The 121,896-nt window shown below is 40.5% G+C and overlaps 4 protein-coding genes across 7 annotated transcripts; 1 reads left to right on the top strand and 3 right to left on the bottom strand.

The window, feature by feature from the left end:
* Nucleotides 1-2,514: 2,514 nt before the first annotated feature.
* egr3 (early growth response 3) lies at nt 2,515-14,008 on the bottom strand. Of its 2 annotated transcripts, XM_044027020.1 has the most exons (4): nt 13,688-14,008; nt 13,143-13,234; nt 6,323-7,143; nt 2,515-3,929 (listed from the first exon to the last, which is right to left on the bottom strand). In XM_044027020.1, exons 3-4 carry the CDS (start codon nt 6,474-6,476, stop codon nt 2,851-2,853), a joined length of 1,233 nt encoding a protein of 410 aa, XP_043882955.1. In that variant the 5' UTR covers nt 6,477-7,143; nt 13,143-13,234; nt 13,688-14,008; the 3' UTR covers nt 2,515-2,850. The 2 variants fall into 2 exon arrangements, with proteins under 2 accessions (XP_043882955.1, XP_043882956.1); XM_044027021.1 differs by lacking the exons at nt 13,143-13,234; nt 13,688-14,008 and adding an exon at nt 7,899-7,956.
* Nucleotides 14,009-16,877: 2,869 nt separating this feature from the next.
* Nucleotides 16,878-91,644, bottom strand: LOC122770058 (phosphatidylethanolamine-binding protein 4). The gene is made up of 7 exons (XM_044027022.1): nt 91,526-91,644; nt 89,537-89,628; nt 88,274-88,400; nt 57,316-57,414; nt 30,030-30,075; nt 29,582-29,698; nt 16,878-17,629 (listed from the first exon to the last, which is right to left on the bottom strand). The coding sequence occupies exons 1-7, from the start codon at nt 91,526-91,528 to the stop codon at nt 17,535-17,537; spliced, it is 579 nt and encodes a 192-aa protein (XP_043882957.1). The 5' UTR covers nt 91,529-91,644; the 3' UTR covers nt 16,878-17,534.
* Nucleotides 91,645-96,545: 4,901 nt separating this feature from the next.
* Nucleotides 96,546-106,439, bottom strand: LOC122770153 (rho-related BTB domain-containing protein 2-like). The gene is made up of 10 exons (XM_044027162.1): nt 106,171-106,439; nt 103,624-103,825; nt 103,340-103,443; nt 102,439-102,624; nt 101,413-102,353; nt 100,531-100,649; nt 99,671-99,821; nt 99,470-99,558; nt 98,419-98,524; nt 96,546-98,218 (listed from the first exon to the last, which is right to left on the bottom strand). Exons 1-10 carry the CDS (start codon nt 106,233-106,235, stop codon nt 98,025-98,027), a joined length of 2,157 nt encoding a protein of 718 aa, XP_043883097.1. The 5' UTR covers nt 106,236-106,439; the 3' UTR covers nt 96,546-98,024.
* Nucleotides 106,440-109,669: 3,230 nt separating this feature from the next.
* ido1 (indoleamine 2,3-dioxygenase 1) lies at nt 109,670-118,687 on the top strand. Of its 3 annotated transcripts, none has more exons than XM_044025532.1 (10): nt 109,670-109,837; nt 110,388-110,483; nt 113,224-113,343; nt 114,625-114,743; nt 114,835-114,849; nt 114,933-115,032; nt 116,599-116,716; nt 116,798-116,849; nt 116,931-117,079; nt 118,235-118,687. In XM_044025532.1, exons 1-10 carry the CDS (start codon nt 109,742-109,744, stop codon nt 118,630-118,632), a joined length of 1,263 nt encoding a protein of 420 aa, XP_043881467.1. In that variant the 5' UTR covers nt 109,670-109,741; the 3' UTR covers nt 118,633-118,687. The 3 variants fall into 3 exon arrangements, with proteins under 3 accessions (XP_043881467.1, XP_043881468.1, XP_043881469.1); XM_044025534.1 differs by having other exon boundaries at nt 109,798-109,837; nt 110,392-110,483; XM_044025533.1 differs by lacking the exon at nt 110,388-110,483.
* The last annotated feature ends 3,209 nt before the right edge of the window (nt 118,688-121,896 follow it).

Below are 121,896 nucleotides of genomic sequence, written 5' to 3' on the forward strand. Positions count from 1 at the left end.
TCTTCAACACGGAGCAACAAAAACACTATTTTCTCTCAAAGAGAGGACGACGACGCCACAGTCTTTATGCTATAATTTAAAAAAAAAAAGTGTGTGTGTGTGTGGGGAACCCAAAACAGCTAAGCGTCAAATGTGGAGCACAAAAGAGCATCTTTTTTTTTGTCAAATTATCCAGATTATACAAAGACCTAATTGTATATCACCTCATCGAATACACATTGACTTTTCTAGATTAAATCTGGCTAACAATGCGACCAATTAAATTTGTTGGTTTAAAAAAAAAAAAAAAAAGTCACAAAACTATTGATTTGCAGTTGTTGCAGAGTGTGTGAACTTGAGGCCTCTGCGAGGTCTGTGCATTTACACCGATGGATGCAGAGGAAACAAGGAAATGAATTAATTGGAAAACTAAGTGGACACTTTGCAGGAAGCTCAGCTGAAAAGTGCTTATGACAGGAAAGGGTTAGCATGGCCTTCTTCTTCTTCTTCTTCTTCTCTGTGGCTCCGCTTCTCTCAACTGCTCCTTTGGCCTTTTGCATCCGTGGGTCGATATTCTCTGATTGCAGTGTCCACTGCATTATGATTATTATTATTATTATTGTTATTATTATTTTATTCATCAATTCTCTGCCTTCTTTTGCGTCTTTTATCTGAGCAGGAATATGACAATAACAGTAATGGAACAGAGGTGTGTTTTGCACTTGCCTCACTCACATATGTTGATATTCATAGTTATTTATTGTCCATTTTAAATTACCACACCTCTGGCACACACTAATTCCCTGCCTCTTAAATAATAAAGCCAGACATATTTTTTAAAGAATTTTTTTTTTATATATATATATATGTCAAATGCTGTAATTATAGTCCACATGAGAAAATAAGCCTCCACGAGATGAATGAATTAGAAGAGATTATTATTATGTTGTTCCCTTCTTTCTATCTGCAGTAAAAGCAGCAAGGAGCCACAAAAAAAGGAAAAGGAGAAGAAAAGAAAGAAGAATATTGGCATTGCCCTGAAGTGTATTTTGTTCGATGGGAATGTATCGTCTAAAAATATCTAATGGAGAACATTTAGCGTTCTTTTTTCCATACAAGGGAGGCGGTGGTGTTTTAATTTAAACAATGGATTGCAATCCTCATGGAGATACACAAACTGTAATTTATTCCGAGAACATATTAGTGCTTCCTTAAACCAGCGTACAGATGGTGCAAATGCTATTGTTCTGTTCTTTTTTTCTTATTTTAAATTGAGATAACACCAACCATGTTTGGCTGTTTGGAGAAAAAAAAACCAAAAACCAAAAACTCTGCTATGACACATATATAGCAAAATATCCAGTATTGTAACGACACGACAAGCATTGAGTCGATTTTAAAAACCCCTTTGTTTATGCAGACATTTATATTTACATCGTGTGCACGAGGGCATGCACGCGTATGCACAGTTTAATACTGAGTTATGGTGCATTTGACATGGTTTGGAGTACAAAAAAATAGAAAAAAAAAGGAAAGAAAAAGGTGAAACTTCCACTACAGCTATACCTGCATACATGTATTTGTTGACTGTACAAAAAACAAGTGGACAACTCAGTCTCTCTCGCTCTCATGGTAGAAAATATGTAAACACGTCGGTTGGGAAAGTTTAGAATTTGTCTTTTGGACATTTTTGCAAACCAGTGTCATTTATTTTAGTTCAGTCTGTGCTAACTGTGCTCTCAGTTCCTTTGATTTACGGGCTGCTGCTGACACGAGTCGTGAATATATCGCGTATAATTGCAGAACTTGAGGATGGAAAAAAAAATGACTGGTATGGGTGAGAGTTTTTCTTTTTTTAAGAAAACAAAACAAACACAAATTATATTCTGGTAACAGCGCGTACAAAAAAGAAAAGGCGACAAAAATTACACAGTGTCTTGTAGTGACAACAAATAAATAAGTCTTGGCGAAGGCGTCGATTTGCTGCAGGCGTTTTTGTTTTTTAGAAGAACAGGTAACAGGACGAGACGTCAGGGTTTTTTTGTTTGTCTGTTGTGGACCGAACCAAATCTGAATCTGGAGTCAACATGTGTGTGAGAGTGTGTGTCTGTGTGCTGAGCTGATATCACTTTAATGTTTGGGGGCGAACATCAGGCACAATATTAAAGAACCGAGTTGGCTGTTTCAACACAATACATTTGGCACATTCTATATTTTTTCTTCTTTTTTTTTTTTTTGGAGGAAAAACAACATTCATAAAAATAGGAAAATAAACAAAAACAAAACACAACAACAACCTCAACAGAAACATCAGAGAGACACTCAATAAAGTATCAATGACAGTACACAAATATAACCAATTGCACTTTTAAACAGCCTAATAAAATTAATGCATACCTCCCCAAACATCTCTTCTCTTAGCTGAGTCACTTTTTTTCTCTGTTTTCGACCCTTGTCGTGAATCCTGGCCTCCTTCCAATCTAGAAATTCTCAGTAAATTTTTTTTACAAAAAAAAAAAAGTGTATCTACACACACACACACACTCACACACTCACACTCGCGCTCTCTCTCTCACACACACACACACACACACAGTGGCCTGTTTGTGGGCAGAATGTGCTAAGGTGCCCGTCTTTGTGTTGTTGGCACTGCGTTACAGTAGCTGAGGCTCTGAGTTGCTTGAAAGAGAGAAGGGCGTAGCAGCCTTTCCACGCTTAATAAATCTAAAGGCTTCCATCTAAAAAACAGAAGGAATACAACTGAGAGGAGCAGGGGGTGTAAAAGAGAGGAGGAAAGTCACCTATTTATCTCATAGTGGACGTGGTCCCTTCTTCAAAAGTGTCTCTACGTGGGGCGTGGTGAGGGTCCAGTCATGATGTCCCCACGGTCGGACCCCCACAGGAGCTGGGGGGCGAGCTGTGGCTCCCCGCCGCCCCGCTGCTCTTGTCCGCTGGCTTCTTGTCCTTCTGTTTCAGGTGGACCTTTGCGTGTCTCTTCCGCTCGTCGCTGCGGGCGAACTTGCGTCCACAGAACTCGCAGGAGAAGGGCTTCTCGCCCGTGTGCGTGCGGATGTGCGTGGTCAGGTGGTCGCTCCGGCTGAAGGAGCGCATGCATATTCGGCACTGGAAGGGCTTGTGGCCCGTGTGGATGCGCAGGTGACGCGTCAACTCGTCCGACCTCGAGAAACGCCGGTCGCAGTTCTCCGCCGGACAGGCGTGCGGGCGCTCGTGGACGGGGGTTTTGCTGGGACGGTTGGGGTACTTCCGAGGCCGGATGGGTTTGAGGGTGAGAGTCTGTGGCGGCGGGTGGTGCTGTGGAGGGTGTTGCTGCCCGCCCATGAAACCTGGGTGAATCTGCTGCTTGTCCTTGAACGCTCTGATGGTCTCCAGGGGCGTGATGGGCGGAGGGTTGACTCGGATTGGGTCCATGGTCTGGAAGGGCTTGTGCTCCATGACGCCGACGTCCCCTTGATGGTGGAAAAGGTTGTAATCTGGGATCATGGAGAAAAGGCTGCCATCCATGGAGGCTTTGGACGTGGAGTGATAGTCATTGCCGGGGTAGGCGAGAGACGTGCTGGTGGCGGGACTGTGGTGGAAGGAGACCTGATCCTGGTAGAGGTCGCTGCAGGTGGAGTAGGCAGGCAGCGGCGGACCGTAGACCTGCTCCATGTCTGACGTCTGTCCGCCCATGTTCCCGGCGGAGGACGGCGTCTGCGTCGTCACCGTGCCAGGTGACGGAGAGACGCCCAGGATCCCGGCGCTGACGAGACTGATGATGTTGTTGTCAGAGCACCAGCCGGAGCCGCCGATGCCACCTGACGGAGGCGTGTCGAAGGCGAACTTCCCCAGATAGGTCACGGTCTGCCCGCTGCGGTTGGACTGGAAGCTGGATCCGTACTGGATCTCCGAGGCTGCCTTCTCACCTCCCATGCCCAGGTCCATGATGTTATCTACAGGAAGCAGAGGAGAAGAAGAAGAAGAGGAAAAAAAATGAACAAGTCATCCACGTGGTTGCTCAAAAAGGAAAAAGTGGTAAAAGTGCTCATGTGTGGGGTAAAAAAAAAAAAATCCCAGTTAAATAAACCTGCAGTGAGTTTGTTGCACATTCTTCTAAGAGTGTAAGGAAAAAAAGTCCAGGACATTAAAAAGACGCGAGCGCTGTCAGACCTGTGAGTGGAGTGAGTGACTGCTGCATCAGAGACTCTGGTGCCTCTGGTTCCCTCTCCCTCTCTCAGATCCCACAGTGCTCTCATAAATCAAGACCTAAACACCCCCTTTGATCCAGTCATTGTGTCCCTCAGGAGGACAGCCAAACTGAATGGCAAGATCTGATTTCTTTACAGCGGGGAGGATTATGAGGCAGACGCCACATCTATCACGCTCAAGCATTCAAAACACATTCGCACAGCAAGTGGGTGTGTGTGTGTGTGTGTGTGTGTGTGTGTGTGTGAATGGGGTGGGGGGTATTTAAGTGTCAATCCAATCTTTGCATTAGTTACCCTAACAAATTTCCTTGATATTTAATTTGTAAAGAATCTCTCACCCCACACACACACATACACACACGCGGGGGTATTTATAAGTGATTCCACAGACGTATTAAAAAGCGGGCAGAGACTAAAACGTGAGATATGTGAGAAGAATTCCTCCTCAGACAGGAACCTAAATCAGACGTCTCTTTCTCATTTACGCAAGGGGAAATCATACGCCGAGGTCCTCATACATCGACTCCCACTAATTACAGCCTGCTACAATTTGGCTAAAAGGCAAATTACAATGCAACAAACAAAACCAAAATTATGTGTGTTGCACAATGCGTCCGATGTTTGTCACACGGACAGTGATTCACGGTGACAACAGTCTCTGTTTACGTGTGTGTGTGTGTGTGTGTCCACACTGTAACGTTGAGTTGATATTAATTTTGTTTTCTTTTTTTAAATTTAAGTGGAGTCTTTTAGAGAGAGAGAGTGAGAGAGAGAGAGAGAGAGAGAGAGAGTGTGTGTGGGTGAAGTCATCAGTGTTTTCTTAAAGGTCACACACACACACACACACACACCTGCTGCACCTGTGAAATCACAGCATTGTCATTTTAACACTAATTTACAGGACTGACAATTCCACCCACCTACAAAAAAGGCAAAATATGATTCCTGCTATATATTATTATTATTTTTTTTTTTACTTCTTTTAATAATGTGAATTTCACCAAGTAAGTTGAGACATAATTAAAACAGCACCTGGTTTCCCCTCCATGCTTTCATTCCGTTTGTTTAAATAACTGATCTCCTCTCACAGGTCACACTCTAATAATATCCGTGTTTATGGAAATATTTAAAATGTCACACGTGTGTCAAGGCGATTATTTTTTCATTTACTATCATATATACACATTTTTTCTTTTTTTTTTAAAAAAAAGAAAGGATGCTATTTATAATATTTCCTGGCAGTGGAGCACGTTTTCATGCAAAATTAAAGAGGGGTATTAAATATCTATTTGAATGGAAATTCAAAATTAGGTGCACATTTTTTTATTTTGTGGGGATAAAATGAGACATAAAAAGAGATTTAAATGCCCTCCAGTAAATATTGAGTCAGTTGTTTTGTTTAAGCAGCACTGACCCGTCACCTCTGCAGGTGAGTGTGTGCAATTATTGATTGATTTATTGCCAAATACGTCAATAAAGCCCCGCTTTAACGTGGCCTCGGAAATGTATGTTAATCAGCAACTGAGCAACAAATCAATGAAAAAAAGAAAACCACGGCCTCGCATTTTTTTTGTTTGGTTTAAACTAAACTCACTGTTTTTTTTCTTCACATAAATATAATATAGGGGGAAAAACAGCCACACACGCTAAATACTAAAAATCAAAGGTGTGACATGTTGAGAATGACAGTTATTGTCCAAAATAGTTCGCGTGTGCGCGTGGATGGCAGATTAATAAACGAGCTTGCACGTGCCATTTAACCACATTTCGTGCACAGTTTTTTCAGTTACATCCAGATATTCCCTCTAAAATTACCCAAATATAATATCCTGGTTTGTGTTTAGATTTAAATTCAGTTCAGAAAAACAACTGACATTTCAGCAACGGAAGATGATGTAGAAGGATGTCAAATGTGTTTAAGTAAGTAAAATCCCACCGTGATTCAACTCATAGCTGATGCGAGAACACCTGAGCCCGAGAAAGTGGCAGCAGCCTCCGTGCGCAACAGCCACAGAGCGCGCAAACAGGTGCCACCGCTCCAAGACAACTGTTGCCTTTACCGCGCACGAAAACACACGCGTGAGGAAAAAAGTACATTTCAGATAATGACATGAATAGAAAAGGAGAACAAGTCTTACCTGTGTTCATCTGTGAATAGTGGTTTATAGATTCCGTACTGGTGAAAATATTCATAGACGTCGGGATGTCCTCTTCTGGGTAGAGACTGTCAGGGATCGTGTTTATTAAACTGCTCATGGTAAGAGGGAGCTTCTCCGCTAGTTTCCCTGTCATAGCACTTGTGTTCAGTCCGACATTTATGAAGGAGACAGCAGCGCGCGGCTTATCCAAGGAGCTACACGCGTACCCAAAAAAAAAAAAAAAGAAAAACAAAAAATGCCAAAAGTGGAAGAAGCACAGGTGTGGATCAGGAATCCAGGTATCCCCACGGCGCGCGAGCAGCAGCAGCGGCGGCGGCGGCGGTGTCGGTGTAGTCTCCTCCTGTGTGATCACACACACTCTCACACAGACTATTGTTGTTATTAATCTGATCACTGTGGAAGCTGATGAGCTGCTTGTGGGGGAATTTGAAGTCTGTGAATCAAATAGAAGAAGAGGAGGAGGTGGAGGAGAAGGAGGAGGAGGAGGTGGCGGTGTTGGTTGCACAAGAGCAGCTCTACTTGCTCTATTGGAGCTGGATAGGGGACTCCAGTGTGTCTGTATTAAATAGGGGGATGGAACTTTAGCGTGACGTAGATGACCATATATGGACAGGAGGAGCGCTCAGGCGTGCGTGAGTGCGTGCTGCTCCGCGGTACCGGGCGCTTTCTCTCCGCGCGTCAGTCTGTGTGGAAACTTGATGTTGAAAAGGGGAAAAGAGGCTCCGACACAGATAAGTTGACCAAAAAAAAAGAGCTCCATTCAGGTCAAATCCAGCTGCGACCCGAGTCCTCTTTTTATCCTGGAAATGAGAAGAAAACACTGAAGTCACTGTGTTAGTTTGTTTTGTGAGATTTATGTGAAATTTACATCAACCTGCAATGTTTTTACGCACGTGTCAGTGTGTTCTGGCATTAACGCTGACCAAAAATAAGGTAGAATCTCATTTCTGAGGGGCTGGTTGAGTTTAGTTATGGTTAAATTATTAATTGGTTAAGGATGATGCTTTGTTTATGGACTGTGCGGACCAGTTTGTGTGGAAATGACATGTAATGGAAAGCTTGTTGTGACTAAGTCTTTATCTCCTCACACACTTATCACATTAATGTAACACACATGAGTGACATTCTTCTTATACTTATAACTCACACGGTGTCCCTTTGTGTCCTGATGCAACACTGTTACAGTGTATTATCACAGATAATGATCATAGAATAATAAAAGTAATTGGAATTTTTTTTTACATGACTACATAAAATGATAATGCAGCCTAAATCAATTCAAATCTACTTTACTGCCCCAAAGGACAAATATACACATAGAAAACACATAGAATAAATAACCCAGATTATAAGTGAGTATATTAGTAAAATATTGCCATTGTTCGCCTGCCACAAAGACTTATAAAGGCAACTAATGTATTATAAAACTGATTTAATTCACTTTTCAACTTTAAAATGACAATATTAAGGCACACACACACACAAAGACATTAATTGAGCGACTTTAATCGCTTGTAAATATCGCGAGCTCAGCTGTGAGAATCCACAGACTCACTGTGACTTGGGAGTCCAGTTCAAGCGTGCGCTCAAAGTGGAAGCTCCATAAAAGGCAGTGTCCGGCCCCGCCCCCTCCACCTCGCCATACATGGACATGGGAGTTCCGGGTGAAGCAGTAGTAGTGGAAAAGTGATCGGAAGCCACAGAGATGACAGTGGACGCAGCGTCATGGCTCGCTTTTCACCGAGTTTGCCAACACGGTGAGAAAATAGACAACGCAGTGTGGTGGCCTGTGTCAAAAAATAACCTGCTTTCATTTGTTTTGTGTCTCACAAACAAAAGTTTCCTGCAGTTTGTTTCGACTCTTTTAAAAAACAAAACAAAACTGCTCAGTGACATAACAACCCCCCCCCTCCCCCCCAAAAAATGCATATAATTACCAGAGAACATACTGTGAGTGATGTTACACAACATTCCAACACCAGCACCTAGATGTTATGTTTATGGTATTACAAGATATATAATAGATGGAACAATTATAAATGTGCATTTTTAAGTATTATTAAATTAGGTTTGGACGTAGAGCATTATTTAAACACTGGACATAATGATGGTTCTCCAGTGGATGCCAATGTGGAAGTTAAAATATACTGAATAGCCACCGGGGGATGACACTTTAAAGTTAATGGTCTCAATCTTCTTCAATAGAAAATAATGTACATTTTGTGAGTTCTGAATCAGAAATCGTGTTTGTTACAGCTACTCCAACTAAGGATAGAAAAAAACAACAGTGATTCCAGTCTTGTGTAAAGTACCTAAGAGGGCCACTTGAGTAAAAGTATCTTACCAGAAATGACTTTGGTAGAAGTTGAACTCACTTTATGTAATATTAAGTAAAAGTCTTAAAGTATATGACATTTACTGTACTTAAGTATCAAAAGTAATTTTCTGATATAAAATGCACTTAAGTTTTAGAAGTAACAGTATTAAAGTTAAAGGCCATGGTGGCTCAGAGATAGGGCGAGTTGCCTTTCAACTGGAAGGTTGTGGATTCAATTCCTGACTCTGCTAGTCTACATGGATCCTTGAGCAAGACACTTAACCATGTTGCAGCGTGTGAATGGGTATGAAAGATGTGTGAATGGGTAAATGGCTGAAACTGTAGTGTAAAGCAGTTCATCAAGACTAGAAAAGCTCTATATAAACTAGACTTCTTCTGATTTTTTTTGGTAGTAACGAGTAACAAAGATACTGTAGTTAGAGAAAACATAGTGGAGTAAAAGTAATAGTTACTAGAAAGTATAGTATAGTAACAAGTATAGTAAGTATTTCGTTATGGCTGAAACTTTAGTAATGGTAATATCCATTCATCCATCCATCTTCTACCTCTTTATCCTAGCTGACAGAGCGAAAGGTGGGGTACACCCTGGACAGGTCAGCAGTCCATCACAGGGACACATATAGAGACAAACAACCACCCACTCTCACACCTATGGTCAATTTAGAGTGTCTAATTTGTCTAATGCCTAAATCTGCATGCTGTATGCATTTGGACAGTGGGAGGACACTGGAGAACTCGCAGAAAGCCCACGCACACACGTGGAAAACATGCAAACAGGCCCTTGTTTCTGACCGGGTCGCAAACCCAGTGCTAACCCGCTACACCAACCGTGTGGCCCTAACGTTAACATAGCGCCGGCCAAACCACGATTCAGAAAGCTTCAAAAACAGAGGATTTCAGATTCTCATGTGTGACATCACGACTGCTTGTCTCTCCTCACACACAATGATGACTAACCCTAACAGGACTCTGTGTCTCTCAGCGTCGTGGCCTTTTGATCTCCGGTGACATTACTGCCCTATGCACAGGAAGTGATGTGTTTATGTCAACAGTGCCTTACTAAAGTGAAGTGAGAGGACTGCAGATAGGTTGACGTACGACTGAAAGCACAAAGAAGTGTCCATAAAAGGTTTCAGAAGTGAATTGTACTTCTCTAAAACCCACCTGACACAGTAATGGAGGCCGAATAATAACAACAACAATCACAAAAGGTTACACAGTGAAGCTTTAAAAACTAAGTCTGTTAAAAGCTGCTCAGCCCAAATCACTGTCTATACAGCTGACAAAGGTCACACTTTGTCCAACAAAGGTCAACATAGAGAGACAAACAACCATTCAGTCTTGCATTTAAGCCTACAGTCAATTTAGAGTGTCCAATTAACCTCTGTGTGTTTGTTTAACCACAGGAGGAAACCTGAAAACCCAGAGATAAAAAAAATACTCACACAAAAATGCCCTTGGTCAAACTGGGATTCTAACCAGTGACCTTCTTTCTGTGAGGCAACGGTGTGAGCCACTACACCGATATACTCTGTGTAAATGTGTTGTTCTGACCATTTGTGTTGGCTAGTTTTGATTAAAAAAATATATAAAAACAAGCTTCTTTTTTTTTTTGCAAAATTCATCTAAAAATATTGAATGGAATTTCAGTTTCAGAGACCTGAGAAATTAATAGCACCTCAATGAATCACAAGTGTAAACACAGTGTGTGGGAGAATTAGTCTGAATCATACTCGGTGTTCAGGGGACTTACACAAACAGAGCAGCCAGTGATCCTGTGAGTGTCTCACTCCCTACCATGGACAGGCAAGTCCTCCCTGTGTTTGTCTACATGTGTGTTTTGTCACACGAGGACACAGAACCCTCTCCCGGCATCGTCCACTCAATTTTGTCTCTTGAATTGGAAAAAAAGACTCTAATGTTCCTGGATGGACTTGATTCAGAGTTCAACAACAACAACTGTGTTGGCTTTTTTTCTGTGTTGACTTCAACCTCTGCCTCATGCTGACTCACACTCTAAATTTGTTCTGTGCATCACTTTTTGCACACTAGTGCAGGTCAAAAGGCCTCTCAAGTTAAATTTGCCTTTTTGTCCTGCATTATTCACAGAGTTGAAGCGAGAAGTTGAATGTTTATTCTCACGTGTTAAACACTTAACACTAACACGGCTTTAGCTTTTGATGCAGAAACTAACAAAAATATTTGTTTCATGGGCTGGTTAGCACTTATTATTAGACTTTACCCTACCCACTACCTAGACCACATAAACCAAGACCAAGTGGCACTATATATATGTACAGAACTGTACATATATATACATTACTTCATAGTACCTCCTCAACGTGGGTGGAGCCGTCATAATATGGCTGCATGAAACTGCTGTGATGTTGTTTTATACGTAATGACTCTTCCAGTGGCGATACTAAGTGGCCGGCAGTCTGTCGACATCACATTTTAGTATCGACTCAGCTCGCTTACAACCTCACCAGAGAAGGTACCAAAAAAAGTACTAATGGAAAATCAAATAAAACAGAGTCAAATGTGTACTAATACACAGACTACACACATTCAGGTTTTCAAGCGATTTGGTCGTGACCGACACATTTCCAGCATTGGACCTGATTATGAACATTGGCAATGCTGAGCAGACGTGTAGTGTAGAGAGAACATTGACCAATAGCATAACAGAGTGCTCTGACACGGCGTAAGATACAGACATAAACATGGGGAAGAGGGATGCCACTGCTGCTGTCAGGTGGAATCGTGACAGTAATTCTGCCTTTTTGACGTCTCCTCAGGGAACGACTACAACAAACCTAAAAAACAAAAACGTTGGCGAGAAATAGTGGAGCCACTAACTTGTAACTTGCAGTATTGTGACCAATGATTGATTAATGATTTAGACCTGGTTCTGCTCAACACATTGAAAACATAGAGGACAACAGGATTTGACAAAGTAGTATATTTGTAGTTGTGTATTTGGACTTGAAATTTGCAATAATAAAGTATTAGCTTCTCTGTTAATAAAGGCAAAAGTACTTTATAAACAAAGCATAGTTGATTGACGAAACATTTTTCTAGTTGAATTGGAAGTGCTCTCCTCTCTCTCTCCTGTCACATCTCTAGTGCTCTCACAGTGCAACAGTGTGTAGTTTGCCGTGTGTTAGATGTTATTATGCAAATGACATATTTGTGGTTCTACAAAGCAAACTTTATAACAGACAATTTGACGGCATCTCTGCTCGCTGTAAATAACACACAGCTTCTCTTTTGTTTCCATGAACCTAACTTCACGTCATGTCCTTGTGTAAACAAGGACATGGAGGGTTAGCAAAACTTACAAATTACTTATTTTATTGTTTGCATTTGAAGATAGAAGAAGAATTGCTCGATCTTTACCTACAGTATATCACAACCTTGAGCATCTACTAAGACTCTTTTTGTTTTTGCATTTACCACGTAGCTATAATCAATAATTTCAAAAATATAACACTCCTACTGCATGGCAGACATTTGGAGCCTTCACTCATAACCTTGTCACGTGATAGTAGTGTTGGACACCTCTCTTTACAACGCTGCCTTTGTTTAGTGACACATTTTTGGTCATATTTATAGTTTACTGATCATATCATTGCCAGAAACAAGGGCCTTTTTGCATGTAGTTTGCATGTTCCCCCACGTGTGTGCATAGGTTTTCTCCCGGGTTCCCCGGTTTCCTCCCAAAACATGTAGATTTGGGGATTATGCAAATCAGACACTCTAAATTGACCGTAGGTGTGAGTGTGAGAGTGAATGGTTGTTTGTCTTTATGTGTCCTTGCGATGGACTGGCAACCTGTCCAGGGAGTACCCCGCCTATCGCCCTATGTCATATGGAGGATAAAACGGTACAAGATGAATGACTATCAAGTCAATTTTCCTTTTTCTGATATCTGATCCAGTCATTTTTGCTAGTATTATACTAATACAAAATACACAGTATTGTATCATATCCAAACCTCTGAATGATTTGTACAAATAAAGTAGTTGCAATAGTCCTACAACACTATTTTAAAGATACATTTGTGTAAAAATACAGCAGATATAACAGCATATATGGACTGTTTTGGACACAAATGACTATTACAACTGTACCACTGCATGAATAAGAAACAAAGAAATGATTGAGATATACTTGGTTTGGATTAAATAAGAGGAAAATCTGACTGCAAAATGTAATTTATGCATCAGTGTGTGTTTTATTGTTCCTCTTTTTTTATTTTGTTATTAATACACCCTTTTAAACTGCACCAGTTGTTCAACACATGTACAAGGCTGCGTAGTCGTGTTTATGGCTACAGACCAGTGCGAGGATCCCCTCAGGTCAGATTGAGGACTGACTGTACTATGGTGGTTCTCCTCTGGGGAAGTGTTTGTGTGGCTCTGTGGTTGGAAAGTTGGCCAAACAGTGTGGAACACCTACCTGTTATAGGCTTCTTTCCTCGACTGTTGGCCGGGTCACGTGAGGCAGGACCGCAGTGCCTTTCAATGGCTTGTAGAATTCAGGCTCTCCGACTGCAGAGTTCAGGATTTGCATATGATGATTTCAGGTTTGTTTTTAAAAGCACAGTGGAAAAATGAACACACAGTATAATCAAATGAGGTTTCTTTTCTCAAAATGTCACGGCGAAGATTAACATTTTCAGCCCATGCCGTGAGTTAAAACTGTAGTGCGTAACATTTTAAATATAAACAAATGTCTGGTATATTCAAAACACTGTCAAATGAGTTCACGTAATAGAGTTTAGATTTCAAACAGGCTGAAGTATGACTGAAAACCCACAGAAGTGCCCATGAAGTTTCATAAGTTAATACTACAGCTAAAAAAACATTAGCATTATGAGACGATAATGCTTCTCTATCTAAATTCAAACACCTTTCTCAGTTTAGAACATGTTGAATCCCTCAGACTAAAAGACAATTAAACCTTTTTTGATGTATATCTGAAAATGTAATCGCTAACATTACCTTAAAAGTCCAAGTTTCCCCTGGAGACGACTGACTGAAAGTAGAGGTGAAAGTTGTTAGTGCATATAGTCAATTCAAGCGCTAAATTAGAGTAGCTAACTTTAGCTAGCAAGTTAACCACAATAACAACAGTAGTAAAATGGTTAGCTTACCTCAAATTCGCTCCTGCTGTCCTAATTTTCTTAAAGTCACAGATGTGCCGGTGCTTCTTTCTTTCTTTCTTTCTTCAACAACAACACAGCATGATCTGCCTTGTTAGCATTGTTGCTATTTGCTAGGGGTACCAAACAGTAACCCACAGTTACCAAAACTTTGCTATTGTTTAAAATAAAGATACTTTTTATTTGTATATTTTTTTTGTGTAGATTAGTTGGAGGGACAAAAAACCTTAATGTACTGAATATATATGTTAAGTAATGACAAAAGAAGTGTGTGCATTTTCATCACTGGACTCAAACCTCTGCATTTATCTACACTAGCTTAGCCATATTAGCACTACAATACCAGTCTCTCAATGTCAAACATATATTGAATGAATAGACACGCAGCAGTGGTCAACAATGGTGAACAAACGTCACAGTCAAATCAATTTTTACTGCTTCTCAAAGAAAGTGTTGGAAATTAATCTCTTGCACTTATTCTTCGGCTGACGAGAGACTCAAGACATCATGCAGATTAGATCACTTAGTGCCGGTTAGGCAATTGAATTTATTATACAAATTCATTTTAATTAATGTAAGTTTGAATAAATTAAGTAAATATTAAATGCCTTTGCAATATCATCAAGGGATGTGAGACGTCTTTCTTTTTTCTTTTTTTTTTCACAGAGGAGACAATATAGTGTGCCGCGCTGAACTACAGCTGTCGTTTTTTCTTAATCATAATATTTCAACTCTCTTGACATTTGAAGTAAAAATAAACACATTTGAGGAAGATGAGCAGCAAAACCCAGCTGTTTTGGCAGGATATCTAAGATATTAAGGAGAGGAAAAAAATGCACAGTGTATTTGGAAGTACAAATCTTGGCTTTTAATGGTGTACTGATGGATTCAAGTAGGTGGTTTTTGGAAGAATGCTTTTCCCACTTGGCAAACTACACAATGAGTGTGGAATTATGCTCCACTCGCCAATTGTTGAACATGTGATTTCATAAGTCAAATAAGATAAGGGTAAATCAAGGTCAAGAGTGATGGATATTTTTGATCAAAAGCAACAAACTCTCAGACTGCTACTGCGTCCATACGTGCGTTCTTTGGGTTGTTTTGTTTGTGGACCCCACTGCTTTGACTGTTAAGTCAGCGAGGCAAACAAAGCAGATGCAGAACGATTTGATCGATGATCTCCCAGAGTTCACAGGGAGGGCACATAGGGGTTTACCAAGGCTGGCTTAACCACCAAAGGAACAAAAACCTCCATTACCTACTCCTGCCTGGACCACTGGTGAGACACCAAATTGGGGTCAATGAAAGCACCAACTAAAGATTGATCATCAGAACATCAAAGTCCCTCATGTAAATCCAGCCTTTTTCCAGACATCTGGGGTATTGATACAAACCCTTCCCAGAGGAGAGTTGCTGGTTAGAAACCAATACGCCTCATGGGGGGGTTCTCTGACCCACCCTGCACAAAGACGCGTGAAGTCTGAAAAGTATCTCCTTGTGAGAGAGGGTTGAAAAGTTGAAGTTTTCACACCATCCTCTACAGACCCGACCAGGTGGATCTCTTATGCAACTGTTCAAAGTTCACAATGAGTTCATTGTCCGAAAGTGACGTTCAAGGACACTTTTTGGCCATTCATGTCAAACTCAAGGCCTTACAAGCTAAAGAACTGGCTCGTTATATACATGCACCACTGATACTGCAAATCCACTGTGACTTGTGCTTGTGTGTTATCTTGTCATTTAAGACCTGCAAGTCTGCTGTTTTGAGTTCTGTGAGAAGATTTGTCAGTTTATGTATTTTCGATTCATTTAAGCTGTGAGGAAGGAGGGTCTGAAATAGCCAATAGTGTCTCTGGAAGACAGTTTACCCTCTGTTGTGGACGACTGGTCGCCACTACTGTTGCCTATACGTATGCCTTCTGTTTCTATAGAAGAGGACGATGATGATGAGGACATTTCTGAATTGAGACCATGTATGGACGATAGAGTTCCCCGTATTCCCTGTGGGAGCTTTTTTATTTTTCTTTCTCAAAAAGTTTTGCCTAAACATGGCATCGTTTCAAGAAATGTCCTTATACACATGAATCCCTCTAAAATGATGATAAACACCACAGAAATACACCAAAAATAGAGAAGATGACGTGGAACACAAGCAAAAAAAACTTAGTGGGTCTAGTGGTTAGAGAGGCGGGGCTATGACATAATTATTTGTATACATGAAATGCAAGGTTGGTGTTTTTTTTTAGATCTCCTAAAACGCTGGTTAAGTAAAAACCTATTTGCAGATTCTTCTAATCTTGTTCTCATATGTACAGGCATGGTATGTCGCAGTAGAGTGGCACAGTGCATGACTGGATGAGATTCAGTGTTCTCCCCCGAGTACAAGATGAGTCATCATCGTCATCATCATCACACATAAATATGCAGAACTGACTCGAGCTCCGACCAAGTGGCAACCGATCGTGACATCACCCACTGGAATCTGAACTCCCTTCTTTGAAGCGTCAAGATTCGCAATTTGGCACGATACGTCCTGTACTTCATCATCCATTTTCCTCTAAATAAAGTTCCTAAAATCGTCACCTGTAATATTGAAGACCTGAAACTTGTTATTGAGTCCATTTGCTCTTCAGTATAATGTTTACTGACGTTATAAATCCAGCGGGAATCGATGCAGTAGAGTCGCCCCCTTCTGGCTATTAAATATATTATTTCCTGGCTGGCTTCATGAGGAACATGGAAGTGGTGTGTGCTTAAATGTACACGTTTTCTCATGGAATCAATAGTTAAACTGTTAGTAATAGTATGTTTGGATTTCCCTGTTTAAAATGATTTTGTGAGTTGACAAAACAGCTTTCTTTGTAAACAATGCGATGCCACTGATGTGTCTTTTTACTTTATATTTCATTTTATCTATAAACATAAAGCATCTCTGTACGAGTAACTTGTCATAATACACCTGAAATATCCCGCTTAATTTAAGGCTGTTCTTGTGGCCGCCCCTCTGTAACAGAGCTTGACACTCCCGATTTAGACAGAGCAGTTTATTTCAAGTTCAGAAAAAGAATCAATGAAAGCAGCTCATTGTTTCCAATTGAGGAGAGAGTGGTCAATGGAAATATGATAAACAATTGCACAAACACCAAGTTCTCTTCACCCAATACACAAACCACAGCAGCCCTGGAGCCCCTCCCTCGCCCTGTCACTCTGCAGAGTATTTTGGTTCAAGTTCCACTGCAGCATCCGGCTGTGTTGCGGTCTCGGTTTCACCTCCCACTTCCTTTTTTTTGGCCCTGACGTGTTTCCGCCCCTGAATTAGAATCAACTCTTTCCACACTGAATTGTGATATCGGGCCATCTTCCTTCTCTTGTCGACCGTGTTCGGAAACTAATAAGAAATCCCCAGTGAGGTCAAAATCTAGCTCCCAGTCTGCCCCCCCGCCCGTAATCGCTCTTTGAGACCATGTGACAGAGATACAGCGCAACATCAAACCCCAGCAGCTGCTGCGACACAAAGAGGAAATCTCTTTCTAACTGATAAGATAAAAGCAAAGCGAGGCCCGACCTGTAGCAAGCTTTGAAGAACTGGTGCGGCCTAATTCAGGGAAAGAAGAGGGAAAATTATTTTTTTTATCATTATACTGGCAGATTGTTCCACCAGAGCTTTTAAAGTGTTTGGGCATCCTTCACTCGTCCATGTAGTTCTGGGTGAGAAACTGCAGAGCGGCCACGGGATTCCCCAGATTAAACCTTGCGGCGAAGAAATTAGGATCCCAGTTACCTGTGGGAACAACAGGACACAGATATTTATGAGTATTTATACACTGTTTCAGTTCAGTTTTACAGCTGTTGGCATAAAAAAGAGACAAAGACATAGACACAGAGTGACCGAACCTGACTCGATACAAGATACCAATAAGAAAACAACAAGAGCAGTAAAAACTATTAAAAAAAACAATACAAAAAGCTTGAAAACAGTGCAATAAAAATGGTGCTAATTAACAGCATCACCATTAATAATCAAATGTGTGTGTTTTTGTTTTGAATTTGAAGCCCCAGCCTCAGTGCAAAAGACATAGCCATATAAAGAGATTACACAAAAGGTTAAACCTGACCAAATAAAGATTTCAAGGTGCATGTACCTAAACATTTGTTGTCAGTCTGACACAAAATCCCTCTGCAGCTACTCACGTCCGAGCTAGACCTCAGCGTCTTAGCACGACATGTCCGCATACCTAACAATACCCGTGCGTAAATTTAGTGCCGTCTAAGTGTAGACTGCGGTGCAGTCGGAGGGCATTTCTCATGACCGCTCGGGCCCGTGTTGCAGGGATCTGAGGCCTAACTGAGCAGCACATGGCTCTGCGTTGTGAGTCACTGAGAACAGCACTGCTGAAAATAAAACATGTTGCTGTAATGATGGAGGTGGGAACACAAGGACGTATTGGCAAGAAGATATGATTCAATCGCCTGGACTGTTTTTTTTTTTTTCTTTCCTCCCCTTTTAAACAAACACCAGACGGCCATCCGGCTGGTATGACAATATCACTTCTTAGATTTTGACAACCAATGATTCCCTGCAGCTTCCCATCCCAAAAAAAAAAAAAAAAAGAGACAAAATTCACAATTACAATTCCAAGGCAACAATATCCTGCACGCTTTAAGCTCACAAACTTCAACAGATTAGCGGAAGAACAAATTAAATCTGTCTGCGTCCTCACATGTTTGGGGTGTACATGAGGCAATGCCTCGCACCGTAATCCAGGGAATCACTGACATTCTGGTATTTCCGTATGAGAAGTAATTGCATTAACAGCTGCTCGAGAATAGCGTAGGAAAGTCAATCTTTTGAATGGAGAGCCAACTATTGAAATGGTCCACATGTGTCGAGAGCGGTCTCACAGAGTCCGACTACGCCTGCATAGAAACACGGCTCCTCGACCTCTCGCCCGCAGCTGCTTTACAGGCCGACGCCGTCTCTGTTTTCACCATCAGGCAGCCACATTCTGCTCCCGCATGTCGGGAGGAAATCTGGGAGGAGAAATGCGAATTAGCAGGAGCACGCACATCAAGTGCACTCGCCCTACCATCAGCGGGAGGGATTACGTTTCATTTTAGACAAAATGACTCATTCAAGGCTGTGATAGTTCAGGTGTTTTTAGGGGGTTGTATTTTCCACATCTGCGCTCACTATGGTCCGAGTCGCACCATACGGTGGTGTGCTAGCATCTGTACGTGGTGACGGCGCTTTCCAGGCTAGTTCTTTGGTGGCTCAGTCGTGTTTTAGTGATAATGAAGAAGACGGTTACCATGGGAACTTGCTTGAGATTATACAAGGAGGTCCGCTGGTCCTCACGTGTATAACCCATCACTCAAGGAGTAAAAGCACAAAAAATATGGCTGATTGGTTGTTTTAATCTGAATGAAACGCAGCTCTATGCGGACACAGAACAGGAAAGTATGACGTTGGTCAAACTTTGCATTACCGGAATTTCACGGTATCGGAAAATTTCAACGGTTTCTGAAAAGAAGTTGGAGGTCAAACAAAGATAATTTCACTCCGTCTGTTGCATAGTGTAGAGAGTTCTCAAAAAATATTATTGTAAATATGTTTCATACTGTTCAGAATTCAAATTTAACATGCAAAATCTGTTGTTCCTGTGCAACTGCAGTGTTTTTCTAATTCAATATGTGGTTAGATGTTGAGGGGTTAAGGGGGATATATCAGATATATTAAGTCATAAAATGACCATCACATGTCATCAAAGACTAAGGAAATGTTGAATTTAAAGACAGAAATAAAATACATCATATTTATATTCTTAAAAAGGAATAAGATGAAGCTCAGGGCTTATTTGTGACTGAAACCAATATAAGAAAATAACAAAACAAGACAAATACTGATTACAATCCTTCATTATTTTAAGTCCACAAAGCTCCATAGTTTTACTCGGAAACTGAAATAAGTCTATATTTTGACCTAGTTCTCACTTTAACCCGCTTCATTCCTTCAGTTCCTTCCTTTAATTAAATAGGTTTAATGTTCATGAAAACAACAGAGCAGCTGCACTCAAATGTCAGAAACTATGGCAACTACATTCAACGCTAATGGTCGCTTTTTCACGTGTGTTACGTATATACACCTGTAATGTTTAAGCACAAAGCTATCCTCTGGTCTTCCTGACATGTTTAGCTTCTGAGAGTGACACCTCGGTGTGTCTGCGTTTGCCTCGAGGTCAGGTCACAGTCTGAGCTCAGCTGGAGAGGAGGATGAATAATCACCGGGCGATGAGCAGATGAGTACCTGAAACCTCACCAGGTCCTTTCTGTGAATGACGATTGCCCGTAGAAAGGGCTCTGATAATCAAGTGAGGGCAATGGAGTCAAGTGACCTGTCCGCATGAAAGGTCACGGCCCCCGTGGCCTCTCTGTCCTGAGCTTTAGACGGAGATAATGCGCCGCCTCTGCAGAGCCCAGAACAAGGTCTGGGCTCTGGTCACCCCACAAAATGCAGCATTTTTAGAGGAAACGGAGGGGTGAGGCGGTAAAGAGACAACAAGGCCTGTAGTTCACCAGGCAAGTGACATGTTTAACTCTTATGATGCAGTAAATATACAGACTATAATAGACTCTAAGTGCTTTCCCAAGGCTACGATTCAATTAATGATAGAAAAGTCGGATCCTACAGAGACTAAATTTGATTATTAATGGATTACTTATTTAATTGGCGACTAGTTCTCTGATTTTAAATATGAATATTTTCCGTTTTCTTTGCTCCATATAAGGAAGAAAGCATTAAAATGGAATAATGTCATAATAAGACATTCGAAAAACATCATTTTCAGGTTTGGGAAACACTGATCCACATTTTTCAACATTTTCTCACATTTTCTGGACCAAACAAGCACTCGATTAAACGAGAAAATAATAGACAGATTAGTTGGAGCCCTAGATCTCACATTGGAAAAGAAAAATCTAATATGTTTTACTTTTGGGTAATGTCTATCAAGCCCTATAGATTTTATTTCAAATCTGCTTAATTAGTCTTATTCTGCCCATTTACTATTATTATTATTATTATTATGAGGGTTTGTGAGTATTGTTTTATGGCCTGAGCGATGTTTCCTCCTTTTTAGTGTCTTCATCAATTGGATCAATTATAAATTGATTTTATGTGGCCCTTGTATGTGCAAATTTAACATGTTTGTTAGATGTATTGATGTGTATGAGTCTGCGGAGGTGTTTTTTTTGTATATGAAAAAGTGGTTTGTCTGATTGATTGTCTGATTGATTGATTGATTCTTCCTTGACTTTGAGGAAACACCTTAAAAGAAGGAACGTGAGGAAACGTTTCCTCCAAGGAAAAAATATCACAGCGAAGATCTTTTTTTTTTTTTGTTACTGTAAAATAAAGATCAAACGAAGAGTCAAAAGCAGGCGCCGCTTGTGAGGATTTTTACGCATCATAATCCCGTCTAAAGCCATGCAATCATTGGGCGCAGTCCAAAAACAAATGAGGCACATTCACAATATCTGCTACTACTGCACTGGCTGTTACCCGGCGAATGCCTCCACTTACAAGTGACCTTAAAATAGGAATGGTGTGTGTTTGTAGTGCAGAGACGCGTTTCCGCCTCTCCCATCTGCCTGCTCATGGAAAGGACAGATAGTGTGGGGACCTGAGGGCGATGTTAAAGTCTTCCTGCCTCCCCTTTTGTTTCCACCTTGCTTCTGTGTCTGGGTATGGCAAGAAGATCAGGACTGCTGTGAGGTGAAACACAAGTGCTACATTTAGTGGTGTGGGCGGTGTCCCTGTTAAACCTCTTAAAGAGTCTCCGAAAATGCTCAGAAACCAAGTGATCCTGTTCATCGCAGCGGAGTAACAGCGGCTCTGAAGCGGCGATGCCTTGGATTTATAGTACCGCTAATGCAATGCTAATTTCATGAGGGTGGTGGTGGTGGGGGGGGGGTGGGGCTTGTTGACGGCTGTCAGAGGTCAGAGGTCAGCCACAGGAAAAGTGGCTCAGAGATGGTTCAGCGTGGCAGATGCCTGCTGTGGAGGGACCTGAGTCGTGGAACAGTGTCATGCTGTTAGGCTGCTATTCTCAGCTTCGCAGCCTGCTGTCTATTTAGCAGCCGTCATTAGTTAACGAATGTTGTCGCTTTGAAGGAGACTCGACGTTCAAACCTAGAGGGACAAGCCAACGCAGGGAAGTGTGGCTTTGCACCCGTCCCTCCTTACTTGTAGTGGAGATTAAATGATTGTTGCTTGACTATTTGAAACCTGCATCACTGACGAGTTTAACCTAAGGCTGTTTTGTCCGATTTTCTTTTTCTCTAACAGATAATTGCAGTGTCTTCTAATGTGGATTTTGCATAATGCTGCTGCGATTTCACTTATTTTAGCGATGAATTGCACAGGCCTGGTTCCATCTCCACTTTCATGACTGATTTCACTGAAAAATTAGTCATCCATCCATCGTGAGGGTCATGGGGTTATTTGGTGTTATTTGCTGTTTTAGGGCACATTTGCACATCTGTTCTAAGTTTTCAAAACCGGTTTACTTGTTTAATTCCAGTTCAGTATCACCAATCCCAGCTGTACATAGGGGTACACACTGTACAGGTCGCCAGTCCATCACAGGGACACAGAGAGACAGAGAGACAGACAACCATCCACTCTCATACTCACACCTCCTGTTAATCTAGAGCAGGCATGTCCAAAGTCCAATCACGGCCCTCGTGCGATTTGGTACAGCCTGCAGCTTCAGTTTTATTATTTTATGTATTATTTGTGGACAGGCAGCTAAATGCACTCATTTTATATTATGTAATTTGACTCCAGATGTTTTTTTTAGTGCGTGGCTTAGATTTGGTTACATTTCCATTTAAAAATTCTAATTGTGATAATGAAAATTTAATTTTTATAAAAGAGTGCATTTAACTGTAAATGTTACTGTTTGAAAAAAATAATAATAAAAAAATCGGAAATCACATTATCAAATGTGGCCCTAATCCCCTAATCTGCATGTTTTCTTTGACTGTGGGAGGAAGCCGAAGAACCTGAAGAAAACTACCAAAACATGAGAAAGTGAAACTGAGTGAAAATACCAGAACTTCTACAGTAAACTTGACACGTGTCTTCTGAAAAAAAAAAAGAAAGCTGATGATTAAAAACAAACAGTACAAAAATTAAAGAGCGACAAAGTGTTCCTCCTTTAAGGCAGCCGACTCCTGGCTGAAGCTCAGGCCTGCTGTAGCAACCAAAAATCCTGGCTCTCCTGACTCCACACAGCTCTGATTAATGGTAGAGGCTGTGGGTGGGTGGTAGACATGGATCTGCCCATTACCACACTGCAACATTGCAAATGGCTTCAATTACTGTGGAGTGTGCTGAGCTGGCAGTGGGGGCTCCAGGAGGCAAGATGAGCAACGCGCACCAACCAGCAGAAAAAAACTCCACTGTGATCCATTCACTCACAGAGTGTGATCCTCACATACAGCACAGAACCTACTCTACCTTGTAATTCATCAGCAACAAGAAAAACCGAAGCGCAAGAATTTCTGATCAATTGTTTTTCATTTTCACTCCTCTCTCTGTAAAAGCGGGTCATCTTACGATCTAGGAGGTCAAGGTTGTTGACCCCTGACCCCCGTAGTCCACATGCCAGTGTGACCCCGAGCAAGAGGCTCGACCCAGAATTGCTGGTTCACACTAGGGTTCTCAAACTGTGGATGGGGATGTCCGATACAGTCATTTTAGACCATTTATGAACTATGAAGCGTTGTGTGCCGAGTCATTTCAAAGACATAATCCTCCAACTGTGTAACAAATGTTGTTCTCCGATCAAACATGACTCAGCTAAAATGCTTTTGCTGATTTTAATTCACATTTTTACAGTTTGTGCATCGTGAGTTTGACCAGTATAGGACCGATACCGATACTGACCGATACTGATTCCTATCCCTAGTTACAAGTAGGTAGTGAGCTCACTGTAGAAATGAAGCCCAGGAAAAAGCCCAGGAAAAGTGGGACAGAAGTAGCAGTTGCCACCAGGGGGCAAAAAGCCTAAAGTCTATGGTAAAATGAGCCTACTTTTTAACTTCCTTCATAGCATCAGAAAACATTTTCCTGAGGAATTAATGCTCTCTATCGCTTGGTATTCAAGTCTTCTTCAATAGATTTTGTAAATGATGTACCCATATAGAAGAAAATAGACAAAAATCTGTCGTGGCGTCGGTCAGATCTCAGGAATGGGAGGAAAAATGCTCCCATTTGTATCAGTCTTTGAAACACGGGAAGCTCACAGAGCAATCACCTCTGATTTGTACAGTGCTTAACAGATTTACAAAATCTCCACCCAAATCCACAGCTGCCCTACATTAACAGCATTGCTAATTATCAAGATCATTTTTCCATGTTTCTGTAATGGTTAATTTACACCAGTGTGTAATAACTCTTTAACCAATTGATATTGTTAAAGCTAAAAGATCATTATTATTATTGTTGTTGTCCATGAATTTTCTAATTTACTACAAAAACAGTCAAGCACATTATTATTTCCTGATTAAGATGTCAAACTATAGTTATTTACAGAAAAATTTGATTTAGTGGTCGAACGTTGTCAGAGAAGAAGAAGCCCAGAAGTTAAATTTGGGGTTTGTTATTTGCCAAAAAAATAGCAATAACATTTCTTAGTTTTAAACAAGTTTTTTGAAAGATTTCCATAATGACAGGTGGTCTAATAGATTTGTTAAGCACTGCACATACAGTCTATGAGTGCAACTTAGAAGAATATTAGAAATACTAGGGAATTTGAGTGGAGTAGACGTGGTTTGGTTTCCAAATCTACAACACAGGCAGGAATATCGGCGATACGGCGACCCCTGTGGGAGCCGCAGAAAAAAAAGATTCCCTTGTTTTTTGTCACACAGTTTTGTTTGTGATCAGTCTGTATCTGCTAACGTCCAAGTCCAGAGACAGAGGGCTGAATATGCAAACTGCGTACAGTATGTGCAAACTACTGTGTAGGCCGAAACAACACTCGATGGCCTCGCTCAAGGCCTCAGTGTGTCCCCGCGCGGCACTGTAACACTGTTTCCCTTGACAAACTGACTCGGCATCACTAAACAGTCGCAGGACATATTGAGGACTTGCCAAGTGGCTGACAAGAATCATGAGGGCCTGTGTGCCCATGCTTGCCCCTCACCCTGGCACAAACGCAGCCTGCATTCAGGGACACCCTTCCTGAGCCAGAGCAACGGAGATTCCCTCTGATCCCGCCCCTTGCGCCCGGTGCCAAGAACGCAGCCCCCCTGTAGTTCCTTGTGTAACAAAGCAGCTGTCTCCATCAGTTCACTGACCCATATTCATAACCTTAACACAGGAGGCACGGCAGACTCCCACGGATCCGCCGCAAAAACCGCCACCGGTCCACCTCTCATTGTTCACCCTCGTTATTACTTAAGTGACGGTCAGAGATGAAAAGAAAAAAGACGACAAATTTGCGCTAAAATTGAGTCAACGACCGCACTACTGGAAGTGGAAAACGATCATTAGGAGTCTCCCACCCACGGCCCAATGTGCTCCCTTCGCAAATCACATCAATTAATGTCATGGGCTATGAAAAATGCTCTCTGTGTCATACCACATGGAGGGAGGACAGACGCTAATAAGTGAACATACTTAACGGAGGAGGTGGGGAGGACATGGGATTCCCCCTGTTCCTCCTGCATGTGCAGGGACACTGTGCTCATGGCAAAAGTGGAGGACAACAATAACACAGCCGCAGGTACACAAATGATCAAACATTTCTTTATTCATACACTAGGATTTCTCTTATTTTAAAGATGTAGTGCGTAATTAATAAATGTAAACAAACTAGGAGTATATCAGCTCCACACAACTCTCAACCGGTTCTTAAGTGTAGCAGAGTTTCGACAACGTTTCCGTGCCGCACACAGGAAGTGACTTTGATTTTAGTAAGGTGAGACGCACGCAAACAGGTTGGAGCACGAGTGAAAAACGAGTGGAAACGGGTCGTGACATCACAGTTTCTAGTTTGAAGCCTCAAAATTCACAACTTGTTGAGGTTTCGCAAATGGAAGTTCACCAGGTTCCCATTGGACGATATCAGCTGTCAATCACTCTGGCGCCGACTCTATTTTCCCTATTTTCCCCTGAATGGGAAGATATTTCACAAAATCAACATCTTGTGCTTTTGAAGACCGGAAACCAGTGACCGAGACCATTAACTTGTCAGGAAGATGTTTACCGACGTCACAAATCAACTAAGTGAATATTTCCCCCATAGATTTCCATTCAAAAGGCTCTTTTTGCAACCAGTGGTGTTTTTTTATTCATCGTCTACCCTGAAATCTAAAATCCAGTCATTGAGTAGTTTGGTGGAATAAACACTCATTGTTCCCACTCACTGCTGCGCTGCTGCTGTACACACACAAATGCTCCATCATTCAGGTCTGATAGTTTTGCCTGTGTTCAGATAAAGAATGTAAATTAGGATTGTTTCTGTTCGAAGCAGAGCTACAATCACCAAAAGTTACACACTGCAGCTTTACAGCATACGCCACAAAACATCTACTCCTATCATCTGATTATTGAAAAACTGAATTTCTTAATTTCATTTCCCCCCCGAGATTGGAGAGAACAGTTTGCAGGAGGGAGGAAGTGCTGCTCAGTAGATTAAGGATGGGTGGATCCACACTGTTCTAACGGCTTCATAATGAGGGGGAAAAACTACTGAATGTGAGCTGGGAGCAGAAAAGTATATTCAAATATTCTAAACAGCAGGTTATTATTCATGCTATTAGTTCTTCACCTTAACCATTTCTGACACGGTGAAAACCCAAACATTGTGGTAACTTTCCCAAAACACAAGTTCGGATACGGAAAAATACTTTTGTTTTTTTTTCCTCCTCCAAACATCAAACAGACTTCAGCCTAATGTGTGTGGATTGTTTGCTGACATTGCTGTCAAGACTTCAAACGGCAGAGACTGGCAGCGCCGCACGTTCGCGGCCGCAGCGCTTGAAGTCTCACAAACGCCCCGATCTTGCCTCAAATCACCGGCTGTGGCCGCGAGTAGAGCAGACAGACAGACACGCCCCCCCCACCACCCCCCTCCCCGCCCCGCGAAGGTGCCGCACCGAACATCCGAGTGCAGGTGCGAGCAAACCTTCAGAGACCGGCATTCAGAGGGAGGAAGCGTCGGGAAGAAAAACCCGAAGCATAAACAAAACAGTAACTGCTCTCCGTAAGACAAACACAGTCGTCCTCCGGGAGACAAACTAAGAAAATGTTCAGGTGATAATAATAATAAAAAGTTTAAAAGACTAAAAACTAAAAACTGTTGGAGTTTCTGGTGTGGCAGAGATGAACGAGATGTGGTCGAGATGTGTCGTCACCCTGCGGGCGTTAAGACAGAGGACTGACTCACAAACCTCATTAACATTTCGAGAAAATGATTTTGCTGAAGCGAAATGGAAATGCTGCTAATTGTTTACATTCAAACCTCGTGGATTTAAAGATGGTCATAATCAATCAAACCACTAACAGCAGGAGCTTCAGTGGTATCAGTGATCTTCTTCTTCTTCTCCAGGCTCTCCCACTGCCTCCATCTTGTGTCATCTTCTGTTGCACCAACTGTCCTCATGTCCTCCTTCACAACATCCATGGACCTTTATTTGTGGTCTTCCTCTTCCCCTCCATCTTCAACATCCTTTGTCCAACATCAACCACTGTCCCTCCTCTGGAACGTGACCGAACCATCTCAACCTCGACTCTTCTTACTTTATCTCTATCTGCCACCTCCAGCTCCAGCGCCTCCTGTCTTTCATGCCGCGTTACCATCATGGTACGTAGCATGAACGCCAATAAATAAACATCCAGCAAATCTCTGCAGGCGTCGAAGAAACACTGGTTTGCGAAGGAGTGACATTTGTCTGTCGTACCGCACCATTTTACTTTGGTACTCTAAGGGAAGGGTACAGAAGAATGGAACGGCTGGGGCCCGGTTAGTTTGGTATACATACTGTACTGGACCAAACCGAACTGTTCCACTCTGAGGCGCATGTCAAAAATATGGCTCAGTGACGCACCAGAGCATTAGTTCCTCAAACCCTGTTAAGGATATGAAAACCCTGAAGAGCTGCGACCAAAATAGTGAAAATGTCCTTTCTCTGAATGACTGAATCTGTTTGTGGAACAGGAAGTTCCATATTCTGTATAAACATTAATAGTGAGCAGTGGTCTGGAGCTGCAACTAGCGATTATTTTCATAATTGATTAATCTGTTGATTATTTTCTCGATTAATCGTTAGAAAACCTTAAAAAAAATGGTTGATTGGTGTTCGTCAAACCTGGAAATGATGATATTGTCAAATGTCTTGTTTTGTCCACAAACCCAAACGATTAACTTTTAATGATTTCTTTGTTATCCAGAGCAAAGAATGAAGAAAACACTCACATTTAAGAAGCTTTAACAATCAGAAATGTTGTTTTAATCATGGAGAAAAGCTTCAAACTGATTAATCGATATCAAAAAGTTGTAGTTAACTTGGTAATCGATTAATCAATTAATTGTTTCAGCTCTCCTCTGGTCCCCACTAAAGCATATAAGGTTGTGTATGTGTGTCTACGCGCGTTACGGCTCCTTTAGGGGACACGTTGTAGAGCAGAGAACGTTGCCATGATTTGAAACCTGAATTTTAAACACTTAGCAACTGTCAGCAACACATTTTCCTGTGGGGGTGACAAAGACAGAGGAGATGATTCCATTCTACCAGATCTGGGATGAAACCAGGACTGAACAGATCCTGAACAGAAGGAAATGAAAGACTGTGGCACATCCTCACACTAAAATACTGTTTACTGTTAAAGAAGACTGGTCTGTTATAAAGTGTATTCATTTATTGTTGAAAATGTAAATGTTTATATTGTCAAATGTATTATTATTATTTTTTTATAAACCTGCACTTCAACCAAAGACAATCCTCAGTGGTTCTTTTCCCGTACATTTGTCATCTACTGTGTTTCATTATACGTTCATCTCCTCGTCTAAAGTCAGTCTATCGATCTATTTCTTTAATGTGTAAGTCTGCGTTGTTTCTATTGTTCTTTTACTCATTTTTATTTGTTGTTTTTGTTTGTTTGCATGTATGTAGAGCACTTCAGGCAACAGGGTTTGTTTTTCTATGTGCTGTTTATATAGACTTGACCTTGACCTTAACGTATGAGAGGGTGTGTGTGTGTGTGTGTGTGTGTGTGTGTGTGTGTGTTACAATGTATAGGAGGAACGTATCAGTCTGGATATGCAACAGTGCATCTGTATAGATGTATGTGTAGGTGTAAAATAATACAATTACACTTTTTTTTTAAAAAAGGGGAAAAACCACTACAAAAGGGCACTTAAATGATTACGCAATAAATGAATCAGTCTAATGTCGTAAAATGACGCGACTTCCTGGTGTATTATCAGGAGGTGGACCATAGTTGATTCCAAAAATAGCTGCAGTGGCTCATGAAGGTTCTTAAAATACCAAACCTAGAACATCAAACATCACAGCTCCACCATCCGCGGTTAATTTAAGAGGAAATGTTCAGGCCTTTTCACAGTTTCAGTACCTCTGTGTCGTCAACAGCACACAGTCAACTGTTATGACACAACACACTGCAGCGGCTAAAAATCAAAGTGACGGCGAGTTGAGTGATTACCGAGTGACGCCTCCTCCTCCTCGCTGAGCGACACCGTTGAATGTGGCGGCTGCTCGAACAACATGAACTGGTAGCGATGGAGGCCGGAATTTCGCGGCGGGGCCGGGGAAGAATAGTCTGCGTTAAACAAATAAAACCAGAGGAGACTGGTTCATTATCACAGCGGTGCAGTTAAAATGGCCTTCATTGAACAAGGCTTCTTAACATTGATGAGTAAAGAAATCAGTCGCTAAATCCTCAATGATCTGTGTGACATCATAAAAGTAAACAAACACATAACGGCCTCAGACGTTATATAGAGTGACTTATTCCCAGTGGTTTTCTCCGCAGATCAAAACGTCATCCAATAATCCAAATAAAACTAAATATAATCTAACACGTATTACACGTACACACATAGATGTGTATGCGTTCACATATGTATATATCATTTCCAGACCATAATTACCTGTGAGGGTGGTTCCTGCCAACCGGCCTTCCTTCAGGTTAATTCCCTGTGAATTCAGACAAAGAGTGAGTCAGGAAAAATAATTACATTCGGGAGATTTGTACGTATAGCCGAGGTCACTTCACCTTTCCGACGAAACAGATGTTTTAAAGTTACCATAAAAACCTAATATTCTCATAAAAATACAGCACAGATGGTCATTATATTGTTTCCGACAACATATCGTCACCGGAGAGAAGATGAACTTATCTGGAGCTGATTTTTTTATTTCACCACAGGAAAAGAAATCAGAACGTGGATCCATCATTATTATTATTATTATTATTATTATTATTAATAATAATAATAATAATAATAATCACCTATTAGGAGATTCTGTGTGGACATGTGTTAAATGACTGATTTACCAAATTATTTAACCATCACCTGTAAAGACACAACATGTACTTTATGTTAATGGTTTTTTTGTTGCTTATTTTAACAACAAAAGGGCCTGAAAATGATCCTGCAAGTGCTTTTGCCCATTTGTTCCAGAATAACTTTCAATATCTGGCAGTGATTTTGCCATTTATTGCGTGATAATATGGTGTATTAACAATTTCAAACTCAGTTTTATTGAGAAAAGACACTCTAGTTGTACGTGCACAACAAATTTGGCGCGCTACATTTGAAATTTGAACAGTATCAGACACATTTAAAACAACATTTCCTTCAGAGTGAAATTACCGTAATAACCACACGTTGCAATTCCCCAGCTTTCAGAAACCGTTGGAATTTCACGTCGTGCAGTTACGGTAATGCAAAGTGCGTGTTGTCTGCGATGCGCTCGATGTTAAAGGGTTAAGTATTTTTGCCCGATTTAAGTGCTTTAGTTCCAGGAAGCACACGTTTAGGGACCTCACTCTGCAAATAGTGCAAACAGAAATGTTTATTTGATAGACTGAGGTTGTTTTAATTCGAGACGGCTGCTGCATCCTTGAGTGGGAGGATAAACTAGTGTGTATCCTGTGTGTGTGTGTGTGTGTGTGTGTGTGTGAGAAAGGGACCAAAAAACCCACTTGAGGTGAGCATGGAAGTCCCCATCAACACAGGAATCAAATGTCAAATATCAGGTCTCAGCACCTTATTCTGTGCGCTTTCCTCCACACACAGGCTCCCCCCGCAGGACAACAGTGGTACTGGACAGCACAGCACAGCACACAAAGACAAAAGACAAGCAAGGGCAAGGTGTATTTTTCTCTCCTTTAATCTGTAACTCTGCATTTCACCAAGAAGATAAATATGAATAAATACAGATTTTGGTCGGATGGAAACATTCAGCTGTGTTTCCTCAGGGGGACAAAAATGAAACTGTCACACTTGTAAGATTTAACAGCTGTATTAAGTATTAATTCTGTACTATACCTTTAAAAGATTACATGATATTGTCCCTTTTCTACAGGAATAAACAAGTGTTATCATATTATTATATTATATGGAACTAACATGATATTACTGTAATAGTATATCAACAACAGGGTGGAATTCTGCCTTAGAAATACTCTAATGTCACAATAACATGACCTCCATATACGCCCTTTAATTCTACGCCACAATAACTGAGATGCATGTACACTTTAGTGGTGATCAATGTATTAATATCACTTTAATGAGTGATAAAACCTGTCAAAAAAAGAAAGATTGTGTCTAATACAGTATTTCTATAATAATAAGTGTATCTGCTTTTGTTTTTTCTTTTAAAAAAGGTCTGTGTTTACACAGACGGATACGATTCACAGAGAATTAGTTTCTACTGTATCTCTGTCCACTGATGAGTGAGAGGAGGAGAAAGAAGAGGGAAAAAACAACAACAAAACAAAACAAAAGCTTTATTTAGAAATAGCGAGAGTCCTGCAGCATGCATGCTGGATCCAAACCCCATCGCCATAGCAACAAGTAGTCAACATTTGAGCGTGCAACACTTTTTACCGCATCTTAATGCTCGGCTCTCTCGCCCCCCGTGCCCTTTTTTTTAATTTCATCATAACACACGGAGTCAAAACAATAAATGACTGCAATATGGAAATTCAGCCGGATGAACGATGAAAGACAGTGAATCATACGCAGAACACACACACACACACACACAGCAGACTCACATAAGGATCTTTATCTTGTATATACATGTCCATGTTGTATGTGTCTATATATATATATATATCTATCCATCATATATATATGTATATATAATTGTACTTTTACTACCTACTATTGAATACTTTGTCTGCTACTTATTTTTTTTTTACCATCTATTTCCCCACTGTGGGACTAAAATAAAGGAATATCTTATCTTATCTTATCTTATCCTATCATATCTTTTCCACAGCAGAGCTGGTGTCACAGTCGCTGTGGCAGGGCCAGGACACAGATTAGTGGTGAGGTCCACTGTGGAGTGGAGTGACAGAGTGACGGACTTGCTCACACTAATCTGCAGGACATTCTCACATAGTGGGCGGCGCCTCCACCTCCAGGGACCCCCTCCCCGTTGTCAGTGTGGAGGCGGGGCCGGGAGGGGAGGGGAGGGACGACGACACAGAAACATGTAAAGTTCTGACGAGTGAATGACTGACAGCTGTTAACCGCGTTTAAGGAGGAAGAAGTGTCCGTAAACACTCGTAATCGGACAGCATATATGTTGTGCATCGTCCGTTTTCTAATTTCCACTTCCTTGTCTTGTTTCCGCCACTCGCCATCCGTTGTATTTTTACACGCTGACACGGAGCCACAGATAAAAGGTTACGTTACATGACGTGCACATGTCAGGGAAAGCAGCGGTTTGGAATCCAAGTGCGGAGAAGCTAATGAAGTCAAAATCCAACTTGTGTTAAAGGCATTTTCTGCATTTTAGCACAAGAGAAAAATGTTTTTAAATCAAAATAGAAATGTATAGTGCTCATATTCAGTGTTATATACATATATATATATACATATACATATGTATATATATATATATTACGATATCTTCACATCATGGCCTCAGGAACCTTTGTAAAGCAATAATGTCTGGAATCTTTGTTGGGATTCATGAGATAATTGTGATTTAATCTGCCCTGATGTGGCCTTTAAGAACTGCTGCAATGATGAGGCACTGAAGCAATTACACTGTAAACAAAGTAATGTCCTGTGATTTACTGTGAACACACACACACACACACATACACGACATACGCCACTGATTTGAACACATCGTCGTGCAGTCCATGCTGTGATCTTCATTTTGTTTTTGAGTCAAATAATTGACTTTCAAACTATTTCATGCATAAACAACCGTCTGAAGAGTCTTTTATTGAGGGACGAGTCAAAGCGGCGCAAACAGAGCGTGAAATAAAAGAACATGAGAGTCATCAGTTCTTCAAAACAAAATGTCACTAAACTTTTTGTATTACTCATACTGGGAATACCTGCTCTCTTAGCCGTGACGGTGAATCACACGTAGAGCACAAACAGACACCATATGGACATCCGACTGTGACACAAACAGGGACAGTGATGACGTATTTAAATACAAATAAAGCACTTTAATATGGAGTTGGTTCCTCTTTTGCAGCTACAACAGCTTTCGCTCTACTCCGAAGACTTTCCTCAAGATGTGAATTTGTGTCCATTTGCGTCATTCTGTAGAGTTCTCTATGAGGTCAGACACTGTCCCACAATCTCTGTTCCTCAAGGTTCCCAAACCTTAGCTGACATCAAATTCAAGCACTTTCCAGGACCAATTCCCTCAAATTCAAAAAACAAACATTATTATATACTAAAATAGGAAGTAGAGGGCAATGAGTGGGGCTGGGAGAGAGGGCAGAAAACATGTGCTCTGGTAAATGACCTGTGGAAGAGAGAGTCCCGGTCAGAGACACTGACCCAAGGCATCGGTGAAATAAGCGGCTGCCTGGAAGTAGTATGTGGAATTTATTTATTTTTTTACATATTAAAGAAATCTAGATATCTTTAAGTATATTTAGATGTCTAAACAGTAGTGAGCTTAGGTTATTTGGTTTAATTTGCTCATTTAGTGCACATTTGCACATCTGTTTTAAAAGTGTTTTAAAAACCAAACCATTAAACCGGTTTACTGGTTTAATTCCAGTTCAGTATCACCACACTTAGTGCTTCACTAGGCGATGACAACATCCATCCATCCATCTTCTACTGCTTTCTACATGAGTGTCGTGGGGGGTCGATAGGGTGAAAGGCAGGGTCACACCCTGGACGGGTCACCAGTCTATCACAGGGCCACATAGAGACAAACAACCATCCACTCTCACACTCACACCTATGACCTCTGACCTGCCTGTGGAGGGCAGTAAAGGGACAGACGGCAAACAACAGATAGAATTTCTCACTTAATGTTAAAGAAACTTTTGCAGCTTTTTACAAAAGGATTCTCCTCCGACACCCACCTTCGCTCTACTCTCCCTACTCTGTTTGTTTTGTCTTTGTTTAACGTCATTGTGTTTGCAGTTAATACCGTTGTGTTTTCCTAACTTGACGCTGTTGTGTTTCAGTTCATTTTGTTGCGCTTTCTGCTTTTGTCGTTGTGTTTTGAGTTAATGTTTCTGAACGAAAGTTTGTTTTGCCGTATCCATAACTACCAAAAACAAACGTGGCGGGTCACAAGTTTGAGACGTCTGATTTAAAGCGTCCTATTAACAATGAGCAATGGGGATTGGGTACCTTGCACTGGGGTGGCAACCCTCCATTTACAAGCCAAGTTCCTTCTACGTTTTTGCCATTGCTTTTTTTTTTTGCGTTTTCAGAGTGAAACGTCACAGCTGACGGCGCCGACAGTTTGCCTCTGTGTTTGTCTTCATACTGAAGTCGCGTTTGATCCCAAATCCCTGAAATCACCAGTGTGAGATTACTGTGGTCCAGTGTCTTAACTGAACCATCTAGTCTGGGCTTTATTATGATTAAAAGATTAAAAATCTGTCATTGTGTGTGTGTGGTCTCCCACATTTTAAGATTGGAAAGTCCTCTTGTGAACATTCCTACCATTCCTTAATGCATTCACCTGTTTGAACACTGTATTAATTACTTATTCTGTTAAGGGTGTGTTGAAAGGCCCTTCAAAATGAAATGGATTATCATCATTATTATATTCTAATTTCTTCGGAGGAGCTGGTTTTAACACTTTAACAGCAGATCTAACTTGTCTAAGTCCAGCTGCAGTGTTACAACACTTGTTCCTGCCTCTTCCTGCTGTTCATCGTAGCCCAGCTTGCCCGTGCGTTGTTTCACTGGCTAATCTCACACTCTGACTCAGACAAAAAGGCAGAAAAGGATCCCAAACATCCTACACGTTATGAGCAATGAATAATTCTGAGAACTGGAAGGAAAAAAAAAACAAAAAACGTTCAGCAGAAGCAGCAGCAGCAGCAGCAGCAGCAGCAGCAGCAGCAGCAGCAGCAGCAGCAGAAGAGCTTTTCTCTTTCTCTGTGGGTCACGCAACAAAGCCTCGCACACTCCAAACCAGCAATAATCCACATCACTTTCTATCATCGTACACATGATGAATCAGCGTGATCTTATGATATTCCTAAAAAAATGGTAATTGACGGGACACTGACTCGTACCTGTGTTTGTATGTTTGTCAACTGTTGAGCATCATAACTCAAAACTTAAGGGAGGATTTTGTTTGTCAAGGTCTAATGAAGGAATGATTAGATCCAGATTTGGATCCAGATTCTGTGAGATAAGGTGAGGTAACTGTACCGACAATGTGAGAATCTGCATTCTCCAAGTGCTTTCTCTAGATCAGGGGTGTCAAACGTACGGCCTGCGGGCCAGAACCGGCCCACGAGAGGGTCCAATCCGGCCGGCAGCATAATTAGATAAAATAAAGCACAGATTTTGTAGGTAGGTTTTGAGGTTTTGAAAAATCACTCGATTTTGGTTTTCTAAGATTTTTAAAAAACATGTGTGACACTTTGAGTGAATTATTTACCCCGCATTTGTCTGTCTGTGAGCAGCATTACAACATTCAGGGTTTAAAAACAAACAAAAACAAAAAACAGCAACATTTGTTAACCTTGCAAGTACGGCTGGGAAATTTTGTTTGATATCAATTAAACAAAGGTTCAATATACAGTATATCGATATATTCATGCATTGTACAGACACAACGCATAAATAGGATTGAATGTTTTACCTCAGATTTAAATATCTGATATTTCGACAACATTTTTAACAGATCAGCCAGAAAAGGACTTAAGTAAAAGTATATGACATTTACTGTACTTAAGTATCAAAAGTAATTTTCTGATATAAAATGTAGTTAGGATTGAGCCATGGCGGCTCATCAACTGGAAGGTTGTGGGTTCAATTCCTGGCTCTCCTATAGTCTATATGTGTCCTTGAGCAAGACACTTAACCTCAAGTTGCAGTGTGTGAATGGGTGAAAACTATAGTGTAAAGCAGTTCATCAAGACTAGAAAAGCTCTATATAAATACAGACCATTATCAACTCTTCTTCTTCTTCTTCTTCTGATTTTATTTGGTAGTAACAAGGATAGTTAGAGGAAATGTAGTGGAGTTGAAGTAAAAGTTGCTAGAAATACAATAAGAAAGTATAGTACACAGTAACAAAGTATACATACTTTGTAACAAAGTATGTATACTTTGTTACATTGCAACACTGCTCTTTAGTTATTATGCAGTAATTGTTAACATCTCCAGGGCTCGGGGAAGAAGAAGAAGAGCTGTGTGTTAGTGTGTTAGTGTAATGCGTCGACATAACTTCCGCCCGGAATCCTCTGACAAGCGCCAGTGCAGTAGGTAGGAGTCTTTGAGGAGGAGGTGGGTGGGAGCAGGGGTGCGGTTTCACCAGGAATACCCACTTGCCCAACAACCCTTCTTCTCCTTCTGAGTGGGTGAGTGCTTCCCTTTGTCAGCAAGAGTTAGTCACGCACCTACTTGTGTATCCCCCCCCACCAGCCCTTCTCCTCCCAGTACACCCTGTAAACCCACACCTACGACGATCAGCACCCACGTCCTTCTAATGCAGTTCTGAGAGCATCATTCTCCCTTTCACTTGCAGTCAGGCTAACAGACGGGGAGAGAGAGCATGACAGATGGTGTTCACAGCTCTATTTCTGAGGCTGGACTTGTACCGCCACAGCGCCACCCCACTCGCTTCTCCCCCCACCCCCCCCCGCCTATTCCACTCAAGCCAAGTGCTTATGACTGCCTGCTCATCGCCGCCTCAGTAATCAGCCCATTCATTTGCAGGGTTATAGTGAATTAAAAGTCTGTGTCTCACAAGGAGCCTCAAGGTTTAGAGGGTTAAACACGGTTTTTCTTCTGGAGTGGAAGACGGAATCACACGACGGGCTCCAGTTAAGGGACTTTTGACAGGGATAAAAATGTTGAATATTCTTCATTACTAATCATGTTAGGAAGTGACTGATCTGCCTCTTTATAAATGGGTAATTGTAGCATAAACAGAAGGCAACAATTATCTGGGCGGCCTTCTAAAAATCCGACATGTGCATGGTTGCGCAGTTCCAGCCACCGAACCTGTGCTACCTCACATCTCTGCTGACATTCAGGAGAGCCTGGAGACAGTTTTGATCATTTCTTTGTCATATGGAGCATGAAAAACAAGTAAATATTCATATTTAAGATGCTGAAATGTCAGAAAACCTGTGTTAATTCATAAAAAACACCCAAACCAGTTAACTGATGATCCAAATAGTTGTCAGTCAATTTAGTACTTATTATTAATCTGTTAATATTCAATGAATTGTTGCAGCCCTACTCATTTTACATTTATTCAGTGATATTCAATAAAGCAACCCATTATTTAGTCTATGTTTCATGTGAAGAACTTTAAAATGACTATGTCAGTTGGTGTGATTGGCCCTGACCTGAGTCTGACAATCATTGCTGGATCTGTGCTGACCTTCAGGCGAGCCTGGAGACAGACATGATTAAGAAAGTTATAATTAAAGGAGGAATTTACCTGCATATATGCTTTATTTGACCAGCTAAAAGGCTGTTTGAGATAAAGAAAACACAACACTATAAAATATGGAAAAAACATTACAGCCATACTCCAAGACTTCCTGGGACCATTCAGCTTTTGGGTGCAGGACATGGGACACTTACATGTGATCAGTATAACTGCACTTTTTAATTACCGTAACTCCGAGACCATTTGTGATGTACAGAAAATTCAAAAACTATGGACTGGCGATCTGTCCAGGGTGTGACCCCGCCTTGTGCCCCCTATGTCAGCTGAGGTATAGAGCTTTGCGCACATATATTGTCATGACGGTAGCCGTCCAATCACAGACAAGATTCACCAGCGTGTCACACGTTTGTGACGTCAGCTTCTCAGTACCGTAATTCCGTAAAACGGTTGAATAACTGCCAGGTGTTGAAAGTGAAAGATATCTTGGAAAAAAAGGGGCAGAAGAACTCACTCTTCAGTTCTACAGCCATAAAATCGAAATAAATCCAGGTGGCCCTGAATATCACGATGGACATAAGAGGGTTAACGTGCAGCCTGGATGGGACTCCTGAAGATGTCAGTTGGGGTGACTGGCCCCAAGCTGAGTCTGTGTGGTCCTGTCGGGTCTCGACAGACTTGGGTTGGGCATCCAGAGTCTTCAGATCTGATCATGAAAACCACATTTTGGTGATGCAAGTAGTCACATTCTTTCTCTCAGCTGATCAGATCACTCAGGACGGATGTTTTAATACCAGACCTGAGTGGGGCTTTAATGGTATTTGAGCCTGTGTTGTGTAAAAAACTAATGGCTTTGAGTCTGGGGTGAACGCTTGGTAGAGAAACCTAATGGTGATCAGCTGAGCGGAGTGGATTCACTCAGCGGGACACATGTGAAAGCCAGTGGGGGGGGGAAGGGGGTCGAGTCATCCCTTATCTGCTTCACTGCATCAACAAATTAACCCACTTAACAATGGCCTGCTGGACTAATGGCTTTAGTAAAGAAACCCATTTGGCTTTGGTAATGAACTGAGATGGAAATATATAAACAGTCCAGTTATTAAGTGAAGTCCAGCCGTCACCGACTTCGCCCGACACACCGTGATGTACCAAACCTTCCCTCCCACAGTCCTGCTCATTAGCAAGAAACCAAAACCACATTACTCAAACCACTGACTTAAGAAGCTCATTATCGAAACCCGTCTATTCCGCCCTAATTTGCATACATTACAGACTCATCTGAACCAAGTGGCCGTGCCGGCGGTTTGGTCACCCCGTTCTCACCGAGCAGATTGGGCCTAACAGGGCAGCGCACGGGGCAAAGTGAGAGCGCATTAGCGCGCTAATTTCCCCTCAACCTGCCTGCTGCTGCTTCCCATACAGCCACTGTGTGCTGATGAGACTGTACTTTAGCGGAGGGAAGCCCTAGCCTGAGAGTTCCCAAGGTAACAGTCGGTTTGAGTGGGGGCTGGCTGACTCATTTGAAGGGAATCCTGGAACCTGAACAAGGCTGCTGCCCACTCGACACACCCCCAGCTTCATCAGCGCAGGCAAACGAGGCACTGACATGTCCCCATATAGGGCTTCCCACTGTCGGGGGTGGCACTGGAAAATCCCAGACTACAAGTAGCACGGGTAGACGAGGCCTCCATGGCGACAGTAAAAGGATGGGTGATAAAAGAGCAGTGTGCCTGTGCTGGTTTTGATTTTGATTAACACGTGCGTGGATGGGAGGGGGGGGATATATGTATATACGGGGGTGGGAGAGGAGAAGATTAAGCTTATTAAACAGTCAAAGGCAGAGAATTAAAATAGTTTTTTGAGGTGTGAACAGTGACACGAACTAAATGAGTACTCAGACGTTGAAGGCTGGAGCGCTGACGAGGAGGAGGAGGAGGAGAAGTGAGAGGACGAAGGAGGAGTAGGTGGACAAGAGAACGAACTCTTTACCCACGCAATTAATCTAATTATTAAATTAAGGAATTAAAAGCGATCAACAGGCGTGTAATTGACCGTCTAATTAGTCCAAGGTCAGCTGGTTCTTTTGACTTTGGGGGAAGTTAGGGTCCTGAAATCCCTGAATTTGACTATAATTAACAAATTAATGACTAGCTTCAGATCAGGCTAAAAATACAAGAGACGGTTTCATGTACAATTAACCCAACACGGTCCTATTTTTAAATATAATCCAAAAGACAAAACAGTCAATTCTGGCCACCGACCAAAACGGCGTACTGATAAAAAATCTGCCGTTAACTAAGAGAAGCCGTTTGATTTGTTTCATGTGTTGATAACGCCACGGTTCATTCAGTGTCTTTAGTCATTAACAACAGAGAGCCGGTACAAAGGGATTTAAGAGGCGGCATTACTGTTTTGAATCACCGCGTGTTTAATTCTTCTATTATAATTGAGGCAGCAGCGAGACAGAGGTTACAGTAACTGCTGGAAACCTGTCCCACTTCACAGAAAGGTTAATGAACCTTACAAGTCCTATGGGAGATGGAGTACGCTGTTAATTTGACAAACGTGGGAAATAAATGCTTTTATGCTTTTATTGACGGTGACCAATAGCGGCCTTTGCTGGAATGAAAGGTTTTAGTCTTTTGGGTGCTTTGCTACGAGGCAAAAACAATAATGTGGAATGCATTTGTTGGAAGAAACTAAGTACATAATTGTTTGAATAGCAATTTCAGGCCAAAAAGCATCTTCATTATTAATTCCTACTTTTGGGGGGGCTGGGGGCATATATACTGTGCAAAAATGTACAGTAACCTAATTCGTGTTATGAAACAGCCGGCCTCGCTGCGAATGCATTTGTGGGACTGAGGGGATTTTTTAAAAAGCCGCGTTTCAAAAAATCTACATATTTTCACATTCCATTTGGAGCAACCGTTGGTCTGGATTTCATTTTAACAGGGCACTAAGGGTTTTCACATTTTCACACACACATCCACAGCCGGAGAGTGTGCACCAGCGGTAGCCGAATATGTGGTTAGATGGAATCATTAGAAAACGTGGCTGCGATAGAGCTGATCGGGACAGAGGTTTGTATGTTGTAGTCTGATTCAAGAGATTAAATGGATAATCTGCTTCCCAGTCAAAGAAGGTGATGGAGGCAGGAATCAGAGAAAGACTTAGTTAAATCTAACCCTGCCGTCCGAGTTTAAACCACACAGTCTAAGTATTAGGCACAGATGGTTCTATTATATCATTATATAAAACATCAGTATCAGCAGTCACCTGTTTTAATGTGTTGATACTAAGCATCTATACAACAGCTTGTTAGTTCAACAGTATATGAAGTTGCTTATATCAGCAAATGCAATATTAATTTTATGTAATTTCACACTTAAAGTAAAGTCTGCTCTAACATGATGTAATTGAGTGTTTTTATTTTGTGACATTACGTACTTTTACTTTTAAATAATTAAACACACCATGACCAGTGATTAGTATAAAGTTCAGAGGTCAGACGACACGATCTTTTGGTCTGATACAATGCAAATACAAATTAGGTGGAGGAAGAGGGGCTGGAACATCAAGTGGAGCTAGAAAGAAGATGAACAACGGTGTCTGAAGTGGTGTGGATGCTCGCTGTGCTGGGTCATGAGAGGAGAACAGGTCGCGCCGTCAATTCCTGAGCAATGCTGGACTGTGGATCAGTTCAAAAGACGCAAAGATCCTGAAAACATGCGCTCATTTCCAACATTTAGCAAGGAAATCTCAATATTTAACAGAGAAGTCTGGTGTATTTAGGCACAGCACTGCTGAAAGCCGCCGATTGGAGCCAAATGACAACCCGTTCAGCCGCATGACCGCGTCAGACGGAGTCTGAGCTCCGGCCGTGCAGGAAGTACTGAACGATTCTGTGAACAAATCTTTTTTAATGAGGTTAAGTTGTTTTCATTTGGCAGAAATTGAAGATAGAATAATTTTATTTATACCAGGAGTCAGGTCAGCTCTATGGAAGTGACCATTTTTAGACCACCATGTTTTGAGTACAGTGCACTTTTTGATGCTAACTGAAGGCTACAACGGTTCAACGACACACTCGGAAAGGAAGAGTGAGGTGAGTGATCCAGCTGAGGCATGAATTTCACTCACTGTACCGTAAAAATATACATGTATTAAACTTATAAAACCTTACCTAACACAGGTTTAACATGACTTCACCCTGTAGATGCATCAAAGACTGAGGTTATAAGTACATTTTTACATTTAAATCATATATTTGAATATAGTATATATTTAAATAAAACTGGCCTCTTCCTTTTGATACCTTCTCTCCACCAAGCCAGCTCTCTCTCTCTCTCTCTCTCTCTCTCTGTCTGTCTGTGTCTCTCTATCTCCCAGTGATCCTATGGGCACTGTTTCCTGAGCTCAGTGTTCACAGTGTTTGCCAGAGGAACACAGAAGAATCCGAGCTCCACAATCCCTCTTAACCTTTGACCCCGGCTTATTGTTACCTGAGAGCAGCGCTGTGGCAAACATGCTGTACAAGTACTGCACAGCCCTGCGAGCTGTTTATGTTCTGCAAGTATGGAGGGCAGGGGAGGAGGGAAGGAAGAGAGGGAGCTATTTAATCCCCCCCAAAGGAACTCCCCTCTCAACTCGTATCGTGAACTCGCAGGCAAATCACGTTGCTGCGGGGCACACCACACACACACTGCTGTCTTTTTAATTTCATCAGCTGAAAGAAATCTATACAGTGCTTTGGAATCCGACGGAGCGGCTGAGAGGAGTGAACTATACGGGCACCCTGGAATGTAAACAGGTTTCACACCGACTGTAGCATAAAAATACCACATTGTAACAAACCTCTCGGCTATGATAATGGTCAATAGCACAGATCAGAGGTCTTAGCACATTTCACGGCTGTTGGTCCGACAGCATATCAATAAGAGCGTGTTGAACAAATCTGGACAACAGTTCACAGGGAGATTATTTAAGTGGAGCACGGCGTGGACAGAATTGGACTGAACAAACTGCACGGACAAGTGTTTTCTTTGTCATTTTGTCAAGAGCATCCTCTCCTCAGATTATTGGGGGCAGTGGTGTGCAGAGACACTTTAAGGGGCAGGGGGACCCGTGTAAAATGGGCACCCCCCCTCAAAAGTATTAACTCAATTATATATTTATTTAGTGCAATAAGCGAACACAGGGTTCCCACACTTTGGTTGACATCAAATTCAAGGAATTTTCAAGGACTTTCCAGGACCAATTCCCCGAACATTATTATTAAGTATCCTAGGTATAAACTGAAACCGTGTTTGCCACAGACCAGCCGACAATTTGTGGAGGTAACAAACCCAAAAAAAAAAACACGGTTACTCAGCAGTTTGAACACTTCTTCTTGTACCCGCCCACCCCCGCGGTGCTGCTGTATACACACACATGCTCCCTCAGCCATTAATCCCCCACCTCGTTGACATCAAATTCAAGGACTTTTCAAGGACTTTCCAGGACCAATCCTCCTTAAATGTAAGTACCGAATGTGCTGACACAGCTTAAGATGGGAGGGCAACTTGTTGGAGCTGCTTCTCCCATGGCGTCCACTTTTATTGATTTGCTTGTCCACGCTCTGCATCTGGGCAAATGATTGTCCTTGGGATCTTGGTCAAAGTCAGTCTTTTTTTTTTTTTTGGTGAGACAGAGATCTTGGAATTTATCACATTGTCATTTGGTCTCTCTTGCTTTACGTTACTCATTGTTCTGCACGGAATCTCACGTCAACGGTGGAGTATCTGTTCTGTGTAGGCCTAGTCTACGTACATCAAGCACTGCAGGACATGGATCAGAATCAAAAAATCGGGTTTTTTTGTACATTTAGACAAGGAATCTCACTTGGTGTTTTGGTGGATTTAAAAAAGAAAGAAAATAAAAACCTAAGATATAAAAAATGTATACAGTAACGCAAACACAAAACATGTAGATAACGAGCAGTAGGTTACATACACAATGCAAACTTACAGTGACAGGGACAAAGGAAAGAAAAATTAATATATAAAGTTAATAAAATGAGTAAAATTGACCCCAAAGATTACTAAAATTAGTAAAAATTTGTAGAATTAGTCAAATTGACTGACCAAATGTAGTTGTTGTACAGCTGAGGGTATGAAAGATTTGGAGTAGCTAATTACTCTATGACCCATAAATCTGCACTTCATCTGTACGACAATTTTAGTTCTAATTTATTCATATTTTTTGGTTCTATTTCTATTCGATTATGTTGTATTTCTATTCTCTGTGCGTTAACTGTTGCAACATGTAAATTTCCCAAGGGTGGGATTAATAAAATCTAATCTAATCTAATCTGTTGACAGCTGGTGTTGTAACAAGGAAGGGAGACACCTATAAATATAAACTTCACTTCTTTTCTTGCACAAAATTCAAGCACTTTCAACGACTCACATGCTTTTTTTAAGGACCTTTCACAAACTTCAAGGATATCAAGGACCTGTGGGAGCCCTGAAAAACACTTGTGCAGATATTTAGTAATGCCAACACACAAAGTTTCTACAAAATGACAATTTTTGGGGGTCATTATCAGAGTTGATGGCGTGTGCTGCTCAAAATGTAAAAGTTTTAAAAGAAATGCATAAAAATGTCTTTTAAAAACAGTGCCCTTACCTCGCCATGAGGCACAAATGCTTGAAACCGCACTCAAATGTATTCGTGAAAACAAGATTTCCATCGGTACCGACAGATATTCGTCAAAACCTCCTCCTTGATATTTGTATTTTCCTGACAGATTCCCGCTTCACTGTCGAGCGAGCACATTACTGCTGCTATTCACAATCCCAGCTGTCACGCCAGTTCGCGCTGTTTGTCCATCAAGCCCCGTATCCCGTACACTACGCGCCGTCGCCGTCTAATCTTATAGTTTAGCATAACTTTTTGGAATACAAACATTCATAATCAGTATGTGGAGTTAGACAGGCCACTATAATATCTGCCAACTTTGCATTCAGAGCTGTCACACTTAATTATCGTGCCAAAATACAGGCAAATACGTTGGCTACGGGAGGCCCTTTGTGAAGTCTTTGTTTTTGTGTACAATTAACTGGCAAGCATGCTATATACTTAAATAAGGGCTATTTTAGGTGAGCATAATTGTTAGTGAGTTGTTTTTATCAGCATGCCTCACTCCCCTTTGCCGAACCCTATCAGGAGGCTCCCCTATGAGGAAGCGTTTTCCACAGCAACCCCCCACTAACCTTGACATTTGTTCATTTACCCGCCCCCTTTTTTTTTTTTTCTCCACTCCTTCTGGTTTCCAAGTTTGACGTTTTTATTTTTTTTTGTTTTTTTTTTCCATGTCTGTCAAGGTTGACCAGGGGAACAGGTAGGCAGACTCCAACAACCCTCCACCCTCCCCTCCACCTGTACCCTGAAACACAAATTCGCACATGGGGCCGACTGCCAGAGATCCTGCTTTACTGACTGAAGTGGAGTGGCGGGGAAGGAAGGGAAGGGAAGGAGGGGGGGCATGACAAAGACGACAGCTTGTGTGGGGGAACATTGTCTGCGGCTGCGACTAGAAATCTTTTCAGGAAAAACAGGATTTTATACACAATGGTCGTGGGTGTGAAGAAAGGGGGCACATATTAAAAGAAGCGCCTTCATGTGTGCATTGCTGCTGGTTTTTTAAACTGCATTTACATGGACACGATCCAAAATGCTCCCTTTTTTTCTTCTCTCTCTCTCTCTACTAGGCTACAGTGTGACAGCCTGGATTAAAGAGGGCTTTCCAGGTTGTCCTTCTTTGCTTACAGAGTGATGGTAATTTAATCCAGGACATTTTTTTAAAAAAAGAAAGAAAAAATAGGTAGAAACGAGAGGCACAGAAACACAGAACTTTCTTAAAAAGTGAATAAAAAAATGGAGTAGATTTAAGATAAAACTGTGGCGTAGAATAAAAAAATATTCTATGGATTATTCCCTCGCTGTCCAAGCTGCGTTTACCATAACGGCTCATGTTCTTCACGCAGTGCAACCTCCTCAATCATCTCACCACGGCAACCAGAGCGGGGAGGTCAGTTGTTATAGAGATGGCAAGAGGCTTGGTAGGTTATCAGCTACAAAATAGCATGTATCAGTGTGTGTGTGTGTGTGTGTGTGTGTGTGTGTGTGTGTGTGTGTGTGTGTGTGTGTGTGTGTGTGAACGGGGGATGGAGCTGACAATTGAGCGGAGGATTCTTATGTAATTCTCCCTTTAGGTGGCAGAGAACAGTGAGAGCAGCAGCAGCCCACACTGAAGAAGAGCCAGTTTGTTAATAAGATAAGATAAGATGAGATAAAATAAGATAAGTAAACAGAGTAACCCGTGACTATATCAAACGACAGGTCGTTCCAAGCATAAAAAGCGCTTTTGTGGTTGCAGCTGATCTGTGGAGAGACGTGAGGACGATGGAGACAGTTGTCCCGCGTGTACCCATGATCCTTTGCACTCGCCGTCTCTACATATGTAGAATAGCGAAAACGGCAACGGTTTTGAATTCTTGTTGATGCTCAAGAGGCTGAGAAGAATTTCTGTTTCTCCTTGTGAGGAAATGAAACGTGAGAAAATACAACCTCAAAACACATTGACAAGACACTGCTTGTGCGTCGTGCAAAAGGGATGGGTTACATTGTTGTGTGTGCAAAAATAATATAAACTAATCCTAATTATTACCAATAATGTTACTGTTGTTATCACTAAGATGCATTTAAAAATAAGAGCGTTACAAGATCTCTCACACATGTACCCACAATAAAAAAGGGGCCACACTGACAAAGACTGTGAGGAGAGTCAGACGAGCTTCAGTGAGGGAGTGACCTCTAAAAAGCTGAACTCCATGTAGAAGCACCTCTGACATTTGTCTGGCTGTAGCTGACAGCAGGATGAGCGCCGCTCGAAAATGTTAAGCACCTCCAGCTGGGCTTCCATGTTTAGGACTATTGTTGACTCGTACCAGGGGAGGTTTTATGGTTGTAATCAAAAAAAGATGAATGACCTGCACATGCAAACGCCAGAAACACATTCAAGCTGCAAAATAGAACATTAACGGTTTGTCTTAAAAAGTGAAAACTTTTTTTTATTTATTTTATTTTTTTTATTTTTATTTTTTTTTTATTTATTTATTTTGTTATTTAGTTTTTTTGTTATTACTGTTCATAAGATCAGTGTTGTAATGTAACAAAGTACTTTGTCTAGCAACTTTCACTTTTACTCCACAAAATTCCCTTACCTATCTTTGTTACTCGTTACTACCAAATAAAATCAGAAGAAGAAGAGTTGGTAATGGCCTGTATTTATATAGAGCTTTTCTAGTCTTGATGAGCTCCTTATAGGCTAGCAGAGCCAGGAATTGAACCCGCAACCTTCCAGTTGAAAGACTGCAAGTTTGACACCCCTGATATAGGCAATGAGATAAATCCTGGTATCCGCCCTGTTGCATTTTGATTTATTTATATTAATGATTTGTCTAATTCAGTTGTATCCATTTCAAATCATGAGGAAAATAATTACTGAAAACAATCTGTTCCAATTTTTTAAAGCACTTAACACAAAGAACGTTTATGTCAGTTCACGTTTAAACAAAGGACAACAACAGGTGCACAATGTGGCTTCTTTTTTTTTTGATGCTAAAGTTTTTCACTTGTCTGTGTGTGTGTGTGTGTGTGTGTGTGCAAAAGTTTGGGAAACCATAAACAAACAAACTGTTAACCTGGGTTATGAGCATGTTTAGCAACTTAGGAGGGGAAAAGGAAAAAAAAAAAAAATCACATTAAAAAGGAAAAAATTGTTCAATTCCTTTGCGCCCACCCCCTTGTCATAAGATATGGATGTCCCGTAAGGTTATTTGTGTTTGCTGGGAAATGAAGTGCTCAACTGGATTAAAAACATACTGCATATGTTTGGAAATCTGTTTCCCTGGGCGTACGAGTGGAGTGAGCGAGCGTGAAGCAGCAGCTTGCGTCTCCTCCAAGAGAGAGAGGGCAGACACTCTCATCATTAGCTGGGCTGCAATGTGCTCCTCTACCTGCTCCAATCTGCAGAGCCAGGCTCCACTCTGACGCCAGACAGATGTTCCCAGCACGAGGTGCAAAGTAGCGAGAGGGGAAAAGAGAGTGAGCAGGAGAGAGAGAGAGAGAGAGAGGCAGAAGAATGGAAATATTCAGGAGAGTACACAATAAGAGTTTAATTATGAATAATACCAATGGCTCTTTGTTCTCGCAGAGAAGATAGCTATGGTTCATCTGGCCTTTGGGAAATTGTTTTTTTGGCTTCCATATGGGGGCAGCTGTCTGTCAAAAAAAGGAAACGCTTCAAATCACACGCCACAGAAGGGATAATTACGGGATAAAGAACAATGCAATGATGTATGTTTATTTGCAATAGTGGACCAGTATTTTTGCTAAAACAAAGTCACAGGTAAAAAAAAAAAAAGAACATTTCGGACGTTCTCACTCGTGTTAATAGATACAGTCACATTCTTAACAATAAAACTAAAGCTATTTAAAGAACCACATCACAACACTGACTTTGACCCACAGTTTAATCCAGCTAAGGCCGTAGTCAGACTAATTGGTGCTTTTCCATGATACGGTTCCAGCACGGCTCGGCTCGGCTCGACTCAGTTTGGTATCGTTTTCCATCACTATAGTACCTCCTCAGTGAGGGCGGAGGTGTCACAACACTGCTTCATGAAACCGCCGCGACGTGGTTTTATACGCGACACAGACATTCAAACTAGTGCCGAGTGACCGAGTAAAGCAGTTGTTTTCAGTGGACTGAATCATTAGAATCACAACAAGCAAGAGAAGAGAAGTTCAAACATTAAAATGTAAGTTCGGTTTATTGCCAAATGCTCAAATAAACACATATGGATACCGTTTACTGTTAGTAGGTTATTTATTTCAGGAACCTCATTGTACCTGAAATTAAAGTCTGTAACCTGGCTGTGACACAAAAATGAACGATGTTTCAGACTGGCCTCCCTCTCAATAGCTCAATGCAGGCGTTCAGGGGAACTTGTTTCCTGTTCAGGGTTAATTCAAATCCTGGTGTTAGTCTGACTAAAACCTGACCTTTATAATACATTTTTCCAAAAGCAGACCAACTAACAGACTTGGGAAAGACAGCAGGAAAAAAAACATGGCTAAATCTATACTAGTTGATTTTTGGACTGAATAGGAGACTGAATTTATGAATTCAGATTTCTAAACTGTAAAACCTGATAAATTTGTTCAACTCAAACTGTTTTAGAAAACCTTAACCATGAGAAAATTGCTGATGGGCCACACGGCAGAGTTGTGGCTGGCATTGCTGCCTCACAGCAAGAAGGTCTCTGGTTTCCTCCCACACTCTAAATTGCCTGTATGTGTGAGTGTGAGACTGAATGGTAGTTTGTCTCTATATGTACACCCTGTGACGGACTGTCAGCTGGGATTAGCTCCGGCTCACAATTCAATTTAAACGACGTATTTAAACGTACTTTTACTAAGTTAGGTTTTACAGTGTATTTTAAAGTCCATGGACGTAGCGCTCGACATCATACAGCAAGCCGCTAGCTCATCTTGTTAGGTTCTATGACATAATAGGTAAACCAGAAAAACACCTAATACAAACAAGGTAAAACGGAGCATATCGCCACCTAGTGTTCACGCTATAGCGTGACCAAACTGTGCGTGGAGAGGCACGGAGTATTTCTTTAAAGCTGTACAAATGCAAGGGGATCTGGGATTGTGACAAAAACACAAATAAATGTGATAAATGTGTTTTTTATTCTTTTGAAAGCTAAATACTGAATGAAACAATACAACGGGTTCCACGCCTAATAGATTACAGTTAAAGGACATGTTGAGGTGTGGAGCAGATGATCTCTGCAGGCCACAGAATCCACAAACACACGGCCAGCTGGTCTGATACACTCACAATACCTCACTGTTTGGTTTTTTCGCCTGACCAGCAGCAGAACACAGGCTCTGTCCTCCGTCGGGAGCTGCTACAGCCGAGCTGGATGTTAAAACATGCATAATCCCTCACGCACCATAACAATAACCACAGCATGCTGTGTACCGAGTCGTCCAAGTGGAGAGAAAGTTAACAAACACGTGATAGATTTCAGTCCACAGGCCTTATTGAAGTGAGTGTTGAAATGAAGGGAAGAAAAAAAAAAAGACCGTTGACTGAGACGCTGAGGGTGCAGCTCACTGAGGTCGATCAATATTTTTTTCCTTGTTAAAAATATAGTTAATGTAGCTTGTCTGCATGACAACTAGCATTATATACAATAATAACACATAAGAACCCTAGTTCGAGAGAAGACAAACCTCCACCGAGGCTGCTCAGTTTTCCTTAGTGTCGGTGCCAAATACTGTGTTTAAAAATGGACGCAGTCTTAAGAGTTTCAAAACAAACGAGATTCACAATTTGACAGTTTGTGTCAACCTGGAAATTCACTGATCCATGATGAGACAATGGTGTCCACTCATATAGAAGGATATTTTTACAACATTTCACATCATGTTCTGTTGAAGAAGACCTGAAACTAGGAACTGAAAACATTCAAACACTACCCAGGAAAATGTTTAGTGAATTGAAGCTCATTTTCCCATCGACTTCCATTCAAACTAAGTTATTTTCACCACCAGTAGAATCGGCCCTGGGTCACACTGCATGTCCAATGTCGCGTCAGGGTCCTGTAGTATCTGACTTCACCATCGGGTGGCGGTACAAGTATGGAAGGAGGGAATAGGACACATTCCTACCAAAGAATAGGAGAACGATGCTACAGCTCCCTCGGACACGTCTGGTTCGAGCGGTCCACCGGGTAGAAGAGTCCGGTTCGAGGGTCGCCAGGTCGAGGCTTGGATGACTATCCTTGGTGACTACTTCTTCTGTTGTCAGAATATTTATTCTGCTTGGTGAGCGGGGCTTAAGACTCAGTGGCGGAGCTAGATTTTTGGCCAGGGCTATTTCAGGGGTTTAGAGTAGGGTCATTAGGCAACCACCGTAAAACTTACTGGCGAACGAAGATTTCACTGTCCATCAACGCTGTTCAATCTTCTTCTTCTTCTGTGGCGATTCTTCTTCTTCTTCTCCCAGTAAGGTGGATTACAACTCTTTGTGGTACATAGCGTCAACTACAGTACAGGAGGATTCAAAATGCAACTGGCTCCTTTCGACGAGACGTGCAGTGCCGTGAAATGCAAATCAACTGGGGTGGCCAATTAGATTTACTGCCACCCTTGCCTCCCCTCTAGCTCCACCACTGTTAATACAGATGGGTCAGAAGTTCAGTTTGTCCATGCACTGTCCATGTGCACCTAACATGCTCTTTGAGCGTCATGAGCACTGGGCACGTTGGGAAGTATACCAGGTCTTTCATGCTACTTCCAATCTATTTCCTGGGGTTTATTTTTAAAAACAATACAGTCTATGGTCAATATCACAGAACTTGACAGACCGAATCTGTCCTATATCGTCTAATACCACTGGGTGCTTTTTCACTAGCATGGAAACAGGGAGACATTCTCCTAAATATCAACTGAACTTATTTCTTGCACAAAATCCAAGCACTTTCAATGACCCATGTCGATTTACAAAAACTTTCAAGGGCCTTGAAGTTTGTTTCAAGGACCCGTGGGCACAGAGGCAGAGTACCTATGAAAAGTTACACACTGCCGCTCTAAAGTTTCTGCACATTATTAGTGCTAGTTTTTAAGGTTGAGTCTTTAACCCGAGACAAAACCTGAGCAGAGAAACTTCAAACATTATTTAAAAAAAAAAAAAAAATCCATAAAAACCTAAGGCTGTACATCTGTGCTTAAATGGGATTTCACAGCGATAATGAATACCTCGACTTCCACTCGGAGCAGAAAAGAGCATTAACCGCAGCGCCGCTTTGCAAAACCTCAAATTGCATCATGTCGACTTTCAAACCACCAAAAACTATAATGAGAGAATAAGTATGAACAAGTGAAAGTAACACCCAGCGCTGTGTATTTGTATAAGCTGCCTCTATTCAGATACTAATGATTTGCTTGTTAGAGTAATTACCGCCGCGAGACCACAGCGGAACATCTGCATTGATTCAAACTCTGGGAGAGCACAGTGAGAGAGGGAGGGGCTCACAATCTGGATTTCGACTTCGGGAGCGAGACAACAATCTGTTGATGGTTATTTTGGTAATTGTCCATAATTGATGTAAATCAGGGAGAGTTGCAGAAGATGTTTTTTTTTAAATGACTGTTTGTGTAGCGTGAGGGGGTCAGCGAGGAGACGGGCAGGTGCGATGGAAATGCATATACGGCGTCTAATAATGTGAGTTTGAGCAGACAGTGGACAGCTGGTGGGAGACGACGACATACCCACACACTCTCTCGCTACTGCCGCATTAAATTGTTTTCCGCTTGTCAAAAGTGGTGATGTGATACAGGCAGGTAAATAAAACATGTGCGATTCAGTAAACACAAAAAAATATGACTGCGTTACACACTCGGTAAGTTGCGCTCTCCACTAAGCTCCACCCACACTGCACGGTTTGTGGCCTACAAAGCCTAAAACTCAGCAACAGGCCCAACAGCAACAACACACTATTATTTTTATGTGTAAATGTAGAACAGCTGGAAACTAAAAAGCTCTACTGTTGTGTAGGGCTGAAATATTTGTATTTAATTGAGATTTGTAACGATTAATCGTCAACTATATTAATATTCAATTTGATCAGTTTGAGGTTTTTTTTAAGAAATAAAACAAGATCTCTGATTTTTCTGCCTCTTAAATGGGATTTTTTTTTGTTCCATATACCAAAGAAAAAATCCATTTAAGCTAATTATTTCAAAGTTTGGGAAACACCTACCGACATTTTCCTGGCATTTCGACCAAACAAGTACTTTATATTATACTATATACTTATATAGCACAACAACCCCTGCTGCTCAAAAGTGTATTAAATGCTTAAATAAAGCTGCTAAAAAAAAGCTAAAGAAATAAAATAGAGAGTAGAAATGATAAAATAAGAAATGACACTATAGCTAAGCAGAGCAAGGAAACTGTATTAATTTAAACCACACATATAACAAGTTAACCTCATGGTAATAATAACAACAATAACAATCATAAGAAACATTTGCTCTGTTGAGATTGTGTTTTCCCTTCATATTTCTTGATGTTTCTGTGAAAGCAGAGTGACGTTTGTAGGTCTCTAAGTCTATAGTCTGTCAAACCTGTTCCTTGCTTGAGAAACAATCCGTCTCCATCTGTTGCTCAGTTTTGTCCAGACAGCCTGAAAACTTTGGGGGCAGATTTGTCAGACAGGACCACAACAACTTCTTCAATATGCCGTAAAACTGAAAACAAAATGTTCTGTCTTTTGTTCAAAGCTCTACACCAAAAAAGAGAAGAAAAAAAGCCACAACAGAGGTTTTTTTCTCTAAAATACAACTTTGTATGTCTGATTTCTCTCAGAGTGATCACTGCGTTATTTCATGAAAAATGCTTGATCTTACAAAGGTAAAGAAAGTGACAGAGACATTTCCTTGACAGACCCTTCTGCTCTCCAAAAATGCATTCATTTTTCTTGTTAAACATTAAGCTCTTGAAGAAACACCATGATCACCAACGTTAAAATACAGTGGCGTAAATAGGCCGAGCAAAGGCAGCTATGGACTTTTCACGGAAGGCAGATAAACTGATATAGTGAAATTAGATTAAGATGGAGCGAGCGATAAGGTGACTCTAAATATTATTATTTAATTCATGATTTTTTTTGTTATCTGTGTCATTTCTTGACGCATACATCACATACCCTGGTATACACAGTGGAACAATATTTCTGATTATCCTCCAAGTACCACCAGAGGAAGCTCGCGTACCACTAGTGGCACACGTACCACAGTTTGAGAACCATAGGCTGCCCATCCAGAAAATGTTAATAACATGCTAAAGTAGATGTTGATGAATGCTATATTTACTGAGTGTGTACAGTTTGTGGCAATAACAAACTATGAGACGCTCACAGTCCTCTCTCTGAAGTTCAAGAGGGCTTCGACATGGCTGACACGCAGTGAGGAGATGTTTTTTTTTTTTTATACACATGACGACAAACAGCTCAAAGCAAGTGAGCAGTGTGATACACGGGGAAAGTCCAGTGTGTCCTTGTTCTCTTCCTACTGCTTCCTTAATGAGACCTCAGCTGAAGCTCCAGCGCAACTCTTGAGCTTCCTCGCTGCTCTGTCCAGCATGACCTCGCTCACTCGAGGCTGAATCCACAGAATCAAGTGTGTTTATGGATAAAGGATACACACTCATTATGGAAACATCCACAAACTGGGGCAAGGACCTTGGACTAATTAATGTAGTTTACAGAAAAAGAACATGGCTGTGCTGCTTGCACCGTCTGTCAAGTGAGGATCAAAATGCAGATGTATTCGACATTATAAAAGCACCCCTGACTTAAGGATATTCATTTTCATAACAAACAAACAAACAAAAAAAGAAATCCTCAACTCAAACTACCATTTAAACAGCAGTCTCCAAACTTTAACAGTTCTGCGGTTCAGTTTAAATTCTCAAAATCTTCTCCGTGGCTCCCAGAAATCATTTGTTTTTATTCAATGGGGAAAACACTGTTTATAAAGAACAACACAATTATGTGTCATTAGTTCTTAACACCTCTTAAAATTTACTGTAAATATTTTACAACTACGTTCAACTTAAGGACTTTGAATTTTCTGTAGAGAAAAATAAAGAATGTATTAGTTTATTTTTAATGACCTCGCATGGCTGACCTGTGGCCCCTCCCAACTGACTTCATACGGCCCGCCACTCAATTTCAACTTGTAATAATATTTATAATAATATAATAATTATTTGTGTATATTTTGTATTTTTATACGTCTTTTATTTACAGATTTATTTAAAAAAAAAACAAAAAAAAAACTTTTATTTTGAAATTCTGTGAAATATTGTCACAAATATCATTAAGTTATGAACTGATATCATCCACCCTGACAGCTTTTTTCCACATGACTGGCCCCCTCCGGACCAGACCCCCAGGTCACCTGAGTTTGAGAACCGTGGCCTTAGATCAAACAAACCCATACAGAACAAATGAATAATTACAGCAAGTAAATGTGGCGGAGGGCCAATTTGTTTAGTAAGCATTTGAATATTTGGGCCAAAACATCATATCTGCATCAGTGTCATCATCTTCAAGTGCCTTAAACTAACAATAACGTGGATGTCGTCTTTAATCAGCAGCTTGTTACGAAAATCAAGCGAGACATGCACTCGTACTGTTAATATTTATTGTGCATCATTTCAATTTCAAGAATTACTGCTTCTTCTTTGAGCCTAACATATGCCAGTAGTTATTTACTCCGTGCGTACCCGAAAGGATGTAAACACTCAAAACTCTGTCCCAACCTCTCTGTCTACCGCTCCCTCTGTCCTGTCTGTTGGTGATTCTTGCTTTAAGTACATGTAAAAAGCGTATTCTAGTGATTATACACTTATCCAAACATACTTATGGGTAGTCAAATTTAATTTCCCAACAATAAACCCTCCTAAATGTCACACGGTGGACCTTTAACTGGTACACTGACCTAACACTGCACCGCACTGAATCACAAAATCAAACAGATTCACATCTACTCTTGGAAAAACTGCGGTAGTACGATGTCACCTGGCCGCGCCGGTCAATTAAACACCTCCCACTATGGGTTGGCATCACTCAAAAGGCTCATTAACCCTCCTGACCAACCACCAGTCACAATCAGAGAGCCATCACGTCACATTGGCCGGTCCCTTCATGGGCGACGCGGGTCACCACCCACACAAGTGACAGTCAATTGAATTGCTGGAGTGAATGTGGTTTGTCTGAGCACTTGAAAGACATTTGTTTATTCACAGGCGGTCACGCGGGCAGACAGACTTTGCGGGCTTAAAAATAAGAGGCAAAGGTGATGCCTAATGCAATTTTATAAGGTGGGAATTGCTTGTTTTTCTGTGAGTGACATGGAGTAAAGTATATATTAACAGATTTGTGTGGTTGGGGTATATCGTCTCTTAAGAGCTGAATCACAGAATTCTGCCTATTGTGGCGTTACTTAAATCTCCGTTTATCCCAGATACATCACACTTGGATTTAGAATGAATGTGCCAGTCACTGTGATACATCGCCGGAGCGTCTTTGTGTGCTACTACTCTTAATCTACTGGGTTGATCTCCCGGTTCCTGCGGGATTATAAAAATGTCTGCAGAACCTCCAAATATTTGAGGCAATCAACAACTCGACGCACATTTTGGCGCAAGAATGCAAGAATGTGAAAACACACAAACGAATGCATGAAAAAGGAGAGAAATATGAAGAGAAATAAGGGGATCGGAGCCGTGCCCATTTCGGGGGTGTAAAATATGGAGAAGTGTGGATCATTGGGGGAGCTGCTCTGCCTGGGGGAACAGATGAAGGGAGGACACTCTGCCAAGATCTCTCCACTGGAGGGGGAGCTGAGGGACTGGAGCTCTATGGGAGAGAGAGTGTGTGCGCCTCACATGCTGCTCTCTCCTCAATCTCAGTCTCACACGCCTGCATTGACACGTCCCAGGCTCTCTGCAGCGGAGGGAAATTGCTGCTGACAGGGCCTCGCAAACTTTCACAGCCATTTAGAAAGACTTACTCCCACACTTTTGTCACAGGCATTTATTGCACGAGATACGCGATATGAAAAAAAATTAACATTTTTTGAACTTGGCATCTTTTTTTTTTTTCTCTTCTTCACCAAGTTAGGCTTAGAAAACCATTCATAATTTTTCAGCCTCGCAATCAGAAGCCCCGGTGCAGATGTAAACACAAAGTCATGCCAAGTGAGACGGCGAGATTATGAAAATGCACAATTTCCAAGTTTGAAAAAAAAATCACTACTTCATACATTTGCACCCAATGTGTTCTTAATCCGATAAAAAAAGCCGTCCATGACACCATCACCAAAACTGTTATTCAGTGAGGTTACTACACATTTAAAAGCCCATTCCTACTGGTCAAAAAAACCTTGTTTAATCTGGTTTTACCTGGTTTTTGACCTACACTGCATGTGGGTTTTTATCCGCTTCAGTTCTGTTCGCCATCAGTGGGAACATGGCTGAAACCCGACCTGGGTGAACAGGAAAAATGTCTTCTTTATTTACTTCCTTTCTTGGCAGTGAGTCATTTCTGGAGCACCACATTCATTTTTGGGCCGTTAGCATGGCTGTTAATGAATAGCATAGCCTGTTCACCCAGGTTGGAAAGTATAGAAGAGGTTAAACTGTACCTTTATGTCCACGACCAGCCAGTGTCTCCAGCAAGCACGTGTTGGTTGACTATGTGATGGAGCATCAGGATCAAACATCATCAAAATATAGTCCTTGTCCTGCAAAAACAAACCAAAATGCATTGTCTATTAGTGTCTTTAAAGGTCCAGTGTGTAAGATTTTGGTCAGAATATAACAAAATAACACATAAAACAGAATAAGCCCTTTATATTCATATCAGTGCTGAATGTACTTCTACAGTACATGATTGGGAGAGAAGGCAGGGGTCCCACACCTTAGTTGACATCAATTTGAAACACTTGTCAAGGACTTTCCAGGACCAGATTTTCCCTCAAATTCAAGGCCCGAATGTGCTGACACAGCTCAAGATGGGAGGGCAAATTGTAAGAACCGCATCGCCCATGGCTTCGTCCACTTTTATTGATCTGCAGCAAGCTCTGCATCTGGACAAGTGATTTTCTTTGGGATCTTGGTCAAAGTCAGTCTTTGTCATTTTCTTTGATGAGAAAGAGATCTTGGAATTTTCATTTCCCAGGCATCACAAATCGCCATCATGGAGTCTCACGTCAATGGTGGAGAGAGACAGTGGACAGTGCTGTGTAGGCCTAGACTACATACGTCAAGCAATGCAAGGCATGAAACAGTAGGTGGCGTCGTAACAAACAAGATATATAATATTTACCTAAATATCAACTTCTTTTTTGCACAAAATTCAAGCACTTTCAATGACCCCATGTGTATTTAGGGTGATTTTCCAAAACATTCAAGTGCCTTGAACATTTTTTTTTTTTTAAATTCACAAACTTTCAAAAGATTTCAAGGGCCCATGGGTTTTCTTACGCTGCCATGTTGGCAGGAAAAGGTTCTGAAAAATGAACTGCCGAGAGCTTCGATGCACACTTTAAATGTACAGAGATCGAGCATTATATCACAGAACCTGACAGACTGAACATATCTGATCCTTACAATAACCCTGAGTGCTTTTTACTAGGGTGGACATTACAACATCTTCAACTTTCTGATAAAAAAATATCCCTTATTCTACTCCAAAGAATGCATACACACCAAAATAAAAGTGTAAAAACAACCCAACAATTGTGTGTTGAGTGAAATTAAACTCCATCACTCTATCTTCACTTTGAGAGTATTTAATGGCAGTGATCCACCTCTGGTAAAGTAGCCCCCTGTCATTAGTGTATTCCGTCTTTACGTTGTCTGAAAACAGCCGGTGAAGTTGCCTGGTATACATGCTGCCGGTTACATTTCAGTATTTCTGTGTTGCATGACGTGAGCTCTATAGATGTTGCTTTATCTTACACACTGGACCTTTAACACAGGGAAAGAAAAAAAATCTTTACTTCTCCACCAGAAACACTATGATTGGCCCAGAGGCAACAGCAGTACCTGATCCTTTTCTCTTTATAAATGCAGCCATGTGCTGTTTAGCCCAAGGCTCAACATCCATCTGTGGAGTTAATGCTTTAAATACTTCAAAAGAGACGCTTCTCTTTACTTTCGCTGCTTTTACTTTATCCCATAACATAGAATAACATGTGAATTTTATTCTATTCATGAAATATGCAGGGTTTTGTTTCGATGTAGTCGCTCGTGTTCACAACTCGGCTCACGCAGCCGCTCGATGGGGAGAGAAGATTTGCCTTTTATTGTCTTGACACGTGGTCATAACAGTTTTACTTAAACTGTCCAGGCTGACACGTTTCGAAAGACGCGATAAGAGATAATCCCGCTTTTGAAAAGTGACCTAAAAACGCGAAACATGCATAAGAGCACGGTCTGCAGCCGTTTGCAGGAGGAGTGCAGCTCTGTCTCGTCTCCATCATCCCTTAAACTTCACATAATTACTGTGACACTAATGAAAATGACAGCGTTTTGGATCCGATTACCGGCTCCTCTCGTTAGCATATTCACAGTAACTTTCTGCCACTTAACAAGTATCTTTATACCCCCTCAATCTGTCAATAAATAAAGTGAGAGAAAAAAAAAGCATCTTAACCAACACTTGATCGCAGTTATTCGACGTCGACTTGGCCGCTTAATTGCCGGAAAATGTTCATTCTGTCTGTCCCTAAAAGTTAGAGAATTATGAGAGCAGATTGAATTATTGCGAGAGCACATTTGTCATCCCTGGGCCAGTGCCCAAAATCTGCCAGACCATATGATGGGCTTTTTTTATTTTGTTCACTTCCTCTACAAACAGAGACATTAATCAAGGCTGTTTCCATCCGCGGCGTCCTCTTCCTGTATATACTTTCAGCTCAGGCACGGCCATAATGTTATCAGCTTTAATGTGTATGAAAACAGATGCAGCGTCTCTTCCTTTTCTTACACCGGCTGCCAAACAACGGTGTGTTTGCGTGTTTGTGAGCGAGTGAGTAGACTGAGACATTTCATAGCATCAATGTAAATAAAAACCTTACATTTGGGTTTGTTGTGGCCTATCAAGACTTCCTTAAAGGCCCTCTCTGAAAAAATTAAGCCGATGTACTTGAATGAGATAAAGTAGTCGCGTTTCTCCCGCAGATGCTCGTTTCCAGAAGGATTCTCTGCCTACCTGACAAGCAGTAATAAGCATAAACAACTAAGCCTAATAATAGGATAATACTGTAGTCTCAGTGATAGTGCCCCGCAGGTAACATCCAGACACACCAGCAACAATAGAGCCTCCTCCACAGCCTGTCAAAAGTGACTCTATATCAGTGACCCCCCCCAGGCAGCTTACCAACCATGACCTGTTGCCTTCTCAAGAGTTGTAATCCTCATTTGTACATGTTTGCTACCAGGCAAACGCACTGTGATAATGTAGTTACACTAATATTTAAGTCAGATGCAAACAGCACACACGCACACACACACACACAAAGATGCAACTGAAGCATTTAAATTCAAAAAAAATAAATAAAATAACCTCCAGTCACGATTATCACTGAATGAAATATCACATTATTGGATATTTCACGTAACTTAGCATATAAATAGACACACTGCAGGACAAGCTTTTCGGAAGCCAAATTTAGAAAAAAATTCACATTTGCTTCCGACTGTGGCAACAAAACTGTAGCCAGTGTGTGTGTGTGTGGTGGTGGGGAGTGAATTTACATTTTTTTTTTTTTTACTGCCTGAATGTCTACCTGTAAGAATCTGGCTGGTCCAGCTGGCACGGGCAGCAACGAATACTAGAATCTCCCTGCGTGCTTGCACTTCACACATTGTGGCATGTACCCTTCTCTCTTACAAGGACGTTTTTTTTTTTTCCCTCCATCTGTCAAAATCCACAGTAATTACACACAAATATGTGCGAAGGACTCCAGGGAAAAACAGATGCGTATTCTGCCATCAGTGCTCGGATAAACTAAATGTATATTAAAGCAGTGACAATTCTCATAGCTGGATACTGTAAAGCACAATTTTTTTCAGCCAATTACAGATCAACTGATATGTATTTTTTTCCTACGACGACCATCAGAAATCAGTGCGGTCATTGAGTGATGCCAATTTTTTTGGCCCATATATTTGGCTGGTTTTCATTCCCCCCTCCTCCATCTGATAAAATATAAAGTTTAATAATAACTAATGATCCACAAAATCGGCTCTGACGCTGATCTTTGGTAGGGGGTTTTGGACGAGTGGATGGGGGGTGGCACACACATACATAGCCCAGACTAGAGCCGAGTGGGGGAGAACTTAATCACTTTCTGTTCTGCAATTGACCTGAAAATTCAAGGTATTATAAACCATGTGTTGCTTGGAAAGTACATAATGACTGTTGATGTTACAGAGAACTTTAATAAAAGTTGCTCATTGTTGTACAGCTGTGTTCCTCTGCTGTGTCAATGTGATGACGCCATCAAATGACTTGCCCTCATATGGACACATGTATTGGGACGCCGGGCCACTACACCAACAGGGACTGTAATGGTGTATTCAAAGACATGACAGCTTCCACTCTTCTTTGACTGTGTCCCAGTGGAATCAATGTATTTGTGTTTGGCAGGTTTCCACTTAAGAGTTACATTTACGTCATTTTAACTCAGAACAACGAAGCAGGTCGCTGACCTCTCACCTGTAACGGCAGCGACAGGACTAAACCTAAATGCCACAGTAATGTGAGAGCAAAGAGCAGAAGTGAAGTCTGGGTAGGTGTTGGCCACAGACCACAAAGCTCCATCAGGCCGTTATACAGGATGTGAGGCTCCTAGGTGAAGGCTGGAGGCGGGGGGATATTGAGCCTGCATTCTCTTGGGATTAACCTCCCACTGCCTGCTGTGATCACAGCAAAACGGCCCACTGGGACTACACCGCAGACGCCAGGCGGCTGAAATACACCCTGCAGCTGACTGGGCGTCTCAGCTACTAGTCAGTGGCAGAGAGGAGAGGAAGAGGTGACACCTTAAGAGAATGGAGGAAAGTTTTGTTTTCTTTCCTCTTAAATACATGTTTTTAAAATTGTATTTCTAAGAGATGACATAAAACTCCCACTCCAAGGCCGTAGCACTGGACAGACAAAAGTATGTGCAAAGAAGAAGAACGGTGAAGAACAAAGGAAGAGCGTCTCTGAGGATGATAACTACTGGCTTACCTTTGAGTGAACTCTGCTGGGGCTGAGAATCAGAGAAATGTCTAATCGCTGCTCTCGTAGAGCTGCTCGGACTATCGAGCTCCGCTCCGCTAACTGATGACACCACGAAGGCCGAGAGAGTGAGTTAGCGGGAGGGAGGGAGGGAGGGAGGAGTGGCCCCTCTGTGAGTTTACAAGTTCATACTTTATCCCTGACCCAGTACCAAACAGTGTCATCCATGCAGCTGCCTATTAATACACCCGCTGCTTTATCCTCCCCCGTTCTTCATCTCCGGCAGCCTCTGCGCGCAGAACGCACAACGTTTCATTAAGTGGTCAGCTGTTCTCATCTCTTGACCTGCAGCAAAGCAAAGCATTGATCCCAAATCCCTGTTTAAGTCGCAAAAATACTTGAACGGGCTGGGTAATTAACAGGTATCTGTGTTGTAATTAAGAGACAGCGATGGCTTAACAACCATCGACTGCAGCTTAGAGCAAGGTTGAAAGATTGATCTTGGAAATACAGAAGAACGAACTGTGTGTTCACGCCGACACGGAATAATTCAACTCTTGCTTCAAACTTGCACGATGTGTTGTCACAAGTCAGCGCTGTTTCAGAATTGTGGTACAGTACGTGGTCACCCGTAGCTTCGCCACAGTTCTTTTCACACAAAGATGGAGCGAAGTCATCGGAAGAACTTCTGGAATGGCTGACGATGAAGGGAGTGACACTGTTTTCATCAAGATTGATGGCGATGAGGTAGAAGCACAACAAGCAACATGATGATGGTCACACATAGGACCATGTTCTCAGAAGTTCACGCGTCTCTCTCGTTTGACCCAGAAGACCTATTGTTTGACAAATCACAGGTCCATGATGGTATTAGACACTTTTGCTTTTGCAGTGACAAAAAAACTGACATTACCGTTACCGTGGTTACATCTCAAATGCGAAGAGATGCAAAGACGTATGAACTTTTACACCAAGGACAAAGTAATACGGTCTCATTCCGAAGAAACGATCGCAGTGAGAGGGGCAGAGGAGCGGGGAAGAAGGTTAGTATCGTCAGGGTAGATGAGGTTCACCCCTTTAGTGGGGAGGGTCAGAGGTCAGCCAGGCGGCAGTAATTGAATCCTGCCCAGAGAAGCAGATGATTCAGAGATGGAGATGGGGCAATGGCACTCACCTAGAGGTCGCCGACCATCTTTGTTGCCATTGATATCAACGCCCCCCCCACCCCGACACCACCCACATTCATTTCTTGGAGACTTATCTAACCATACAGCATGTCTTCCAGTTAAAATGTAATAATTTACATAATGGGGCCTTGTTATATGTCCCCATAAGAAAGACAAGTCCCCATAATGTGACTGTGAAAACAGATTTAGGTCCCCATAACGTGAGTAACGAACACACACACACACACACACACACACACACACACACACACACACACACACACACACACACTCTAATCTGCAGACGCTTTGAAACCCCTTTGTTTCTCACTGCACACAGCAATACAAAACCTCCTTCACAGGCAGATTAATAATCTCTTCTACAGAGAAATTTGAAGGATTCTTGTCAATATTTGTTCTCATTCACACATTAAAAAGGTATTGCTGTGACTACATACATGTGTACAAGATCAGCTCCATGTTTTTATGTTATTTTAGGTCAGTAAAGATTTTATATAGCACATTTCAACAACCACGTGTAATAGAATGCTGTGTGTGAAGAGCGTTTTAAAACATACACGGACACACATCATGTCTGCCGTTCTCATGTTAAACCGTCCTTTCTTCACGTTTAAACATTTTGAAATCAGCCTTTATCAACAATTATCACAATAAATGTGAGGAATTAAACCTTTTTTTTTTTGCGAAAGTGAAAATGGTTATTTGTTTTTTTTTCCCTTCATGGACAGAAAACAACACTTGTTAAACAGAGAAACATTTCACACATCTGAGGTGAAACATTCAAAGCAATTAGATGTGTTATGTCTCAAAACTTGTTTGCAGCATGCATAAACATGATATTGATATACAGTAGATTAAACCCTTGTTGTGGTGATTTTGGAGAAAATGATATTCCGATTTATAAATTGTTTCTGAATTGCTGCCCGTGCCTCGCGTGAAGGCAGACTCTGCTCCACCAATGCCACATGTAAAAGTCAATTTACACATTGTTGGGTCACTACCCAGCCTGCGGCAACAGTCTTAATTACCGTATATTCTATAACTTCTGAATGCTTTAAAAAGTATGCAAAAATTATTCAGAATAGGGGGTTCACGCGGTGGTATAGTGGCCTTTCTGCATCTTTCTGCACCATTTCTGAGTTTGTGTGTGTGGGTTTTCTCTGGGTTCTCCAGTTTGTCCAAACATGCAGAGGTGGTTGTCTCTATACATTGGCACTATGATGGACTGCTAATCTGGCATATTGGGCATTTTCCCGGTGGGCCGACACATATTTGTGTTCCCCCTTACTATGGCCCAAACAGCGGGCCATTGGTTAATTTACTATAAAGTATAGAGTTTCTCATAGTTTCAGAGCAGACGTAGGGATCGCTTGTAAAAAAAAGAAAAAGAAGGATAAACCGAAGCACAAGGGAGGAAAAATGTCGGCCAAAAAATGGAAGCTGTTACTGATGGATGCCCAAAATACTGCTGCTTCAGCAGAGGCTCAAGAACATGACATGGAGGAAACCATAGAAGAGGGACAGGGAGACCATGACAGGGACAAGGCGGGACAGAGTGAGATTGAGGAGAGTGGAGTTGACGACATGGTGGTATGGATAATAACCTAATCTGACACACTGGACTTTTAAAAAGAACGCCAACTAGGGGTGTCAGGCTTGAAAGACATTTCCAGAACTACACCACGCATTTAGAAAATGCTAATTTCTGCAAAGAAAGACACTTTCAGTTTTCTAGTTAAAGAAAACATTCAATCAGCCTCTGTATCCAAACAGTAGCTAGTGATGTCAATAAAGTATTCATCATACTTCATTTCCCAGAATTTCCCATCTCCTTAAAGGGACAGACTTGGGGGGTTACTCTTACACCTGAAGTTAGGTGACACTGATTCCACATGACATCTGTGATAAACTATGATAAACAGCAACTAGTTGACTACCAACTACTGCAGCCCTATAATATCAATTAAATAATCAATAAATCAGTCATCAGTGTGTGAATGAATCATAAAAATAATCTTTAGATGAATCGATTATTACAAAAAGACTGGTTCCATGCATGAGGCTCCACTGGCTCATCATACTTACTGCACAGTAGAGAAACTACACCCGCCGTCTGAGTCTCTGTGACTCTTAAGTTTAGTATTTTTTTTCCCCCGTGCTCAGTCTCTGTTGTTCCTAGAAACACCTGCCCCACCAACACGACCTGCCACACTCAACCACCTCTGTTGGATTCTTGGATTCCTGCACTCTGGATGTCTGACTGCTGCTCCTGCTGCTACGCCACCTTTTCCACTCTGTTAGAGTTTGTTTGGATTCACGGGAAAACAAAAACTCTTTATATCTGAACTCAGTCACCTGACAAACTGCTCTGCACCGTGGGAAGATTCTGCAGCTATGATTCCTGAATGTGCCGTTTGCAGTACAACTGCACGTTTCATGTTTTCATGATAAACCCTTTCCCCATCACATCTGTCAAAAACCATGAGAGTCAAATGTTTTCTCAACATTGTTTAACAACCGTAGTGAATGCAGCACATTTGCAAAGCTGATTTTAATGTTTCAATAATGTGCGTTTGTGTTGGTTAAATTCATTTTTCCTCACCTAAACTGTTATAACTATTCATCATTAACCAGGTAACAGTTAAACTTTAGTGAAGATATATTAGACAAAACAATAAGTGGACTTATGTAGACTGAATTTTTAGCTTTGTTTCAACTTTGACTTTTTACTTTGCAAGTTTCCCAACTCTACACTCATTTACAACACCAAGTCTATGGAATGCACCTTTAATATATGGGGAATTGAGTAAACATATTATAGATACACTTCTATTATTTACACACTGACACATGCACAGTGAAACTAAAGTAGCGTTTTTGGAGATGTAAGACCAATTTTTCCCATTTTTAAAAGTAATTCTTTCTTTTTTTTACTTTGATTTTTACTTAGTTATTTATGTTTACACATTTATGTGATAAAAGACTTGATGAATGAGACATTTTTCCTCCAAATAGTCTGACTACGTGTTTCATACATAGAATAATTTGTTTATATGTTTTTTTTATTCAAAATATCCGCAGTGCAGACAAAAATGCATACAGGAGAGACAAACCATGAGTATAATCATAATGACTACTCATATTATTAACTCAACTACACTCTTATTAGTTGTTGTACAACAACATCAACTAACTAACTAACTAACTAAACAACTACTTAGCTAATAGGAGCATCATTGGGTAAAATTAAACTTTTGTAATTTATATACAGTATTTATTTTTTTTTTCATTTGAACGCGATGAAATAACAAAATTAAATAAATAGGCAGCAAAATAATGAAAAAGAAATGACTGCATTTCTTTAAATAATAACTATTCAGTGTTTGAAAGGGTGAAGGACGAAGTCGAATGTCTTCATTTTTGTTTTAGCAAAAATAAACAAATTGGTATCATATATCGCACTGATTTCTAAAACTTGGCATCAGCCATAGAAAAAAACAGTATCAGTCGATCCCTGGTGTTTTTTGTAACTGAAGCTGCTTCATGTCTCAAATATTATATAATCAGATAATATTTATCATAATTAAACTATTATTCTATCATCTACTGTATCTCTACACATGAGATCATTTGGGGACATTTTACTACTGTCAGTACCAGCGACGAGGATGACAGTTAGATTCAGATAGATTATTGACACATATAATGGTATGCAGACAGAATGCCAATCCTCCTGTGTGTGTGTGTGTGTGTTCTTAAGTGCCGCACACAGTGCGGGCTGCTCACTACCTCCAAACCTGCCTATTTTTAACTCAGCCGTCCTCCCACACAGGAGTGGAGTGTGAAGTGGCTTATAAATCCACACTTCGAGGAGCCACATGGTCATACATATACACATATATATATATATATAATGTATAGATATATAAAAAAATAAAACAAGAAAACACATGTGGACACAAACAGATATTTAAAGCTTAATGACAACACAGTGAGCAGATCCCAGTGACGGCAGCCAAACAGAGGAGAGTGAGCTTCGAGGAGGCAGCAGCACAACAGTGGAGGATGAAAGTTTACATGACTACATACTGTAATACACATAGCAATATGGGCTTTAAAATGTATTGTCAGATATCGGCCAAGAAACACTTGCTGCTACCTCTCTATGCGTCAAACAACTGTTGTTTTTTAACACCACAAAGAAAAGTTATATCTACATCTGCTGTGGCATGAGAATGCAAAATATTGTAGAGGTGGGAATCACGGCACAATACGATACGCGATCAATCAATGTCTTGCAATCAATATATTGCAAGACAATCATCTAGCGATACATCTGGTTATCTGTGTAACTGAAAAAAAAAAAGGTCTGTGAAAAGTTAAAGGTTGAATATATATGTATATATATATGTATATATATATATATATATATATATATATATATATATATATATATATATATATATATATACATATATATGTATATTTTCAGTTATTGGTCCAAGCACATCCAGTTTATCAGCATATTGGATATCATAATAACTTGTTTGAGAAAAATGCTGACATTTCACATGAGTGACTTGTCCACAACATAGTCTAGCTTGCCAACATACACACCTAGTGATTTACTTCCAACTGCCACAAGAGGGAGCCTGGCCTGCATTTTGTCATAATCATATTTCAAATATTCACTCAAAAATATGATAAATAAGAGTTCAACAATTTGTCATGTTTTTTGTAGCATTATAAAATTTTTGTCCATTTAGTCTAAAATAACGTCTTATAGAATCAAAAATGTCTTTGTTTCAACATTTTGTTAATGAAAGTTTTTTTTTGTAAAATTAAGTGGTGTTTTGGTGGAAAACTAAAACTAACTAAAACTACAAACTTGTTTGGTAACATTAGTAATATTGTTTTATACAAACAGTAGCATGATTTGTAACTACAACATTTTTAGCATGTTTTTGGCAGCATCACCAATGTGATTTAAGCAAAAATACTGTATTTTTCTAAAGGCTTATGAACAAAAACCAAATATAGGTACAGCACAGACAGAGGACTCCATCAGCTTACATTTAAAAAAAAAAATATATATATATATATATTAACGACACAACAATACCCTGAATTGCAATTATTTTGGTCAGATTAAGCGTGAACGAATATTTCCATATTGTCCCGTGTGTTCCTCACTCAAAAGTAACATCTGTGTTCATGTTTTAACGCAGTCTGCCCTGAACTCTGTGTAAAGCCTTGTACTTTTGCAGTGCAGTTTGAAGCTGCAGTGAAGCCACAGCCAACATTAAGATGGTTCACAGTCTGATTGATGCTGGAGGGGGGTGAGGGAATTAGTGGCAGCCTAGGGAACCATTTCTGCATTTCTCTCCACGGCGAAGACTTCTTTCACTGCGCCGTGCTTGCGAAACACAGCCGTGCTCATGTTAAGCTTATTAGTCACCCTGGATGCGATCTTGCTAGCTGAGGCTTTCAACACTTTCTAGTGGTGGCTTTACACTCATACACCTACTCACTGCCATGAAAGCATTTCTGCAAATGCACATGCTCTAAAACAGCAACTACCCAATAACCCGCGCTAGGTCTGCAGCAGTGGTTCTCAAACTAAAGGGTGGGCCCTCCTGAGGGCATAGAGCCACGGCAGGGGGTGAGGTGTGGATGATCGGGGCAACAACACGAGTGAAAACAAGCTGAAAATACACTGTACAGCCAAAAGACACACACTTAGTGTCAATACAAGCTAATGCTATGATACTACACCTGTATTACACTGGCTCCCTGGGTATTTTAGAATAGATTTTTAAATATTTAATTTTGTTTTTTAAGTGGCTTAATTTTATGGCACCTTAACATCTAATTATACAGTTCTAGCACTCCTCGGCTCTCCTCGACTCGGTTTGGTATCAGGCACTTCATTGTCCTTTACTATAGTACCTCCTCAATGTGGGTGGGTCATCATAGTACGGCTGCACAAAGTTGTTTGCGGTGTAAGTGAATCATTAGAATCAATTCATTCAAAGATAAGTTCACAGAATTGATCAGTACTTCCTGCATGACCGGAGCACAGACACCATCTGACACAGTCTCAAAACTAAAATACAACTGAACGGGTTGTGATCTGGCTCACGATCGCCGGCTTTCAGCAGTGCTGTCGCTAAATACACTCCTCTGTTAAATATAGAGATTTTAGACATTTGCATGCACTCATGACTCTTCCAGTGACGACACTCTCTGACCAATTAGTGACCGGCAGTACGTCGACGTCACATTTTAGTGTCAACTCAGCTCGCTTGGCAGAGCAGATACTAAAAAATACCAGGTACCAGGTACTATAGGTAATGGAAAGACAAAAAAAAACTAGCTGAGTCGTGGTAGAACTGAATAATGGAAAAGACCAACTACTTTTGCACTCGCCTCGATTGCAGCTAGAAATATAAAGGAGATGGAGCTTTTTTGGTGGCAGCATCTACGCTGTGGAACAGTTCACAGCTGCTCAGAATATAGAAGAATTTAAAAAGACTCATCTCTTGTCGATACCTTGGTTTTATTGGGCATGCATAAATTATTCTCTTTATTTAATGATTTTTTTGTGTTTATCTTGGTGCTAATTTATTTCTGACTTTATTTGTTGTTTATATTTGCATTGCATTTGCATTTTTTGTACAGCACTTTGGGTCAACTGCTGTTGTTTTTGAACGTGCTGTGGAAATAAAAGTTTACTTGCATACTTAATAACTCATAATCTAATGAAGGAGCATATTCCAAGATGACAATTCCAGGATTCGTCAGGGCTCAAAATTGTGATCCGGGGAGCATGAGTCAGCGTTTTCATACATAATTGGCCACCACAGAATCCAAGATCATAGAGGAACTTTGCTGAAGAAGACTTGACACAGAAAGTACATCTCCATCATAGAAAGGCTCCGAAATGCATCACATTTGATGTGATGCAACAGTGTATGCGTATCATAATCAGAGATACATAAAATCCAACAAAAAACCGAAGTGTGTGGGTTTGTTTCCGTCAAATTTCGGGTGCTTGTGTTACGGTGCAAATCTTTCTTTTCTTTTTAATTAAGCTGTTTCACCCAGTGTTGTAGCCGAGTCTCCAGTGCTCCACTAAATACTAATAGTGATACTTTTATGTGTAACACACACAATATCTCGTGCCAAATTAAGTAAAACGGTTGAAGCCCGAGGCTCAAATTTCCGAGCCTATAAATGCAGTCAATGCTCAAGCCTAAGTCAGGTCATGAATTGTAGGAATGGGTTTGAATCTGATTATAATACTATTTAATACTATATTCGGGGGTCGCCAGAGCAGATCATCATCTGCCTCCATCTTGTCCTCATGTCCTCCTCCACAAAACCACAAACCTTCTCTGTGGTCTTCCTCTAAAGTGGCAGCAGCTGTAATCCTGTGGTGATTGGTCAGCATGTGCATTTGCAGAAGAGAATATGTTTACGAGGTTCCTTGAATGCATCTTGAAGCTAATCCTCGAAACGATGTTAATCGACTTTGACAAAAAATCCCCAGATGAGTTGTGGAAATCAGCACTTGAGTCCAAGTCCTAGACTTGGGTACGACAACACTGGTAAATTCATTTTAATTCTGGGGTTGGCATTTTATAGGGCAGGCCAGAGAAAGTTTGAAACCTGGGATACAAGCGTGGTTTCCAGCGTTGTTGCCGAATGAGTGGAGGGAAATATTTTTATCACTTAGTGTGACTGCTGAGAATACAACAGTGTCAAACAGGGTAAATTACAGCACTGGACTCATGACCATAATTAATCTGTCAAATATGACACAAACCTAGATGGTTATTTTACCACCAAGTGTTGTCTATAAATACCTAATTATTCACAGTGCACGAAATTAGCTCAGATAAGCGAATATTTGACAGATTCTATACAGTGAGGGTGTAATCTGGGTCATGACTATGAATGAGACAATGTAAAATCTTATAGCAAAACGCAAAAATACTAAGTTTATGGCAGTAAATGTCCTTTTCGACAATTATCCCAATAACATCACACATCAAAGCTATTGACAATCCCTGCCACATTTTGTTTGGCAAAATACTTCAGACCTATATTTGCATTTTATTAAAATCAAATATACCAAAAAGGCTCACAACAGTTACACTTTTATGAAAAACCATCCTGCAGCAGACAGTTATGGAGACGATGGGTTAAACGCTGCCATGAAGGGAGCTGAGTTGTAAGCACTCTGACACCCATTCCTATTTGGCCACCGGAGCTGTTAAAGGTGTCAGGGCTGTTCACAGGCACTGTGTGTTTCACCAGCCAAGATGGCTTCCACATTTTTTCTATCATGATTAATTATGGTTTCTGATGGTAGTACAGTGAGAAAGTGTAAATTATTCCCACATTTTCTTGTGCCCTCCGTTCAGTCACTGTTGTGTAGGAAGATGCTATTGACGCCATCCATGGATGGCGACCAAAAGGCATCTACATGGGGTGGCAAACTCTCGAGCCTATTAAGAGGAGGAAGTGGTGGCGGGTGGGGGCGCGCGGGGATGGGGGGGGGGACTGGTGGTGTGCTTGGCATGTGGGCTGAACCTAGTCCAGACTGCCAGTTGACAGGGCCGGATTTTCCAGTATGGAAGAGTCTTGTTTCAGTGGGCGAAGCTGGGTGTTGGGAGACTGGGAGAGAGGACTGCCCAGGGCTTGGAAGCTTGAAAGAGAATATTTCAAACAGACAAGCACCGTCTGTGTTCCAGTGTCACCAGCCCACCCGTCTGACAATCAGGGCCATGTCATCACACGGGCTCTGAGTTATTCAGGGAGCACTTTTACCACCTAAGAAGATGTGGCTATCTCATACGTCAGAGCAGCCCGAGGTCCCAGCAGCAGACAAAGCTGTAAGTTATAAAACACCATGTATGGATGAAATGTAGAAGAGTACAGTTAGAAAAAGACAGAGAGGCTGTCACTCTTTAACTCTTTAAATTCGGATGTCCGTTAAAACTTAGGGTGGATAGCTCCAATTCAAAACTTGAAAAGATTAGATTAGACTAGTTTGGACTTTATAGACCCAACAATGGGGAAATTCAAGGGTCAGACACGTGACAAGTACAAAAATAAGAATATTACTTACAAAAATAGAAATAACAATTAGGGATGAGCTGATACAATACTCACTGTCCGTATTGGTCAAAATCAGACAGACATAAATTTAAATTCATGCATGTTTCACTATGCATAGCTAAGTCATGTTGTGGGCAGTTTATTTCTTCTTCAGGTTACACAGTGGGATAAATGTGTCTTTCTTGAAATAGCTTAAAATTGCCAGTGTTGTAATGTAACAAAGTACAAATACATCTTTGCTGTACTTAAATACAACATTTACATATCTGCATCTTCACTCCAATACATTTCCTAAATAGATTGTGTACTTTAAATATTTCCCCTAACTATCTTTATTCATTACTACCAAATAAAATCAGAAGAATTATTTACTGAGCTGCCGTTGCTATTACTTTTACTCAAGTAATATTGTGACTTCTACTTCTACTATATCATTTTGTGGTACAGATACAGCACCATAGTTTAAAAAGTCTAAAATAACAGTATCAGACTGATATGGGTATCGGTAGATATCGGTATCAGTATCAGACTTAGAAAAGTGGAATCTTGCCCTTCCTTGTAGCAATTTTTTTTTTTAACTGTCTGAGGTAATTTACTGCGTGATGGGCGCTGTGATTGCAGTTTGGCCTTAGATCCACTTTGAATGCCTTCTTGGCCCATCCGTAAAAAATATGGCGCTGATGCTATGTTGCTGTTGTTGTTTTTGTTTAAAAATGGAGGACACGAGTGTAACCGTCTTCCCGTTTGGACAATCACGACACCACAAGTGCTGCGTGGAATTATTTTGAGTTCTACACTGTAGGTGGCAAAGACATGAACAAATCTGCTGACTCAGCACTGCAACCAACAGGCAGTGATTAACCCATGAGAGTAAGAATAAATAATGCTGTCACGTTTGTCTGTGTGTTTGTGTGTGTGGGTGGGTGGACAACTGAAATACCGTCAATAATGGAACATTGGAAAAAAGTGACAGACCTCCAAGTTAGTGAATCCTAATTCAGATCACATGAAGTTTAGCCCGATAATCTGCTCACAGAAGAGTTTCGCTAGTTACGGCTAATTGCCCCTAATCAACTGAAAGTGTGAAATGCTCACAGAAACAGCTTCAGAAGACAAATCTGATACCACAAAGAGGTGACAGTGCCGAAAACCCAAAATAGGAATAAAAGTAGGGCTGCAGCTAATGATTAGCTTTCTCGATTAATCAATAATTCTGATTCAATTTTAGAAAATGTCAAGAAATGTTGATCGTTGAGCGTTTCCTAAACCTCAAAATGATGATCTAGTGTGGGACAGACTAAACCGAAGAGGGACAAGATGGAGACAGATGATCCACTGACAGAAGAAGAAGAAGAATTAAGTCCTCGATACAGGACGGCTTCAAAAACACACACTCGCACTGAAAATCCTTAGCTTTGCAAGAAGTGGTTGGAATAAAGAAATTCATCTGACAGATCATTTTGTGTGTTGTTGATATATTTAGCGCTGTCAGAGAGGACATCACCGGGAACGGCACTTGTAGCACAATGGGGAAACTGTTATCAGAGGAGGTACAGGTTTATGGTTCAAGGGCTCGTCCATTCACTGAGAACAAGCTCAGCCGCTCTGTCTGACACACTGATAAAGACAGCAGGAATAAAACAGCTCTGCAGCTCCATCTTTGCCTCTCCCCAAGGGAATAATATATCACCCATCTGAATGTGGTGCATGTTGAATCATTTCCAGTGTTGATGATTCATTTGAATAAATCAGCCTTTTTTTTTTCTTCCTTTTTTTTTTTTAATTTGGCCAGCTTGAACTGATACTGAAATATAAGGGAAACTGAAGCAACATTGTTAGATTTAAGGGAGGACAGGTGGTAAGTGTTCTGCAGGACCGGTAATCCTAATCCCCCTTTCAAGCAACAATTAATGACTACGGCAATAATCTTGGCATACATGTTGCTGCAATTCATTTTTCGACTGTCAACCATAACCTGCCTAACTCTCATGTAGACATGAAATCCGGGGGGATATGTCGCTGCAGGCAGATAGGATCTTATCCTGGATTTGCATAGATAAATACACAGCAATAACTCAACAAGCAAACAGGACAGATGTAGTTTTGACCTGAGATATCTTCTCAATCTGACCGTACACTATTGGCAAGGCCTGCTCTCAGGAGCTTAATTTTCAAATAAGGTTGATCCACCGACAAATGGTCCACTTGTTATCTCCGATAAAAGATATTACATACTTAAGAGGGAAAACAACAAATAAGTAAGATTCTTTAGCAAAAACTTTCACTGTCTTACACAAAAAAAGAAAAAAAAAGATACGGATGCACAGGATCAGCCTATCGGCAAATATGAAATATCAGCAGCTTGTGCAATGAAAGGGTTATATCCGCATTCAAGCTAAGAGACATACTCTAACATACACAGACACAAATCCTGTTGAGCTGAGCGGAGCAGAGATACCCTACCAGCCCTCCAAGGCACAATTAGGATTTCACGGGGGGAAGAAATCTACATTCCTGCACACTTGAAAAAAAAAAGAAAAAAAAAGTCCTTTCTCCCTCCTCACAACAATATCAACTTTTTACTCAAGGAAAAACCTGAAGCACCACTCGATAGGATTTGGACAAAGAAATAATAAAAAACAAAGCCAGAAAAAAAAAACAAATCTAAATTTAAGCTGCAGTTGTTAAAGAAAAAATATATTATGGTTCTGGGGGAAAATCCAGTCCTAAGCCTCCCAGTTCCAATCAATTTCTCCTATTCTCTGCGATATGAAAAGAAGCAACCACTCATAGTTTGTTTGAAGTGCTCGTCTGTGTGGAGCCTCTTCAACATGTTGTACGGACAGCTTCAGTGTATGATTTTAACACCTGTCATACATCGCGTACAACAGGCCGTGTGACTTTCGGCTTCGACAAGAGAAAGAGAGGAACAATAAATCAATATTAATCATTATGCACTATGCCTTTCTTTCCATCAAGTTGTTAAATGTGTACTATCAGTTTATTATCGTGCAGCTCTGCGAGACACCAGGGATACGGTTTGGTCGACTCCACGCCACACACACAGTTTAAATCTCCGGAAGATGCCGTTAATACATTGACCAAGAAAGAGAAATATCTATATCACACTGTTTCGTTACCAGATGTTACCGTTTCCACCAGGGATTTAACTCCCTGTGGGGTTTGCACTGGGTTCTCCATCGTCTGGGGATGGGGTTGATGTCCATGTTGCCTGGGAAACCTTGTGGTGTGTGACACTTAAAAAATAAAATCAATAAATCAATAGCCCAGACAAAAAAAGGGTATATTGGCAGATAGTGAGTACACTACTCTTATCTATGTTTAAGTGTATTAGCATTTTTTGTTTTGTTTGCAGATTTCCAACTCGCCAACCCACAATATTTCTGTCGTATGTGTTTCACATTAGATCCGTCGTACACATAGTACTGTTTAATTTTTAGCTGTAGACGTGTTCCATGCACAACGTTGTTATCGACCGGTATTGCTAACTGTGGCTAACTATGGCTAGCCTGAGATACGTTAGTGTAAGCCATTTATACAGATATATGGTCGTCTTCTTCTCACAGAACCGTTGTGTCGTGATATTATTGGTATCGTGGACAATGTAACGCATATCGTATCGTGAGGTACCCTGTGATTCCCACAACATCTTTGAGAATAAAGAAAGAATGTTTATTATTATTACTAAATGAAGGCTTTTTTTTTTTTGCAAGGCCACATTCACCCCATCCAGTCTGATTTAACTTTGACAGACATCATGTTAAATACCATGAAGACAACAAGTGGACTCAGGCTTCAGCTACAATGAACGTTTTCACGTGTAAACGTACAGCTCTGCTGATGTGATCTGGCAAAAACAATGCCCTGAGGTGCCTCCATAGAGCATTATGCCAAAAAGGAACATAAGCAGTGCTTGAGTTTGACCAAGACCTTTTAGCTGCCCGGCCTGTGAAGTGGTCTTTTAAAGGAAAACAACACATTGTAACTGTCACTACCGATTCCCACATTTGTGTTGCGTCTACAGAAAAGGTTAAGCGCATAATCTAATCTGTAAATGCCCAAATCTGCAGTCAGCCACAAAGTTGGCACGCAGATAAACCGTGGCATCGCTGCGCTTCAGTTTTCTCATTATCCGTACCTCTCATGACATTCACAGAAAGAAACAAAGCATCCTGCCAACACCTACTCTGTGAGAGAGCAGCTCTTTCAGTTCAGCTCAAAAGCTGAGAGCTCCAAACCTCCACACCACAGTGTGGGCAGTGCTGGCAGAGCCGTGTGCCTAAGAACACTGACTGAGTGCAACAGTTGGACTAATAACAGAACAAATGAAAAAAATAAAAGGGAAGAGAGAGCAAGAAGGAGAAGAAGAAATGATGGGACAGCTCCACGGCTGAGGAGCAGGTTGACTTCTGCCCACCTCTCTCTTCAAGAGCAGAAGGTGTCCACAATGCCTCAAAGGTCTTAGCGCCATGAGGGGCGGTGAGCTCACAGCTTCAGCCACTTCGGGGTAAAGCAAATCACTTTAATATGTTAAGAAGATTAAGCTGGATAAGTGTCTAGATACATTTTTTGAAAAGCCACGTAAATCTCTAGTGTTTTTATTTGGGGAGGGGCGGCGCGTGAGTCAGTGGAGACGATCAACACAAACCCACCGGAATGCGACGCCATTGGCTCGGCAAAATTGGGCTTATTTGAGATTTTGCATTTATTCTTTAAGCTTCTTGAATCTAAGACCATCCCACCTCTTTCTTATTATTTTTGAACACCAACCTTTGGGACAACAAAACTATGGAAACTGGTCACAGTTTCATGTGCCACTGCTCTCTCAGCTTAGACTCAGCTGCTTTATCCTGCTTATGCTGATATTATATCCTTAATTGTGCAGGTCAATGTTTTTCCTGAGCGACTGCTAATCTGCTGGTGAAAGCAGTCAGGAAAATACAGGTAAAAGGAAGAAGAAAAGAGGTTAAGTTGAAGGTCTCTATCTGTGCTTCTTCCAGGTGAAATTATTCAAATCAAATGATTTAATTGAAGTATTTTTAAAAAAGAAAAATGTGATGGGTGTCTTCCTGTTTTTTGTAATCTTAAGAATTAGCAATCTGAGGGTGTTCGCCTGTCACCTCGCTGTGCTATAGAATTTAAGTGCAAAAATGAAAAACAGAAAAAAATGGAACAAATAACGTAAAGGGATTAACAAATCATTTGCATAATATTTCCTTTGCTTCCAAACTACAGGATCAGGGAAACGACAAGGGGAGTCAGTTTTTAATCAGCTCTTGTTCTAAGATCAATCGACACAATGACGCACCTGATCGGCATTAGTATACGATTACTTATTAAAAACAAGCATAACTGAATCTATGGTTGTATATGTTGAATAAAAAAACAGATCAAGAAGGCAACTAAGTTGAGAGAAAGGGGAATCAGGATGGAAAGAAATATGTGTATTTGCTAAATTATACCTTACCTTTCACTGAGCCAAATGTGTATTAACCTGTTTTTTCTTGAACACAAACACACACATATACACACACACACACACACACTCTCTCTCTCTCTTCACCCAGAGTTAAGACAATAAAAGCACCAGGGAGATGAAGGGGATGGCATTATGGAGAGTTAAGCATTATGAGCAGCCCTCAAGCTGTTCTTAAAAGAAGGTGAATCAGAGGATTGGGACACAACTGTAACTAAACCCCTGTGCCGGACCACAAAACGAGAGGCACAAAAAAACATCTTGGGCAACGTGCCACTAAGCCAAGAATCTGCGTCTTAAGGAAACTTCACATGATCACTTTTCACTTTGTGACTACTTAGTTTTAAAAGAAAAGGAAAAAAGAGACCATCAAAGAAGAAGAAGAAGAAGAAGAAAAAGTAGATTTACTCAAGTGTTTTAAGTGCAGGCCTCAATAAGTCTGTGAGAAAAGTTACAATGAGCGTCTATGAATCTGAGACACATTCTTTATTATCAATCCTCACAACAGGAAAGTGCTTAAAAATGGCACATTAAAGGGATATTGCCGGTATTTTGAAGTGGTCTCTTTGGACTCACCTGGGAGACGGACACCTATGGTGCTTTTCCACTACACAGTTCCGGCACGGCTCAGCACAACTCAACGTTTTATTGTGCTTTTCCATTAGTGATAGTACATGGTACTGTCAAAGTGTCAAACAGAAAACATATTCTTAAGATATTGTTGTACATTTTATTAGATGAACCTTTTGTTAATGTCCCTTGTTATCTATGGGAGTGTCTGGCTCCAAACAAAGCCAGTTTCAAAAAACTTGAACCATCCCTTTAACATCCAGAAATGGGTGGAGCTAAAACAACAGACAACATCAAAAGACAAAAGAATATCTGCAAACTGCAGCACGTTTCTTCTGGACATTAGGATGGTGACTGAGGGGAAGTGCGGGTGGCCTTTCAAGTGGAAGATCGAGGGTTTGATTGCTGGCTCCGCAAAATATCCCTGTGCAAGACGCTTAACCCCCATGTTGCTTGTGACTCTTGTGCCGGACACGTGTGAATGGGTATTAAAAACATATGTGTGTCTGAAAAAGCGCTTGCACATAGATTCTATATGTTCTTCTATATGACTGTGTAGGTGAATGGGTGTGAATGGATGAATGGCAAAAGCTGCAGTGTGGTCATCGCGACTAACAAAAAAGTGCTATATAAATACAAACCATTTACCACTGACCCTTTTGTGCGTGTAATATTTTTGTCGTCACGAGGCCGCAGACAATTCTCTGCTGGACAAATCACAGGAGGGAAATTTACTCTGGTTTAGTTTCTCACTGTGCCACAAGTGCAAGCGCCTCGTTCTCAGGGTCTGACAGCGACTCCCTGGCAAACGACTCATATAAATAGAAATTTAATCTTGTATGTTTGTCTTAGTATCTATCCACAGCAGCAGATGCACTTCCCATGCAGATTATGAATCTCTGTTTGAACAGATCTCGCCGTCAATGTATATGAAGAGACAAGATGGAATTTCTGTGTGAATACTGAATAATAATCAGGAGGCACAGGTACAGGTGGTATTTTTATTAAAGACCTGCCGCTGCCTCAAATGTTTGCTGTTGCCTCTGTGCCGGAGTTCGCAAATCTGACTCTAAATTTCTAACTTACCTTTTACAGCAAGCAATGCTTATATACTTATTACCTGCTTAATTCACCGTTTGGAATAGTGGACGGTTTAAAATAATGTCCACTCAAAAAACTGAAAGGTTCCTGTGTGTGAAACGTCGCGTGTCAAGGTCTGAATCAGTTGACATCCTTTTTTTTTTCTCTAAGCTTTTTTAAAACGGTGCACATCTTTTTCCTCCTTTACTGGAAACCTGACCAGTGTCGCGTGTAAGAGCGGCCCAGAGCTTCCTTAATCTGTCCTTATCCTCCCATTGATAATACAATACATTTTCATGGTAATTGAAATCATATTTTTTTTCTCAAAGCCAGTGCAAAAAAGTATTGCTGCCTACGCGCTGACGCTCCAAATATAAAGGTGAAGGAATGCGACGCTGTTGCAACAACAAAGTACAAAACGCTGGCGTCAAAGGAAAAAAAAACAATAAACCGTGAGTATATAAGTGATAAGTGGAGGGAAGGAAGGTCAGAATGGGCAGTTTATCGCTCCTTTTCTCTCTTTTATTTAATAAAGAAACATTTTTCTATGCATTGTTTCATTTACACAGTAACATATTATCCAGACATATGTTTTTTTTTAGTGTATGATAACTGGCATCCCAACCAACCTCAGTATGGTTTTAGACATTTAGGGATTTAGGGGTTTTTGGATTATATAGGATATTATGTTTTTTCTTTTACAGATTCCGGATACTGAATATAGTATTTCCTGAAAAATCACATTGGTTCATCCCCTATTTTGATGACTGTTATAACAAGAAATAAACTTTCTTGTTATATCTCACATGTGCAGGTATTTTGTTAGTGAACTGAACAACAAAACACTGGAATATACAGTATAAAAGGTATATCACCATTCAGCCATTCAATATACATGGATATAACCTTTGCCCAGCCTAAAAACACAGTATGCAACTCCTGCCACTAGTCCCTCATTTGAAGACATCGGAAAGCAGCGGGTGGATCATGGGAATTGTGATCTTCACCACATAGTAAGACTTAAAACTTCTGCTAAACTATAAACCAGCTCCTTAACTTCTGGTCTGTTGTCGTGAATGGGAAACTTCTTGTTGAGGTAACATTAGCGATTAAAGCTTACTGGAAATAGGTCGGGCTGGTTTACTGAAAACGAGGAAGCGTATGAAGGGTATATGGTCACATTTTAGTTTCCTACATCCTCCCCCACTCGTGCTGAATTCTACTGAATTCATGCGGCTGTACTACGTCATCCGCCAGAAATAAGGAAGAAATAAGTGCAGCGCATCCACTCCGACCTTGCACAACCGAGCAGACCCGGCAAGCAACAGATGTTCACAACACGTGACCTTTGACACACTGAGTGAATGCTTATCAGCTCCGATGCCGTATCGGAGACGCAACGCAACTGCTCCGCAAGCAGTGTATTTTGAGGGTGAGACATAATAGATGTAGTTTCATTTACACGTATCCTTTTGCCCTCAGTTGTGCCAAACCCTTGAGGTGCACGTTTGTGTCAAAAGGTCCAGATGATTCTTCTGATGCAAGATGGGAGGTTCACACTCCCCCCCTCCCCCCTTCATTCCACTGAATATGCATAATCAATGGTGCTACTAGCAGAAGGTTGTAATTCTTCCCTCTTCAGGAGCTCGCATGAATCACATATGCTGTGTCGTATTGGAGAGGGACACGGGTCAGCTTAGCACGGTGTTATAATGACAAAGGAGAAACATTAGCTAAGGAAATAAACTCCCTGAATCTCAGCCAAACACGCAGCCTTAATCCAGCAGAGCCAAAAACACCCACCTGATAAGAGTGAATATGCAATTAGATGGATATTACAGTACATGGTTCACTTGTTGACCCCAACTGTCATGTGACGGCTCAAGGAAGTGCCTCGTCTGTTTATCTCAATATAAAAGCCGCACTGAGAAGAGAGAAACTGCTGCTTACTGAAAACAAAATCCTGATCTTTGCATTTCCCACATCCCCAACATGAAGACCTATCAGGGATCCTGCATGGGTGGACATGTAGGCTTTCCTAGGAATGACAAGGTCTGTTGGAGAGGAACCCCACCCTCGCTTTCTCCGGCATGCCAACACAGAGGAGAGTGGGCAGCGGTGAGACGGCAGCCTGCCGTGGGCACTGCCAGGCTTAAAGCTGCCCTGTCGTCATCAGAGGCTCGCAGAAAAAGAACGCCGAGATTCACCCAAAAAGAGAGGAGGGGGATCGTTGCATTTAAATCCTCTCTCAACGCCCCCACATGTTTTAGCAAAGCATAAAAATCATTCACAGAGAGAGAGAGACAGAGAGAGAGGGTAAAAGAAAAAAGATAGAGGGAAATAGAGAGGAAACAGCTATTAGCAGGAGTAAGCAAGCTCAAGAGATCATAGTGAGGCAGCTCTAATCGCAGTAATGGTTTAAAACCGCATTCCATCCACCAGATATAAGAAATGTTTCCCCAAAAAAACAAGGCTTTGAAAATCCCCTCATGTCTAAAAATGTGCCCATTGGCTAATGGTCCTTACTGAGACAAAGACACAAAAAAAGAAGAAAACAAAGTATATGTGCTTTTTGAGTAACTATGAGATTGTTCTTCTAAAACCTGTTGTTTGGCACAAACAACAGGTCAAATCAAAATCATAGACTGTGTGCAAAAAAGTGGACGTGGTCTACCAGTTGCAGAATAAACGCCTGCTTTGAAACGTCAAGATTTGCTTTTTGACCTACGTCATGTCCATTATTGAAACTTGAAAGTCACAGACATCACCTGCGAGCAGGTTACTTTACCAGCGCTTTCCCACTGTCAATCACACTGGTGTCCACTCACATTGTCCTTCATCATCTATTTTCCTCTAAATGGGAACAACATTTACAACGAAGAAGACCTGAAACTTGCAAGTGAGACCATTAACTCCTCAGGAAAATGTTTAGTGATTACAAATCAAGAGTGCAGTAGAGGCTTATTTTTCCATAGACCTGCGTTCAAACTGCTCCTTCCGTCATACTTTAATTGTACTACAAGCCTCCATAACAGCACCAACGATCCCGCCACGGTCTAAACCCGACTGGAATGTTGAACAGTATTTGCGCTCTCATTCGTCATGTTTGTGTATGAGTTTTTATGGACAGGAATTTGACAACAACAAAGTTATTGGCTGAGATAAATGTGACTGCAGCCCCTTGCTGCGCCACTGAAACAGAGCAGAGGAGATGAAGACAGAATGATAGAACATGTTTGGACATCTCTGGTTGCATGTTTCGATAGTTGTGGTCGCAAACGTTTAAACTTGTAGCCTGATTCTACTTTTTTCTTCCCATGATAACAATCAACAGACAGAAGAGACATAAGACAGCAGTGACGTTAGAGATAGAGAGACAGAGAGATACATTTTTCATCCATACATCTTTTACCACTTTATCCTCCACATGACATAGGGCAATAGGCGGGATACACCCTGGGCAGATCGCCAGTCCATCACAGGGACATATAGAGACTAGAGTTGTTCCGATTCCGATACCAGTATCGGAAATGCCTCGGATACTTCCGAAAATGTGGGCATCGGTATCGGCGAGTGCTGGAGTCCATGCACCGATCCGATACCACGTCATTTATTAGAGCTCCGTTAGCTCTGACACGGTTCTTCTTCGCCGCTCTTGAAACAGTTGCGCTGCGCTCCCACTCTGTTTTAGAGGTGTGAAGAAGAACTGATCACACGACACCTGTCGACAAGGAGCTAACGTTAGCTCATCATGTCGGCGGTTTGGCAGTATTTACCAGTTAGCTCTGTTAGCGTTGTTAGCTGCACTAGCTCCGTTAGCACGCCTACAGTCACACTGGAGCGTCCAATTCACCTAATCCCCATATTGCAAGTTTTTGGACTGTGGGAGGAAACCGTGTTAGTTCTACTGAAATGGTACAAATTTCTCAAAGTCGGACTAATAATCCATATAATGCAATTGGGAGTCATATTAGTAATATATGTATGTGTGTGTTCAGGCAAAACCCGTGTTGGACTCGATTGTTGTGGAGTTCGAACGCTCCAGCTCAAAGCCAGACTCAAAAAAAGATGGTGAAATCCACTCAAATCCACACTACATAAACAGATTTTATGCTGTTAGCTTTAAAAGGTGAATATTTTTAAATGTGTGGATGGCAGGAAACGGTCCACCACATGCTAACAACTAGCCGCTAGCTAAGCTAGAAACCAATACAACCATCAATTTAACTGTGTGTGGAAATGTATTAGCTGTTCATAACCTGAAACTCAGTTGAGTGCCTTTGATACTGTTTGTCCTGCCAACAATGAACCCTCAGACCTTTTCTTCTCAGAATCAACCAAACCTGCTGAGAGTCTCCATTCACTACCTTCCACAGAGCTTATCATTTCTTCATTGTGTCACGCAGTGAAAAACGTACAGGGAATCATTAAAGAAGGAGATTTAAAATAGTAAAATTCATTCTGACGGCACACCTGGATGAGCTGACACGTAGCCAAATGTATACAGAGCTTTTTAATCCCTTTTAGCTGCGAGTTCTTCGGTTATTTTTGGGTTCTTCTTAATTTTCACTTTTCTTTTGGTTCTTGCTATAGGCAAAGATTTATTTATTTTCTTTAATGCCCAAAGACTACCTGTATGGCTCTTTCATCAGAGTGAAATTCAATTTCCTTAAAGCAATTTTGCATTTATAGCATTAATATTGCACCGATACAGTGAGGGTATAGCTGTTACACACAACAGCGCGACATTTTTAGTATGAACTGCACAATTTATCTAAATCATTAGTCACCAGTGCAATCACCCAGTAAATGAAATTAACATTATGTGTAACATATGCTGGGAACACCTTTTAATTTACCAGTGGGCAAACTTCCTGTGACAGCAGACAAATATGATTTACTGAATATTTCTACCAGTAGATGAACAATCCTGTAACTCTTATTTTAGACTTGGTGTGCAGTGTCAGTTCCAAGGGTTAAGACTTCTTTCCTAATCAATATCGCAATCACAAAACTTTATCTGACTGTGCAAATAGTGCTTCATATAGCACATATTTCAAATCTGAGAGTTGTGGTTGAATAAGATGATAATAAAAGTGTCTTATGCATGTAAATGTGATTGTTATGATGCTTTAAGTTAAGTAATTATTCTACATCACTGCAGAGAAAATGGATCAAGGGAGTTAAACTTTTGTTTCTATATTTATTTCACTGTATACACTGTAAGGTCACTTTATTTGTAATTTTGAATATTGCAAATGCAGGCAAGCTGTGGACGTAGATTAGCCAAAATGTTTCCAACATTGTTGAAATCCATAGAAATCCACAGTATTATTGAAGGAAATGGACAGTTTCATTTATCTCCTTTAATGACACCATCCACTGTATGTTTTACAAAGTTTTCCTTTCATAATTTCCATAAATAATATACTTTTAAATGGTCTAAGTCAGTGTTTCCCCAATCCTGCCCTGCATGTTTCAGATATTTCCCTGCTCCAAATATACCTGATTTAAATAGTCAGCTCGTCATCAAGCTCTGCAAAAGTCTGACAACAACCCACTCATTTGAATGAGGTGTGTCGGAGCAGGGAAACATGCTCCGACACACCTGAAACATGCAGGACAGGGGCCCCCAAGGACCAGGATTGGGTCTAAATGCTAATCTGTACTCAGTAAATGCCAGAACAAATGTTTCATAATAAAAGCCTTGAAAAAAGTGAATGAAATCGGGGAACAGGTGCACTGCAGTGCTTTTACTTTGAAACATATACAGGATGTGTTGTGTTCTTCAATGGTGAGTGGAGAACGTGTGATTGATTGTTTCATGGCTTTTGCAACTTAAAAAATGCTGAAATACAAAGCAACTTTAGGAAAAAGTCTACCCCTAGTGGCAGAAATGAGACACAAAAGTACACAATCACCTGATTAAAGGCTACGTCGTTTCGACAAACACTTGAGGGATATTTAGCTGCAACATGCAACTTTACCAGGGCCAGGCGGTTGGTTAGCAATCTTGCCTTTGCCTTGCCTTTTTGCATGGAGTTTGCATGTTCACCCCGTGTGTGCATGGGTTTTCTTTGGGGTTCTCTGGTTTCCTCCCAGTCCAAAAACATGCAGATTTGGGGATTAGGTAAATTGGACACACTGAATTGACCCTAGGTGTGAGAGTGAGTGGTTGTTTGTCTCTACTGGCGATCTGTCCAGGGTGTACTCCTCATGTGGAGGATAAGGCTTTAAATGATGGACGCATGGATAGATAATTACATGCTTAATTAGATACTTTCCCTTCAAAAACTCAAGCTTTGTCCTCATAGATTATGCAAGAGGAAGTCCATACCTTTAAAAATCTACACATGACCTCCTACAGTCTGTTCTTGCAACATATTACTTAACATGTACACAGAGAATATGGTCGGAGCTATTTACGTGCCAGTCCTTAGAACCACTTAGCACTAACTTTATTTATCAGCCCAAAATATGTTGTTAGGCATGTCAGCAGCCAAAACACATCCCACTGGTATGAAACTGCAGAAGCTTTTCGAGGCTTCTGAGCATGACTGGGACTCCTAAAAATGCCTCATGAACACACGTGCTGGGCTTTTGCAAAACAAAAAAAAGTTCAAGTGGTGAATTGTCGCTGTGGAGTTTGGACACAGAAGTCTGCAGCTCCAACCCCCCCCCTCCTTGCTTCTATGTTTGGTCATGAACACCTATTCAGGGGCGTTTTTATGGGACGACTGCCCATCGCGCTCCATTACAATTACTCAGCAGGCATGCATCCCATAGCAGTAATGAAGTGGGTGTTACAGTGGGTGGATATGAGCCTGAGCGGCCACTGTTCTGTGTTCCGGCTATCGGGTACAACAAGGGCTGAGTGGCACGGAACAGCAGCAATGCTGGCAGCGTGGAACGGTGACAGAGAACATGTCGGACCCACCGCACAACCACAAGGCAACAGCCTGAGTCTCCTGGACTGTGTGTGTGTTTGCTCAAGTGTCAGGAGAATTACATTTCAAACCCCAGTAAATAAAGTTTGTATTGATTTAATCCAACATGTAATCTGTTTTGCTGTCCAGTGCTGAATCTGGCAATAAAAGAGAATCATGTAAGACAGCATTATAGATAATACGACCATACATCAAAGGGAGTTTGAGCAAGAGAAGGGCAATAGATCATGTTCAAGCCAGGACTGCTTAGCTCTGGAATTCATAAACTGGGCTCCTAAACCGAGGTGGCTTTCAATTTAAGTTTTCAATTTACGGCCGCGAGGTTTTCGGCGCACACTCGACGTGGTTCCGTCGACGACTTGAGCGCAGTTTCCTCTCTGCGTCTGTCACTCACTCAGCGACGGCTCGACACGGAGGATGATTCACCGAGTAACAGCACACAGGTCATGTGAATGAATCGCTGTGGTGATTTTACACCCGACGTGACGAGTGTTAGAGAGGAACACACCACATGACATTCAGGTCCTACTTCAAACTTGACTGGATGCATCACTTGCTTGTTTTTTATTAAGCGCTTTCAGGGTGATTTCAGGCTGTTAATTCTCCTCTCACGAGCATCTCTGATGTTCCACTGTTACATAAGCAAACAAGTTTTATTTCATCTTCAAATGAATTAACGTTAGCCTTTTTGACCCTGCATGCAAACATTAGTTTTAATGGTATAATATATATAATTCAAACAATTATGTCATTCTGCCATTTGTTTGGTTTTCTGAGGCCAAGTTTCCCTACTTCTTAATTTGGCACCTACATTTGAACTTATTTTAACTTTAACTTAAGACTATTTTTACTTCCACTACGCCTAACACTATTTTTGAATAGGTAAATCGGCCATTTTCAAGAGATTTATGTTTGATAAATGAATCCCATCTTCATTTTATGCACGTTATTACATACATTTTAAGTAAATGGCTACTCTATAAATGGTTGTACTGGTTTTTGTCGATTTTATCATTAGTTACTGATGAAGGGATGTTAATGACAGCAGAATAAACTTCACAATTCAATTCAAATATCAACAGTATAATAAACTACAAGTGTCAATACAACATAACTGAAGCAAGTGGCTCTTGACTATGATGTACTAGCGCCCCACTGTGGTGTTTTCTGAGATTACTGCGTTGAATCAGCACTGATGACAGAAAAAGCTCAACACTGATGAGTAAACTGACATTTTAAATGTTGCTAAAAAAATGTTTTTGATGCTTCTCCTTCTTATTTGGTCAAATATTGTAAGTATTTATTTGTTGTGACAGTAAATCATGGCCTGCTCTCTTCAGGTTGTTACGCAGCTTTATGCAGTTTTTTGGTTTTTTTATCCCTTACTGCACTCTAGTGTCCAAAATAAGAAGGTGCGCATTTGACCAGCAGTGTTGATTAAATGCAGACAAACAATAAAATGTCAAGAGATTCCCCATAAAATTGTTTTTAATCACAATAAATTCCCATTAAATAGTTGATCAAATCTGTCTAATTTAATAACACACAATAGTGCAAACTCAAATGATCTTGATGCCATTGAGCATCAGGAGGGGGGGACAAAAACATACCATAACCCAATAATGATATTCATGACAGTATTTCACATAATTTCTTTCGTGTCTTTCTTTTAATGTGTAAGTATAGTTCACAATAAAAATAAAATGTATTTATAGAGAGCAACTGTCTATTATTTCTCTAGAAATAACAAAAAACAGACATAAATAACTCATTATGACTTGATTTTAAGTGGCAGGCCACATGAAATCAATCGGGGGCCCACATGTGGCCCACGGGCCATGAGTTTGAGACCTCTGCAGTAGTGGAATTATAACCAATGCCACTGCCACAGTATGGGCCCATTAGAAATATGAAAACACCCAGAGAGAGAAGAAAAAACAACTGAAACCAAACATTTCTTACCACATTCGCTCCAGAGAAGTAAATCTGCGGCACATGCCAAACTGTGCTGATTTTCTTTCGGAGATTCTCTGGGATTGTGAGGCATCTGTCAATGTCCAGCTCTGGATAGATCACCTTCAGTTCACCACTTTTTTAAAAAGACAGAGATAAAAGTGGAAAAACAGTGAATCACATTCTGCAATAAAGGCAAAGTAAACAGATTCACAGTCTAATGTGAACATTTAAGATGCTCCCAGGATTAGAGCTGGTTACTGCAAATTATTTACTGTACCAATTCAAGTCCAATTCACAGATTTATTTAAAAACATCTCACTTTTTCGTTCCAATTTTGCTCGATAATGAAAGAGATTTTCAAATTTTACAAAACTGATGCATTAAAATACTAATGTTTACTTTAAAACTGACCCCAAGAGCAAAATAGTGACATTAATGCACTTTTCCATGGAATATGAACACACAGTGACGTTCTACAGTGCAATCATTGGAGATCGTTTCAAACACAAACCTGTTTGAGCTCAAAACACACAGTGTAAATGTGAGTTGACAAGTTACAGTTACAGTGACAGTGGAGGACACAAAGCTGTCGGTCCTCTTGAACAGTCAAAGCATCTGAAAAGCTTTGTGTTGACATACTGTATTTCTGTTTCTACACTGCGGTTGGCAAAGTAACAAACACACTGGCAGACTCAGTGTTTAGCTTAGCTGTTATTTACACAGCTCACATGAACACAATAGTCATACAGGATTTGTGCAGAGGATACAGGACATGGCTTCAGCTCAAGAGTTTATGAATCTATGCCAGAATGAAGATCGATATGAAATGGAATATCTTAGATATTTTAGCCAGTATACTGAAGATTTACTGAGAACAGGAAGCTGCATTAAGTTAAGACTTAACACCATGTTCACTTTATTCACCTGTCAATGTCCAGCAAGTAAGCTTGCAAAGTTTATTTTCTATAGCACTTTTCACAGATAGAAATCATATAAATAAAATGTGCACATAAAACAAGATTATGGGAAAGCCAACTCAATAAAACTACATTTGAAAACCTGTGTAAAGAGACATGGAATACAAACACTTAGGAAGAGAGTAAGAGCCATTCAGCTCTAAAAAGGAGTTGTGTGGCCTGGAAGGAACGATCACCTTGGGTTTTGATATTGCTGCGAGGGGCTACCAAGATTCTTTGTTCTGAAGATCTTAGTGATCGTGTCAGAAGGTCAGATACGTCCTAACAATATGAAGCATTACCATTTACTTACTGACAGAAAGAAGAATCCATAGAGATCAGGGTGTCCGCATGGGAAAACCCCAGAATGCCCAGAGACAGGAGCAGAAATAAACCTGGTCCAGCCTGTGGGACACAAAGCACTTGTTTTAGAATCTGTTAAGATCAATGCTTTTATCTCCTCTCGTTTAGATTATTGCAATGCCCATTTTATGTGTTTTAATAAGTTGACAACTTGTCTTTATAGACAGGCTTTTACTTAGGGTTGATTTGAATTTGTGTGTAGTATGTGTTCTTATTTTTCCTTGCTTGTGATTGTACTAAGATATATAAATGTATATATATTTGCATATACATATATATACATATATATATATATATATACACACATACACATATACATATATATACATATACATGTAGGTAGATAGAATATGTTTTAAATGGCCAAACGTCTCTCTTTAAATGATTAATTTTCTGATTGAAAAAGATAGTAGGTGTCACAGATATGGCTGAGAGTTAGACACTCTGTTACGCACAAATTTGCTCATTTCGATTAAGTAGGCTATACTGTATATACTTCGTGACAATGTTTTGGTAGTTACTCAGAATTCCTCCAGGAGGCGACAGAGTGCATAAGTTGGCCGTTTCTCAATATCCATAATTGTGCGTACTTGTGTGTACTTGCGTACTCCCGTACTTGTGAAAACCTCATGGCCATGTATCCCAGAATACATTTCGGCAGAGCATAGCAGCAGATAATAGAAATATAAATCTGAAATAAATACTTTTCTGTGTCCCGGAACAAAGTCTTAACATCATTTGAGGCGAGAAATGAATCATTTGGAATTCAAACATGTGGTTTGAGTATGAAGATATGACGTATTTATAGTTTGGCAGCGACGTTTGTCCGAGGTGACCAGCTCACGGTGCCCGGCACAGAGCAGCGTTACCTCAGCCTGTCCTGATGAAATGACCCGCTGGCTCAGACGTCACTGTCATTAGATGCTTGGTGTGATCCATAGATTTGTTGTTGACGTGTTATTTTGTTTTTAATGGAAACATTTTGACCTGACAGTTTGAAAGTTTGTATATTATTAATGTTTTTTTTATTTTAACTTTGAATTTTAGATTTATATTAAAGTCGCACGGTCATTGTATCTGTATTTAAATATAATATGTAAATATTTGATATGTAGAGTAGTATATATTTGTACACGTCATATATATATATATATATATATATATATATATATATATATATACTACTCTACAATGCTGTAATATATCTATTTTCCACATTGTATTATTTGTATTGTATATTTTAATAGAAATAAATTAATAAATGAAGTTAAATATTTAAAATGTAAAAATAATAACAACATATATATGCATTTATTAAAACTATTTCATATGTTCATTTATTGACACCGCAGCACTTGGCGCCAGCCACCATCAAACAGCAGAACAATACATACATACATACTTGCATACTTGAGTATTGAGAAACACCCACATACTTGTGTACTCCCGTACTTGGCAAGTATATACTCCCAGTGTACTTCTCAAGTATATACTTCCCGCTTACTTAAGTATTGAGAAACAGCCACTGTGAACTCCCTTCACCTGTTGATCAGCATGAATCAACCAGAGCTTCTGTTGACACTGGTGAAACTTGAAGACTTGACACATCTTCATCATTTCACACGACACTAATTAAATGTTTACTTTAGAATAATATATTATTGGTGTTTAATTTTAAAATGCATGTCCTGATAAAAACGGGTGGATAGTCTCTACACTGTAAAACATGTATCGCATGCTGTTTATTTGTTACTAAATTTAACTCCGACCAAACACACACACACAAACGAGCCTCGCGCATCAAGTTTAGCCTTGGCTTCTGTTTAGCTTGTTTGTGTTTGAGTGAAATTACGTCGACGCGGTAAAATGACATGAAATAAAGTTAATGACGGCTGAAGCTACTTTCACCTGACAACAACAACAATTAAAAACACATTACCATCAGTGACAAGTTGAAACGTCCACTCAGTCAGCAAATGTTAACCAGTTTCTTCTTCTTCAGATTCTTCACACGCTGTCGTTGATCACGCCTTTGAGCAGTGAACATGAGCACGGGCGTAACAACGATATTTGAATGGTGGGGTGGGGGGTTATTTTGAAAAAGGGACTTTTTTTTTTTTAAACAAAATTTTAAAATCAACAAAGCTAGAATTCCAAATAAAAGTCAGAATTCCCAAAAAAAAGTCAGAATTCTGACTTTTTTACATTGGTCCTAATCCTCTTTTTTGCAATTTAAAATTGTAGGAAAATTATTTTTGATTCATGAAGATCAAGAATGTTTTTTTTTCTTCATTCAAGTAAAAAAAAAATGCTGATTGTCTAAATTCAGGTAAAAAATAATTTCATACAGGTTAATGTTGTTTGCACATTAACCTATCTGATGCACATCACTATAAGGCTGCAGACTTGGGGCCAATGAGCATCTCGCCTGGTCAAAAGGGCTTAAAAAAAATCAACTCTTCAGTAGCAAGAACTTGAAATTAAAATACATCATGACATCACAATTAAGTTCTTCATGATGATATTTTACATGTTCAAATGTTTTTATGACGCAAAATAAATTCATATATATGTCAAAAACAGATAAATACATTTTATTTATTTTTTTGTTTATTATTTTAAACACCAAACAAGCTTATTAATAAGTGATTTAATTCAGTGTTGAATGTCATACATATGATAATTATTACTGTTATCAAAACACTGCTAGCAAACATGTGTAGTTTTATATTCTGTCTATATTCTGTCACCTTGTTGGCAGCCGTGCCTCAGCTACACACATTGAGTTTTAAAAGAAGTTTAAATCTTTTTATTTTAACTTAATATTAAGTGTTGGGCCACATATAATCGATTAGGAGACTGAATGTGGACTGCGGGCCACCAGTTTGACACCTCTGCTGTAGACCAAAAAAAACAAACAAAAACAAAGCTGCACACATTGTTCCATTTTTATTTAGTAAATATTATTTACACACTTCCAAGAACACATGCTACAGAATTGTATTTACAGCTCCTAAACAATAAAAACAGCTCTTAAGAACAAAATACCAGACGACTATGGAAAAAACGTCATCTGGGCTTTGAACACTGAGAAACATTAAAGTTGTTTTTTTTTGTTTTTTTTTTATTTAAATTTCTAATCTGTTACTTTTCTTACTTGGTTTTTAAACTACTGTATATCAGAACAAGGCCTCTTAAACTATGCAGAAGTGATTGTGCAGCATATAGAATATTATTCCTGGTGCTGCTAAAGCTCCCTTTGGTTTGTGCTTTTTCTGCAGCGGTGATATTAGCACCCAAACATAATGGAAAAGAGCCCCAGGGTTATAATCTGTCTAATTTATAATCTAATCTGTGTTTTCTTTTCTTCCTTTTTAACCTGATATCATGTGCCTAAATGATGAAATTGCAAAATTGAATAGAACCTGGTGCTTCAAAGCAGTGCAAGTTGGATATTTTCAGAATGCATAGTACAAAAAACATTATATATTTAATAAACTATGCAGTAGCTCGTATCTGTTGTAAATCATCCCACCTTTCATATTTACACGTCTGAGTTTAAAATATAACGTCCAGTGACCACACTGCATCGGACTCATCAGGCTCATTAGCATAAAGCAGCTTTAAAAATGATAGAAACAAATCAAAATGCCTGCTTTCTTCTCCGTGTTTTGAAAATACGTGACTTCAGTCTGCACTTTCTCTCCAGTTGTCTGAGTGAGACAGCAGGAGAGTCATCCTGAGGATTTGGGAACATTACAGTCTAAAAGTGGCAGAATTTACAAGCTAATTTTAAATATTTTAGCCAAGCAATATTTGTTCACCACATTGGCAGAATATTTTTCTTAAAATAGGACAATTTAAACACAAGAAGCCCCAGGTTCGCGACCCGGTCAGAACAAGGGCCTTTCTGCATGTTCGCCCTGTGTGTGTGTGTGTGTGTGTGTGTGTGTGTGTGCGTGTGTGTGCGTGTGGGTTTTCTCTGGCGATTCTCCTGCTGTGTTCTCAAATGAGCTCACTTGGAATTTACCTGGAGATTAGACGACGGGAGCTGACAGGGAGAGAATCTCCAGAGAATCTCACAGGTCTGACAACGGGCTCAGTTTTTTTTTAGATCAGCCTACACGATCCGTGTGTGTTTCGTCTCTACTCTACGACTTAAGATTCTACGCAGTGTTCACACTAAAGTCTCATTTTACACACTGATCAACTGCTTTACATCCATATTATGGATAATCTACATTTACAAATACACGTATATGAGGCTATTATGTCAAAAAAAGAGAGAGAAGAAAGTATTATAGTTAAAATAAAGTGGTACAGCAGGTATATTTACATATGTGTTGCTAGCAGTTATTTAAACACAGTGAGCTGCAGCTGTAGGTCAGAAATGTTATTAAAATAAAAAAAACAAAGCCTCTAAAAAGACGTCTCAACCAGAGGAGAAGAAAAACAAGGGTCTGCAGTGGAGATGGTTTCAAATACAGATGAAGCAACTGCAGCCAAGGTTATTTAATTCATTCTCTCAAAACATTAGGAATGATTTTGTATTAATCTGTTGATTATTGTTTGGTGTATAAAATGTCAGTGATCAGTGTTTCTCAAATGTCTAATTTTGTCCACAAACATTATGATTTCTTTGCTACAGTATATGGAGCGTATACTTCAATCAATTATTTTGATGGCTATGAAACAAATGTGATATTTTACAGTCTGTTATTGTCTCTTCTCAGTATGTGAGAATCCTCCACCACTGTTGCTGCTGCTGCTCAGAGCAGACGCACATCACATCGCTCACTAACATTTATGCAAAACACTGGGCATAATTGCAGTCTATGTTTGGGGAAACTGTGGCAGCCACAGTGTTCCGAATTGGGTTTTGCAGTAAGCGAATTAAACTGCTAAAAGGTCGCTGTTGTACATATTTAACACACTGGTAATGATGGGTATCACTACTTTACATTCAATGCCATTACACTACACTGTAAATTAAGGCATGAGGTGACGTCGACACAGAAAATCAGTGCAGAAATTCAGAAGTGGGGAATGAAATGTGAACTTTACCACCACCATGGAAAATCATACCAGCTTAGAATAAACCTAAATCTGTGTCAAACGTGGATATTTCAACGAGTAATTCTAGTAAATCAAGTATTATTAAGCTCCAAAAGTGTGCCCCATGCTCCGTGAGGCTCATCCACCTGCCTAACGTCTGACAACGTAAGATTTAGACAATTAAAAATTACATTTGCTACGTTTAATGAGCTATACGCTAAATTAATGTACAATTAAGCTACTGCTTGGAGCACCAAGTCTATGGCAAACACTTAAATAAACCCAGTTCATGCAATCTAGTCAGGTTGGCTTTTGTCACTTCATTAATCTGTACCACTCAAACACTGTAAGGTCTGTTTGGCTCCATCTTAATGTATGTGTAGTATGGAAAAATGCTGAATCTTTTATGCTGCAAAAACTGCAATGCTGCAACTGGAATCTACTCTTTTGATAACAATGGTGTAAATGTGTGGTCACTATAATGTCATTTATACAAATGTGTCTACTCTCACTTTGCACCACAATCCTATAATGAATGTACACTACGGTGAATAATAGATGTTTTTTAAACAACAGGTTTTAGCTGCACAGAAACTAAATGCCATTCAGACAAAGTCAAGTCTATGTTTAGTGTATTCTATGTATTACTCAGTAATACTGGATTAAACTGCTCACTGCCTGCAGTGCAAAATATGAGGAAACTGTGCAAGTCACAATTTACAATACTACTCCATCTCCTGAGCACCATCTTACAAGTGCAAACAATGCTGCAGTCAGTCATGCCCAAACACTGGGTGGGGACCCACAGATGGGTCGCAGGGGATCTTTTTTTTTGGTGAATTTGCTGAATTCTCCCAAAACCCCAAACGTTTAAATAACATGCATAAAATGAAGTTGAAGTTAATTTACCAAACATGTCTAGGAAATTATATGTTTACCAAATAAAAATTCCATTAAGGTGTTTTGAGATATGACGTTTTATCATAATTTGGGTTACAGTAGTTTAGGGCTGCAATTAATGATTATGTTCATACTTGTTTGGTCTGCCATAAAGTGTCAGAAGATGTTGAAAAACGTTGATCTGTGTTTATCAAACCTGGAAATGATGACACTCTCAAAAAAATATTCTAATTTAAGAAGCTGAAAAATTAAAAAAAAAACGAACTCAAGCTAAAATAATTTAGTAATTGAATAATCATTGCAGCCCTACAATAGTTTGCCATCTTTAAGAAGTGGGTCCCCGTACAGAAAGTTTGGGAAACACACAGCATCATACATACAGTATCATATGAAATGTGCAAAACAAATCAATTAAAGTGATTTCGTGTCAAAATGCTTTACAATTATTATACTTTTTGAACATTCTAAACACATTATTCTTGTGCCGTTTCTCTTCATGTCCTATACACGTAGCATGTGATGAAACCATGCTGTCCTGTGCTGCTACTGGAGGTTAGAGTTTTTGTGTGCAGTCTCTGGAGAAAGTGCCGGAGAAAGATGTGTAAAAGAATTATGTACGACTCCACTCAGGCACGAGGAAGCTTCCCGCATGTTCAGGCCTTACCAAACTTCAAATCAACTCTAGATAAATCACTAAAGCTCAAATCACACCGACACAGACAGATGGGGTCAGAGGAATGTGGTCACTTCAGCTCCTGAAATGTGGCGGTTGCTTCAGGGATTTGTTACAAGTAATGTTACAGGACGACAATAATCCAGCTCATGAGGCTATTCAATGTAGCTAGACTGTCTAATAGCAAGTGATCAAAGCAGATTCCACATTCTAAGGCATTTTATGGACCTTCGTGAGAGAAACGTGTTGTTTTACATACATTTTTTCAGGGGTTTGGATTAAGGACTTGTTGGTATGGCCTGTATATGTCTGCACTTTATTATATCCATCTTTTATACTCTCCTTAGTTCAGTTTTATATCTGAAATTGTCTGGTCTCTGTAACTATTTGTACTATCTATGCTGCTTTCTTGACTCCCTGGAAGAAGATATCTTGTATCTCAATGGGACCTTCCTGGCTAAATAAAGGATAAATAAAAAAAATAAAATAAAATTGGTGAGTAAAAATTTAAGGTCCATCAATAGTGGAACTTTTAAAGGCCAATAAAATAATAGTTTGAAGCAGGACGAAGTCAACAGACAATTCACTGACAATCATATAATATATAGTAAAAAGTTCACTACATAATTGAAGAATGTTTTATCAATAGTTGGGACCTATTTTCACAAGGTGGCAGCAGCAACATTTTAGTGGACAGAATGTGTGTTGAACTATTACAATTTACAAGGTTCCTTGAATGCATTAGCAGCAGGTGGTTAGGAGAGTGCACGATTTCAATTAAATCTGATCTTTTTTTCCTTTTTTTACTGTCCAGACATTGAAAACCAGTCTGGACAAAATCTGGAAACGAAAAAGAAGAAAGAAAACAATAGTAACATTTTCTTAGAGTCTGAACAAGGTACTGTAAGATCTGAGCCAATGAAGCTAATCAAGCAACATATGGGGAATAAAAGTAATCTGGAACAGAAGAACTGATATTTCCTTTGTTTTGGGATCCCTTGAATGCATTCGTGTAAACTAAAGCCCTTTTTGTGACAGCAAATCACAGGAACACATATATACACATAAACACCAAGCACATCTAGGCCCAAACCAGTCTGAGCCGTGCAGGCAGAACACAAACATTCAAAAACATGTGCACGAAAAAAGTGAAGATTTTTCTCAGTTCTGCAAACACAATCATCGTTGACATGAACGTCTTCAATCATCGACTCTCGGCAGGCGATTCCTTCGTTACACTCTGTTCATGAGATCATACTGTACACATGGTTTTGTAGATTGTACAAACACTTAAGGGCAAAGTGTTAAATCTCTGAGACTTTAGATCTGTGTTGAATTGCTGGTTTGTTGCAGCTGATAAGCAGCACTTGGTTGTCAGTTCAGGTTAATTGATGATATTTTATGACCCAAGTTGGAAAGTTCTGTGCCAGCAGAGAGCTATTTTCACAACTTCAAACTCACACGGTGGAACACGTGACAATCGATGTGAGTTGATATTTGCACAGGTCACGCTGTGCCGTTTTGTCAGCGAGGTCCATATCACTGAGGTTTGAGTTTCATATACACCGAGCTAAAAATACAAGGAACAAAGCCGTACTGGATTATTTCGCCAGATTGAGCTGACTCAGCAAAAACCGGAGGGGTGCTGTTTGACTGCAGACGCAAACAAACGCGAGAGGAAGAGTGGGGGAGGAGAAAATGTGTGCCTGAATATCTGGGCCGCGTCTAGTCAGCAGTGCTCTCGTCTTCTTATTTGTACCTTTTACAAGTCGCGTCCACGCTGACGTTCACCAGAGTGAACTGCACTTGGTCAGATGACAGAGGAGGAGGAGTTTGAGTTGGGGGAGGAGGGAATGTTCCAGAAGAGCCATTTGCGTTTACACTGTCGTCTCTGGTACAGGTAGTCCTCCTTGTCGCGCTCTTTGCGGGCTCTTTGGTAGTGGTCATCCTCTTTCAGATACCACACAGGAGGCCAGCGATGTTTCTCAAAGTATTCTTGGTTTTCTGTAGCAAAAATAAAAAAAAGACAGTTTCAGGAAAATGCTATAATTGACAATTTCCCCAAAGTGGTTGGGTCAGGGTTGGCCATCTGTCTTTAGAGCCAGGTAACATGTGTTTGTTTGTGGCTTTGCAGTGTATCAGCTTGTTGTTTGGTGTTAATGAGAGGACATTACAGGCGCTGCCAGATTTTTAATGTGTATTACCTGCAGACTTGGCCTTCATGTCTCGGGGAAACTTGCGACAGACACTGTTGTAGTTGGTGCAGATGTGGTGGAGACACCAGCCGGTGAGTTGCTGAGCACCATGGAACTGTCAACATACACAGTCACGATTTATCAACATTGTACTTGCGAGTGTTTTTGTTGGGTGTTGCCGTTCATTTGAAGGTATCAGTGTCAGGTATCATCTTCAGCTGAACCACAATAGACAAGTCTAAAATTAAACATGTAGACTGTGGTGATATTTGCCTGATTGTTTGTTTTCCAAACTTTTTAAATAGACCCATTACATATAAACGGATTAGCACTGCAACTAACAATTATGTTTAATTATTTAATATTTTTTGTCCAAAATTCTTCTGTTTTATTAATAATATTATTTTTTATAAAATGGAGCAAAGAAACCAGAACAATGTCACATTAGCAGGAGATGAAAGATCAGAGATCTTGTTTTTTATTGTTCAAATAACACTGATTTATTAATTATTAAAATACGTTTGTTGTTGCCAATTAATTTAGCAATTGATTGCTACAAGTATTCTGTGTCATCTGATATGATTTTGAATAGGTAAACCAAACATTAACAAATTAACTTAACTTTATTAAAGTCATTCACTACATATTGATTCAGATTACGGAAAATATTTGCATTATTGTATTCATTGGTCGCCAAAAATCTCCCATACACTGACCCAGTTTAAATTGTAGCCCACTTGCTTCTCATCTCGGTGAACTAAAAACCAATATTTGCTACACAGCAGTGGATGTAATTACAGTGATACATTTTAAAAGAAACCCGATCACTGACGAGGTAGTCTGAGTCTAGAAGTGTGTTAAAGTCAGACTCCTGTGTCCCAAATATCTACTACCCCAAAGCTAATTATTCCAATGTATTTATTTATTTTTTTCAAATAACTGACTTTACTCGGCTCTGCCTACTACGTTTAAAGATCACTTCAGCCTCCAGACCAAAAATGCCCTTTACATTCAGCCAAAGCATTATGTAAGCGATTTAACTGCAGACAGTCACACTAACCTGGGCCATGTCCAAGTACACGAGCACGTCGCCGTCAATGTCCGCTCCCATCATCGCCGCCTCCGTCAGAACTGTCACCGTGTAGAGTTCTGAAACAGACATGAAAGGAAATCCCTGTGCATTAACTCAGAAACACACTCCCAACAGCTGTGTGTGATCCAACCCAGTGGTTAACGGCGTAATGACGGTAAAAACTGTTACCTGTAAGTGCAACCAGGTGGGGGAGACAAAGACGATTGGCAAGAACAATGAGCTCCATCGCGTCCAAGTCAGACCGGGAGCAAAACCTCCCTGTGTAGAGATATTCCAGCACGGCCCTCATACAGCTGCGAGTGGTGTTAGGAAACAACACCTTTAAAAATAAAAGAAGGGAAAAAAACATTTGGCAGTCATGAGTTTGATGTTTTTATACATCAGCAAAATGAGAAAAAAAACCTACTCTCTTGTGCTTCAGTGTTTGTACGCTACAGTTATGTTCTTAGTTGTTCAGTAAACACTGAACAATGGACAAAGTAAAGACACATAATCAAGTGGCTAAAAGCTTACACTTAATTCTTTAAATACATTTGAAACTAATTCAGTCATATTTTTTGTACTGCATGTTGTATATTTCCATAGCATTAAGACGGAAAGACAAATTGAATGAACTCATAGAACCACCATATACTTGGATCACAGCAGCAAATGTGATTGCATTACAACACATAATCTAATCTGAATTACAGTTTGCACTGGTGCATTACTTGGATTGTGTTTAGCTCCACTAGCCTTGAATACATATATGAAAAAATAAGCTTTGTTATGATTATCATCATCATCATCATCATCAATGCAACCATCATTATTACATTTATTTAATCAAGAATTAGATTAGAAACAATCTCTTTTAAAAGAGGGTTCTGACAGCATAAATAACAGGGTCATACAACTGTGAGCGTTCAGCTACGGAACAAGGCCGTGTGGATCAATTAAATTATGTTAAACCAGAAACCGGAAAACAAAACAAAACAAAACAACACAGAGTTTACTCAGCGTTGCCTCAGCAGTGGAAGGTGACTCACCTCTTTAGTGCAGCTCTCCACAAAAGGCCCACCAAACATGGCCGCCATCCAGTCACAGCTGGAGATGAGCAAAGGCTTGTGAGCCATGATCGTCCCGTCGTCGAGCTTGAACACGACATCTGCAACACAGAGGTGAGACTATTATCTGGACATAAAAAAGGGGACTTTCCAAAAAACAAAGCCTCAGAAGCAGTATGGAAGTTAGACACCAGGGGGCGACTCCACCGATTACAAAAACAACACTGTTTAACTTACGTCTATGGCAAATAACCTTTCCTCTCACATGAGTTAAAACATCAGTATTCAGTTTCCTGACTTAGTGGTATCAGTTTCATCTCTTCTTAAATAGGATACGATTTAGATTTTGTAAATTGTGTTGTCATTTGGTTGCAGGTGGCGTCAACAAAAGACATGGCAAACTGCCAATCTTGAGGCTTCACAACGGGGGTCCATTTTCCAACAAGAAGACTACACCTGTTTGGTTTGGTATGGAACGGTACAAATTTTTCTGCGTTTCCATTAGGAATAGCACCAAAACAAATGGCCTCAGCCGTTCTATTCTTTGGCACCCTTCCCTTGAGGTACTAGACTAAAATGGTACAGTACGGTCAGGTTGGAGCAAGACTGGCTCCACCTACAGCATCGTCATTGTTGCTTGTTGTGTAACGTTAACGCTACATATTTGCTGATGTGGGCATCGCCTGCCAAGTAAAGGAAGGTATTGTTCTCAGTTGAAATGCAAGCCTGACCCAGGGTTTTACCATTCCAAACCGTACCAAACCAAACTGTACCATGATGGAAAGACAGCATAAGTTCATTCTGAATCCACTTTATTTCAGGCTGGACAAAAGAACACACATGTACTAAAAGGTTTCCACTCACCAGAGAAGGTGCCTTTAGCCAAGCACTCTTTGACTCGGTTTGTGCGCCGTACATGGAAGGCTTTGGTGATTTCCTGGTTCATGAAGGCTTCATTGTTCAGTATATTTGCCACCATCATGCGCAGGTCAAAGACCTCCAGCAGCTCAGCAATGTGCGCAATGTGCATCAACTCCTTCTCGTTCTCATCCAGCTGACCTGTGTACAGGTAGCGGAGGACGGCTCGAAAAGGACCGAGCTGCATGGACTGGTCCATGTGAACTACAGTCATGAGTCTGGGGCTGTAGGTCAGGGGATCATCTACCAGCTCCTCCTGGATGCTGACAAAGGCTCTGCTCCATGAGGAGAGCAATCTGCCTCCTCGACGCCCTTGAGAGTCTTTCAAGGTCCCGTCACTGGTGCAGGCCCTCAGGTTGGCCCTGTCTCCATCATCACTGTTCTCGCAAACATCAAAGCTAGCAGCACGCATCAGCAGCTCTCGGCCAGAAAGAGGACCACGAGAAGGCCTTTCATTCTCTTCATTGTGAGTATCCATAATGAAGAGGTCATAGAACTTTGAAGAGGATGTTGCCAAGTATATCTTGTGTGCAAAGATTTTCTGTCGTTCCTGCAAAACCAGGATGACATCAGCACAGTGTGGGTCCTCCAGGAGGCCGACTGGATGCTCCTCTGTGGTGCTTGGTGGAGGAGGCACAGTGATTATAGGTGGGGGAGGTTTCGGGGGCAGGAAGGGAGCCTGAAGGAGAGGGCGCTGCACATTTCTGAGGTGAGATTTCCAAAACTGCAGGTGGCGGCGTGAGATAAGTGCAGCTCGGATTGCGTTATCAAAGACGTCCTTGACTCCAAATTGTGCAACAACACTTGTTTCGTAATATGGCACTCCCAACTCTTTGGCCACTTCCCGGCCTCTCTCTGGGGGAAGGATCTCATTTGATTTGATGGGTCTGAAAAAGAAGAAATGATACCAATTCAAGGACAAAAAAAGAAGTGATTTCAAACACTTTTGCTTTCAAACAGACACCCCGCTACCTCGCTAAAGGCCTCCGGGCCCTGTTCACTGCTTCCAGGTCAGCATAGCGTAGGTCAAGCTGACAGCCAACCAAGATGACAGGAGCACGAGGGCAGAAGTGCTTGATCTCAGGATACCACATGGTCTTCACGTGGTACAGAGAGTTGGGATTGGCAATTGAGAAGCACAGGACCACCACGTCGGATCTGAAGGAAGGACACAGGACAAACTCTCCGAGACATGACCATGACGATGTCACGCAATCCCATCATGCAACACTTGGAAACAAAACAACACAATTTTGGCAGGAAGCCACGCAAAACGCTATACCAGGCAATATGTCACGTATCTCATCTCTCAAAGTGAAGATCACAGATAGCTGTTCTGTCTGTAGCTGTCTCATAATGACAAAATGGTCAAGGACAAGCAAAGGTAGAGCTTTTAACCAGATCACCAACGATTCCCAGAGAGGTCAGAGTTGAACCACTGCCATAAAACGCACTCAAAATGAGCATAGAAGATGGAGCGATGGGAATACACAGGCGATGGATTCTGCTTGTGTACTTCATATCATATCAGGTTCAGAAGGTAAAAGTACAGTTTTGGTATAATCAATAATTGTTATGTACGACTAGCATTATTGTTTTCATCTTGCTCATCCTATGGCAGTTGGATAATGATGACCACTTCTTTCAAGATTTTGCTCCTGGGGATTATTTAATCACGACCATATCACACATAATAAGTTATGTTTTTGTGTGAAATCCGGAATGTTGGAATGGAAAGGCCGCCACGGTCAGTTTGTTTGAGTGTCTGGGAATCAAACCCCTCCCCCATCTTCAAACTAACTAACATCCCAACCCACTCTACAAACAAATCACAGCAGACAGACTTAGCACATTTCATTTTAGAACATCTCACCTGCCATATGCAAAGCGCCGGTCCTTGTGATGGTCTCCAAAAGTGTCCCAGAGTCGAAGCGACACGCTGACGTCATCCACGACATCTCTGGAACGTTCTAACACCTGACATGCAATTACACATTCATGCTAATGTAGACACTGGACAACTCCGGTTCAAAGGCAGGTGATGGCAGGCACCGATTGTGGAAAAGATATTAAGATTTAAATGATGTCTTCACATTTGTAAATCTTCATGTCGTCGTGTGTGTGTGTGTGTGTGTGTGTGTGTGTGTGCATACTCACCTCCTGGCAAACTCTGTACTGGTCGATTGCCCAGACTGTGGGCACATGTGTGGCGAGTAGCTGGTACTGAGTCAGTGTAGCATTGCAGGCCCGGGCACAGATGAGGCGGGTCTTTCCAACTGCATTGTCTCCCACCACCACACACTTGATAGTTTCAACGTTTGGCCTCTCATAGTCCATATCAGAATCTGTCAGCTGAGACCTGTCGGAACACAAAAGACGCGCAGGAAGCTGCATCAGCACCGGAAATCCTAGACTATTGTCCTGTCCTGTACAGCACAGGAACATGAATCAATAAGGACATCAGACTCATCACCATCTGCACAGGCAGCGTTTTCTGGCTGCAGAGCTCTCAATGGATGTCTCGTGACATCCTGGTGCCCATTCACAAGTTCGCTGTCCTTGGAAAAAATTTAAAGTGACAAGCAACTGAATAGGGGACCAGGACTGCACAGATACTGACATTTTAACACTTTAATTCAAGTGGAGGAAAAGAAAAATCACACCCCCGGCTTCAAAATAAACTGTTTAAATTGTTGCTTAGGCTCCGACGGTGATTCAATCCTATCCAGCGATTTCTCTAATCCCTCTGCAAGCCTGAAATACCTTTCCCTGTTAACTGTTCCCATACCAACATCCACACAACCTTCAACTTAAAAGGTCAGCTTCAGGTCTCATGCACAGCCTCAATCATTACACATTTCCCATGCACAAATGTTCCTGCTTTGAGTGAAATGGAGGGAAAAAGGTGAACAGAACATTTTTGTCTCTTGAAAATGGTGGCTGGGGAATTAGGTACCAGGTCTGGTTTCCAAGGGAACTGTGATTCTTGCTTGTCATAGCCGACATCAGCTCAACTCTCCATGTTCCATATAGATAAATACAGGACGTTAAACTCCATTTTAAAGATCCCAAACTTACAAGCCGGGGGGGGGGAACCCAACAGTCACACCTCTTGGCAGTGGGAGGTGACGACATCCTTTCCAGACTACAAGTAGAAGCCATCATCGTGTTTGTCTCCAAGTATATATTAATTTGATTTAATTCCATTCCTCTGCCAGCACTTGCCTTAAAAGAGTAAAGGAGCAAATTTTGCCTCCAACAATGATGTTATATTTTGGACCACATTTAGACAGATTTGGATTAAATGTTCAGGGGGATGTGTAGTAGATTGTAGCCTAAGGAAGAAGTGATCAGATTTGGGTGATGATCCACATTCAGAATTGACACTGAGTGAAAGTGAGTGGCCTTGGGGCAGGTTTGTCCTCCTGAGTGCTTGTGAATGAGTTCCCCATTTTATTTTGTGCTCTAAATATTACATCACAGGTTACTATGTTCTTTTTATAAGGGTCACTTGCAGTTTGCAGCCATTCATAAAATCTTTCTTTGAGTGACCTATATAATCTACAGAGATCGACCCATGTGCCAAGCAGCCAATGACAGATATACTGCACATGATGATATTTTCTGCAAACGATACACAAAATTGCTCAACTTGAATAAACACTTATTGATTAGCACTAAAGGTCTGTCTCTCTGAAGGTTTTGTTCATTCACAGATTAATTACACAATATTCTAGCATGCCGGTTGTTTAAAAAAATGGCAAATTAAGAATAAAGAATGTTTCTAGCTCACAAAAAGAGAACAGCATTAACAGTGATTTGATGTTGATTTTATTTGTATGTAAACATGCAGTATAGCTTCTTTTTCTTTCTTTCTTTCTATCGTCTGCCTCCATTAGAGCTGCAGCTGACATTTTGGTATAATTATTATAATTATTAATTAATCTCTTGTTGTAACTATTAACTATAAAACTCTTGATTATTAATTTAGTAATTAATTGAATATTCGTTGCAGCCTTAGCCTCCTTCTTGCCCTGTCCCTTGTGTCCTTTACCATTACAGCTTTTTTTTTTGCATACAAAATATACATCAGGTGAGCCAAGAGGAACACTTCGGGTGGGCCAACTTTGACCCGCAAGCCCCACTTTGAGCAACCCTGCTTTCAAAAAATCTACTCTGTTTCCTGTATTGTGGGTGAATTTCAATAAAGACACTGGTAATTAATTATATATTGTCACATTACCATTGGTAAAGCAGCGAATTAAACGGTGGCACAGTCTTTGATATGTAGATGATTCCTGTTTAGAGTCTACACTGCGCAACTCCACGAATAATTCATCATTTCTGACATAGATATTCCATAAAAGCCCCGCACACAACCGAGTCCACAGTGTGTCCTGCATTTAATGAGCATGCAAACCTTTGTACTATCACGATAATCATTCAACAATGACGATAAATGATGTTTGTTTTTGTTTTTTTTTATCCCTGCCACAAAGGAGCGAGCAGTCAGTGAACAGTCATGAGACTCTGCTGCATTTTTTACTCGTTATGTAACAAATCGTCACCGACTCCGGAGCCTGTTTATCCGCGTCATGACAAAGACAACGACCGTGGTAACAGCAGCGTTACACGGAATAAAAGTCTCCGTCTGTCTCCGTGTGTGTCTGCGTGTCTCTCTGCAGGACGAGGCTTCAGTCTTACCGCAGCAGAAGGAAGTGCAGCATCGGTTTGGTGGATGGAGGAGGTGAAAAGCAGCAGCACTCCATGTGATGCAGCTCGCACCTGACGGCAGCTCGTGTTTAACCTCATCTTCAAGGCAGTAATAATAATAATAATAATAATAATAATAATAATAATAATAACAGAGGAGGTTTGAATAAATACGCGGAACCGAACCGCAGGAGAATAAAGAGCCGGAGTCCGTTTGTGATCCGACACAAACAGCAGCAGCTGCTGGACAGTCACAGCCTGTGTGTGTGTGTGTGTGTGTGTGTTGTTGCAGAGCTGCAGCTCTGACCGTCATGCAGCCACAGCCACTCACTGTTAAAGGCCTCCGCAGCTAATAATAGGCTCAGGAAGAGGGAAAAAAAAGAAAAAGAAAAGACACCCATTCATTAGAAAACACTGATCCACTTTAAAGAGGCACGAATCCAAACTGCAGCCTTTTTAAAACCTGGACCACTACACAGGACACTTTACAACAACACTGACATAGTGTTTGTTCATCAGGAGCAAATCCACTCTGTAATTATGTTAATTTAACTGCTGTGGTGTTAAGTGAGTTGAGGTTGACGAAAGTGCTGTGCAGAATGACGTCAATGAAGATAAGAACTATAAAAATTAAATACAAATAAATACTACACAAACAATTAAAAACAATCCAGTGCATAATTAAATCACATAATAGCAGACACACCAGAGTCCACTCTTTCACTATTTTAACACTATTTTTTATTTTAACACAATACATTGTACTATATAGAAATTGCTACTTAATTGTATTATTTTTCACACAAAAATATAAGAAATTAAACCACACACATGCAAATCAAGTATGAGTAAGGGTATAAACCTGTCTCAAACTCCAATGACCACTGAGTGACCAGAAGGGTTGGTGGGGGAGCCGGTCAATTGAAAAAAAAAGGGTCAAAATATTTGGTAGAAAGCAATGTTTGGTTAAAATGATATCACAATATTCCATTGTGATATTTCCATAGTGACATTTGTCATTTCATTTCGAAAAAGAGTGTTTATTTTGAAATTAAACAACATATAGATCACCATGGAACATGTATTTATTTGTGTATTTATGAATCTGAAAATAAAAAAACATACAGAAGTAACCCATGACTGGGCTGGTAGTGATATTAAAGTTAATTTCAAATATGTCCATGTTTGTATACATATTAAATTAAATTACAAAAATATTTAACGTGAACAATTTGCAGCCAAATCAGCAAGGGCCAATATTATTAGGAAAACTGTACACACTTCCAAGATATATACAGAATTTATGATAGAACTTTATTTTATGTATGTGCTATTTAATAAATCATAAGAGACTGGATAAAGTCTGAACCCTAAAGAAATTGCTCTCGATAAAATCGTCTCTGATTCACAGAGTCTATTTGTTTTATTTAGCTTCTGCAATGTCCAGTCTGCTCCACCAGGTGAGGCTGAAAGTCAACATTTCTTTAATCATGACTTTAATTCTGGATAATGTGTAAAGAGCTCACCGTTGATCAGCTCATCAGTCAAAGTAAAAACTAATAAAACTGTACTAAATAATAACACATTGATTGTTTTATAATTTTAAAGTAGTTCTAATTTGTTTATGTACTAGCACGTAAAACCCCAGTTAAACATTAAAACCCATGAAACAGAATGAAGCATAAATGAAACCCTATCAGTGTCAGTGAGTCACTGCACTGGACAGTGGACATACTAAAGGTCAGTGATTACCAAACTGTGAGCTAAAGCCCACTAGTGGATGTTGGAGGAACTGTACGTTGACCTCAGACAGAACTGTTTAATTCAATCAGTTATCTCCCATTGTCCAATTTTATCAAAACTTATAATGTTTATTCTTGGGTAAAAATAAATATGAAATTATAGAAAAGGGTTAAGGCACATATTTTGATCAATATTGTGACTGATTATGACAATTATTCTCCCTGTGCCAGGGACACAGTTAAGTTGTGACAGTTTAATTTAATTTGTAATGAAGTCTGTTTACTTCAATGTTTTATTTAATGGTCATGTGTAGAGTAGAGCAGAGAACAGTAGACTTGAGTAAATTAACACGAAGAAGAGAAGAGCAGCGTAAAGACTATCGCTATTGCACAGTGGAGTAGATAAGAGAAAAGTTGTGTAGAGGACAGTAGAGTAGTTTAGAGGCTTGGTTCTCAAAGAGCAGGGAAGAGTATTGTAGAGCATAGAACAGTAGAGTAGTTCAGACTATTGTAGAGCAGAGAAGAACAGTAGAGTGGAGTAGAGGAGGGAACAGTAGAAAAGAGCTTAGAACAGTAGAGTAGAGTAGAGTAGAGCTTAGAACAGTAGAGCAGAGTAGAGCAGGGAACAGTAGAGTAGAGCTTAGAGTAGAGCAGAGTAGAGCAGGGAACAGTAGAGTAGAGCTTAGAACAGTAGAGTGGAGTAGAGGAGGGAACAGTAGAGTAGATCTTAGAACAGTAGAGTACAGAACAGTAGAGCAGAATAGAGCAGGGAACAGTAGAGTAGAGCTTAGAACAGTAGAGTAGAGCTTAGACCAGTAGAGTAGAGAACAGAAGAGCAGAATAGAACAGGGAACAGTAGAGTAGAGCTTAGAACAGTAGAGAAGTGTAGAAAAGAGCTTAGAACAGTAGAGTAGAGTAGAGCTTAGAACAGTAGAGCAGAGTAGAAAAGAGCTTAGAACAGTAGAGTAGAGTAGAGCTTAGAACAGTAGAGTGGAGTAGAGGAGGGAACAGTAGAGTACAGAACAGTAGAGCAGAATAGAGCAGGAACAGTAGAGTAGAGCTTAGACCAGTAGAGTAGAGAACAGAAGAGCAGAATAGAGCAGGGAACAGTAGAGTAGAGCTTGGAACAGTAGAGTGGAGAACAGTAGAGAACAGTAGAGCAGGGAACAGTAGAGTAGAGCAGGGAACAGTAGAGTAGAGAACAGTAGAGCAGGGAACAGTAGAGTAGTTTAGAGTATTGTATTGTATTGCTTAGAACAGAGAACATTAGAGTCTAGAAGTGTAGAGAACAGTAGAGTAGAGCTTAGAACAGTAGAGTAGAGAACAGTAGAGCAGAGCAGAACGGTAGAGTAGAATAAAGTAGAGTAAAGAACAGCAGAGTAGAGCAGAGAACATCAGAGTCTAGGATTGTAGAACACAGTAGAGTGCAATAAAGTAAAGAACAGTAGAGAAGAGCAGAGAACGGGAGAGCAGCAGAGCAACGACACCAGTTGCAAAGTTCATTGTTGATATTTCTCTTTAACTCTGCTTCTATGTGTATGATTTGTTTACTCATCCAATAATTTCTCACTGAACATGTTCGTCTACATTGACGATGGGAAGTGTTTTAATGCTCCTTTTGTGTTATCTCCATTTCCCCTGACTTTACCTAAAACTGAACACAGCAGGATTGACTGATAAGCGTTGCATGAGCGCCGAGGAAAACAGCCGTGTGGAGTGAACTCTGTGCAGAGTCCAGTCAGGTTATAGGTTTTTCTCTTGAATACTTTCAGACAGTCAGGGGACTTGCTGCTGTCTGAGGGGTTTCTGTCACTGTCACTATGGCCGCTGCTGACACACACCAGAGCACAGCTCCTTTCTCTCTGGACTCTTACCACGTTTCTGAGGAGCTCGGCTTCATCCTCCCTGAGCCTCTGGTAGGTTGTAAAACTCAAATTTAACTTAAAAAACAAAACAAAAAACGTCACAGGTAATTGCTGCCAAGAAAACTGTAGTGTCCGGTCTATACTTGTTTAATGTTATTTTATTTTTTAGGAAGTATTATTGTATGTCACTGTGTGTTGACTTTGAAATCATTTAAATTCAATTTGTATCAATATTCCGGTTAATTTCCTTTTCCTTCTTCTTGCACCTTAATGATCAGTGTGTAAACATGTTAGATTGTAGTCAGTGGCTAAATTTACACCAGTATTTGCTGTATTTCTGTTAACAGATGATGTAAATGTTGAGGGAATTGTTGTGGACAGTGTGCAGTATCTATAATACCGTGACTTGTGGCTGCTGGTATTGATTTGCATCATCTGACTGAGATAAGTTAAAGTTTGACATTGTCTGGGCTTGTTTTTTTAATTTATTTTATTTTTTATTGACCTAAACACACGCGGCCTTTTCAAAATTTTCACTTTGCAAGTTCACAAACTAAAAAAAAAAACTAAACCGCAACCTCCCTCACATTGTGTTGAAAAGACAGAGCTGCCTCCGTACTATCAGCCATGGATGGATGTTGCCCTGCGAGTTCCAGAGCTTGTGGACTCTCACGAGCTGCGCTCCCTCATTAACAAGGTAAGGAGAGACAACACAGTGGCACAATGAGTATTTTCTTGCCTGTGTTTATTTTATGACCCTCTATTCTATATAACGCATCATTGAGCAGCCACATCTTCCTCCCTCTCTTGAAGAGATTGCACTGCTCCGCTCTTCGCTTTCCTTTTCTTTTTTCTTTTTTTTCCATTGCAATCCTGTCCTTTTGCTACAAAATGTATGGAAAGCAGGTCCTGGATACTTCTATATCACTGGGGGCTTAATTTATGAAAGTATCTGAAGGCTACCACTATTATTTAAACTCTTTTACTTCGTGAGTGTGGCCTACCAGCAGTACAAGCCTGCACTATAGTGACTGGGATTAAGGAGCTCAGCTAAGCTAAGCTAATTAGCAGCAAGATGCCTCCCTTTTCCACAGATGACTGCCACAAACTTCTCCAGAAGATAGCAATACTGGAGATGAAAATGCAGCGACTCGAAGTCAACGTGGAGGTAAATGGTCAATCTGGAAATGAAACCACTCTACCGATGACCCAAATCAGGCTAACAGACCGCTAATGAGCACCACCAAGAAGCAGGAACCTGGTGCTAAAGGCAGTAAATCAACCAGTAGTCCTCCCTGGAACTCTCTTGGTGCAAAGTCAAAGCATAAATTACATGAAGATAAATCGATTCCCTCACATATGGAAAGACGGTTAACAGGCAGAACCCAGCACCCGGAGACTCGCGATGAAACTGAGTGGCCTGCACTGCCATTGCACAGGAGGGTCTCTTCAACCCCAGTACCAAGGAGAAAACAGCCGTGGACTGTGGCTACAACAAAAAGTAAGCGCAAACCGAGCCAAGACACAGGGATTCTACTAGAGAACAGATTTGCTCCGCTTTTACAAGACCCTGCCTCACCAAAAGAAAGGTCATCTTCCAGCACCAGAGAAAGGTATGAGGCTAAATCATATACTAAAAGGCTGCAGACCACTGAGCCTCAAACGCTGATAGTGGATGACGATCGGAGTTGTGAATGAGATAAAATACGTTTGCAGCAACAAAAGCACCAAAGTACTAGTTTTACCAATGACATGGTGTCCGACATCTCAGAGAATATTCTGGAAATCACTGCTGCGCACCCAACAGTGAAATCTCTTGTCATACACACAGGAGCACTTGATGTTGTCAAGCAACAATCAGAGAACTGCTACCGCCTGAGATAAGGACTGACCATGAAAGACAGCACACCCAGAGAGAGGCTTTAACGTCATCATCCTTACCCCAACATGAGGAGTCTACCCCAGCCCCAACAACCCAGCATGAGGAGACCAATAATGTTCTCCCCCAGCAAAAGTCAGGGCCCTATAGAGTTCAGGTACCCTTCACAATCCCTGTGATGACAGGTGCCAGAAGAATGGTTAAACCGGTGAGAAATAAAAAGGGTTCAATTAAATCTGCCAATTTACCTCGAAATATACCAGTGTCTCCTATTATCTCCACAAGGTTAGCTCTACTCAATATCAGATGACTAGTCAACAAATCACTGTTAGTAAATGACGCCATTATGAACTATGATCTAGATGTTTGACTTCTCAGTGAAACATGGCTCAATGAATGTACTATTCTTAATGAGGCAGCACCAACAAATTTCAGTCAAGGCCACACTCTGGATCTGGTTCTCTCCAAAGGTGTTGACATTTCTGCTGTGGAGGTTAAGGACTTGGCTCTTTCTGATCTTTTCTGCGTGTTTTTTGAGTTAGAGATTATTCCAAATGTTCAGTTAACCTCTGTGTCTGTTAGGAAAAGGAACATTAATGAGAATACCAGTGCAAAATGTATGGAGGCTATAGCTATGTCACCAACTGTGAGTGCAGAATCAGTTGATGATCTCCTGGATAAATTTAACTGGAAAAACTCAAATGTCATGGATGCTGTTGCACCTATTAAAAAATATCTAAAAATGTATTAATCCCCTTAGGGAATTTATTTCGCTGCATTTGACCCATCCTAGGATTAGGAGCTAGCGCCCGGGGAGCAATGGGGATTGGGTACCTGACTCAGGGGTACCCCAGCCCTTTTGACCTGGTGGGGACACTTTACACTAGCTCCCAGTCAGCTATAGAATAGATTTTAAAGTTCTGCTGAGATCTACTGACTCAGGTCAGATAGTTGAGCCCAGAGTTCAAACTAGACATGGTGAAGCTGCACACAACTGGAATAAGCTACCAGCAGAACTGAAATCAGCCCCAACGGTGAACATTTTTAAATCCAGGATAAAAACACTTCTCTTCTCCTGTGCTTATGATCGAGCTCTTTCAAAGCACTTTAAATGTTAATCATTCATTTGCACTGTACTGTATGTCCTTTTTAATGATTTTGAAGCAAATCATAATTTTACGCTGCAACCTTATAAATAACTTCTTTTTTTTTCTCCTTTTCTATTTTTCTGCATTTTGTTTCTGTTTTTAGTTCTACATTGTTTTTGTTCAATTGTTTTTATTTTTATTTCTCTCAATTCGTACTGTTAAATGTTTGTTTCATGTAAAGCACATTGAAGAATATATATATGTATATACCAGGGTATGTGACCGGAGTGGAGTGCATAGACAAATGAAATAAAAAAACGAAATCTCTCTTGCTCCATTTTAATCTAATAGTAGTAATGTGAGGAAGAGGAGGAGCAAATTATCTTATTTGGGAATAAATCTGGCTCCTTTCTCAGGTGGTACTTGGTATAAAAAAGTTTGAGTGTGTACAATGTCCTTTCCTTCTCCAGATGCCGCTGCTGAGCAGCCACTTTCTCCAGAATCACCGCGAGTTACGACTGGCCCACCTGGCCCTCGGGGTGATGACCATGGGCTACGTTTGGCAGGAGGGAGAGAAAGACACAGTTGATGTAACTATATTATTTTTTGGTCAGAATTGTGACCACACTTGAGGAAAAAAGAGGCTCAAAAACAGCTAGATGAGTTAAAACATTACAGTAGGTTTTCCAATAAAAACCCATCTTAAGTTTATGGCTGACGTGTGTTCCCAAAAAGAGTGAACAAATATAGTGCAAACATTAATTAAATAATAATAATTAGGACTTAACCTAACACTTTGCAGTTAAATCATTAAAACAACATCACCTAGAGTACAGATAAATCACCTGAGAGCACAGACCTCCGCCAAGACTTAAACCACTTAATCATAGGGCACGTGAAATGTTTAACCTTTGAACATGACACAAATCCATCCGGATCTGTTCAGATGTTGACAGATACATAATCCGGATCAGTTTCAGATTACACTTAGTCTGATGGTAGTGTCTGAACCTGCTATTCCATGAGTTTTTAGAGTGATAGGATTTTGATTTTGATTTACAGTTTTGCCCATTACAAGAGATATAAGAGATTTCTTGAAAGATTTTATGATTGTTTTTGTGACTTCATTTTTTTGTGACGTGAGTAGATTCTTTTCAAAATATAATGGGAACATACAAAAATCAGATTGTCAAAAACTACAGTACACAGGAAGTTGCTAACAGAAGGTCAAACTAACCCTAGATAAACTAGATAAACCCATGTTGAGGAAAATTGGTGGAGCTAATTTTAGGAGCCATGTCTCATTTTTTGTGAGTCCCCCCCAACCACTAGTGGGTTGTATTTAATTTCTTATATTGTATTATATTTCTTATATCTGACACCGGCCCAGGGTCATTCTGGGTTATCTGAGGTCACCTGTCATTTTACTCAGGTGTTTTCTTCTGTTTAAATTGTTTGGAAATGGAAAACAAGCGGACACTGGAAGAAAATAACTGCCATATCACTTCAGACTTAGACTTAGGAAGAACCTGGTCGGGGTTTATACCCGAGTGCACGTAAAAACAACACCTAAGTCACTACAGTGATAATGAAACAAACAGGGATAAGGGAACACAACTGAAAGTCATAAATAAAGAGCTGGACAGGACATAAGAGGAGGGAAACCAAGACGGGAAGTAAAACCAAATAAGATACACACACTACAACGAAATCCAAATTAAAACAGGACACTAACGAGGCACAAGGAGAAAAGTAACCATGACAATATATATATTTTTCCTGTCTTCCTTCACTCATGAGCTGCTACAGAATCAACCCACTGTAGATACAGTTATTTAAAGAAAGAAAATTCATTCTATTTTATAATAAAGGTGCTTCCACGTAACCTGGCTGTTCCGTTCTGGGAGATCTCACAGCGCTTAGGACTTCCCCCGATCTTCACTCATGCTGATGGAGTTCTGGCTAACTGGAAGAAGAAGGAACGTGACGGGTGAGGCCGCTCATTACCTTATTCTGGGTGTGTCCAAATGAAGTGTCACTGTACAGTATAAATATTCTATTTTCCTTCCTTCTTGCTCCAGGCCTTTCCACATGGAGTAAGTGTATTTTCATTTCCTTTACATGTTATATTACATTATTCAGATTTACGCAAAATTTGGCTTTTATTCACGTTGAACAGGAACCTGGAGCTGCTGCTCAGCCTCCCGGGTGGAGACAGTGTCCGAGGCTTCTTCATGGTCACTCTCCTGGTGGAGCTGGCAGCGGTTCCTGCACTGAGGGTAAGGGTGCGGTGGTGAGGAATTAATGAACGCTGAGTATTTTCAGATTATTGTCATTTTTTTATACATATTTTCCAACTCCAAGTTGTATGAACTTGAATGCTAATTGGATTAAAACATTATCAGGTGATGTGTAACGAGGGAGGGTGTGGCCTAACGTGATTTAACTACATCAACATTAATAATATAGAATAAATGAATATCATTGTGATGTAGCTGTAAGAGCTGTTTTCATTTGAATATAAACTCATGGAAAAAATAAATGTATTGACTTACATTCATTTTATTATACTTTAAGTTAAGACATAATTAAAATAATACAGAGATGTAAAGTTTTATCTATTATATCATCATATTCTTTGGCTAGAATACAGTACATCATCTCTACCTGTCCTCTGAGTCCTCCTAGGTTTGTCTCTGTTTTGTTTTTTTTAAATTTAATTCATATGTTATTGAGGGAAATTTTGAGATTATGTGTGATATTGGACTATACAAAATCTATTATACAAATCTGACTTGACATTTTGCTTTGATATTTTTAGCAGCCTCATCCTCCGAGCCAGCCCGAGGCGTAAGCGCACTAAAGCGGCTTAGGTATTTAAATAGTGTTGAGATCACCAGTTTAATGTCATGAGTCATTGAGTCAAACTGGTTCAATACAAGTTCAGTATCACCACACTTTGAATGCGAAAGCGCAAATGAATACGAGGCCACTTTTGTGAAGTTGAGAAAAACAAGAGTGACACAGATTTGCTGTAAATAACACAACTATAATTAATTCAATTTATAGTGTTACATTTGTGTCAATAAAAGTCAAGCATCGGTTACTCCGAAGTGGCCCCCCGCCCCGAATTAACAAATTCAGAAAATTTGGGGAAATTTCAGAAAATCTGTTTGGGGGACCCAAAATAAATCTCCCATGACCCATCTTAGAGTCCCGACCCAGTATTTGGTAAACTAACACTACTTAAGCACAGAAAACTTTTAACACAGAAAACGTTGAGTTATTTGTTATTCTTGCTCTAATAATTGAAAATAAGTGCAATGGGAAGATTTTAGTATTTCAAATAATTTTCTTTTTTAAATATTCAGGCTTGAGGTTTATTGACATTTTGTATTTATATTTGTTCAACAATAAAAATAATCCTCAGAAATACAACTCGCCAAATAATTGTGCACACAATGTAGTCGCAAGACAGACAGTTTGAGAAATTGGGATTGGTTCCATGACAAAGACCAAATGGTTCAAATTCCCCATTATGTAGCGTTTATTATACATAGACATATTTTAACATGAATTGGCAAAATGTAATAATATCTCGCTTCAATAAACCACATCAATAAAGTCATCTGTCGGCTTTTCTGCTGGACACCGGCTCTGTGGAAAAATTCCGAAAATTTGTTTGGGGACCCAATACCCAATAAACCTCCCACGACCCATCTGGGGGTCCCGACCCAGTATTTGGGAAACACTACTTTAGCTTGTAGAAGGTGTTTTTTTTTTTGAGGATTTACACAGTGATATTTCTTTTGGACAAATTCACTGTAGCTGCACTTGTGTTTCAGAACATTCCTGCAGTGATCAACGGCATCAGGTGCGGCGACTCCGAGGCCGTGGTCAGAGCTCTGGACGACATCGGCCGCTCTCTACAGGACATGACGGACGCTCTCAAACTCATGCAAGGTAGCCACTCAGCTAATGAGCTGCATATGCTGACATTTATCCTATTAACATGTATTTTTGATCAGTGTGATTTCCCTTCAGTGTACGTGGAGCCTTCGGTCTTCTACGGCATAATGAGGATCTACCTGTCCGGGTACAGAATTTGCTCATGTTGCACAGTCACATTAGTTTGAACGTGGGAGCATGTTTGTCAGTGTCTGTGTCACACGCACAGGTGGAAAGACAACCCCAGTATGCCGAACGGTTTGATCTATGAGGGCGTTCGCACGGAAGCGATGGAGTTCTCAGGAGGAAGTGCGGCACAGAGCAGTTTGCTGCACTGCTTTGATGAACTCCTGGGGATCAAACATGAAGAGAAAAGTGGTACGACGGCTGTTTTTGATTTGCTACCTGTATAAATATTCTTCCACATACACATAAAAGACGTTTATAATAAATAATACCATGAAATGTACAATATATGGGTGGGGGGGTGTACAGCGTAGAGTCTTATTTAGTGTTTATTGACACGAACCGTATCTCGGATGGAAAAGTGTGTCCATATCCACATTAACTGGGTGATGGAAACTAAATAATCACTTATTAAATCCTGGTATCAAACCATTTGTTGAGCAGACATGTGGAGGAGCAGCACTTTCATCATTTTTGGTTGTATTTTAATGCCGTACAGTCCTGCCCTCTGCCTCCCTCTATCGCCATCAGTGGTACTGCAGCCTCACAGCAGGTGTCTGCCCTCCTTTCTCTACTTCATTTCCTCGTCTTTAGGGATTTTAAATCAAGTGTAAGAGCTTTTCTGTGAGCTGTGCAGTTACTCACAATTTAATGGTGATAAAGCTCACTGAGGGCTTTTATGCTCACTGTGGCGTGATCGAGCCATTTTAACTATTTTAAAGACACACCTAAAAGTGAGAAGAGGAGAAACACAGTCCTGTATAAAAGTACCTTAAAGGGCCAGGGGGCCCTTTTTTTAATATAATATTACTTAAGTAAAAGTCTTAAAGTATATGACATTTACTGTACTTGAGTATCAAAAGTCATTTTGTGATGTAAAATCAGGTTTGAGCCATGGTGGCTCAGTGGTAGGGCGAGTTGTCTTTCGACTGGAAGGTTGTTGGGAAAATTCCTGGCTCTGCTAGTCTATATGTGTCCTTGAGCAAGACACCATGTTGCAGCGTGTGAATGGGTGAATGGGTGAAAACTATAGTGTAAAGCAGTTCATCAAGACTAGAAAAGCTCTGTATAAACACAGACCATTAACAACTCTTCTTCTTCTTCTGATTTTATTTGGTAGTGATGAGTAACAAAGATAGTTAGAGGAAATAAAAAGTAAAAGTAAAAGTTGCTAGATATATGAATAACATAATAAGTCAACTTCTGCAGTTAAAGTATTTGTACTTTGTTACATTACAATACTGGAGAAACTCATTTGCTTTTCACGCTCGTCATGGTCCACATGTGTTTATGAGTTTGGAGGGCGTGACATCACAATGTGACTCACTGTGCTGATGACGTTTTTAGGTGCATTTCTAACCCGTATGAGGAACTACATGCCACCTGCTCACAAACAGCTGATCGAGGACATTTCTTTGGCGCCTTCGCTCAGGAGTTTTGTGCAGCAGCAGCAGGCCAACGAGAGGCTGAGCCAGGCCTTTCACCTCTGCGTCGCCAAGCTGCTGGCCTTACGCAACTACCACATCAACGTGGTGAGCCGCTTCATCACGGTGCCTGCTGCCCGTGCCCGACAAATCCGTAACCAGAGCCAGGACTGTGACGGGGGGATTATCAGCAGAGCACCCACAGCTCTGGAGGAGAGGGGCACCGGCGGCTCCGGTATCATGATCTTTCTTAAAACTGTGAGGGACCAAACAAAAGACGCCTTCCTGCCTGAGACAAGTGAAGACACGAAGCTGGTGTGAACCGAGTGTCAATGACATCACCTCGAAACGAGCAATAAATCACGTCTATAACTTAGCACGCTGTTGTTGTCGTTTTTTAATGTGACAGCACGGCAGCACGTAAGAGAAAAAATGCACAACAAACCTGACTACTTAATCTTAAGATAGAAGATGAAATAATAATTGAATCCAATCAACAGTTTCAATCATTGTAATGGTTCAATAATTCCTAAAAAGCACATTTATAGCATCAGATCATTCTTACAGGCATTTAAATAACACTTAGCGTCCTTATTTTAGTGTTTTTAAATCATTACAATTAAAATATGTAAAAATATAATTGATATCAAAATGTAGTTGATACCTTTTTAAACTGTGAAAACAATGTAGTGTGCCATCTAGTGGCTATAGTGTGTAACTGTTTTATGTGTGGGTGAGAGAGATCTGTTGGATTTACATCATAAAATCTAACCCATTATTATTAGTAGTAATAATAATAATAATAATAATAAAAATAACATAATAACAATAATAATAATAATAAAATGTCAGCAATTCTCTTTTTTTATGCGTGTTATATGTAGATTAAATTGATTATGGGTTTATGTTTTAGCTTCTGGTTACACTTTAAATGGATAAAATGGTTGAATTTGGAAAATTAAAGTGAACAGTGCTGTTCAACATACTAGATAAAGAACAAAATGTCAACTACATCTCTTAAAATTGGGCAGTAAAACAGTTTTTATAACCGTAAATCTTACTTAACTCAAGCAAAACCAATAAATCATAGACTGCAGTATGGCAACACACAGAAACACACTCAAACAAATATCAAAAAAGAAGCTCAATTAAAAATATACATAAATTCACTACTTCATAATAATTGTAATTGTTCAATAATTCTTAAAAAGCTGAATTTATCGCATCAAATAAAGATGAAAAAACACAATATTTAATATGTAAAATTTTCCTTAGAGCACAACTTTCTAACAGAAATGTATTATGTAATACTTTCATTAAAAGAGGATTGCTGTTTTGGCTTTAGAAACAAACATATTTCAAGATATTTTAGCAGTAACTTCATCAATTTAAAAATATTTTAGAATGGGATCAATAAATGTTTTATGGATGATTCGGATACAATATTTCCAAAATGAAATCCATCCCTGTATGTATGAAAGCCATAAATAAGTCTTTTTTTCAAATCTCCCAGATTCACTGAGCCCATTGTTCAGTATGATGTCATTAAAGGACATCGTACGTGCTGCGTTGTTGTGTCTGTATAATGTCACTTTAAATAGACGTGAGCGCTCACACCGATCATTTAGTCCAAACCATAATTCAAAATATTGTTAGCCACTATTAGAGTCGACCACAAATTCCTGATTTGCGTCTCAAAATCTGTTTCAAATCATAAATTCATATAATATGGGGACATTGGACGTCTCATGTCATCGCTGGACCTCGTCACCTTTCAGGAGAGCGTGATTGTGAGCGAGATAAGACACGTGCAACTTTGTCCTCACATCTTTAATTGTCTAAAAGGGGGGACGGGGACGTGTGCTAATAATAAAAGAAAAGAAAACTTTCCAGTTGTCAAAAATGATTATATAAATGAACAATGGCAGTCAGAGGGGTTCGTGTTTCTGCCAGGGCCCAGAATAGTTCGACATGTCTGCTTTGGCTTAAAAGAGGAGGCGGGGGGTGGGGGTGGGGGGGAGTAGTCTGATAATCTGCAAACGCAGACATCACAACTCTAAAGACATGATTTTCACATCAAGATCACTGATTTTTTTTTCTTTTACTGAGATGTCAGAGATCGTGGATCTGCCCCTTTAACCAGATCTGTTTGATGGAAACAATGAAGCAGGTTTCACTTTATTTTTGGTTGTGTATTTGACTTTTTTAGGAGACAAAAGGATCCATTTGGTTGTTGTCCGGCACCAGATTGTGCCAAATTGAGCGTTCGCTTTACTCAGATTCTATCAGACTTGGTATATTTGTAGTCGAGGAGTCGCTGAAGGGGATCTGTGTGCATGGAGTCATCGTTAGCATGGTGTTACTCTCTGTCTGAAATTTCACTTTTCTCCTTTGGTTTACTCAAATTTACTCAGGCACAATCTTTCTATCACTGGTTATACGTTCTCTGAGGTCCATAAGGATATCTTACACTCACATATCTCAAAGCTGAGAAGTTGCACGTCAAAGTCAACGTGTGATTATTGCGGTAATTTCACTCGCGCTGTCGCAGGGAAGACGGCGACTCAGCGTCTTTGTCACCAGAGAGTAGAGAGCTGCAAAAACGCCTGCACATAGTTCCAATTTCTTTGGCCTATTTTTGGAATTTCAAATTTAACACGCAAAATCTGGTGTTTACAGTGTTTTTGGTCTAAATAAAACGTTATGTTTTTCTTCATTGTAAATTGGTAATACACTACTTTCACATGCAGTAAATTGTAAATAGCTGCCAGCTATTGAAAGTTATTGTGGAAAAATGGGCAAAAGCACTTAATACACTTTCTGGACCCTTTTATGGTTAAAATAAGGACATTTACTTATGTCTTTTAGGCATTTTTCTCTGAACATGACGTTTAGGGCTTAACAGGCTAATATGCTAAATTAACCTGACACCAGTTTTGTTCAACTTCCACTGGCTTCCTGTCCAGTTCAGGATTGATTTTAAGATCATTATTATTATTATTTATCAACTATGTTCTGCAGCTGTAGTACTAGACAACGTCCTGCAGCTACAATCAGTCTTTCTTCATTTTGTTCCACTGTTTCCGTAACTCCTGAGGTTTCTTTGCAGTTCTCAAAGTTCCAGTGAGGTCTGGCCTCAGTAAACCGAGTCGGTTTGTGCAGTGTCGTCCTTTGTGGGCTTTGTACCTGGAGAAGACCTTCGTGGTGGAGGTCAGTGGACATGACGGAGAACCAAAACAGTTCTACATATCTGCTTTGGCTTATAAGGAGACCTCACATCTCTAAACGCATGATTATCTACATCAAGATCGGAGATTTCTCTTTTATCGAGATGTCAAACATCTGCCCCTTTACCCAAATCTGTTTGATGGGCACGATGGAAGCGATAAAGTTCTGGAGATTCAGTGCGATTTCCCAGGGTTTACTTTTTAGCACGCAAAATTAACTTGATGGCAGAGTGTATCACAATCATTTGAAGACGCGCTGAAATCCTCACTTTAGCCAAAATCCTTCACACAGTATCGACAGGCTGGAACCTGACCTCGCTGGAGAAGAGTCCCTCCTTTGTTGCTCCTTAACTCTTCG

Source organism: Solea senegalensis, linkage group LG5 (genome assembly GCF_019176455.1).
Source record: "Solea senegalensis isolate Sse05_10M linkage group LG5, IFAPA_SoseM_1, whole genome shotgun sequence".
In the NCBI taxonomy this organism is placed as follows: domain Eukaryota; kingdom Metazoa; phylum Chordata; class Actinopteri; order Pleuronectiformes; family Soleidae; genus Solea; species Solea senegalensis.

Coding starts and splice junctions, on each gene's coding strand:
- egr3 (XM_044027020.1), bottom strand. CDS start 6,476: ATGACAGGGAAACTAGCGGAGAAGCTCCCTCTTACCATGAGCAGTTTA. Junction 3,930..6,322: donor CTATTCACAGATGAACACAG/GTAAGACTTGTT, acceptor TGCTTCCTGTAG/ATAACATCATGGACCTGGGC.
- LOC122770058 (XM_044027022.1), bottom strand. Junction 88,401..89,536: donor ATGGATTCTTCTTTCTGTCA/GTAAGTAAATGG, acceptor TTTTTAAAAAAG/TGGTGAACTGAAGGTGATCT. Junction 17,630..29,581: donor GGAGGAGGAGGCGTCACTCG/GTAATCACTCAA, acceptor TTGTTCCCACAG/GTAACTGGGATCCTAATTTC.
- LOC122770153 (XM_044027162.1), bottom strand. CDS start 106,235: ATGGAGTGCTGCTGCTTTTCACCTCCTCCATCCACCAAACCGATGCTG. Junction 99,559..99,670: donor CCACCTGGTTGCACTTACAG/GTAACAGTTTTT, acceptor TGTCTGTTTCAG/AACTCTACACGGTGACAGTT. Junction 98,525..99,469: donor TGTACTTGGACATGGCCCAG/GTTAGTGTGACT, acceptor GTATGTTGACAG/TTCCATGGTGCTCAGCAACT.
- ido1 (XM_044025532.1), top strand. CDS start 109,742: ATGGCCGCTGCTGACACACACCAGAGCACAGCTCCTTTCTCTCTGGAC. Junction 110,484..113,223: donor TGCGCTCCCTCATTAACAAG/GTAAGGAGAGAC, acceptor TTCCTTCTCCAG/ATGCCGCTGCTGAGCAGCCA. Junction 113,344..114,624: donor GAGAGAAAGACACAGTTGAT/GTAACTATATTA, acceptor TTTATAATAAAG/GTGCTTCCACGTAACCTGGC.